A 144,179-nucleotide genomic window follows, 5' to 3' on the forward strand; every position below is an offset into this window, starting at 1 on the left:
AACAATATGTTGAAAGAGTATTCTTTGGACATTCCCCAAGAACACTTATACACAATGGCACATTCAGAAACACACATCCTCACACCTATATATCGCCTACAGAGAGTTACGTAAGATATCGCGATATCAATTGAAAAAAAAAACAGCATTGAAATCGATTTTAAAATGAATAGAACACTTCAAGTTTCTTCAACTTCAAAAAAACAAACGTTCCTTGTCACTTGCTACACTGAGCTAGACTAGCCAAAGAATAGAACTTGATGGGAAGTTTCTCGACAACATGACTATGGCGGGTGTTTGCAGGAGTCCAGAGAAGAGCTTTACCCTTTCATTGCTGTAACAGGAACTGACAGATTAGATCAGATCAACTTGATAGATATGTTGATAACATGTGTTGATACCACATTCATTCAGCGCTCTCCCATCACATGCTGTAACATTAGTAACACTAGCTGGGGTTATTAATTATCTCAATATTTACTCAATATAGTATTATCTTTTTTTGTCGTTTATTCGTTTTGTTTGTTTTGTATTTTTTTTAACTCGATAGTTTTCAGGGATTCTCAATAAAGTAGTGAATGAACCTTTTGTCATATTAAAGTTTCATAACTTATTCTATCAGTCCTCTAAATAGCGCATGCGACGTTTAGGAACGGCCGTTTTGTCGCGAGAAGTTCTGACGATAATTTATAAAACAAAAAATATATTTAAATTATCATTTATATAAATATAGTATACTACATATATACTGTATATACATTCTCCCCAGAAAATTAATATATATATGGCTATTACATGAATGTTTACTGCAAACTATGGATGGCTGTCTAGTCATGTGGTATGTGCTCGGAACATAACTGGACATGTCGTATCGATTTTCACGGGTTCGAACCCTGCTCTCCGCAGTCTCCCACCATCCTTTTTTGCGAGCTTTAGGCTAGCATATAATAATCTAGAGGCGCGGTGGCTGAGAGGTAAAGAGCTTGACTACTGAACCGGGGTCCGGGGTTCGAATCCTGGTGAAGACTGGGATTTTTAATTTCAGAATCTTCGGGCGCCTCTGAGTCCACCCAGCTCTGATGGGTACCTGACGTAAGTTAGGGAAAAGTAAAGGCGGTTGGTCGTTGTGCTGGCTACATGGCACCCTCGTTAACCGTAGGCCACAGAAGCAGATGATCAAGGTCTGAAAGGGGAACTTTACTTTTTTTTTAATAATAATCTGGTAATTAATTATTGTGTTTGATACCTTGAAGGGAAATTAATCCTTCAGTGTTCACATATATATGTAAATATGTAGGGTTTGGATTCCTATATATAATTGAACACCCTAACTCCCCCACAACCATTCTCCGATCAAGTTGATACTTCAAACAATTATTAATTACATGAATCAATTTTTTAAAAATATTTAATTAGTCAATTAATTATTGATAATCATTCATTTTGTTTGAAATCTAATAATGGAAATAACTTGTACATTATTGATAGAAATAGTTTTAAGGGTGGAGTTCTTGACTTTAGATAAGCTTTGTTTCTTTTTTTATTGATTTTTGATATTTTGATTGTTTCACTGTGTGTTTGGACACAACTTTATAATGTTAGTGACATAACAATAATGACACAATAAACTTAAATCCAAAATATAATGAACATAAACAACTATTATTCTTTTCATAAAAATATCATACAACACAAAACCCACATGCAAAACATATATCGCAGTGATATGCTACAAAATCATAATAAACGAAACATATATAAAGTGGCTAAAACATGTTGCTCCTTAACGTCCCGTACCAAACATACGGCTACGCCAAAACAATCATCGCGTCTAAACGGCTTCTCCAATACGGCTGCTCCAATACGGCTGTACCAATACGTCCTGCTTCGATGAAAACATTTGATCATTTATAAATACAATTCATTGCATGTTCTTTTAGAGTAAGACATTTGGGTAAGGATTGGTCGAGCCCAACTAATTTGTTTGGGTGCTGCATGAAAACTCTTTGCCTACATTTGGCCAGCTATTTGTATTGTCATATAACGAAAATGTAATTCAAATAAAATGTATTTATTCTAAAGGCAACATCATGGCTAATTAAGCAAATAGTGGCTTTTCATCGTTCGAACTAAAGAGAAAAATTGGCTTTTTTACTAAATATAGAATAAAAGCGACTGTTATTGAAAGAATTTTGAAGAAAATTGACTTTCCACTGATCAGTCTTATAGAAAGTGGCTTTTCATTGCCAGACTTGCTACGCCTTCATCTTATCCACAAGCTCTTTGTTGAACAAAACATTCTGATACAGTTTTATAAATGAGTTCATTAGATGCAAACAGTTGGGAACCGCTAAGTCTAGAGCGTATCACAAGTGATACTTTAGGTAGGACCACCACAGACTCAGGTCTGAAATTGTCGGATTAGTTTTTATGGAAAGTTTGCATGGAATTAAAACCTTTGTTATCTTATTGGTTTATGTTAGGCAGAGGTGTGTGTGTGTGTGTGTGTTTCATTGAGTGTGTTGTTTGATCAAAGAAGATAAGAAAACTGTTTCCTCTCTTTGCGTGGGTGTGTGTCTATATGATTGTGTGCGTGCGTGTTTGTCCTGTCTAAGCAGTTAGCAAAGAGAGAGCGTCAAACATGTTTCTTGAAGCTGATCAACTCAGTTGACACTATTGCTGAGCTTTGTTTTTTTCCAGTAGCCAAATATCTAAGTTGCGATATTTGTCGAGAACAAAATGATACGATTACAGCTTGGAACAAAGAACTATTTTTTTTACGCGTATGAATCTTAATAGGGGTTTGTTTAAGTCTTGCCCTATGTAGACATTACCTCCCGACTCAAAAGTTTTTTACCTGTGTTAACTGTATACAAGGATGAAAATTAATAAGTCATTATCCCAGGATTAACCCCCAGAGGTCACTTCCTGTTATGTCGTGTTTCTTATTAAAAAGTGACTTATCTCGAGAGAGAAAATGAAGTCCGAGAGATTACTCCTGTTGATATTGGTAAGTGTCGAGATTACCTCCCTTTTTGGAACTTCCAATCAGACTAGAGTGTCTCAGTTTTCGAGGTCAGCAACTCACTAGGATAATGTGGGCTTAGGACAACGTCCATCTTTGAACTATTCTAAGTGTTGAAGTTGAAGTACTGCATGAATAGAAGTTTTAAAAGACTGTTGAAATTTTCAGCGGATTATCAATGTATCAGTGGGCCAGGATTCAATAATTGTTTAGTGCTTCTCCCCCCCCCCCCCCTCTCCCAAGAAACGCAAAAGTTGAGTGTGACAAAAAATTAATCGAGTCACATATATGTATTAGTACATTTACAAGAGGACACTCTATCTTTTACAAGTAATTTTGTCCTGACACTCAATTCAGCAGTAAAGGCGTACACTAGAATAGAGAAAGAATATAGACATTTCTAATCGAACTCGTCAATAGTAGGAATGTGATAATTTCTCATCAAAGTCGTAAAAGTTATAATCGAGTCAAAATGTAGTAATTTCTAAACCAAGAGGTACCGAGTAAGACTAGAGTCCTGAATAAGACGCCCACGAAACGTGCGGTCGAGACGATACTGGCAACCAGCCATGTCTAGAACGTATCCATTCCAGTTCATTTCATGTTTGCTGACCAATGGCTCCTGAAACATGTGAGCCATCGGCCGAAATGTGTGTGTGTGTGGTGTATGTGGGCGTGTGGGTGTCGAATGAAAATAAAAAAGCACCCTTCCTTCACCCGCTCTCCCAACATCTAACAACTTGATTCCAATCAGCCAAACGATGGCAAACATCACAAGTAGTGGCCGCGAAGATGAAAGAGAAAAGTACAATATTTGTATACACGGGCCGCTACTCGGGGAGGAGCAGGAAAGGTGGCACAGTTGGGGGCGTTATGATGGATAGTTATATAGAGAAACATGACAGAGTTATCTCTCTTCTTTTTTCTTTTCTTTTATTGGCATTTATACATTCTGTGAGAGTACATATATGGTTCTCCCTCTCTCTCTTTCCATCTCTTATACTCTCTCTATATATATATATCTTTCTCCCTAACACTCACACTCATTCACTCACACATATATTTTTCACCTTTTCTTTTGAATGTTATTTTGTTTTCACACAAACACACATGCGTGATTCTGTCTGTCCAAAAGAAAATAAATCAAATAATCTTTCTTTAAAGGGGAAAAAAAAAAAGCAAAAATCAGAATCTAAGGGAGATGAGTTGATTTTCTTTTGATAGTCTAAATAATCAAATGAAAAATGAAATGCTTAAAAAAATGTTTGCTTGTAAATTGACCAGAATGACTCTATGTGGGGTGCAGACGGACATTCACGAGAATCACAAGAATGACTCTGTGTGGGATGCAGACGGACATTCACGAGAGTCACAAGAATGACTCTGTGTGGGATGCAGACGGACATTCACGAGAATCACAAGAATGACTCTGTGTGGGATGCAGACGGACATTCACGAGAATCACAAGAATGACTCTGTGTGGGATGCAGACGGACATTCACGAGAATCACAAGAATGACTCTGTGTGGGATGCAGACGGACATTCACGAGAATCACAAGAATGACTCTGTGTGGGATGCAGACGGACATTCACGAGAATCACAAGAATGACTCTGTGTGGGATGCAGACGGACATTCACGAGAATCACAAGAATGACTCTGTGTGGATGCAGACGGACATTCACGAGAATCACAAGAATGACTCTGTGTGGGATGCAGACGGACACAAGAATGGCTCTGTGTGGGATGCAGACGGACACAAGAATGGCTCTGTGTGGGATGCAGACGGACACAAGAATGGCTCTGTGTGGGATGCAGACGGACACAAGAATGACGGCGATAGTGCAATTCACAGGTTGGATGAAAATATCACACCGTCCAAAAGATGATCTCTAGATAGACTGCGTCTTGAACCAAGATGATCTCTAGATAGACTGCTTTTTGAACCAAGATGATCTCTAGATAGACTGCTTTTTGAACCAAGATGATCTCTAGATAGACTGCGTCTTGAACCAAGATGATCTCTAGATAGACTGCGTCTTGAACCAAGATGATCTCTAGATAGACTGCGTCTTGAACCAAGATGATCTCTAGATAGACTGCGTCTTGAACCAAGATGATCTCTAGATAGACTGCGTCTTGAACCAAGATGATCTCTAGATAGACTGCGTCTTGAACAACCTCACCCTCGCATAGTATTTGTGAATATCAAAATGGCCTCAACAGGCTCATCTCTACCGACACCTAGACAGAAACAAAAGTTCATGTTGTTTTAAACACATCTTATCTTTGTTGTTGTTGTTGTTGTCATAGAATAATTTGGATAGGAGTTTCCCTTTTGTATCATAAAGACCACATACAGCTTTATAGATTTAAAAAGGTGTCAATAATTTAAGAAAAAAGGTTTGCTATTGTGTGAATGTACTGTTTTTTTGGAAATCCAAACAATAATTCAATTATTTTTTTTTATTTTGTATATACAAAGATACGCGTTCATGCTCCTATTTCCTGATTAGGGAAAAAAAAAAGTAAGTATGATTTGACAAAAAAAAACAAAAATCTCTCTTTTGTGCTTTTGAACATTTGAATTTAAGTTTTAATTTAATTTTTGAACATTTGAATTTAAGTTTTAATTTAATTTTTGAACATTTGAATTTAAGTTTTAATTTAATTTTTTATATAGACTGCTAGAAATACCAAAAATTAAATACAATAGTTTAATAGAAAGCTTGCGAAGTCTCGTGAATTTCCGCTTCCCCATTGCAAATCTATTAAAGCCGTTTCTTAGCGAGTACTTACGAGATCAAAGGAATCTGAATACAAATTTTCATGTAGAGATTCCTTAATGAAATCAGTGATGGTATCTCAAATAGATATAATTCTAGATTTTATTACGAAAGCTGAATATTTGAATAATTTGAGTATTATTATTAGTGTTGTTATTTGATGTTTTTATTACATTAGTTAGTTGATTAGTAATTGATCTTTCCAAAGGAGTCAACCCTATACGATTTAATAATAAGATCCGATAGAACCATAAACTAAAAATGTTCAAAAAAATTTTTGTAAGAGTTTGTGTGAAACATAAACTCAGTTGTGGCCCCTGAAAGATCCACCTGAGGGTCAACTATTTAATAAGCAATATTTCCAGCACGAATATGAAGTACAAGGTATCCACAACAACAGAATCCTATCTCCATCCAAACAAAACATTGACGTATACTGGGCCAAAGTGTTGCCCGCGCGATGAAATTGTTTGGTCTGCTGCTGGTGTTGTTGTTATTTGAATTGCATCATAAGTGTATCATAAGTATTCAACGAACTGATTGTCAGGAAGATAAAGTTCAGTCTGAGCATTCCCTGACGGATAGGATTGAATGACCATCGAATTGATGGTGTGCCTACGAACAAGACGGTTGGTGAATGGCCAATCTCTTATTTATGGCCTCATGGTCAAGCCTCATTCTATTAAAAATTACATAATACGCTAGTAATAAATAAATTCGAACAGAGCTTTATAAATCTTAAAATTTTATGTACACAAATAGTATGCTTTTTTTTTCAAACCAAAAAAAATTAATCGGTAAATTCTCGCTAGATCTTACAAAACAACCAAATAAACAAACGCCTAAATCAATAATATTTACTATTATTATAAATAGTTTTAAAAGTGGAATACTTTTAAGAAATGAAAAACGCCTCGCAACAAAACGATTCGTTTTTGAAAAATATCAAGTAATCTTTGCACCGTAACTTTGCAAGCTGTAAAATATCATGACATTGAATTTTTTTTTATGACTTTTCTAATTCTTTTAGACCTAAAAGTGACCGATGGACGGACAGACAGACAACACAAAATTAATTGCTGCTTTTTTATTACTTTCTCAATATTGAGAAAAATGTAAGATTTTTACATTGAAATCATATTTAAGGTTTTTAAACTAATTTTTCATCCACAATACACCGTTGTATACCCCAAAACTGACATCTACAATGCTCCGTTCAATAACCAGCACTGAAATCTACAATACACCTTTCTATACTTCAAAGGTGACATCTACAATACACCTTCCTATACCAACACTGACATCTACAATACACACATAGTTCGTCCATCGTGGTTCGATGATGACCACTTTGTCATCCAAGGGGCTTAGAGCTTTTCACTGGGGTTTTATGCCTCTTCATGTGGCTGGTGAGACCTATGTGAGCAAGGAATGTTCGGCCTCACTCTGGGCAGGTTATTCCAGCTGGAGCTAGTGTCATTGGCCTTGCATTTTTTCTCTGGCTTTTTTTTTTCTTCCAGCGTTGTTCTCTCAAAACTGACATCTACAATACACCGTTCTATATCAAAAACTGACATCTACAATACACCGTTCTATATCAAAAACTGACATCTACAATACACCATTCTATACCTCAAAAACTGACATCTACAATACACCGTTCTATATCTCAAAACTGACATCTACAATACACCGTTCTATACCTCAAAACTGACATCTACAATACACCGTTCTATATCAAAAACTGACATCTATAATACACCGTTCTATACCTCAAAACTGACATCTACAATACACCGTTCTATACCTCATAACTGACATCTACAATACACCGTTCTATACTAAAAAGCTAACATATATAATACACTGTTCTATATCCCAAAGCTGACATCTACAATACACCATTCTATATGCCAAAGTTAACATCTACAATACACCGTTCTAGACCAACACTGGCATCTACAATACATGGTTCTAGACCAACACTGACATCGACAATTCACCGTTCTAGACCAACACTGACATCGACAATATACCGTTCTATATCCAACACTGACATTTTATCCCTTCCAGAAGTTAGTATCTGTATTTTCTTTAGTCTCGGATCGAACAAGTCATTTCTGTTCCAAACTGGTGTACAAAATGATATGTTTTGTGTCTATAAATAGGTGTCTCCCTCTTTGAACTGTTTCTGCTCTTGCATCCTAAAAGATCTGATTGTTGATTTTTTTTTCTAACTTCAAACATTATTGGCAAGACTAAAAGTATTTTTTTTAAATAACAAACATTTCTTATAAGTAAGGTAAAACTCAAAAGACATTTTTGCAAGTTAAAACAACAACAACAGTCATTGCTGTATGAAATGTTATTGCTAGTAAAACACTTTAGAAATAAATTAAAACACAAAAGAACACACAAATAAGACATTTAAAAAAAATGTTTAAGTTTCTTTCCTTTTTTTTTTTCTAAATACCCCCTCTCGCAAAATTTTCATTTCCGAAATAGAATCCAGATATTCTAAATTTAGAACTATTTCAAACTGGGATTCTGATGATACACTTGTTTGCTTTTACAGCACAGGAATCTTCTGGCTATTTTTGGATAGAAAGAATTCATTTCTTGTGGTCAGTGCGGGTCACTCCATCACGTTGGGCCGTGGGACGAGAGAGCGGTACAGTGGTCAGTAAGTCACATCCCCCCAGCAGAAGTGTTTTCTTTGGAAGCACTCATGCTTTGTTTGAAAACTTAGATGAAATTGCTATTGACCCATGAGTCCAACTGATGTTTGTCTGGAGCTATTGCCTCTTTCTCTTTGCACTTAGCATTTGGATCAGTCTCAAGTGATTCACAGGTTCAAAACAATACAGTCGATTACGATCATAAGAATATATTTTTGTTCTCAAAACACATTATCTATAATGCAGAAATGCCAATAAATTTTGTTCGCCTGATTCGTGAATCTAAATAATTTTGTTTTGAAACTGCTAACCTAATCATCTTCTGAGTCATCGTTCAATATAAAACATGTCATGTAATAACCATGTCAGTGTTATATCTATCTATCTGTATATATATGTTAACATATATTTATACATTAAGACAAAGAAAAAGAAAAAAGAGTGTGTGTGTATTGTTTGAAGTCCTTGTGTTACGTCTGTGTTCTTTGATGTTCCTTGTCTTAGTCGCGTAACTTTTGAAGTTCCTTGTGTTAAATGTGTGTTCTCTGAAGTTCCTTGTGTTATATATGTGTTCTCTGAAGTTCCTTGTGTTATATATGTGTTCTCTGAAGTTCCTTGTGTTATATATGTGTTCTCTGAAGTTCGTATTATTCTTTTTTCCTAGTTTTATATTCGTACTCTCTTGACATCCTTATAGACTTGTACTAGACTTTTATGTTCTTGGCTTTGATTGGTTCATAACCTTTAGTTTCCTTGTTCGCACTTCCGTTCGTCAAGAAATAAGTTCAAGGTCAATTATACGCCAATAACCTTAACTTAGTAACCCATTTTCCTCCTGTCTACATAGGGCAAGGTCTTAATACCCTAAAAACTACTGAATTATTGTTTATCAAACAGCTGTCATGCCACAAGGGGCCGTCTAATTAAACTCAGGTGATTAAAGAAAGAAGAAAACAAAATCTTCCGTTTCCAATTGTGTTGAAGTCTCTATGGAAACCAAACCGAGGGGAAGTCGATGTGACATACATATGCTCTGTAATTAGTTGGAAAATTATCAGATTTATTTGGAGGTGAGAAAACCTGATTCTGTAAGATTATTTTTTTTTATGATAGTGCTAGGTCACTGGGTCAGTGGATGTCTTCCTGGTTGTGTGGTATGCGCTCTGGACAGTCGTTCAGTGGTCTCGTGGTCTCGAAGGTCCCTGGTTCGAATACTTCCCAGTGCTGTAAGTTACAAATAAAAAAATATTGTGTGTTTTTTTTTCTTGTTATACTTTGATTTGACAATAAAAAACAGAGACTTTAGTCAGTAACTTACAGAGACTTTAGTCAGTAACTTTCAGAGACTTTAGTCAGTAACTTACAGAGACTTTAGTCAGTAACTTACAGAGACTTTAGTCAGTAACTTACAGAGACTTTAGTCAGTAACTTGTCGCCAATTACAGTGCTCCATTTTTCATTGTTTTATCTTATTTCCAATAGTGTTTTACTTTGAATGATCTCACGACTGAATAGATAGTAATCAAATAGTAATATTTAAGTTTGTGATCATGATTTTAAATAATCATAGACTATGAAAAAAAAATTTGATTACTTATGTAATTAAATCTGTAATAGATCTAGACTAACAATAATAAATCTGTGAAATTTGAAATCTTTTTACCAATTGTGTTTTTGTTTAGTGCTTTTAGCTTTCTCATTGCGCTATGATCCTATCACTGTCAGGACCAGATGGGCAGTGGCGTAGCTAGGGTAGGTGGAGGAGGGGGGAGAATTTGAAAATCCCCCCGGGCACCCAATTGAAGGTGGGGGGGGGGGGGGCAAATAAGTGTTTTTTACATTAAATATTAAATATTACTCAAAATGCATGGATACTCAAAGAGGTGAAGCCCCTCCCCGGCCCTCAAACGATGGCTCATAACCTAGTCAATGGGACTAATTCAACATATAACACCACATCTGTGATGTATGAACTACGCTTGCAGATAGACGATTCCGGAAGTATACACAAAATACAATAGACACTAGTGTGATATCAGCCGAATGGTTTAGGAGAACTGATCCTGCAGACATCTTCAACGCTCTGCACATGCCAAGGTTGTATTATAGACATTTAGTTATATTTTTATTTAACTAATAAACCTTTACTTGGAAATAAAAAGCTAGGGAAATAAAATGAATATTTATATTTTAACTGAAATGTGTTTGTTTTGGTTTAGTTTGAGCGTGTACATCTCGTACTGAGGACAACATTTGGATACCGAGATGTCAATGGACTTTCTGTTTCCTCGGTGTTTCTGTGTCCATTGAAGTTTGGGTTGGATGACAACATTCCATTCATTTTTAAAGCCATGATTTGAATCAACTCAGTTTTCTGTAAAAAAAAAATAAATAAAATAACCGAAGTCACTAAAGTAAGTCGAGGGCATAAGAATTTTGTGTTTGTTCGATAAGTTAAAAACGTAGGGCCTTCAGAGAAAAAAAATATAATGTTCTTGACTAGACCTCCTGCAGGACAGTAAGAGATGGGGGCAAGCAGGGTTTGAACTACTGACCATTGAGATGTCAGAGCATGTCACACCATGCCACATCATCAGGCATACATCCTATTTCGTTGCTATCTTAAGATTGCACCTCTTTCACTGAGAAGTTTCGAGCAAGCCCATAGAATAAAGGACTCTCTAATAAGCTAGATTGTTTTAAGTGATGACATCATATTCTATAGGCCAAATACGCTTTTAGTTTAACTCTGACCACATTTCTTTAGTTACGAGACTTTAATGTGATCTACTTTTTTTTTCTGGTCAGCATGACCATCTGTAATAGCTTTGGCCACAGGCCATTTCTGACAAAGTTGGTGGCGGGATCAATACTGACGAGCTAAAGTAATTACATTTAATATACAATTAAGACATTATCGTAATTAATCTCTAAGTTCCCTTGAGACCATATTTGCGTTGCTGTGTTCGCTCTAGTAAAGAAAGTCACACCGTCATCCATTCTATGTGTACCTTGGGGGCAAGGGAGAGACACGCATGACGTCATAGCAAGGAAGCCGAATGACGTCACGAGACAGTTGATAGATCTGACTTGAACGCTGTGAAAATAACTGTTTAAACTCTTGCCCGGGCTCCTTCGATCTAAGGACAGTAGTTCTCAAACTTATAATTGCAAATACCATGCTTGATTTTCAAAACTGCATGAGAAATGACAATGAGTTTTACCTTTCTATTTCAACATGAAATATCCACTCATCAGTGTACAGGCACTAACAATGTTGTAGTACATTTTTATAAACCTTAAATATATTAAATTGATATGAATGTGTACGTACTTGTAATGCATTGATATCAATCTTTATGTAGTTATGGTGCATTCATATAAATCTTATGAAGTACATTTATATCAATCTTTATGCAGTTATGGTGCATTTATATAAATCTTATGAAGTACATTCATATCAATCTTTATGCAGTTATGGTGCATTCATATAAATCTTATGAAGTACATTCATATCAATCTTTATGCAGTTATGGTGCATTCATATAAATCTTATGAAGTACATTTATATCAATCTTTATGCAGTTATGGTGCATTCATATAAATCTTATGAAGTACATTCATATCAATCTTTATGCAGTTATGGTGCATTCATATAAATCTTATGAAGTACATTCATATCAATCTTTATGCAGTTATGGTGCATTCATATAAATCTTATGAAGTACATTCATATCAATCTTTATGCAGTTATGGTGCATTCATATAAATCTTATGAAGTACATTTATATCAATCTTTATGCAGTTATGGTGCATTCATATAAATCTTATGAAGTACATTCATATCAATCTTTATGCAGTTTCGTGGAACCTGGGCAACGATCACGAAAATGTATATAGATAAGTGAAGGTCACCATTTTCTTAGAAATGTGACACTGTGACAACTCTGGCTTGAACGTTATAACTGGTACAAATATTATGCTCTTAAAATTAAATTTGGCTTATTGTCTTCTACATGTGTCAGTATGGATTGTTGCATGTGATAATTACAAGTTAAGATAAATGATTAGACTTTCATTAACATTTTGTGTAACGTCTTATTAGTTTTAGAAAATGTTTAAAGGGTCGTCCAAAAAAAAACAACTGACTTAACATCGTAAAAGAATGGACCGGCCGGTCATTTGCTAAGAACAACTGCTGACCGACAAAAGTGGAGGGCATTGGTTACGCGAACTGTCAAATCACTCCTACCAAAAAAAGTCAAGGAACTAATGATATAATACCTTTACAATGTATGAAGACACACTATCAATACTATGCTTCTAACAAGATCCAGTCTTCTAGTCTAGACTGCTGTCTTTTAATAGTTCCAAGTTTAAATCTATATCATTTCACTAGAATGCTCTTTACTCTGAATAGAATTATACATAGGCGTAATCAGGATTGTTTCCGAGGTTGGGGGAGAGGGGGCGAGATGTGCGGGCTAAAAAAGTTTCTTGTTGTAATACATCGTTGACTTATGATTCAGAGCGAAGAAATCGCTTCATTAAGGAGAATTTTTTAAAACTGTTTTTTACTACATGTTTTTTGTTATTATTTTTTTTAATTAAAATTTATATTTAAATTTAATGTGCGAAGTTAATTTTTATAAGGCATGGAAACTTTGTCATTGCGCAAACAACATTTGTTTATTATTGATTTTCGGAATCACAATTGACCATTAATTTCTGGAATCACTTCTTTGTTTCTAATATGATTTGATTGCGGTTCAAGACAGATGACATTTCAAATAAAGTGTATCGAAATGATTTGTTATCCACAAAAGAAACAAATGAGGTCCATGAATGTCCAAGAGTGAGAGGATCACTCTGGTCTGGGACATTTCTTATCTTTCCTTTCTGACGAAAATCTTTACAAATATATATGTTTGCTCTCGTTGCTGGTCTGTTTGGCTGCCAATTTTTTTCCCCCTTTATTATTTAAACTTTTTTTCAATGACATCTAAGAAATTGTTGTTTCTGCATGTGTGTGTTTGAGTGTTTGGCTATAACCTTTTTTTTTCTTATCTTTCTGTTACTTTCTTTCGTTTTCTTGCTATGCCAATTTTTTTCTTTATTATTTATGTGTAATCCATTACTACTCACGCAAACTGCTACCACCCACGCTAACGACGCGGTAAAGGTCACGTGGTCTAGGACAGAGACCTTCGGCACCCTCCCCCTCCAACAGAGACAGAAAAAAAAATACTTTGGAGAACCAAATCCACCAAGATGGGGCGCTGGGGTGGCTAATGGTCGCCGACCTGTCAGGGTTATCGCCTCGTTTCGATCTGCAATTTATCTACAATTACTCATTTTTTTGACTGTATCTATGCAAGCAGGGAAAAGAAGGGATACAGGGAAGGCGTGGGGGGGGGGCCCACTAGAAGTCTATGAGTGGAAGAGATCTATGGATATGCTGCGATGTAAGTCAATTCGTTCCGATGTCTGGATCGAGGAAATGTAAAGAGAAAATGGTTGATGTTGGAGGGAGGGGGGTGAGTAGTTTGGAGGATAGAACATCGTTTGGAGCGTGAGTAATTCAAGACCAATACGACTCATCTAACACCGCAAGAGAGTTTTAAATTATATTTCATTACATCTCGTTACCGAATATACACTATCGAAATCCAGCCTCAGGCGTAGATACAAGCAAAGACCAACACTTGTGTATGAATGTGCGTGTGTCTTTCCAATCTCTCTCTCTCTCTCTCTCTCTCCATATATATATATATAATTGCGTGGGCGGTGTAACTATATAATACATTTCTGTATCTGTTCAGCTCCATCTCAGACTTAGACTGTGCTAACATTTATATTTGCTGTGAGTTGGTATAATTGAAATGTCTTGTAAGATGTATGGATGTCTGGTATTTCTTAGATTTAGAGGTGATAAAAGATAAAAGCAATTTGGATTTTTAAAAAATAGGCTAGATATGAATTGAATATCTTTGGAGAGAATTTTAAATTGAGAGATGTCTGATAGGAAATTTTTTTTTAAAATTCTTTGTAATGAAATAGTCCGGTTATTATATCGTATTTATTTTTTAACAGAAGTTTTAAAAAAGTACAAAATTAAAGTAACCCTTTCGGGGTAATGTGGCAGATGATCTATGATCTTCTTTTTCTATGGTAGACGGCTGACGAGGGTATCATGTGGCCAGGACAGCGACCGACCGCATTTACTTTAACCAGAAAAAGTCAGGTACCCATAGGTTAAACATTGGGCGCTCTAAAGATCCCGAAGTTAAACTACGGCCCGTGTCAAGGAGTAGTCCAGTTTCTCGAGACTTCTGGTCACATTGAAGACTCATAGGCTTAAAATCCCAATGGACTCGACAATTTTGGGCTCAAATGTGGCCTGTGACTGGCGTGCAGGGATATGTACATCGCCTCCATGCTGGAAATGGTTGATTGAGTTGGTTCGAACCTTAAAAAATCCATCTGACACCACTGGCGGATCCAGAACTTTTGAGTGGGGGGGGCGATTTTTTTCAAAAACCCTAACCCTAATGCCCAGTAAATCCTAACCCTATGCATAAACGTGCGTATATATATATATATATATATATATATATAAGAGAATTTTAAAAAGCAGCATTTCTCAACCTTTGGTGAAAAACAAAACAACTGGGGCATCGCTATAAGGTTTTCAAGTGGGGTTCGGGGCGAAGCCCCGACGACAAAAGCGTTTTCTTGCTTTTTTCACTGCAGAAAAGTATTCTCCTGACATCTACAACTCATTATTTATCAATGGAGTTCGGGGCAAAGCCCCGACGCCAAAAGCGTTTTCTTGCTTTTTTCACTGCAGAAAAGTATTCTCCTGACATTTACAGCTCATTATTCATCAGTGGAGTTCGGGGCGAAGCCCGGCCACCAAAAGCATTTTCTTGCATTCTTCACTGTAGAAACGCATTCTCCTGACATCTACAACTCATTATTTATCAATGGAGTTCGGGGCGAAGCCCCGACGCCAAAAGCGTTTTCTTGCTTTTTTCACTGCAGAAAAGTATTCTCCTGACATTTACAGCTCATTATTCATCAGTGGAGTTCGGGGCGAAGCCCCGACGCCAAAAGCGTTTTTTTTTGCATTCTTCACTGTAGAAACGCATTCTCCTGACATCTACAACTCATTATTCATCAATGGAGTTCGGGGCCAAGCCCCGCCGCAAAAAGCGTTTTGTTGCATTCTTCATTGCAGTAACGCATTCTCTTGACATCTACAACTCATTATTCATCAATGGAGTACGGGACGAAGCCCCGCCGCAAAAAGCGTTTTGTTGCATTCTTCATTGCAGTAACGCATTCTCCTGACATCTACAACTCATTATTCATCAATGGAGTTAGGGGCGAAGCCCCGCCGCCAAAAGAGTTTTCTTGCATACTTCACAGAAGAAACGTATTCTCCTGACCTAAAACTCATTATTCATACTATTAAAAAAGGACCTTTTGAATAATGTTGTACTGGAAAAATATTCTAATATGAATTTATAGGCCCTTAATACATTGCAAAAAATCCGATTTGTTCCTTGAAAAGATAAGATACCCCTTATTCGATAAATAATATTCAATAAAATCAAAGTATAAATTGTGAGCATATAGACTGGCCGATTAAAGAGTTTTATGAAACGAACATTTGTGACTTGCAATTTTGTGTACTTTATTATACAGCATTTATGAGCAGTATAAAAGTTAAGGATTCATATCTATTTCAGTCATAACCTATATAAGTAGTACAATATGTTCACTGGTGTTTTGTTTAATCTCTAAGAATGAAGATCGTGCAATTTTTCATAATTCGGAAATCCGAATACAATAGATATACATGTTTTCAAGCTACATGAAGTTACTTCCTTCGGCCAGTCTATATTTATATATGTCTATGATTGTGAGTTATAGTCCCAAATTTATTTAACTAGAAAAATATCAGATTGAGTAAAGGTTAGAAAAAGGCGACTATGAAAAAATGATTTGGGTTTAGAACTCATCTCAATCGTGACTCTTATACTGAAAAATTTCGTTTGAATTCTAATTTTTTTAATGCAAAGTCTTTCTTAAAATAGTTATGATAAATTCATGTGAAATTACATAATCTCTGTCTGAAAATGGGAGGGGGGGAGGTAGAGTGAAAACGATTAATCCTCGCTCCTTTAATAATTTCTGCTAAAGATTGTATTTGGCATTAAAGAATATGGGTGTGGCGACTCGATATAAGAATTTATTTATAGTATATATAAATTATATTAGTGACATGTTTTTGTTTTGTAATTTCCTAACTGTAATACAAAAAGAAAAAGTATTGGTTTGTCCGATGGGGGAAAGGCGATTGCATGAATCGCCCCTCCCACCTGGTACAACCCTTTTTCATTTAAATTTTACTAATGATATAATTTGAGATTAGAGTCTGGTACGACATAATATACAATGAGTTCACATATCAATATATAGTTTATATTATATAGATATTCAACTAATTTTGTTCACAAACTATGATTCTCCATAAAAATAGGACCGCCCCCCCCCCACTCAGAGGGCTAGAGTGGGAAGGGCAGTACATGCAATTTCCCACTCCCCCAACCTCACCGAAACGGCCAAGATACAAGAAGGCGAGCGACATAATATAAATCTATATATTAATTCAACTAATTTTGTTCAAAAACTATGATTTCTCCATTAAAGTAGGACCGCCCCCCCCCCTCAAAAGGTTTAGGTGGGAAGGGCAGTAGAGATAAATTGGCAAACAGGGAACGACATAATACAAAGATCGGTTAAAATATCAATAACAAGTTTTAATCACATAGATATTTAATTGATTCTGTTAGCAAGCTGTGATTTCTACAAAGAAATTGGACCTTCCCCCCCCCCCACTCGAAAGTTTATGGTGGGGGGGGGGGGGGCGGGATTGATACCATCGCCCCCTCCCGACCCCACCAAATCGGCCAACATACTAGAGGGGGGGGGGCGAAATAATCTAAAAATAGGTTGAAATATAAATAATTAGTATATATTATTAACATAAGTAATGAATTCGTATACAAATTGTGTGAATTCTATACTAAAATTCGTCCGCCACCCCCCCCTGGGGGGGGGGGTCGGCCGAGTGGGGGGGCGATCGCCCCTACCGCCCCCCCCCTGAATCCGCCAGTGTCTGACACAGACGCTTTACTTTTATCTTCTTCTTTAAAACAATGTGTTTGACTTCGAACCTTTCCATGTCTGCACTAGTTGTGCAGTGCGGCTTCTTTAGGAAAGATTGCATTACATGTTCAAGACTAGTTTTATTGTCAGGACAGATAAACTAGCTCGGAGGACAAATTTTCTTGAATATATTATTTGTCAAATAAACTCTCTGTACATAATATTAAATATGTTCAACCTTTTAGATATTTAGTATGTTTTATAGCTGCAGACCCAGACATGTCTGCGTTTTGTTGAGAATCGAATCCAGGCTGTATTTTGTTAAGGGCCCAATCCTAGCTGTGTTTTTTTAGAGGATCACATCCTGTGTTTCGCAGAGGTTCCAGCCCTGTGTTTCGCAGAGGTTCCAGCCCTGTGTTTCGCAGAGGTTCCAGCCCTGTGTTTTGAAGGGTGCTCCTACGTGGCTGTGTGATGCTGAGGGCCTAGATTGCTTTGTTGGGGGGTTTTGTCTGACCTAGGCTTAATGTGTAGCTTTGTAGAGGGCCCAGGTCTGAAAGTGAGGGTGTACAAATGTGTGGTCCCTACATTATCTCAGTGCCCTAGTCTTAATGCTCCAGTAAGATCAAAGTTTCCATCGGAGAAGGGCAAGCAAAGGGCGGCAAAAAAACAAAACAAAACATAGGAAAGAAAAATTGTGGGTTTTTTTTGTTGTTTTTTTCGATTAGTACTTAGTCTAACTCTAATGTTAAGATTTTTTAAGCCTAAGAGATTGAAACCTTTCGCTAGAGAATGGGCTGAGCTCTATATGTAGTAATGAGTGGAGTGACATTTCTGTCAAATGTATCTTTGAGTTCAAGGATTGCGCTGATCTTGTACTGACCTTCTGCAGACCTCGTGTGCCTTGTGAGTGGTTTGGTTGCAAGTGGTGAGCGAATCTTTTTTTTTTATCTATAAAAAGCTCATTTCTAATCGGTTTATGAGTACAAGAGAAACTCGAAGCAATAATTCAGATTTTGTAGATCATTCCTTGACTCTGGTAGCACACACAATGTAAAGAGCGAGTTGGTTTACTAGCTGAATGTCTTTAAATGTTTTTTAAAAAACAATATTCAGTTATTTATTACATCTCCAGTAGCTATCAAGACATAGTCTATCAGATGATTTACATTTGTGTTGCAATAAATAAGTCTAGCATTGACATTATTTGTTGTGAGTTCTCCAGTGTGACACCAGTAATGCTAAACTAGCTGGAATTATAACATGTATTTTGTCAATGTGACTATATTTAAATTAATGTTTTAATCTTTTCAACAGGATTAGGAATACAAAGTTTGACTGTTTGAATGTGTGTTTGTGTTCATGGTTCTTTGTTTGTTTACTATGTTTAAGATGTTTTTTTCAGAAATGAAGATTGTTATATCCTAGCCCAAACCTCCCGCCGGACGGAAGGGGATGGCAGTCGAACCTATCGAGACAATAAGTCAGGGTTCATACCACAGGACCAGGCAGTCATTCAGTTCATGTGCCGCAGCGTGCCCTGTCTGTCCAGCAGCTCTCAGTGAACAAGGTTGAGTATGAGTGCTATATAAGTAGATCGAGTCCAGCTGACTAATACAAAGTGTATTCCCTTGGTCTCCACTGCAACGAAGTCGCCACTGTAGTAAAGCGTTTGCTTTTCAGAAGTAATCAGAAGATGTAGGGGTGGACTGGCTATATGGGCATTAGGGCGATTGCCGGGTGGGCCGGTACCCAGATGGACCGGTAGGACCAACGAAAGGGCCGCATAGATATCACTATGACATGTATGAAATTGTTAAAGGTTTTATAAAATTCTTTTATAAAAGTTACTCCCTGAGCGTCGTGTTTAAAAAATCATTTACAGAATCTACACAATTAACACATTTTTTAATATGATGTAACAGCCTACATCCGTAGACAGTACTATTAGTAGGCTTCATCATACATCCGTAGGCAGTACTATTAGTAGGCTTCATTCTACACACTTAACGATTATAAGGCAACGTAAAGCCTATATTTCTTTTAAAGATATAGCACATGCGTACAGTTATCGATACATTATCACACTTAACATAATGATTTTGAGGACAGGTAGACCTAGATTTGGATGATATACAATTTGTAGGCCGGATGGTATAGAAACGCCTGGGCCGATTTTGACACCCAGTCCGCCCCTGATTAAAGAAGATTGCGTGTTTTGTTCGGGTGAATTACAGATGCGTTGTATTACTAGTTGGTTGCACACAGTCCGTCAATTGTTTTGCGTCGAAAATCTAAATTCGTACCTAACAGTGAGTAATTTATTAACACTAAAAATACCTAGTAAAGTAAAGTTTCCCTTTCAGACCTTGCGGTCTATAGGGGAGTTGATGTAAAGGTCATCTGTTTCTGTGGCCTACGGTTAACATAAATATCTGGAACATAACAATAGATAAAGAATCCCTAAAAGGAAGAGCCAAATTAAAACTGTGGTTTCTATTCCTCTGTATGGTTACGAAAGTTGGACACTGAAGGCTGAAAAAAGATTTCAAGCCTTAGAGAGTCAATGCTAAAGAAAAATGCTGGGCATCTGATACCAGGAGAAACAGACAAACGGCCTTGTACTTTTACACGTGAACACGCTGGTTGACCTTATTGAGAACTCAATAGTGTGAAGAGACTAAGGCTGAGCTGGCTCGATCATATTGACTCACTTTCAAAAGTCATTCATCAAGGGACAGTGGATGGAGCTTCGAAGAAAGGGTCCTCCTAAGAAAAGCTGGATGGATGGACTCTTGATATTCTGCTAAGAACGGCTGCTGAGAGAAACAGTGGATGGATTGTTGTTACAGGAGCAGCACCCCTTCGAGGAAAGTCGAGCGAGGAACAGATGAGAACTGAGATTGGTTTGTTTGTTTGTATGGGCGCTCAAAGGGGCATAGAATCCCTGATATAGCTTTTTAAACCATACAGAATAAATACATGAGTTTCACTTATTGATTTTTTAGCTCGTCTGTTGAGACAATTATTTCTTGAGGCATTGGAAAAGAACATTCAGCCTTGTGTGTATGTGTGTGTGTCTGTGTGTGTGTATGATTCTTTGACACGTGTTTTCTACCACATCCACTTCTCGGATTAAGTTGAAAAATGTTTCACAATTATTCATTGTTAAAGACAATACATAAGTCAATGATAAAATTAACCAGTTATTTAATCAGTTAATGGTAATAAGTTTATTTTCATAGAGAAAAGAGGAGATGAACATTATAGTATTGAAAGGTGTCGTTAATTGTGCGGTGATTTTTTTTTAAGTATTTTTTTTAATTGTTTTTTTTTTTTAGATTTGTTTTGCCTTTTGAGAAAGATTGCCTTCATCGCTTTGGCAAGAGAAAAAATTGCCTAAATCACTTTGGCAAGAGAAAAGATTGCCTATATCACTTTGGCAAGAGAAAAAATTGCCTACATCACTTTGGCAAGAGAAAAGACGTTGACGAACTGTGACAATAATACTGACAGTTGGACAGCGGGAAACACAAAAATAACTCCAAATAAAAAGATGAAGAATAAGAAAAAGAAACTACAACAATAACGATAACAACAAAAAACGAAAACATGTTCCTGTACAATAGAAATATAACAACAACATCAAACATGTTCCTGTACAATAGAAATATAACAACAACATCAGACATGTTCCTGTACAATAGAAATATAACAACAACATCAGACATGTTCCTGTACAATAGAAATATAACAACAACATCAGACATGTTCCTGTACAATAGAAATATAACAACAACATCAGACATGTTCCTGTACAATAGAAATATAACAACAACATCAAACATGTTCCTGTACAATAGAAATATAACAACAACATCAAACATGTTCCTGTACAATAGAAATATAACAACAACATCAGAAGAAATGTGTGTTTTTATTTTTTTCTAATTTTTTTTTCAAGACCAAAAAATATTTATAGCCTATGAAAAAATATATATACAACAAAATAATGTTATTAAACTATAACAAACAGAATACCGGTAATAGAGCATGTTTCTAAAGTTACAACTGAAGAATAATCTCTGGCTGTGTCTACTGGCTACAGCTGCGTCAGTGGCTGTGTCTACTGGCTGCAGCTGCGTCAGTGGCTGGCTGTGGGGAAGTTCTGAAAGAGTTCTTTGCAGAATTTTATTTTTTAATTTCAAGACTCGATGTTTCAAAAATGTGTACAACTCAACGAGAAGTTTTACTATTTCTTTCTAAATACCAGTCATATGTGTAGGACTTATACGACATAACATTTTAGGACATAGAAACATATAAGACGTCACATTCGTATGACTTATAAGACGTCGCAACTGTATGATCTATAGGACGTCGAATTTGTATGACGCATAATACGTCTAATTTGTTTGACTTACAATCTGTTATTTTTGTATCATTTACAGGAAGCAAATTTTGTATGACTAACAAAATATGTCAAATTCGTATGATTTACAAGATGTCACTTTGTGTGATTTACTAGACGACATATTTGCACGACTTAAAAGACGTCACATTTGTATGATTTAAAAGACGTCGCATTTTTATGACTCAGCTGGATGTTTCAGATCTCTCTTTCAGTGTAACACAAAACTTATCATTTTTAACATCTTTTTAATTTAAGATAAAATATATTTATACATATTATATATATATAATGAATACAAAATAAGTTCATGTGATGTTTAATCAGTAATAAATAACATAACATACAAAAAGAACATTAAATCAATGTTTAACGCACTCTCAATGTTGATATATTTACTTGGTCTATAGCAGCTTTCTTTTAAAACAAAGCCTAATTTACCTACAGTCATATATATAAATATGATATTTATACATACATATATAGATTATATATATATATATAAAGTATGCAACACATTTGAGTACCGTATGGATTAAATATTAAGTTGAACTCATCCTCACTATCTAGAATGAGCTACCCGGCGTTTTCCGGGATTATTTTTCGGATGAACGTCTCTGACAAATAACCTAGCATCTAAAGAGCGTTGCAGGAGGGAAAACTTATCAATCTGAAGCCTGTAAGAAACTACTGTAAAAGAAATCCTTAAAAAAAATGGTTAAATCTCATCTTGCATAAATTATCCCCTCTTCTATATTAAATAGTAATAGTTTCAAGGCTATGTGATGAAGAGATCGGATAAAAAACTTTTTTGGACATTTTAAAGTTGTCAAATGGTCAATAATTTAAGAAAACAAATAAAGGAAGTGCTTCCACTGCACCAATCTACAATGCTGGACAGTAACATGAAAGTCTAACACATATACAAGTGCCAGACATAATATCTCCACATCCCACAAGGATGCAAACATATTTTTTAAAAATAAAATTTGGTATCAACTTGTTAATGGAATGAATATTTTGTTTTTTGATTCATTGAAATGGAAACAAAATCCTTTCAACACACGAAACGTTGTATTATATAGGCCAGGATTTTAGTGTCAGACATTGTATCGAAAGATGACAACAATATTGATTTTGGTAACAAAATACTCTTTAAGTAAACTGTAGTTTATAAAATTTTTAGTTATAAAATCGAATCTGAATCTGCAATTTGTCTATGGTATAAATCCCAGCATTATTTCTTTTTGAAAAACCTAAACAATTAATAATGGCAACTAAATATTCATTGAAGTGTTCTTTTTGTTTAGAGAGACCATAAACAAGACTCTGGAATGCTAGTTGTTTGGTACAGTCATACAAATTATGTCAAATAGTACAAAGAAAACATTTTGGATCAGTTACCACATGTCGGTGCATCAGTTTGACGGCTGGGCTAATCGTTTGGCGATTGTATTGTCAAAGTTATGAAAGTCATTGCTACCATGAGCCTAATTATTCTTACAGTTACGATCTCTATTATGATTCGGTTGCTTAGAGGTTTTGGATATTAAAACTGTCGCATTTCAAAAGTATAACTAGGAGATATGAATGAGGTCCAAAATAGTAAAGTTGAAATGTGGTGTTGGACAGATTGCTGACTATGAGATATACAATATAAATATAGGTTCCTGACTTCTGATTCTTATATGGTGTCATTTACATTAAACCGATTCAACTTTGAAGTGTGATTTATATTCAGAAAAGCAATATTATCATTTGCTTGATTGATTTTTACAATATAACTGGTGAAATAGAAATACAATAGTACCATTGACAAAGCTTTATGTTAAAATTGAGACTCAGAAAAATTGCCATTTATTCAGATTGATGAAGAATATTTGGAACACAAAAACTTACAAATAATATTTTGTCTCAGACACAATCTTTCTCACACACAATCTGTTTGTCTCACACACAATCTTCCTATCTTATACACTTGCTGCCTCACACTCAGTCTTCCTGTATCACACACAATGTTCCTGTTTCACACACAATCTGTCACACATAATCTCTCTGTCTCACACACAATTTCTCTGTCTCACACAATCTGTCTGAGACACAATCTGTCTCACACACAATCTGTCTCTTTTATTATTTCTCTCTTTACTCTTATCTCTTCTACTTCTCTTCCAACAAGTTCTCTTTGCTCTCTCCTATGCAATCATTTGATAAGAAACTATTCTATTTTGGATAGAGTTGGCTTACACTGAGCTCACTATTTATAGTCAACATTTTGTGGCTAGTGAGAGACATACCTCGTAGCAGTTCTTACTGTACACGCGCTAGTTCTCAAAGAGTCTCTTCTTGTTTCTGTCCTAATTTCAATATATTGTTATGTTCCCTTTCAAGCCTCGAGGTTTTGAGATTTTAAAGTGTTTCTTTGTCATCAGCAGCCAGCTCCATGTTGTTTTAAAGTGATTCTTTGTCATCAGCAGCCAGCTCCATGTTGTTTTAAAGGTCTCAAAACAATTTTTATACTTTTTGTTTTTCATCCAGTCATTTTGCGTAGCATTTAAATCTAACAGTCGTTGATTTTCCTGGCTGTTTCAGGCAACCCGTTCCATGTTCTGATGCCACTAGGGACAAGGAGCACTTGTGCGAATAGGTCTTAGATAAGAGAATAAGAAGCGTGCCCTTATCTTTGTTTGTGTTTTTAGTTTATTAGGTTGTGTTTTTGTATCTGTAAGTTATGGGTTAGTGTTTTCTTTCTTTTTTCGTCCAATGTCAAGATGTTTAGTGTTTATACTAATGGTGTTACTCTAATTATTGGTTTTAAATATCAAGGCTCTATTTTATCTCTCTTAGTATATGTCAGATAGAATGCATTATTTTGTTTTTTTAACAAATAAAAAGTTCCATGATTATTTCGTTGATCCTTCAAAGCTGGTTAATATGCATGACTAAATGCATGACGCGTAGGACGTAATCATCTTCTTTTTTTAAGTAACGTCTGTATTATATAAGATAAGATAAGATAAAGCTGTCAATATCTTTAGGTTACAATTATTGCCAATCTTTGACAAAAAAAAAGTATAATAGTAGCAACTAATATTATCAGTATGTATTTAGTTCAAGGCAAGCATTTTGGCTTCAATAGTAACAGTGAAAACCTCGTCTTCATCCAGGTGAAGCCCTTACTTTGCAATATCTTATTTTTGTTTCTAAACATCGATGTCGGCACTGAAGTCGGTGGATACAAGTTAATCCTAAGATGCAACACATTATTCAATATTGTAATACATGTGGCTAATATGATAAAAAGACACAAAAAAACAACAACTGGCCAGCCAACAAAAATACATTTTTTATAATCAAATAAATAAATACTCACACTGTATGACTCACTCAATCCCATGGTAACCAAAGTCTCCTTGCAGACATAATGTACAACGTCCATATTAAATAAACAGAATAGAATAAATCCAAAGTGGGACGATTGTATACATCAAGACATGAAATCAATGACAATGGAAATGCGCGAAGTTTTGTTCTATTTGAATGTATCCATACCAGGGAAACACTATAAACAGATCTTTGAAGAAACAAGTCACAGCACTAAAGATGAGAGTCCAGATCAAGTCATCGGCCATCTTTGTGCCAACTTTGAAACCAAGTTCAACATATTCACATGGATAATATTGAACAAAAAGATTACATTACGTACAGAGCACAATGAAATTTACAGTATATTTTTTACTTACATCATTTTAATGAAGCTACTGTTGGTGGGTTTGTGGTAACACCAAATGTATTGTTTGTTTTTTTTTAAATACCCGATCTTATTTTAGGAATACCCGATTTTGTAGGAGTACCCGATTTTCCGGGACTACCCGATTGTTTTCAAGTTTCCTCAATAGCAATTGTTGATTTTCTTCACCAGGAATGCCCTCAGAAGTTTTAGATTTGCCCGATGCTTGGAAGACTCAACAGAATCTTACAATTAGTATATAAGTAGGTGGAATAAGAAAAGAAAATAATTTGATTTTTGTCTAGAAAGTAAAGTTGTCTAAAGTTGTCTATCGTTTTTTTTCCTCACGAACAAACGCTTGGAATTTTCTTTTCATATGGGGCTATTGATACCACTGGATGACATTCTCTGAATGGGACAACAATAAGGTTTTTACAATTGAATCGTTTCGAGGGTCTACCCTTCCACTTTGGTCTGTTTGGAGATGGCACTGACGCAGTTACAACCCACAGTCACGTAGCGTGTTCCGATCTCCCATCGTTCTTCGAAGACCGTCACGTTGGAAATCTTGGGCAATGGGTTGCAACGGGTCTTGTCTCTATACAAATACTTCATGGAGATTTTTTGCGGTTGGCACACGTACAGATTATAGAAGCATTTCTTTTGTTGAGTGCACTCGCCCTCGGTATACGAACGTGGAAACGTTAGCGGGCTTTTCATGGTACTAGTTTTTAAAGTGCAAGACCAAGGCGTCTTCTCGAGCAGTTTCGGGTTTTTCCGAATCTTTTTCTTAATTTGCCTTCGCAGGATTTTGTTGTGGCTTTTTTCATGAAGCTTCAGCAACCAGTCACCCTCTTTTTTTTCCTTGGGGTGGCCGTCGTTAGCCATTCTATCTATACTGTTTTCTTTATTGATCTCTTCAAACTCGCTGTCTTCGCGGGAAGGTGTCGGCAGACCAAGAGACGGGGATTCTGGAATATCCGCAGTCCGCCGGCGTCTTCTCATGTAGGGATATTCTGGAGACGAAGGAACGCCTTCTGCAGAGCGGTCATTTTCTACTTCCTGTTTAAGTCTCCTGTTCATAGATCTCGCACGTGCTAACCCGCGTTTAAGAACCTTCCTTCTGGGCAACCATGTCCTTCTGTCCATTAAAACGTCTTCCTCCTCCAAGACTTTATCATCCCTGGTGTCATATATATACATGTCTCTCTCTAAAGTTTCCGCCAGTCGGCGGTTGTCAATCGAGTCTAAGTCAACGCCCTCTGGGGTTAAGTTCCCAGGGTCGTCTTGCTGGTAATCTCTTTTCTCAGAGATCAACTGGTCATCACTCAGGCCTGATTCAGCCATTCGTAGCTCCCTCGCCAGATCGTCTGTTGGCTTTCTCTGGCATTTCTGTGATCGAAATATGACGTGGTCGTATTGCTCTTCGATCCACGATTTATTGTTCGGGGCGAGTTCATCGCTGTTGGTGGCCATCACAGGCTGGACAGTAAACGTCAATACAAACATGAGACCAAGCAAGCAAAACGTGAGCAGCGTCACCTGCAGACAACAAAAATGAGAGAACTGAGAAGCACAACAAATTTTGAATAATATTATATGCTATTTCTGAGTAAACTATACTTAAGGCAGGTAGGTAGGTAGATATAGATAATAGACAGACAGACAGACAGACAGACAGACAGAAAGATAGATAGATAGATAGATAGATAGATAGATAGATAGATAGATAGATAGATAGATAGATAGATAGATAGATAGATAGATAGCAAGAATGTATACAGATAGATTAAACAGATATTATAAGTAATTATATGTATTTAAATAATTAATCATAAATGTCAAAGTTGGATAGATATTGATGTAAATAAACACATGTGATAACTTGTGGGTTATTAGGATGCTATGTTAATGAGGAAGACTAGTAATTATGTGGATATGTATGGCTTAATGATGGCGGTTTTATCGGCAAGCAAGCAAATATTTGAACACTGATTGTCTTTATACCTGTACGTTCGCCCGTCCATTGGTCGCTGACTTGGTTACAGGAGTACGGGCCAATCCTTCTCTATCGGACACTTCCGGCTTCAGCGTTCTCGTTGCTGGCACGAGATTCAAACCCGCACCGCCGCGTCTCAGATGTCTGTTGCTTATAGTCTGTTCTCCGATGAGCTTTGCCCTCCTATCCCAGTACTGTGTCATGTCAGATAGGGCGGGGGGTGCTCTGGAAGGCGAGGGGGGCATTCGACAGAACCAGCATAGAGCATCTTCAGACTTGACAGAAGATGGCGGAAAGACTACAGCCGTGCTTGGTGGGCCTGGAAGGTTACGATAGCCACTGGCCGCCCACCTTGGTCCACCTTAACAGCTGATAGCTTGAAGCATTCAACAGTTGCCGTATGTGTTCCGTTTGCGCTGTTTTATTCTCGAGTCCAATGAAGATGCTCTTCATAAATATCTTGCCACCAATCGAATAGATACAATGTTGTGTGCTAGTGATGCCAATACATACAAGTAATCTAACATGTATTTCCAGACGTTTCAAGCAAAGACAAATTTTGCCGTAGGACAACGTCACTCTGAAAACAAAAAACAGATTCCATAAGTATTGTACTGAAAATTATTTGTATTGAATTATCTTGAGTGTTGAAGATATGAAAGCTAAGAGAGAGAGAGAGAGAGAGAGAGAGAGAGAGAGAGAAAGAAAGAGAGCTACCGCTATAAAGAGAAATACAGAGTGATACACAGAGATAGATACACAAAGAGAGATACAGAAAGGAAGAGATAAAGAAAAGAAGAGATACAGAGAGAAAGAGATACAGAGAAAGATACATAAAGAAAGAGATACATAAAGAAAAAAAGAGATACAGAAAGACAGAGAGATACAAAGAGAAAGAGAAATGCAGAGAGAGATACAGAAAGAAAGAGAGATTCAGAGAGAAAGAGATACAGAGAAAGAGATACAGACAGATAGAGACATACAGAGAGAAAGAGATACAGATAGAAAGATACAGGCAGAAAAAAATACAGAAAGAAAGAGAGATCCTTTTTAATTACTAGAATAAACGTTTATCCAGAATGTTGGTCTGAAATAATATACTTAACCACCATTTGTAATTGTTGATTAAGCTTCAAATTATGTTTATATTAAATCTTGTCAAATTTGAAAATCTAGGCCTCATGATAGTAATGGGGAAATTTACATTCAGCCAGATAAGTAGCCGCCCTCTTCTGGAATGGGGAGAGGTGCCTAGACACAGTTTAATGGGCCAGCAGCGCCGCCTCCCAGATCCAAACTGTATTTAAATGTCATGGCCTCTGTGGTTTCGAGGACCGCAATGTTAATGCTGTCTGTCCCATTGTGCGTCTGTTTGTTTGTTTTTGTTTTGTCAGCCTCGCTTTCGTGCCGGGAGTGGATGCTCAGTTGACGATAATTTACCGGTTCCAAATGTTTCTTTAACATTTGAGTTCGAGGGAGAAAAGAGAGAGAGAGAGAAAGGAAGGGAGAAAATTGAGACGGGAAGCCAGGGAGAGAAAGAAAGGAGAGAAAGGGAGAGGAGTTAGTGGAGTTAGAAAACGGAGAGAGAGAGAGCAAGAGAGAGAGTTAGTGAGTAAAAGGCACAATTTTATTTTAAACAAATCATTGACGTGACCATGACATTGCTTATGAAAATGACGCATGCGCTGAAAAACAGTGAAAAATACCAGCCTCGATATAGGGACATACTAATTAAATATTCTGAGATTGAATTTTCTGGACCACCTGGATTTGTTGGAAAACGTTAAAAATTCAAAACCAAAACACACAAAATAGATGTGCCCTCTCGAATTATAGAACTAGACTGAAACCGAATAAAAAACCAACAACATTAATATAGGTGTACGCTATAGACATGTCTGATATGAACACAATATTATAAAGCAGTTTTGCTATTGAGCTTCACGTGTTACTGTTTTTCCCCCATACTTTAGAAATGTATTCTACGTGAATGTCTGTGTGAATAGTTTTCCTTTTACTAGTCAGCAGCCTTTTTACATTGGATTTATCGAAAGAAACATCCCAGTAGTACAGAAATAAAATAATACAAATTGGATGAACACGAATGTAGCTACATCTCAGTGCCATCTTGTGGGTGAAACAAACAACAGTAACCCATTGAATTCTACTTCAGATCATGGTTACGACAAGTTACGATTGACCAGGTATTTGTGCTCTAGTATTTGAAAAAAGGTACGAAATAAAAAAAAAAAAGAAGGAAATCATTTTCCAGTTTTTCTCTTCACTAATACAGATCTACATTTGTTGACAATTATTATTTTTATATTTAAAATAAAAGGGAAAACAAAGAAAAACAGAAATTCAATGTATCTAAGGAAAATCGTGCTAAAAACGTCTATGAATAACAGGGAGAGAAAGAGAAGAGAGAGAGAGAGAAGAGAGAGAGAGAGAAGAGAGAAAGAGAAGGAAAACAGAGAGCCATGAAATATAGAACAAGAGAAAGGTTGATTGATCTTGCTGCCTGACAATTATTCCTTCCAATGACTCGGAGGAGAACGTCAAGCTTTCAAGAGGCATGAAAACTAATTTTATAGGACACATGCCCTTAGTTCAGATTTTATGGGGCAGATGCTTCCTCGGTCCGCTGTTCCTGCAGTCCGTAATGCCAACAATAAAATGGTTCATCAAAGGTCAATGCTACGTCAAAAGAAGCATTAAAAAATACGTTCAAAGAATTCAGAAGTTTGACGAAATCACAGAATCTTGTTAGAAGAACTTTTTTTAAAAAAAGTCAATGTTTTCAAATGACTGCTTGGTAGAAATACAAAGGGAACAGTCACTGTTTTTTGTTTTATGTTTACAGATACACTGCAATTATGGTCGTCAAACGAGCTTAGGACGAGGGCTTGATAAGCTCAAAGTTCTCTTTCAAAAGCCCTAGACAAAACAAACTTGGACTGTGCAGAAAGTGGCTTTCTAGATCTGTTGAGTTAAAGTCGCAAAAAAAAACAACACTGCATTCACTTCAGCATTCGGCGAGATAGACGACGAACAAACGAACAACGGTTTTGTCTGCAAAGTATGTAGGTCGCTAGGGTCTAAAAAGCTATGATTTCTCATTATATTTATTTCTTAGAATGCTTCATTATTGCACAGTGAACTTTACACAATCAGGCTCTTCTATGAACAGTGTAGCTAATGATTTCTATGCCTGGCTGTGCAAAAATGTTCATCTATTTACTTATTGCATTTTTTGACTGAACAAAATAAACATTTGTAATGAGTGCAATGTTTCCAAATAAAGACGTTTGAAAAACGAGAGCAGTCAAACCAGAGGTTTTCACTGTGTGAACAATTAGGTAGTTGGGGTTTTTTTTCTCAAAGATAAACTGTCAAACTTTTAGGAAAATAGAACCGTTTTTGAAATACCCGTCCTGTGTCAGCCCACCCATGAAGAGTTAGCAAGCTGATAGGAGGAATTGAACTAAAGGTCTAAGACGTCGTATGTTTTCATACTTTGATTCAGAAATAACTAGTGTTACATCCTAGTTTAGCGGGGTGAAGAGATCAAACCGGAGACCACCGTGTCGACAGTCCGGAGCACTTACAACACGACCACACACCCATCCATTCTTATTAATAAAGACCCCCCTCCCCAACATACACAAACACACACACACATACACACACATAGGAACCTGCAAATAAATTCCTGAGCTAAGTCTATCAGTACCATAGTACCGTGTTTGTGTGTGTGAGAGAGAGAGAGAGTGTGTGGGTGAGAGACAGAGATAGAGAAAGAAAGAGAGAGAGACAGAGAGAGAGAGTGTGTGTGGGTGTGTTTAGTAAGCTCAACAAGAAGATGTCATCATTTAAATATGATATGTTTAAAATCTTGTGAAATTAACTTTTAAAAAAATAATAATAATCTGCGTTACATTTGAAAAGCTTCTACATCTTATTAGCACCTCAAACGGCCTTGTATAGGTCACTATGACACAGTGAAAAAGTCAATGTAACCTTTCAATGTAATAACAGTCTAATCTCTGTTACAGTTTATATTAGTTTATAAGAATATATTTAGATCTAGACCTTGTCATTGCAATGGATTGGTCCACGCAGCCAACACGAGCCTCGCCAAAGAATTGTTAAAAGCTTAGAGCCGTTTTTGAACTCCCCGTCCAGGGCCTTCCTGTTCTAAAATAATAATAATAATAAAGCACGTTGAAGAGGTCCAATTAGTTCCAGCTAAACAAGGGAAGTTAATCTGAAGAAATTACCTGCCCTTGTTCATTCTGATTTCGAAACAAAAAAAATATTAAAAAGCTCTTACCTTTATCTTTTTAACTAAACACGAGTGCACTATGTCTCTATTTTACCTTGCAAGTTTGAACCAAAGGGAGACAAAGCATTAACAAAATGCTCCAAGACCTGATCATGGAGCAGCTATTTATGTACACAAGATCAAATTTACAACACATAAATTCCACGTCCCGATTACGACATTGACTGCCACCATATTGGACAGCATTACGACATCAATACGATTTGAACCAAAAAAAAAAAAAACAACTGCGTACAATGTGTACACAAGCACCCACATTTTCGGCAGTTGACTACAAACCGAGGCAACATGGAACATCAGACACAATACATTACTTTGAAAAAAAAAAAAGACATTTGTATGTACGCTTAGCGTAATGGCGGGACGAGAGAGAGTGAGGAGTGATTTGGGAAAAAAAGGGGGGGGGGGAGCTAATAGCTATATTTTCGATTATTTAAAGGTTCTGATGCGGGTTGAAATAGCTAGGTAAAGGGAAGTTTTTTTAAAAAAAAAAGGAGGGGAAGAGGAGAACAAAATTATGGTGGGGAGGTAGTGTCACCTATACCAGGTTGTGGTTGGGGGGGGGGGGGGTAGTGTCCTCTCACCCAGGCCGTGGTTTCTTACTCAGTTCTGACATTTAGCTCCTGACGAAATTCAGCTATCAATGCCCCACTATTTTCCACATATAATTGTCGAGTTTACGCGCCAAGAAAACACCGCGTATTTGTTACGTCTGCTCGGAATCATTACAGGCGAGCTCGATGTACACTCAGCTGATCGATCGGAGAAACAGCAAAAAAAAAAATTTAATCACAGAACACATACACTCATGCATACATGCACTCACATATTAACTCACACGCACACACACACATACAGTCACACAATGAGAAGCAATCGCACGTGCACGTTTCAAGCCAAGAGCGCGACCCGGGCAAGGGTAAGGTGAGGGGTCGGGTGGGGTGGGGGTGATATTTTCACGTTGCAACACCAACAGATAATAGGTGGCCAGGTTTCACGCTCTCTTCGTGTGCGTACAGTCCGGTAGATGGTGAACATTCCTGCAGTGGTCATATCTTCGTGTGCGTACAGTCCGGTGGATGGTGAACATTGCTGCAGTGGTCATATCTTCGTGTGCGTACAGTCCGGTGGATGGTGAACATTGCTGCAGTGGTCATATCTTCGTGTGCGTACAGTCCGGTGGATGGTGAACATTCCTGCAGTGGTCATATCTTCGTGTGCGTACAGTCCGGTGGATGGTGAACATTCCTGCAGTGGTCATATCTTCGTGTGCGTACAGTCCGGTGGATGGTGAACATTCCTGCAGTGGTCATATCTTCGTGTGCGTACAGTCCGGTGGATGGTGAACATTCCTGCAGTGGTCATATCTTCGTGTGCGTACAGTCCGGTGGATGGTGAACATTCCTGCAGTGGTCATATCTTCGTGTGCGTACAGTCCGGTGGATGGTGAACATTCCTGCAGTGGTCATATCTTCGTGTGCGTACAGTCCGGTGGATGGTGAACATTCCTGCAGTGGTCATATCTTCGTGTGCGTACAGTCCGGTGGATGGTGAACATTCCTGCAGTGGTCATATCTTCGTGTGCGTACAGTCCGGTGGATGGTGAACATTCCTGCAGTGGTCATATCTTCGTGTGCGTACAGTCCGGTGGATGGTGAACATTCCTGCAGTGGTCATATCTTCGTGTGCGTACAGTCCGGTGGATGGTGAACATTCCTGCAGTGGTCATATCTTCGTGTGCGTACAGTCCGGTGGATGGTGAACATTCCTGCAGTGGTCATATCTTCTTCTTTGTAGCTGTTGTAAAAGTAGAGTCGAAGACCCTTGGAACTTTAGGCCCATGGAAGCTCCTTTGACATCTACCAGCCTGTCAGCACAAAGTGTTCAGGTCCAAGCAGATGTCAATTGGCTCCATTTCTTTTATCGATGTCTCTTACCTCAAGCTCCAAGGCCATGTCCATCTTATAAACTTAACTTCCTCTATTCACTTTTGTGGTAAACATTGCAATCTATTGGGGCAGGTGATGTAAAGCTTATCTTTTTCTTTGGCCGAGGGTGTCAAATGACCAGTACTACGACCAATCGTTTTCACTACCTCAACGTGCTTCAAGCCCCCATTAGAGTTAGCTGGACTCCCCGTATGGTAAATAAATAATAATTATTATTTCTCTTGGTTCCGCAAGGTTATCAATGCCGGAAGTGGTAATGGATGTAAGCACTCCATTACCTATAAAATGCTTCCTAATGGCATGTGTCTCAAATAGCCTCTGACAACAAGTCCAACTCCTGGCATTCACATGTAGATCAGTTTGGCGGAACTGTTCTCACTAACAGAAGAAGGTGCAAAGGCGAGTAACTGGCGCCTTAACCAGTAAGCTTCGGACAGGAGGGGCTCGTTAGCCATGGCTGGCTACCCACCTAGGAGAAGGAAAACTCTGAATTCAAACCTCTGTTGCCTTGCAGCTCAACCCAATCATTGGAAAGACTTCGGAAGTCAACCCTTTAGAAAAATCAGGAGCTGGCAACCATAAGGCAGTTTGCAGCACCCAGTGCTACACCCTGGCAGAACCTGCGACGCCGCTGACCCCAAACTGTATCGGCACTGAGATAAAATATTTCTTAGAGTCCAGTCTGTATCGGGTCCACAGAGACTCTCCCAAGGTAAAACACAAAGTCTTATTAAACCTAGAGTGACGATGTACAAGGTCTATCCAATATATAAACGCATACACATAAAGACGTGTTCTCACATAGACCAACAAACACACACACAGGAGAGAGCCCACACACATAACCACCTGAATAATTGACTCTTAATGTCTTAAAAACAGCCCCAACAACGACCAGCTCTCTGAAGATCTATGGCGAGGAAGGACCGAAACATTGAATACAAAAAAACAAAAAAAGAATCGTGAAAGTTGATTTGGGAGGGGGGGGGGGCGGGAGGAATTTCCCCTTGCCTATAAAATTAAATTCACACCGATTGGCGCCTCCGTCCGCCGCCCCGCCACCACATGCCCCGTGTTTAGTTTGTAAACAAACTCAGTCTATCTTGTTAGACCTGGACGAGATTGAATATAGAATATGCACGCTCGCTGGAAAGTCTCCATTGTAATGGCGTAGCACTTGTTAACCTTTGAAATTAATGGCCCGCAGAGTTTACGTTTTAAGTTACAAAGTTATCGTCTCGCTCCCTCAGGGGCTCACGGGAAGGTAAGATTTCACCCTCAGCATTCATTGTGTACACAATGTCTAAACACAGGACAAGGTTTATTCTTCAAACTTTGTTGAGACTAACATTAGTTAAATCACCTAAAGGTATTTTTAAATATACATACGAAATATAATTCGCGTTCCTTGGCTCTCATTTTGTAAGATTTCACCTTTGGAAGAACTTTTCAATATCGTGGAGACACAAGATCAAAGTTTAGACATTTGTTATTAACAGATCAAGTTTAGACACTTGGATATGAGTGGTTTTTTTTTTTTTCAGTTCCTGTCCAATTCAATGGGCTTTAATGATCCTCACTTTCAGAACGCAATTAGTTAGGTGCATACGAATATCTCAATGACAGTCGCCATTTCAGATAGAATTGTGTTTTAAAAGTAAATTAATCCGTTTTTTTTGTGTGTGCCATGTCAAAATGTCACTTCTTACTTAGTCAAAGTGTCACTTCTTACTAATCTAAATGTCACTTCTTACTAATCTAAATGTCACTTCTTACTAAGTCTAAATGGCAACCTTTTACATTAATTCAATATTCTGTTTAATTATCGATATCAGAATATAGTAATTTATAATATGACTTTTATCTGTAACTAAGCTCAATGAAACCCATGTAAGCGTGCCCGCATCAAGTCGTGGAAACAAACGTTTGCTCAGCCTTTGTAACAAGTCAATACAAAGAGTTAATGGCATCTACCATTCAGAATATTTAGATCTATGTGAACTAATATCTAAACATGCGCTTTCAATGATTGAATCCTGCACAAAACTAAGTGTCCACATTTGAATCCTGCACAAAACTTAGAGTCCACATTCAATGCCAGCCAGACTTGGCTAAAAAGGTTCTCAAAATGGTGCAGTCATTGCATAGACTCAATCTGCTGTCTCTTATTACCACAGACATAGCAACCACCTGACCTCCACTTTTGAAAGGCCCAAATACTTTGCAATTTTTAGCCAGCGCCCCTGATAACAGCCTCTTGAGAAGGCGTTTCCAGAAAAGTTGGGCGCCGCCCTTTTTTTTTTTTTTTTTGTAGTACAGAGCACTGTTTTCGGATTTAATTAACTCTCGATAAAAGAAACAAGATCATTTGGTTGTCCTAGAGTTAGGACCAGGAGAATGTGTTCAACGACATTCGCTAAGTTGTCCTAGAGTTAGGACCAGGAGAATGTGTTCAACGACATTCGCTAAGTTGTCCTAGAGTTAGGACCAGGAGAATGTGTTCAACGACATTCGCTAAGTTGTCAAATGTTCGTCTTAACAAAACCAGCTGGCCTTTCAGAACTGGATCCATTGCAATGAAAGTAGATAATACAGGTGTTGGTTGAATTTCGCTGGTATTTTATCTACCCCTTGCTAGACACCAATACAGGCTACCTAACAAAGAATAGTGCTCATTATGTTCAGTACATTGTAAAGCTCTGTCGAAGCGATGGATCATTGATTGGAACTCATTATGTTCAGTACATTGTAAAGCTCTGTCGAAGCGATGGATCATTGATTGGAATCCCGTTGAGGACCACGATTTTCGACTTCAGATATTTTCCCCTGAGTCCACTCAACTCTAAAGATATTTCCCCCTGAGTCCACTCAACTCTAAAGATATTTCCCCCTGAGTCCACTCAACTCTAAAGATATTTTCCCCTGAGTCCACTCAACTCTAAAGATATTTTCCCCTGAGTCCACTCAACTCTAAAGATATTTTCCCCTGAGTCCACTCAACTCTAAAGATATTTCCCCCTGAGTCCACTCAACTCTAAAGATATCTGATAAAGAATGGGAAAACTAAAGTTGGTTGTGCTGGCCACATGACATCCTAGTTAACTTTTGAATGTGGATGTAAAGCCAGCTACGCATCTGATTTGTCATATTGCAAAAGATCTTGTTCTATCCCAGACATGCATTAACTAGACAATATCAATTACCCAAGATCAAAATATTACATTTGGCTTAAAATATCGTAGGGTTTTTTTGTTTCGAAGGGTATCAAATGATATTTGGCATAGATCGTAATTTTCTTGTGATAAAATCTGAGAAAAAACCTTAGGGCGACACAGGGGTTGGGGTACAAACCAAACCTGTCTCACAAAATTAAAACATGCATTTAACATGTATTCCGCCTAGCCTGCAGGACTTGTCATGTACGGTGGTCCTAGACGCATGCGCACTGCAATGCAGAGATCACCATCTCAGAAACTCTACAGGGTGCATGTAAGGTCAATGTCAAACGGGGCCAGGTAAGGGGGCATGGATCGCCCGCAATCTCAGGTGGAGATTAAATTGTAAAGCATGTAAAATTTAGTTTTTAAAGAGCATGGCAAAACCTAGTGACATGCCCTAACTCTCCTTAACCACCCCTAGGTGTGTGTCTCGCGCGATTTCTCTGTGCTTTTAAGTTTCAAAACTATCTTGTCGACTACCTGTTACATAATGTTGTAGTGATCGATTTGTTTTTAATGCGTTAATATCATCATGACATTCAAGTTCTTTTTCGAGATAGATTAGTCTAGAGGACAGCAGTCCGCTCCTGCCTGTCTGGAGCACACATTGAGACCAGAGTTTAAGCAGACTTTTTGCAACTAACTCCAATAGGGCTTTTTGTTGTTGTTTCTGAAGATAAACAACAATGATATTCGTGACCTTGAGAAAGTTAGCAAAGTCTCGGAAAAATAAAATAGGATTCTGGCTTGAAAACCATGTCGTGGATTCTAACCTGGATTTCAACCAATATCTGTGAATATCATTGTTCACTCACAAACATAGGTATTTTTATAATTAATTTTCTGGGGTCTAAATTAGATTTGGGTAACGAGAACTGCCTGATCTGGAAACCATTGCGCGGTACATCTCAGATATAAAATTACTGATCTGAACCCTTCGACATGAAACATGAGAACGAAGGAAGCAATCTTCTGTCTGACTGTCGTCATATATGAAATGAATCTTGGTGTATCGTGTCACTCTATTAACAAATGTATAATATCATATAAAGGGAAAACTCAATAGATTTCCTGTTAGTAATGAATTAAATTAAGAGTGGTCAAGCCTTTGGTAGAAGTCAAGAGAGTCTACAGATATATACTGACAGAAACTAGTAAGAAGGTGATCCCAGCAGTGCACACTATGACACAATAGATCTGAGATAATATAGTTCTATTTTTTAAATTACTTTAATATTTCTTATTTATAGTTATGTTCTTACCCTTAAAGGTCCTTGGGGATTGAGGCAAATGAGCTGTATGAAGTGATCGGTGCATTCCGGGCACAATTTTACATCTCTCTCTCTCTCTCTCTCTCTCTCTCTCGATCTCTTTCTCTATCTCTCCAGCCGCTAGTTTATTTGGGTCCCTGATTTAGTCTACTCCGCGGGTAGGAATGTGGGTTAAAAAGGGGGACGTTGGCGGTTGACAAGATTCGGTTAAGAGGGGGGGGGATGGACTATATTAGCGATTAAGGGGTTGTCAATATCTGATTAACTTTTTATCAGTGATTATGGCAGGATCTCTGTACTATCGCTTGGCAGGTGATAAAATATATGCAGATACCCTTTTTTTTTTAGATACACTTTGCAGTTCTCCACAAGACTTCAATGATACATGCAAATTTTGTTTACTTGTCAACAAGAGGAAGAAAACAAACTTTTAGTTATTAAATAGGTGAGTGTGTTTGCTGCATTGTTTTGCATTGACGTGTTTGTAGGAGAGAAAATGACGTCATTTGCGTGATTACATCATAATCTGTATACTCGTCTGCATATTTGTTGTTATATAAATGTGAGAGATAAAGGAAAGAATGTTTGTATACTCTCTCGACAAATAAACGACAGATGTAAAACATAGACTGAAAAGAAAAAAAAAACAAATTTGAAAGGGAAGTTTGGGTGAAGCTACATAAACATAAGATTAAGTCAATTTATAAACAAGAAGACAGGAATGTCAAAATAGGTGCCGACTATGGGCAGCATGGTTAACCTTTTTTTTTTCTTGGTTAGGGGCGGCAAAAATGGGGGGGGAAATGGAAAAAGGGACAATCACTCATTATTTGGCTAGTTTAAAATTCGACGACGTAACAGAGGTAGATGGCTTCTGAAAGAGACAGTTGGAGAGTTCTCAAGACGTCCGCGTTAACACAGATTGGAGCTCCAAAGAAAAACCCTTGTAGAAGGCAGACACAAAAATACGTAAAGAAAACTTAAATAGACCCGCGTCGGACAAAGACTCGATCTGCATTAGATGTGGAAAATGATGCAGGTCGAAACTGGGTTTGCAGACATCCTTCATCTTCGGACTCGAAGACAATGCCCTTCGCGTTCCCATAGGAGTCATTGAGCAACTAGCTCAGATAAACTGAACTTCTCTTCAAGCCACACGTTTAGTTTAATTTGTTCAAGGTTCGAGATAGTTACGTTTCCAGAGGCTTGCGTCTCGAGCAGGATATTGGTAACATCTAAGACTGTCGGTAAAGTTGAAAAATCAAATGGAAAAGAAAGTTCACATATCGCCAGAGGATTTGGAAAATATGTAGGTTAATGAAATGTAAGGGTCTCTCACGATTTTAATAATTGACTTGCCCTTTGTGTCTGTCTGTCCCTCCAATGATCGGGACCCTGTCTGGAATGCATCATGGATAAAGGGAATGTCTAGTAATTCAATTCCAATAGCCAATTCTTACAGTTATAGATACAGTTATAGATGTTGGTCAATCAATGCATAACATCTTCTAGACTCATATCAAACGTTTAATTTAAACAAAAAATATTATTAAAATCATTGTATCACACAATCGTAAAACATTTTGTTACTTGTCCCCTAAATTATTTTTTTCCAGAGCTATCTTTCTCTACCACCCCCACAGTATTTAGAAACATCTCGATCTGTGTCAATAACAAGTTCCAGGTGGACAGCTTTTAAGAAACTATGACAGGAATGTAAAAGATAAAGTTATCTAACGAGTGATACTTTGTAGGTCTAACCTGGGAGTCGATTACACAAGTTTTGATTTTCTGGAATGATCTTAGTGTCAAAATAGGACGGTGGTAGATCAGCTGATAATGGTAAACTTTCTTCTGTGTTGCAATGAGACCACCAAAACACCATCCCTGGTGCAAGTGGTACTAGAGCCACCAAAACACCATCCCTTGTGCAGGTGGTACTAGAGCCACCAAAACACCATCCCTTATGCAAGTGGTACTAGAGCCACCAAAACACCATCCCTGGTGCAGGTGGTACTAGAGCCACCAAAACACCATCCCTTGTGCAGGTGGTACTAGAGCAACCAAAACACCATCCCTGGTGCAGGTGGTACTAGAGCCACCAAAACACCATCCCTTGTGCAGGTGGTACTAGAGCGACCAAAACACCATCCCTTGTGCAGGTGGTACTAGAGCGACCAAAACACCATCCCTTATGCAGGTGGTACTAGAGCCACCAAAACACCATCCCTTATGCAGGTGGTACTAGAGCGACCAAAACACCATCCCTTATGCAGGTGGTACTAGAGCGACCAAAACACCATCCCTTATGCAGGTGGTACTAGAGCCACCAAAACACCATCCCTTATGCAGGTGGTACTAGAGCGACCAAAACACCATCCCTTATGCAAGTGGTACTAGAGCGACCAAAACACCATCCCTTATGCAAGTGGTACTAGAGCGACCAAAACACCATCCCTTATGCAAGTGGTACTAGAGCCACCAAAACACCATCCCTTATGCAAGTGGTACTAGAGCCACCAAAACACCATCCCTTATGCAAGTGGTACTAGAACCACCAAAACACCATCCCTTATGCAAGTGGTACTAGAGCCACCAAAACACCATCCCTTATGCAGGTGGTACTAGAGCCACCAAAACACCATCCCTTATGCAAGTGGTACTAGAGCCACCAAAACACCATCCCTTATGCAGGTGGTACTAGAGCCACCAAAACACCATCCCTGGTGCAGGTGGTACTAGAGCCACCAAAACACCATCCCTGGTGCAGGTGGTACTAGAGCCACCAAAACACCATCCCTTATGCAGGTGGTACTAGAGCCACCAAAACACCATCCCTTATGCAAGTGGTACTAGAGCCACCAAAACACCATCCCTGGTGCAGGTGGTACTAGAGCGACCAAAACACCATCCCTGGTGCAGGTGGTACTAGAGCGACCAAAACACCATCCCTGATGCAGGTGGTACTAGAGCGACCAAAACACCATCCCTGATGTAGGTGGTAACGCGTAAAGAGAAGTAAGCCGAAAGAATTAAAAAAGAAAAATCGTTCTTCTTTTCACTTTAGACTCTAAATTAAGAATAACGAATCTATATTGTACCTACAACTAGTTAGAAGTCTGCTGCTCACATTAGCAGCAATTTGTTTTTTTTTTCGTTTTTAAATGTCATCCGAAGACACTTGGTTAGAGTGAATCTATTGCTTAGTTTCTTGACAGCGGCAGTAGTAGTATCGTGTGAATGGTTCGAAGGCACCTGTGTGTAAGTCCTAGTCAAGTCTAACCGCAAGTCACTGTGTCCTCATGTTTTATATCTACCCCGTAACTAGCTGAACAAGTTATGTTTTTGTTTTGACTTCGTCTGTTGAAAGAAAATTTCCAAGCTTTCTCAACTAGAGTCAAGTGCCAAAATCAAAGTGCATGAAGTCACTCTCTTGCTTACTGTAGGACACTATGGTTGTAGCATCATCTCAGCCACTCTCTTGCTTACTGTAGGACACTATGGTTGTAGCATCATCACAGCACCATCCTCCCCTTTTCCCTAACACCCGCCTTAGGTCCGAGACTGTGCCCTGTTAACGCCAACATTAACACATTACTTTACTGTGGTCCTCCCTTACCAGAGACTCGCCACCACCCGCCCGACAATCTTAATAAAACAGTCAACGTCAAATCTAATCCGGACCACTGCGTTCAACTTTTTATGTAATCAACGCAACAAGACCAGGTAAGATCTAAGAGTTAATTAGTGCATAAAATCAGTCTGTAGAGTCATAAATTGTTTTTCAGACTTTGTTCACCCCTCCCCAATCTCATTTATTAGCCCCCCCCCCCCTTTCCAGCGCCCCAAAGAGGTGTACAATTAAAAGAAAGGAAACGTGGGTGGGTGTGTGTGTGTGTGTTAGAATTATACATTTGGGTGAACTCTCTCTCTCTCTCTTTTTTTCAAGCTCTCTCTCTATTTCCTTACCCACTTTTTTTTCCTCTCTTTGTCTCAATCTTTTTTTCTCTTTCTTTCTTACCTTCACTCTTTTTCTTTTCTCTCTCTCTTTCTTTCTCCTTATCTCTCTATTTCTCTCGTTTTTTGTTCTTCCATGTTTGTCTCCGAGTGTTTGCTTGTAATTGTGTCTGTCTGGTCTATCTTTAAGATGGAAAAAAAGATACCCAACACACACACGCACATTCTCAAATAGTGTAAACACAGACGCTAAAGTTGTTTTTTTTTCTCGAGTTGACAAATCAATTAGAGTAGCACCGTCACTTTGACAATTTACAGCATCGAGGAGAAAATAAAAATAAATACAACAACAACAATCTACGAACACACACACACACACACACAATTAACGACATAAAAACACGGACTTTATCTTCAGACGAAACAAAACTGATCCTGTCGAAACAGGAAGTGATTTTTAGATTATGTTTTATGTCTATCTTGCAGCAGGAGAAAGGACACTTTAATACGTTAGGGCTGCGGATCTACGTGAATGGGGACGGCCACTTGTACATTTATTACATGTAACAGATGGTAAATGTTTTCTTGGTGAGTTCACCATTCACAAGGTATGTCTTTCAAACCACAAAACTAACAACAAAATGATTTTATGCACTAACGTTAAGGCGGCTATTCTTTTTGAATGCTGGTCGCATTCCTTTCATAAAATAATATACATAACATTTTTGATGAATTTTTTTTAAAACAGTGAAAATTGCTTTGGGTTTTCGACCTAGATTGGGTTTAAAGAAATCTCTGACGATAAGATATATTGTAACTAGTTTCTTAAATTAAAAAATGAACTGGTAGTATACATTGCTTGACTTATCATTTATAGACCACACTAGCTGATTTCAAATCAATACGAGCTTCAACTTGAAAACGTATATCTTAGCAATAATTTAACATCGGCAATGCCAAGAAATGTTTCACTAAAAATATAACTTTATATATTACTATAGATATAACATTACACATCACTATAGACATAACTTTATATATCACTATAGATTTAACATTACACATCACTATAGACATAACTTTATATATCACTATAGATTGAAACAGTACAAATCACGATAGACATAACTTTATATATCACTAAAGATATAACATTACACATCATTATAGATAAAGCTTTATATGTCACTGTATATATATATAACTTTAAGGCTATGAGGCTTTATGAAATCTGGACATGTTTAAATATGCATGTAACACCGAAGTGAATCCAAACAAACGATTACCTTTGTCTACTGTCAGTTGGAAGCAATTCATCGGAACTCAACTACGACAGTGTATAAACGAGACAACCATCCAATTATTGTTTGTTTACTAAACATGCCGTAACGATCTGGTCAAAGGGACTGCCAGTTATCCGAACACTATTTATAGTATCGATTATATCAATGAGCACCAAGGAACTCCAATACTATCTTAACAATGTGATAATGGACCAATGGGGACGAGGAAAAATTTCCAAGAAAAAAAAACTGTGTGCGGAACTATATTAAAACCTTTATCGAAATTGTTTTCGTCGACCCCCCCCCCCCCCAAACCGGCTCCTCTTTTTTTTTTTATTTGAATTTCATCCGCACTCGTTGTTAAATAAAAAAAAAAGAAAATTCCCCAAGTAATTATGAAAGTGCAAGTTAGGGTGCATGAAATTCACACATGTCTTTTATGCAAATGTTTTAAACCTGTTTCGTGAATGTCTTTGTAGTTCTTCTAATGATATTCTAAGAGTTAACGGATATGACAAAATAGCTAGATTCAATAACCACTTTTTAAAATGGTAGTTACTTATGGTGTATTTATTTACATTATTATATTTGACTAATAATTCTTCATTTCGTTCACTGTATTCAATCTCGAAATATTGCTTGCTAGACATTTTGTTTATAATATTTAAAAAATACCTTGGCCTACTTTTTTTTAAAAAAGGGGCTGGAAATGATCGCCATATATTTTCCACAAACGTTCTGTTCCCTGAGTACACAAGGCTAGGTAGATCCAGGAAACAATACACGCTATAGAGTTAGACCTGCCTTGGATCCACTAAGAGATTGGATAATGTTTGTTAGGGTGCAGAGAGATATCACTGTAGTCATACATTTCCAGGACTACATGTTGATATCTGGTATTTGTGGGGCATTCTCAAGCGTCACCCCCACACACACACACACACACTTATTTTTTAAATTCCAGAATAATCCACTCATTGTAGGGACTTATCCACATCCGGGAAACTATTGGCCCTTTAAGTGCATCTTTTGGATAACTGAACAGAGCCGATATCAGAAAAACGTCGAAGGGGGCCCCCCCTCGAGCTGAATATTAGTTGTTTTCTTTTTAATCAAGCGGGCACAAGGGTCATACTATTCAGGCTTTGCCACCCCCCTGCAAGGATTTTATATCTTGTTATTGTTGTTGATTCTAAGAGACAAAAGAGCAAGATGTATGCTGAATTTTCTAGAAGAAAGAGTTTTATAGCAAACTTTTTGTTGTATCAGAATACGGAATTGTGGGTCAGCTATGTGCTACTTTTTATGCACTTGTTAGCACTGAGCAATCACATTTCTAAAATCTTTAGCTTTAAGCAAGAAATAATTTAATACTTTTTTAGTTGGCATTTCTCAATATGGCTTCCTTGACATTGTTCATTTGGTCTATTTATTTAAATATCCAAATCTTCCTATTTTCATTTTCTGAATTTTTTCTTTTGGTTTCTTTATATCGCCCCCACATTTCTCCAAAGTGATTTCTCTTCTTTTTCTTCCCTGTATTTTTACTGTTTAAACAACGTACACCGGATCTTTAAAAATTAGCAGATAACTGTACATAACATTAATTATTGAAATCCTACGACAGCTTGGATAAGAATTTTTTTTAAAAAAATTATGAACTAGAGTCATTGGAGCGTGATGGCTTGGTGGTAAGCCGCTTGGCTTCCGTAAGGGGAGGTCTCAAGTTCGAATTCCGTTGAAGATTTTTTTAGGACACCCCTGAGTGTAAACATTTCTTGGGTGCCTGACACTACGCTTGGGGAAGTAAAGGCGGTTAGTCGTTGTGGTGGCCACATGACACCCTCTTTAACCATCGGTCAAAATAACATAAAACTAATATGTCAATTATTAAATATAGCGCCTTTTACCTTCAACAAAGTATTTTCAGTTATAATGTTGGTTTCGTATTTATAACAGGTATGTCTCAGTCGAGCATAACAGTGATACATTAATACGTATGTGCAATATCTATGCACTCAATTAATATCCACCAACTAAAATGTTCCGTTAATTATTCAATGTCTGGGTTTTATGAAAAGCTTATAAAACCTCACTACGCCGATGTAGTGGGGAGAGCTTCCTAGGACCGGGGATTTCCCCCGAGCGGTGTTTGCCTTCTGCCTCACAGTAGATCGCCTTCACCGGAGCCTTTTTATATAGATAATGACAGCGCAATTTGACGCCGCCGACATGACACGATGACGAGCAATGACAACACGGCTGTCGGCAGCGTCACTTGTTACTACTGTCAAAATTTGAAGGTGGGGGGGGGGGGGGGGGTTGGGAAGGAGTTCAATAGACCTGATGCATAGTGCATTCGAGTGGCTGATAGGGCGGGAGAAAGCGTAGGAAGTGGTCTAGCTATCTCCGAAGCTCGTGTGTGATAGCGTCTGCTCTGGATAACTTCAGCACATACACCAACACATACACCAACACATACACCAACACATAGTGAAAACACGGAGCACGAGTGAAGAAAAAGGCCTCACACTTTCTGTGTATTTTATTTTAACTTGAAAACTTGTTGGGCAGGGGCGTCGAACTGGGAATGCAGTCTTAAACCCCAATTATATAGATGTACACCGATGTAAACCAGGCTTTGTTTTGTTTAATACTTTACTTTTTCATTTTTTACATTATTATTATTCAATTATCACTGAAAGTATAAGATAATAGCAAAATATAAATCTACAGAGTATTAGAACTTAACTGATATTGTCTACATTAGTTTCGAATGTACCTTCAGAGTTAAAGATAATTACATCAAAAGCCCAAACCTTCCGCATGATGACGGGAGATTGCACCGGGCAAGGTTCGAGCAAGGACCATTGAGACAAAGACCTGAGTGCATAGCACACGACCAGGCAGCTTACAATGAATGTCTTTTTTTCCCGGGCAACAGTAAATATAGAATTATGTTTTGTCTATTTTATGATGATCGACTTGCAATGACCTTGTAGGAATGTAGGCCTCGCTGACGCTGTCCCATTGTTGATAAAACAAACTTCTCCTTTAAGCGCTGGCTGAGTGGTTAAGCTCCTGGCTTCCGAACCTGTGGTCCCTGGTTCGAATCTCGGTGAAGACTGGGATTTTGAATTTCGGGATTTTAGGGCGCTCCTGAGTTCACCAAACTGCAATGGGTACCTAACTTTAGTTGGGGAAAAGTAAAGGCGGTTGGTCGTTGTGCTGGCCATATGATACCCTGCTCGTTAACCGTTAGCCAAAGAAACAGAAGACCTTAACTTCATCTGACCCATACATCGCAATGTCTGAAAGGGGAACTTTACTTTGTCTTTTTTTACTAAAATTCCAAAAACGTTATGGATTGAAATAACGTCACGTCAGTGCCCCATCAAGATGGATACGTTTTTAGTATCTACTACTACTCAACACATGAGATTCGAACCAAATCATATCTGCCGCGCACAAAGGTTTTTGGAATTTAGAATGTATCTAATAATTACAATTCAAACTTTGCGTATCAGTAGTATTAAAAATAAGGGGGGGGGGGGGAATCTTTATAATATAAGTTGGGGATCCTTATAATTTCATTGGGGGATCCTTATAATATAAGTGGGGGGTCCTTATAATGTCATTAGGGGGGATCCTTATAATGTAAGTGGGAGGGATCCTTATAATGTCTGGACAGTATCCAGTTGACATTTGTTTTAGGACCTTAAAGCGCCGCCTCTATTGTTAAGGAAATGACTGCTGTGACGCTGCTGTCCCGTCGGAAGAGTCTATTGGGGAGGGCCACTCGAGGGGAGTGGGGAGCACTGCGATTAGGAGGCAGGGAAAGGTCACGCGTTGAACAGTCTCCGTTAGGCGGACCCCTTTGACCTTTTATTGCATAATCCGAGCAGACCTAAGGGCGAGGGCCGGCGAACATTGACACTAAGGACAGGAGGACGAGGTCGCAACTCCTTCCGGTTACGCAGCGGATATCTTCATAGTTTTTATACAAATAGGAGACATGGCTGCACCAGTCTAATTATAGTTTAGTCAGGGTAGATAACGCACGTGAACGCATGCATACCGGACTAGGATTGAATTATAAGTATCTATTTCGTTGTCATTGTATTACACTTTTCAAATATACATTTAAATGTGACTGGGTTTTTTTGTTAGTTCATCTCGTTTTGAAGAATCTAGTTTTTACACAGATGCCTGAAAAAACTACATATTTAAAAGATACTCAATTTATATAATTAAATATAGACTCTTATGTAGTGCTATACATAGTTTGCAAATATACAACAAATGACATATCCACTCAATGAAATAAATACATAATGCATTACACAGTTCTTAATGGTGACCCAAAGTTCGTATTGATAAATTAAATGTTTCATGAGTCTGTATACATTGTCATAAGGAATGTACATTAAGCTATCAGACAACAAAAAAAACAACCAATCAGTATTTACCTTTCGTCCTTTGAAATGTGAAATGTGCCATACAGACAAGTCTAGACTTGTTCTCTCAAGAAATTGGTTTCGCTCCTTTCTTTAGTCCGGCATTCGAGTTTTGTGTACTCCCAAATAGACTTTCTACAACTTTGAACTATTTACTTCCTAACCAAGTGTTTCCTTGGATGTTGGAGTTGGGCTGAGAGCTCTGAAGAAGAAAAAACAATATAAAATAATGTAGGAGCACAAAAGTTGATAATGTAAGAGCAAGAAAGTTGATAATGTAAGAGCAAGAAAGTTGATGATGTAAGAGCAAGAAAGTTGATAATGTAAGAGCAAGAAAGTTGATGATGTAAGAGCAAGAAAGTTAATAATGTAAGAGCAAGAAAGTTGATGATGTAAGAGCAAGAAAGTTGATAATGTAAGAGCAAGAAAGTTGATAATGTAAGAGCAAGAAAGTTGATAATGTAAGAGCAAGAAAGTTGATAATGTAACTCTATCCAGAAACACGTTTTTATCTTCTGATTCTAACAAGTACAAACCAAGAACACAACTCTATTGTTACTTCCATCTAACAAGTACAAACCAAGAACACAACTCTATTGTTACTTCCATCTGACAAGTACAAGCAAAGAACACAACTCTATTGTTACTTCCATCTGACAAGTACAAACCAAGAACACAACTCTATTGTTACTTCCATCTGACAAGTACAAACCAAGAACACAACTCTATTGTTACTTCCATCTGACAAGGGGTTTGTGGGGGGGGGGGGGGGCTTGGTTTAGCAATCGACTTAAGAAAATGATTGAGATACAATCCTGTCTCTATTGACGAAGGTCTTAGAGAAAGACAAAATGTCCATCTAGTTTTGTAAGTCTTACTATGAACTCAGACTTTTCTCCTAGTCAAAAACTTCACTTATTTACTTTGACAACTTTTCATTCTCCCATCCAGCTGAAATTTCGCCACACAAGCTAGTGTCATGTGACACGATTTACAATTCAGAAAGATTGCTTTCTTATTTATTGAAGTCATTTTAATTAATTTTTTTTTTTACTGTTCCTTCGCAGTATTTCAACTGTGGTAAACAAATATATTGTATTTTTTAAATTACTTAGTATCAGTAACATCACTTTGGTATTTGTCCTCCCCCAAGCAAAGGTAACTTGTACTCTCTCTTTTACAATTATCTATCTAGAGTATATGTTACACAATTCCAAGAAATAAAATTAGAATCTTTATTTTTAATATATTGCTAGTATGTATAGTAGGAATTGATTTAAAATAATTGTTACATTTCATTTAAAAATTAAATGATAACTAAAAAAACAAAACAAAAATCTTGGTCAAATGTATGCACTTCTGAAGGAATAAGTTTCCCAGGATAAGTCTTGCATTATCTAAAATACCTAGACCAACTAGTAACGGTTTTAATTCGCTTACAAAGCAATGGCACTAACTTCTTAAATCCAGTACTAAACGAAAGCAGCAGACTAGAAACAAGACACGCCCGCTATAGAAGAGCGAGTTTTGGGTTTCAAATTAGTATTTAAAAAACCAAAACGAGTAGATCTCGATCTCGATCAAAATCTCAGATTACGACTGAACGAAAACAAAAACACGATTTTCTAAAGTCATTTCTAAGCACTCGTGATTAGGTGATATCTTGTTGTCTACAGGCAGTGGCGAAGCAGTAAGATGGGTGCATATACCCTACTGCACAGAGTTAACAACGAAGAGGTGGGTGTAAGTTGAAGAGCATCAAGATACTTTGGAGGAGGAGGAGGAGGAAGGACCAACGTGCCCAAAGAAGCAACAAACATTTGAATGAGACTTTTATGGACGCATACAATGTAGCGAAACTGTGAGCTATTCCACACTAATGTTAAAACAACTAGTATTTTAATTAGTCTACGAGACGCTTGGAAAGTTAAAAAAAAAAATTTAAAAATTATTTATCAAGTAAACAAATAATTTTTTTTAATTCCATCACAGTTCACATTTTTTCCCACGTGACATAGGACATTTTTTTTTTAAGGATTTGTTATTTCATTGTTTTGATCATTCCTGCCCCCTTAGATCACAATCAATGCCTGGGTCCTAAGCTACAGGGAACTAAGCGATTTGGAAATCTCACATGGGACGTAGCGACATATTGTTTGTAGAATTAATGGCCACAAATGTATCCCTATCTTATCTTATAAGCTCCATAACTTTCTTTACAAAAGAAGATAATTCTGTCCTGCGTGTATCCAAGTGTTTATCTAGCCCTGCAGGTTAGAGACCTAAACTCTACAAAGCCATTGTATTTCCTGACTGGTTCAGGCAACCGGTTCCATATTCTAATGGCAATAGGGAAGAAAGAGTACTTGTATACGTTTGTCCTAGCATATGGAATAAGAAATGCGCCTCAGTCTTTATGTCTTTCTCAGTATTGTATTATTTTAAAGGTATAATCAGTGATGTATGCATTTTAGCTAATTAACTTTTAGGTGACTTTACAAGGGGTGTTACTCTAGTCTTTCCGTCCTAATCCACCTCTGGATTTCAAAACGAGATCTGTGGGACAGTTTGACAAAGAACAACAAAACTAAAAAGTAAATATTTCAATACACACAAGCTTAATCAACTATTTGACCATCCGGAAGTGAATCAAATGTCTCTGAAAATGTAGATATAACACCTATGACCTTGATAAGACACTTAGACACTCTGCTGGCTCTCAGAAATGCCTGCTGGCTCTCAGAAATAAATGTCTGCTGGCTCTCAGAAATGTCTGCTAACTCTTGGAAAAGTCTTTTGAGACTCAGAAACGTCTCTTCTGTAAATTATTATTTTCCTATTTTCGGTAATCAAGGTGAATGCACTTCTTTGGTCCAAATCGATAGGTCCAGTTACCAACGTGTTGTCTCTATTTTATTATCAAGTCTTCGTAACCGAAACATTTTGTTATTTAAAAAAATCATTTTCAATTTTTGTAACTAAACATATCATGTTTTTTACGCCAATAGAAAAGGGCATATGCACCAGTGGCCACGATCTAGCTGGATACACCCCTGACTGTATAATGACTTAGCATCTCAGCAAATAATTCACCTGGTCACGTGGTATGATTACACCGATGTGGCTAAATATAGAATCAAATGACAAGATCGATGACTTCGAACATACCAAAGAAAAAAAAAGGCAAGATGATGGTGGCTAAACATATTTACACATTGTCATTTTCTGTTTACGTTGCATGTGTGTGAGGGTGAGTCTGTGTGTGATGTTATGTGTACGTTGCATGTGTGTGAGTGTGAGTCTGTGTGTGTGTGTACGGTTATGTAAGATGTTGTAAGCTAATACTTTGAAACTACTTTGCCCTGTTTACCTTAGGTAGGTTATAAAGATTCAAGGGCGTAGAAACTAAGGGGCGTTGAACATTAGTTGGTGAGGAGGGGGCCTTCTCTACTTTATGAGAAAAGTTGTTAGTAGAGTTTGAAAGTTGCACGAAAATTATGATTTATAAAGCTGCCGATACTTTAACAGTATATTATGAATACAATGGAGTAATGAGGATGCTCCATCTATAATTGTTTTTAATATACTCTGCCTCTGTTTTGTGCCAAAAGAAGCAGCATTTTCATTGGTCCTCGTTTGATGGTTTACACAAGTGTACCTTTGCAAAACGTAAAGTTGGAAATATGAACACTGAGTTGTGTGAGTTCTGGTTCTGTAATCTCTGCTACTCATTGGAAGTGCTAGATTCATTTAGGTTATAACGGAATAACGAAAATGGAAATGCATGACACCCAATGTACCACCTAGTTCACCTGCCGCTAGTCTGTCAAGGATTATACTTCACAGTTTTACTGAGATGTCGTAATGATACAAGACCCTGGAGGCCATGTTACGACCCCAACGGTCTTTGATGCATTACTGTGTCATCATCAAGACATAAGTGGGTCTTCAAACACACATTTTAATGCACATTTTATTCCCATATTAATCTCTAATTAAGAATGTTACGTTCTATTTTTAAGACATTTCTTTACAAATATTTTATTATTATTATTATTATTTGATACATTTGATACATTTTTAGCCTTACTTAATTGGCTTCAATTTACTTCGGGAGACAATTGATCTACACAATGTAGTCATGGTACGAGTGGACGTACGCAGAGAGTCTCATTGAAAAGTTTAACTAGAACAAACAAGAAAATAGGATAACCAGGTATGGCTTATGATTAATGTGTGAAAAAACACTTTTAATATCAAGCAGTACCGGGTGAAATTTCAAAGTATCTACCGGGTTTTCATTGGGAGCTCAAGACAGGGCTGGCGCTACGAAAAGGAAAGCACTAACAGCCTCACAAGGCTCCTCATCTCATAGAGACCTCGAGCTGTGTTGTGTTTTTCCGAGGATGTACTTTGTGCAGGCCCACTGGGGCCCGCGACCAAACTCAGTTGTAGAAATGGCAAAAAGAAGAAAGAAGGGAGGAAAATGAGGTGGGGGGGGGGAATAGTTTTGTCAGAAAGTCACGAGGGGTGTTTTATCTTTAAAGTAAAAGTGGGCGGGGCTTCAAGTGACCTTTTATATATTGCATAATGTGTAAACAAGTGGCTCAGAAAATATTCTTAAATAATAGAACACGCCCTAACAATAGGCGAACAGCGTTCTTTTAGGGACCCGAAATGGTAGGCCGACCTTCGCATTCTGACATCATACTGATTTAGTTGGTTCAACCCAAGACAATCGACAAAGAAAACTGTAAACCTTTACTGTTAAATCTTTCTAGACACATTCTAACACTTTAAAAAAATTGGATTCCATTTGTTTATTTTATTACTTTGTACTAAGTGTTGGATTCTTGTTGGTATTCTGCCCGTTATTACGCTGAGAGGTTCCTGGATTCTTTAAGTCTAAGTGGAGCAACAGTTCAAAAACTTATAACAATGTTGAATCTGGATCTCGTGCCTAAATTTATAATGCTTGAGAAGCTCTTATGTCATTTCAATATTTTAATGTAAACTGCAGAAACTAATTTAAATAATAGGCTTCATCTTCGTTCTGCATTTAGCCATCTTTTTGCTGCTGAGCTATAAGCTCTTTTTGCAGTCTGTGCCATGGAAAACTAACGTCATGTTCTTCTGAGCCAAAACAATACTATCAATAAACAATCTCAATTAGACGGTAACAAATTCCAAAGACTGTATGTCACCTCGCCACTATATTGTGGTGGTGATTCTAAATGACATAGATTATTTCATCAGATTTAATGCGACCTAATTAGAAAGTTAATAATTGGTCACTACGATGATCTGGTGACCACTATCAAAAACGCAAGATAAAACTGAATGGCCATATCACAAGGTGCCGGGGACTCGCAAAGACCTTCCTTCAGAGAACAGTACCAGGAAAAAGAAGAGGCAGTCAGAGATAAGCGATGGGAATAAAAGATGCAAAGAAAAGAAAGGTGGGCCTGTCACTGAAACAAATTCTATTCCAGGCAAAAGATAGAGAGGAAAAAACAAATTACTATTGCATGTATAACGCCATCCTGACGGTTCAACAGACTAAGGGTATAGGTTAAAATGAATTACAAAGAAAATTAAGTCTACTAAATTTGCTTAATACTGAAATAGATCTGTTGTGATGCCTAATGCACTTTAGTAATTAAGGTTGGTTATTGGGGGTAATTAATTAGGACAATAGCAGTGAGAGGTTTGTGAATTAAAAGTTCTTATTAGCAATTAAGATAAAGTTGAAATAAAACAACATTCCGTCGTGGCGCTCTTATCTCATGACGTGGAACATCCCCCCCCCTTTCCCGCGCCACTGCCGGGAAAATAAGAGAAAAGAATTTGAGTACTTGAGGCCGCAATGAGGAGACAAAGCCAATGTACTCTAGTCTCTCTCTCTTCGTGGACGAGGCTTTGTAATCATAAGTGTCAATATCCATTGAGTTCAGGGAAATGATGAAGTGTTGTGGATAGGTTAACTGGCGAGCAGATAAATGTTTGTACACACACACCTACAAACACACACACACCTATCGCTCTCACACGCACACTATCTCTCTCACACACACAGTAACTAACACGTATCACACACACACATAATTGAGAATGCAACAAAAATGCACCGCTTTGATATAGAAGGTGTCGATCCAGACAGGACTAAGAGATAACATACAAAGCGTGATTGATAAAAATAGACATTTCAAGTCTGCGACTTTTAGTTTGTCTGCTTTTTTTTTTCCCTGCTTGTCTGTGTTAATGCAGGCCTGCTTGTTAGACAGACATAAACGTCACTCCAATTCGGCAACTCTTGTCTAATATTCCAGCTTAGAGATTATCTGGCAAGCTGGTGATGAATTATTTTTAACTTTTGTAGCTGGAACACGTGGACAAAATCTTGGACTGGAATAACAATGGAACAAATAAGTTAGGCTTGTGATTTTGTTTGGAATTGTATTTTGTTTTATTGGGGCTTTTCGCTAATGATGGGGAAAGATATTAATAGCAAGCTTCTTGGTGTATCCGGGGTACAGAATGAAGGTAGTGACCATGTGGTTTAAAAGTGATCTGAACATATTTGAACAGTTTTTGGTATGGCCGAATAAAAAAATATTCAAGCTCTTAGATGTGTGGCTCCATTACTTGCTTTTGTTTTATTTTTTTTAAATTTAGTTGTCTACATTGACAAACGTCCTCCTTGAGATTATCATCTAGTCAACAAAACGAGTCTCATTGTCATCTAGTCAACAAAACGAGGCTCATTGTCATCTAGTCATCAAACGAGTCTCATTGTCATCTAGTCAACAAAACGAGGCTCATTGTCATCTAGTCATCAAACGAGTCTCATTGTCATCTAGTCAACAAAACGAGGCTCATTGTCATCTAATCATCAAACGAGTCTCATTGTCATCTAGTCAACAAAACGAGGCTCATTCTCGACAACGAACAAGAAGAAACACCAGCTCGTCTGCATTCCCCCAGGTCAAGGAATGCTATTTCCCTGACCACACGCAAACCTCGGCGCATTTCTTCCTGCCCAATCAATGCATAAATCAGATCATGGCGTCTTAATGCAGGGTTATACTTTTGTTTACATTGCCAACCTTTCGTTTCACAGACATATTGTTATTGCGATTGTCCCCCTTTTGGGTTGTGACGTTCATGGGACCCTAGAGTTCCGACATTTTGGGGGCAGCACATCAATTTTAATGTCCATTAACTTCGCAAGACTTCTGCACACATATTCCGGGTTGCTTCCCCTGTCTTGCACAATGTCCACCCACGCCAAACACTCAGAGGCCTTGAATAATGCATATGAGAATAAAAAAGTCTGGGTCAGACATTTACATTGTTAAATATATATTACGATTTCTTTTTAACACCGCTATAAGTTCACACACACGCAGAGACTAAGCGCGTGGATACTCCATTGACATTTCAATAATTGTGTCACAATGACAGAGGTGAAAGTGTTTCCTATTTTAAAATGCTTTTATTTTAATAATACCAACGCCAACAGGAAGGCTTCTCAAAATGACATTGCTCAAAAATTCTCTATTGAAATGCTAACACAAGAACTGCTCAAAAATACTCTATTGAAATGCTAACACAAGAACTGCTCAAAAATACTCTATTGAAATGCTAACACAAGAACTGCTCAAAAATACTCTATTGAAATGCTAACACAAGAACTGCTCAAAAATACTCTATTGAAATGCTAACACAAGAAGTACTCAAAAATTCTCTATTGAAATGCTAACACAAGAAGTGCTCAAAAATACTCTATTGAAATCCTAACACATTAACTACTCAAAATTACTGTTTCTGTTTTTTAATCTCGTTAATTGATAAAGTTATTACAACACGGTAAGAGGATTTGGACCGCCCTTTTCAAAGCCTTAATATGACTATCAACGGATCAACATTATTGTACCTACTGTTAGGTAACAGACCATAGATACGTCCAGGGTGTCAATAATCCAGTGAGAATGTAGCACCAAGTTATAAGCTGAACAGTCAGTCTCAGTGGAAAAAGTACCGATGCTGAATAAATGATCCACGAAGAGTGATTGCTATTTATTATATCCGAAAAGTTTAAAATGAGTCCTAAATTGGGTGTCACATGACTAATTTATAGGAAATTTATTTTTAGGCCTTGCCAACTCAAACGTCTAACGTTTATACAGCTCGACAGGGAAGTAAGGTCACCGTGAAATTTTCGTACAACAATCAACTACTGCTTCTTATACCAGGAACTGAAAGTTGGTGTCGGAAGTGTTCGAACACTCAATATGAACGTAAAAATGTTTTATAGTTATTCATCAATGCCAAAAAGAAATCGTGACTATGTAGTTTAAAACTTTTTTGAACTAAAAATAGCTTTTCAAAATACGATGAAAATGTCATCAAAATGTCCTAGTAATGCCTGATATAGACGACAGACATGACGATTTCAGAAACTCAGATATACAAGAACATTTAAAGGTTAGTCGTAAATCATATGTTCTAAGATTGTTTCTTCACATTTCCAAAGTTTTCATTCGTGATCAAATGTTCGCGCCTGAAGCAATCTTTCCTCGGTAAATCATTCTCTTCAGAATACAACGTTGGGATGGTGTTTCATGATTTCATGATTTATCAAGATTACAAAGAGAGTTTGTGTTTAAACAGAAACTCAGAAGACAAGTTAAATGATCAATGAGGCTTAACACTTATAGGGCACAATACTTTATAGCTTAAGAGCTGTTTAGTGACCACATTTCTTTTTTTATCCCCCAAGTTTGAGCATTGCCTGAGCAGAGTTCAGATGTACAACACTTCCAATCAAAATTCTTAAATAACTAAATAAAAAGAATGCATTATTATCTTATCTTATATGATACAGACGTTACCTCTAAAAAGAAGATGATTACGTCCTACGCGTCATGCATTTAGTCATGCATATTAACCAATAACTTGAATTCTGCCAAGTCACATGTTTTCCTGGCTACCTCAGGCAACCCATTCCATGCTCTAATAGCACTAGGGAAGAAAGAGCATTGGTACACATTTGTCCTAGCATATGGGACGAGGAATGTGCCTTTATCTTTGTGTCTTTCAGAGTATTTTATTAAATTTTTGTTTTTGTATTTGAAGTATATGGTTCAGTGTTTTATTGTCGTCGACGTATGATGCCAAGGCTATATAGTTTAATGGGATGATTGATTCAGCGGAAAGAAATGGAAGGTAATGACAAAGAAAATAACACAAAAACTAACAGGTCGACATATTAACGAAGAGACAAAATCAATTCAAAGAAAAATGCTATCGAAGACACTTTGGAGACACTGTGAATCGTTTCATCGGTAACATTATTACGTAGCTTATATTATCTCACCCTTACAATGTGTCTGGTACAAATCTAGCAGACGAATGTTTCTTCTACTTCATCGAATCAAGTTCAAATTGGGCGCAATTACTCATAGTCCATGAGTGTTCATGAATCGACAAAAAACAACAACATTAACCAATTAGTTAATCAACTTGTGATAATTAATTACTTTTGTTTAAGTTTTATATAGAAAATGAGTTAAACCCTGGATTATTGAGAGAAATGGCAGTGATTTGAATTTTTTTTTTTATATTTACTTGTTAAAACATAAAAGAAAAAAAGACAATATTGAATGAATGTGTGTACTATGTATGTGTACAATGTGTGTGTGTACTCTTACAAGAAAGTAATTGTTACTAGTTCTAGTACAGTAGCTGCCTGGTCATGTGGAAAATGCTCTAGGGTGTGGTCTCCTTGCTTCAGAGTTTGAACCCTACACGCCATAGGCTAGGATGTAACAGTCTTCAATCCCGAAGGAATATAAAATACATGTCAAACGAAACAAAACAATTTCGAAAAATACCGCGATAACTTCTGTATGCTTTTGATTTTTTACACATTTAAAAAAAAAAATGTTTCCTAAAGTTTCGCCCTCCAGTAGGAGACATTTCTTTCTCCAAGTCTCTACACTTTGTTGATTCAGTTCAAAGAAAAACTGAGACTTCAAAGAATCACTTTTAATTGTAGCGACCAACAAACACTACAACCAGATGAAAACAATAGAGTCTAGCAGCAACCAAATTTATCTTCTATTTCCTCTTTCTGGGATTTGTGTAGAATTTAGGACTCCACCCGACTTTGTCTAGTGTCTAGACACTGTATTGTATTATTTCTACAGGGATTCTCAACTTTGACCACGTATTGTGTTTTACCAACAGTAAAACAACTTAGACGTATCATTTTTTTTTACATCTGCTTGGAATTGAAACTTACAGAGCTATGCTTTCTTACTCGAATACATCTCGAGAAGAACAAAAATAATAGAACTGGACAGCTATCAGTCAAAATTAGGGCCTTATTGTATCGAAATATAAAATAACGTAGAGACGTATTTTCATGGTATTTATATATTATTTGAAAAATGAGAAATGGACAATTAAGTAGACCATAAGGTCCATATTGATCAAATTAGCGTCTACGCTCTAACAAATTTAAAAGTGCTCAACTTATGGGATTCTATTCTATGGGTTAATTTGGACACATATAACGTCAATTTTTTAATAGTTACATTTAAATCATTTATAAATCATAGATACATGTGCACTATGATGAAGTATATTACTTTTGATGAGCTAATATATTTAATAAAGGGGATTTAGAAATAGGTTCTGGAATAGACGTTCCCCTTTAAGGCCTTGTGGTCTATAGGGCCGATGTTGTAAATGTCAACTGTTTACGTGGCATACGGTTAACGAGGATGTCATGTGACCAACCACCTTTAATTTTCCTCAACTAATGTCAGGTACCGTCTTGAGCTGGGTGGACTCAGAGGCGGACAAAGATCCCGAAATTAAAAATCCCAATCTTCACTAGGATTCAAACCCGGGACCCCCGGCTAAGAAGCCAAGCGCTTTACCACTCAGCCACAGCGCCTCCTTCTGGAAAAGAAGCTCGATACTTATTTCTTTTAAATAGATGTTTAAGAATGGAGGCCATTAACGTGACTACTACATCCACTATGACAAATGGCAACATGCATAAAGGACACAGATACAGACAGAGGGATAGAGAGATAGAAAGAGCCAGATAAATAGACATTGAAACAGACCCTGTAACAGAAACTGGCTCCACCTAGTCACTGTAGCTTTTTTTTGTCTTAAAATTTCATAATTTATAATAATGTCTAAATAAAACATCCCAACTTTCTTGCGATACCCGACATATATATATATTATTAATATATTATATAATGGATTTAGATCTATATGTTACAATGATTCTCAATACATCATTTCAGAATGGGTGACTAACGGACAATAGTGTAACTCGGTGAAGAGGAAAGGACAAAATATTAAACTTCCAGAACCATTCGTTCTATGCATTGGCGCTATCATTGTACAATCTGTTTGACGGGCGTGTTCACTTGGACTTAAACAAATAATGCTTCACAGAAATAAAGATCTCGTTAGATAAACGTAGCATAAAGCAAGAAGTTGCTTGTCCCTGTTGTAGTCTGGCTGCATGGTTGCTAGCCCATTGGTTAAGGCAATCACGCGAGCATATGAATGTATATTGAACGTAAGCTTGTAAAGTACAAACCTTTATCGAATTCTAAGTTATGTAGAGGCCATTGCATTCAATATGGGAGAATATTTAAACTATGTAGATCTACATCATGTACATGTCTTATTTCGGTTCGAGGCGCAGTGGCTGAACGGTAGAGCGCTTGGCTTCCGAACCGGGAGTCCCGGGTTCAAATCCTGGTGAAGACTGGGATTTTTAATTTCGGGATTTTTTGCGCCTCTGAGTGCTCCCAGCTCTAATGTTATAGTAGACCTGAACCCAGACCTGTGACCAATAGCCCGTTGTCACCCAGGTCTGTGACCAATAGCCCGTTGTCACCCAGGTCTGTGACCAATAGCCCGTTGTCACCCAGGTCTGTGACCAATAGCCCGTTGTCACCCAGGTCTGTGACCAATAGCCCGTTGTCACCCAGGTCTGTGACCAATAGCCCGTTGTCACCCAGGTCTGTGACCAATAGCCCGTTGTCACCCAGACCTGTGACCAAATAGCCCGTTGTCACCCAGGTCTGTGACCAATAGCCCGTTGCCACCCAGGACTGTGACCAATAGCCCGTTGTCACCCAGGTCTGTGACCAATAGCCCGTTGTCACCCAGGTCTGTGACCAATAGCCCGTTGTCACCCAGGTCTGTGACCAATAGCCCGTTGTCACCCAGGTCTGTGACCAATAGCCCGTTGCCACCCAGGTCTGTGACCAATAGCCCGTTGTCACCCAGGTCTGTGACCAATAGCCCGTTGTCACCCAGGTCTGTGACCAATAGCCCGTTGCCACCCAGGTCTGTGACCAATAGCCCGTTGTCACCCAGGTCTGTGACCAATAGCCCGTTGTCACCCAGGTCTGTGACCAATAGCCCGTTGTCACCCAGGTCTGTGACCAATAGCCCGTTGTCACCCAGGTCTGTGACCAATAGCCCGTTGTCACCCAGGTCTGTGACCAATAGCCCGTTGTCACCCAGGTCTGTGACCAATAGCCCGTTGTCACCCAGGTCTGTGACCAATAGCCCGTTGCCACCCAGGTCTGTGTTAATGCCAACTTTAACGATTGATGTCCCTCAAAGTCCTAATGTCAACTGAGTATTGTTTTACTGACTAAACTAATACATAAACAAACTAAACCCCACTATCAATGACGTCACTAAACGTTCAAAGTCAATCAACTGTATTACGTCTGCTAAACTAAATACGTATATTACAGCCTGTTTGATCTACAAATCAAGTTTATATAATTTTGCAATGAAATTTTTCAATATTCTGAAACCGTATTCTGTGAATCCTATTCAGACTCGCATTTTGCTAGAAAGTTTAGTGTCACTAGATCCAGATCTAGAATCACTACTACACAGTGTAATCCACACAAGCATCAGCGTAATATGTCTAAACAGTTATTAACTTAACACAAGCCTGGACAACAAAGGTTGTACATATTAATAAAACCATCATCTCTGTTAGCCGAGACACCTATGATTCTACCGGAGACAGCCCTGGGGTGTGCTGTGTCCCGAAGGTGAAAACATTGTGCTTTGTTATAATTGCTGAGCTCTGGAGACGTCGCGATATGATCCTCACCCATATGCCAAAACCTGGCTATCCAATCCGTCACCAATACAACGCTCCAAGTGTCTGAACACAATGCCTCGTCCAGCATGGGGTCAGTGTAATGGCATCCCACGCACAAGTTGTTTCGGGGATACGGGTCATTTATCTCCCTTACTATCAACCAGTTGATCTACGGCGATTTCAGCTAATTTATTCTGAGCGGATGAATTGTCGTGCAGCATAGAGGCGGCCAACACGTTTTCTTGAGACTTCCTCTCCTCCCTTCCCCCCCCCCCCCCTCACCGCAAGAAAAAAAGTTGCTAATGTTGGGATTGTGTTGTGTGTACAGGGAAGCTACTCTATAGTTCGTCAGTGCCGGGATGTAGGCGAAGACTTTCTGTCATGAAATAATTTAATAGCATCTTGTAAATTATATTATTTGAAATGTTAAAAAAAGGAAGAATTCCCCTTTACAGACCTATTGATCTATAGGGCAGATGATGTAAAAGGTCATCTGTTTCTGTAGCCCACGCTTAACGAGGGTGTCACAATGAGCAACCGCCTTTACTTTTCCCCAACTTATGTCAGGTACCCATTTGCGTTAGGTGGACTCAGCGGCGCCTTAAAAACCCGCCCTAAAAATCTATCTATAACCCTAAACCTAATGGTTGTGAAACTGCAGCAAGAAATGTGAGTTAAGTAAAGTAACCCTTTCAAATCTTGCGATCGATAGCGCAGACAATGTTAAGGTCTTCTATTTTTATAGTAACAAAGGTATCATGAGGCCATCAAAATGACCAACCGCCTTTACTATCCCCAACTAATGTCAGGTACCCATAGAATGGGGTAGATTAAGTGGCGTCCTAATAAACTTCCCCGAGATTTGAACCCCAGAATTCTCAGTTGGAAAGCCAAACGCTTTACCATCTGACCCCCTCGGCCAAAAAAAAATGTATAGAACCCGAGAGATTCAAATTTTAAAAAATCTTTTTTCACGCTATTTCTCAAACCTTCATTTCAATCTTCTCCTACTCAATTCAATTGTCTACCTAGCTGCTACATCAGCATATTTGTTTTTCAAGATCCAGATGTTATGTATAACTACATTGGTGGTCATTTGAAGTTATATGTTTCACATTTCCTTTGCAGAATTATATTTAAGAAAATAATAGAGTCTAGATTATATTGCTTGGAATAATCGAACAGAAACATGTGAGCTTAAAATATGTGTTGAAAAGCTTGACCTGAGGCTTGGGACTTGACCTGAGGCCTGGGTCTTGACCTGAGAAGAATGCTTAAGTTAGCCATTTCCTCCTGGCATCGCCTTTTGTAGACATTGTTCCTCACCCTAAAGGTTTCCTCAGGTCTGAAACAGGTTTACTTATAATGGTCTGAACAAAACGGGGCACTGTTGGGGATTCTCAACTTTACAATGTCAACAGAAGCCAAATCACTTGAAAGGTTTCAGAAACGTTCGAGCCCCAAGAGTGACGTTGACGCTGTACGTACGAACGATCATTACTGAGACTTAGCTTCCCAGTTGTCACTAAGATAGGTCTAGATCTAACCCCTTTTTGAATACGTAAGCGAATCAACATTTAATGGCCTTAAAATTATGTTCCAACATTTTATAGAATAAATTTGTATTTTATTCTTCAAACAACAAAAAGAATGAACTTAATAACATACATGTTCAATGATCTGTCGGAATGTTAAGAGGCAGTTGAAAGTAACTCTGATCGCTAAGTATTGTTTATGTTTCGCATCTCTTTGTACTTTAATCAACCTTTCTTTTCATCTCTCATGTGTGACTTTTATGTTTTGTTTCACTCAAAGCTGAATTGTGACACGTCCATGACCTCGTTCTGTTTCAGTTCAAGGTCACAGAAACAGGTACGTACTCTGCTTGTACTTCTCAATAACTTGGACTTTTATTTCCACCTAAACATTTTTTAATCCCTGGATTAATTGTGCACGGTTCAAGGCCAACAAGCACAACACTTCTGACCTTCATCAATGGAAGCACTTTCAATGTTCACTTTCTGCAAGGAAAACACAAACATCCATCGTGAACATTGACTTTTTCTTTTCAGACGCTTCACAGTTCAGCATCTTGGTTATAGGTGTGTAAGTTCTGTTTTTATTAATCTATTTATGTTGTAAGTCTTGTAACTTTCACATATTGATTCTTTTTTAAGTCTCGCTATTCACTTCTGGCTGTGAACGGGTCACTGGATTATTTGTGAACATTTTTCTGTTGTCTTGATCAGATTGAGGAGATTGTTGCGTGTTGATCAGATTGAGGAGATTGTTGCGTGTTGATCAGATTGAGGAGATTGTTGCGTGTTGATCAGATTGAGGAGATTGTTGCGTGTTGATCAGATTGAGGAGATTGTTGCGTGTTGATCAGATTGAGGAGATTGTTGCGTGTTGATCAGATTGAGGAGATTGTTGCGTGTTGATCAGATTGAGGAGATTGTTGCGTGTTGATCAGATTGAGGAGATTGTTGCGTGTTGATCAGATTGAGGAGATTGTTGCGTGTTGATCAGATTGAGGAGATTGTTGCGTGTTGATCAGATTGAGGAGATTGTTGCGATGTGCTCTGTGGTATGTAGTATGGAGATTGGGGGGGGGGGGTTCAGGATGCAAGTGAACAATGACAGACCGACAATCAAACAATGACAGACCGACAATCAAACAATGACAGACCGACAATCAAACAATGACAGACCGACAATCAAACAATGACAGACCGACAATCAAACAATGACAGACCGACAATCAAACAATGACAGACCGACAATCAAACAATAACAGACCGACAATCAAACAATGACAGACCGACAATCAAACAATGACAGACCGACAATCAAACAATGATACATCCTTGCACTTTGTAGACCCAACACCGAGGTACAGTTTGGGAAACGTCGGTACGACGGGGAGGTCTTAATGGATGATAATAGCAGAGCCAGTGGTAAAGAGAAGGACTCAGTCGGGCGGGCGGCATCAAGAGTCCTGGCGCCCTAATTTAAAAGCCTCCGTGGGACCTGATGGCCTCAAGTGTAGAGAGAGAAAACACAATGACCTTTGACAATAACGTGTGAGAGAAGTGGGGGTGAGATGTGTGGGCACGCATTTAATTGAAATTGTCAGTTCAAAAAGATTCCACTTTATGTGTCAATGAAATATAGTTAAGTGAGAGGTATTAAGTTCACACGCGACTTCTAGATATAATACTTAGAACTAGACACTTTAGTTCACTCACGACTTCTAGATATAATATTTAGAACTAGACACTTTAGTTCACATACGACTTCTAGATTCTAGGTCTAGGCTAATTGTTAGAACTAGCAAAAAAATCAAATTTTAAGCAAGCCACCATTAAGATCTGAAGACTTCTACAATGTGTCACTATATTTAGTATTAAATAAAATAAGGGCATGGTGTATAGTTTCGAGGAGAAGAAAAAGGATAGTAGATAGATGCAGTAGATAGATACAGTAGATAGATCCAGTAGATACAGTAGATAGATCCAGTAGATACAGTAGATAGATCCAGTAGATAGACATAGTAGATAGATCCAGTAGATACAGTAGATAGATCCAGTAGATGTAACGCACAGTTCTGTTTTTCCTTCAGAAATCAAAATTATTGAGTCATGACTTTATGTACGAGGGCAGAGAATTAAACTGACCATCGTTACGACAGTCCGAAGTGTATTATACAAGACCACTGTCCACACATCGTTCCTCAAAAGGGGGGGGGGGCTTTTACACCAGCTGATGAGGTAAAGAAAAGGAATATGGGAAAGTTTCCCCTGTGTGCTCGGCCTTTGGTTTCGCTTCTAACGCGAAAGTCTTGCAATACGAGCTTTCAGTAAGTGGAATGGAAAAATGTACATCTGCGTGGATCTTTCCCAGTCAGCAGAGTTCACACAGGCAAATGGAGGAAAGCTTTCATGAGCCTAGACTTCTAAGTGTCTTAGACTCAACACTAAAGAAAATTACGAAGAACAAATTTATATTCGTATTTCTAGAGTACTCTTTGAACAAGAATAAAACTGAAAAACCAACATCCTGTACGACAGAGCTGAACAACTGAAGAGAACATCACACTATTTTTCTTTGGCACAGTCTGCTAAAGAGCTGACAGCTCAGCAGCAAAAATCTAGCTAGAAGAAAAAGATTATCCGTATCCCTAGAAAACTCTTTGAACAAAACTAAAACAGAACAACAACGCGCTAAATGCAAGACCCAATGACAAATGTGTACTGTCGTGGAGGGCTTGAGGATCCCTGCAATAGAATCCTAAGCTCAAGTGATCAAGTCGATACTTAGCCCTGCAGCGAATGAGGTATCTAATTGAAGTCAAGAATAGCCCAATAACCTTTTCTTTTTAGCCGGCTTAGATTACAGACTTTCACGCTGACGTAGCGAATAGAAGGAGAAGCGAATAACTTGCAGCTACATGTTTATACAAACAAAATGAGTTCGTAGATTTAAAAAAAAATATATCTATATATTATATAAGAAAATAACTAGGCGTAAATTACAAATGCTATTTTTCTACTTAACTGCTTAATTAATAGACTTCATTTTATTTTAAAGTCAATGTTAGCCCCCAAACGTTGAATAGTTTTGTTATATATTTGATAGAACGCTAACACATACACAAATAAGTGAATAACGAATTGGTCTCTTTGATAGCGTGACTAAGCCTTAAAACTGTTTTACACTGTTTCGTTGGGCAATACATATTGACTTGTTGCTCCTGTACTCTTCAGACTGCTCTGTTTCGTTGGGCAATACATATTGACTTGTTGCTCCTGTACTCTTCAGACTGCTCTGTTTCGTTGGGCAATACATATTAACTTGTTGCTCCTGTACTCTTCAGACTGCTCTGTTTCGTTGGGCAATACATATTGACTTGTTGCTCCTGTACTCTTCAGACTGCTCTGTTTCGTTGGGCAATACATATTAACTTGTTGCTCCTGTACTCTTCAGACTGCTCTGTTTCGTTGGGCAATACATATTAACTTGTTGCTCCTGTACTCTCCAGACTTCTCTGTTTCGTTGGGCAATACATATTAACTTGTTGCTCCTGTACTCTTCAGACTTCTCTGTTTCGTTGGGCAATACATATTAACTTGTTGCTCCTGTACTCTCCAGATTTCCTCAAACTCCCGACGTATGTTTCGTCACACATTTCTAGCTCCCTCATCCCTCCCCTCAGCGCCCTATATTCAAAGCCTGCCCCCGCCCCACTTCACCAGCAGGTTTTTAATTTCTTTAACTCAAGACCTGGTGAATGTCGGGTGGATTGTCGACAGTTCATCAGGTGACTGTTGCGAGCCCTCTGGGCCCCAGTCATGCAACTGAAATCTTCGACATTCTTGCCTCTGAGAACTTCTTTCTTCATGACGATAGTCCCTTGAATCTATTTTCTTCCTTTTGTACACTTGATGACAGTAGCCAGGATCGTTAACTGTCAATCTCACGCGATTTATTTAATATCCTTCACCAAAGCATCACAATAGATATTGCCTTTATGTTCAAACAAACTTAGAATGTTGGTCTTTTCATGAAACCAAAGCTTAATCACTTGATGGCACAGCGAAAGGGTAATGTTCAAATCCTCGCTAACTATTAACTTACAAAAACAAAAAAAAACGTGACCTTTCACTGCTGTGACCTCGACAAGTCCACGGCACTTTTAAATCCCACAGCACTTTAAACACCAGTTGTTTACTCAAACTCAAGATTTCGAACTAAAACCCACCCACAAGTACCGACTATGAAGTCCCCCCCCCACACACACACACATACACATGCTAGAAAGAAAAATGTTCCAACAGAAGGAAGGTGAAAAAAAAGGGGGGGGGGCAATTTATTGACTGCTGACCAAGAAGCAGATATTCTCAATAGAGCTCGTGTAAGGCAGGGATTCTCAATAACTGGACTACGTGTAAATCAGGGATTCTCAATAATTGGACTACATGGAAGGCTTCCCAGTGACATGGAGAGGCTCAGAGCAAAAAAAAAATGGCGGTCCTCCTGATGGGACAAATGGTGCGTTTGAAAGTCAGATCTGATGACTGTTTTCATGCCAGGAGATGGGCCAATGAAGATCCCATCAAGACTTTACAATATTCAACATTGTTTGAAACCATGACATAAAAACGTTGTTTCATAATGAAAAAGCATTTCACATTTCTCTGTTGGTTCTCTAGACACTGTCAACGGTTGTCGGGTATTTCCAAGAATACTTTCCTTCTGACTACTTAGACTCACGTCCTTTAAAAAACTGGATCACGCTTCATCATTTCTTCTGGTCTCAACAAAACCGGATCTATAGTTAATACTGAATATTTAAAACAAAAACCGAAAGCGTCAGAATGACCCAAAACAAATGATCGCGTGAAACCACGATTTAAATGTGAATAATAATAGTGACATGTCTATAGAGCCCCTATATCATTTTTTAAACTGTTAGATTGTAGGCGTTTTGTGACTTAAAAAGTCATAGGTCATAGGCCAAAACAAATAGACAGCAAGAAAACAGAGAAATGTTGGAACTAAAAACTTTAAACCCAATATAAAGTACAGTGGTTAGAATAAAAAGAGAGAAAGCTGATACAAAATAATTTAGTGTCACATTTGGTGAATCGGTAAGCCCTGTAAGTTATTTTGTATTGTTTACTCAATGTCTGTAGTATTGGGCTCTAATAGTCCACGCTAATGCCTCACCCACGATTAATGCCCCGTAGGAATGTGATAAATTAAAGAAGTTAAACAATCGTATAATGTTAAATAGAAAAGTTTGAGCAAGTCAATGTAACTAGTTGCTCTGATAATACTTAGACAATATCACAGACTGGTGTTGATAAAGTTAACCATTCTAACTGTAGACTTAATATCACAGAATGTTGATGACAGAATAAGCAATTCTTACTGTAGACTTAGATAGTATCAAAGAACTAATTGCAGTGATTAAAAGAACACATCACACTAAGGTCACAAGATAATGCAAACATTGCGCCACGAATGTCAGTCCTGACATTGCAGTATTTCACGGACAACACAGCGACTTCAGCGACATCCGTGGTGCGTGGACGTCCGCCACGAGGATTTCCCGTTTACCGGGACGGCAGCAATTATCATAATTACCTGTCTCCTACAATTTATTATCTTAGAGCCGCTACGCGAACTTGAGAGTTGTAGAGAGAAAGCAAAAGAAAAAAAACTGACTGGAGAGAGAGAGAGAGAGAATAATGAGAGAAACGAGAAAGGATACAAAAGTGAGAGGTTAGAGGATAGAGAAGAAATAGTAAAGATGAGAAGGGAGAAAAAATAGAGGAAAGAATAGGAAGAAAGAGAAGATAGAAGAAGAGAGATCTTTGAGAGAGGAGAGAAAAGAAAGAAGGGAGGGGAAAAAAAGGAAAAAAAAAGAAAAAAAAAAGAGTGGGAGTTTAGAGATTGTTAAACATAAATTTTAAATAAATAAATTTTAAATAAATAAATTTTAACACAGATTCATTTCATTCACAGCAAGCTATATACATAGGCCTGAACACAGACACGCTAGATATGCCATATTTTTGGTAGCCTTAGTAATTGGCTACAACGAAGAGAATCCAAGGGGCTGCGGTCGAGGTTAAGTTTGACGCAGATAACGGGTTGGCACCAGCCATGACATGCTACACAACACAGAGAGCTAGAAGTGTGCGAAAATCAAGCGTCACAGAGTGGCCAAATAAAATTGTTGAATCCCGAAGTGACCAAACATCTTGTGAAATGGAAAACCTAAAACTCATTTCTTCCACTTTTACTCAGATGTGCTCATTACTCCTTTATACTATCTATTCGGCTACTCCTACTAACCCACTATTCAAACAAATGGGATGATAAAGGCACATTTCTTATTTCTTATACTCGGACAAATTCCTACACATGCTCTTTCTTCCCTAATGCCTTTCGAGCACGGGTTGCTTGAATCAGCCATGAAGACAAATAACTATCCAGAGTTTATGTATCTAATTAACATACACGACTAACATATGGATACGCGTAGGACGTTATTATCTTATCTTTTGAACGAACGTCTGTTAATTTATAAGATAAGTTAAACATTATTCATGTGTATGTAGGTACACTGTGCCAAACATTTTTTTCCAGAAATGTCGGCCAAGTGAGGTAGAATGCAAAAGAATACAAAAGGACAGTAGAAGCTGTTGTGTTATTTCAACAGCAACATATTTACAACTGCACTGTAATCTTAGTTTCGAAAAACACATTTCTAATAAGAGAACATCCCAGGTTAGAGAGCGTGGGCCGTTTTAAGTGTTGTACAATGCAATTGTTTTTGGCTTCTGTCTGATTAAAAAAAGTCTCCTCTGAGGACTATGACCTTCACATTATCACTAAGCAGCTCTCTATACTAGCAGTTAAGACCTGCCGCCTGCTACACTGGAAATAAAGGGGGCAGCATCATTCTTTGTTAATCACTAGGCAATATTTATAGAGTTTGTTATTCAACGTGAATGGAGAGCATCTTACAGAATCAAGCCTCTACTAAGAACGGTTACTCGATGGGAACAACAACTCTTTGGCAAAGTTTTGATTGTCGTCCCTGAAGCTCTGTTGCTAAGGAAATTTCTTATGTACACATGATAATGATAGGATAACACCGGGTATCGAAAGAGAGTCGGGGATTTCTAGCACATTCCGTGAAGATAAAAGAGTGGCTCGCCAATTGTTTACTTGATAATTACATGCTTAAAAGATATGAAATGAAAGAGACAGGAAGGACCATTGTTAATTCAAAGTGCTGGGAAAGATATCTTCTAACATCGGCAAGCACAAGTTGAAACACACACACACTTTCACCAGCGTCACATTGATAACAAAAATAAAACTATCCTTTTTTCGAGTTAGAATCCATTCCGACTCCAGGCCGTCACGTCTTGCTTAGATATTGGGTCCGGCGGAACTAACAGAAGAAAAGGCAAAGGCGAGCAACTGGCGCCTAAACCAGTAAGCTTCAGGCATAAGGGGCTCTTTAGCTTTGGTTGGCTCCACACATAGGGGGAAGAAAAACTCAGAAATCAAACATGTGCCGCCTTGAGGCTTTACTCAAACATGGGAAAGGACTCGAGAGTCGACCCTGGGGAAAAGTCAGTAGTCGATGATTGCAGCACTGATCCAAAAATGTTTAGGCACCTGCCGTTTCTTTTCATCATCTGAATGGAGAGGGGTGGGTAACTGCGGTGTTGGCGACATTGACCCGACCATAGAGAACGCCCAGACTTTCATTTTATTTCTGAAATTATCGCTACTCAATGGTAGCTCATAACAATCCACGAAATGTAACGTTACAAGGCGGCGCTCAAGGAAGAACAGTAACTGAGTAACTTAGAGAAACTATATACACAAGCTAGAATAATATCCAAAACACACACACACTGTATCATCCACTGTAAGTTTCAGCTCTATGTGGTGGCTTGGCACAGAAAGGAATGACTTTTATTCGGTGAATATGAACCAAGCAATAGAAGAAAAAAAAAGAATACTTTGTAAAAACAAAGCTTACCAAGGGAAAGAACCCTCTAATTACTGCGTTTTATCGGAACATTAAAGGGTTTAGCTCTCTTTCTTCTATATAGAATAAAAATAATTAATTAGATTAACTAATTGGTTAATTTTTGGATTGATTCGTGTATTTCATCGGCTATGAATAATTATGCAAAATTTCAACTCGATCCGACATAGGGAAGTGGAATTAAAAACCGTCAAAATGTAATAGAGGATTAAATCCATATATACATCCACATCTCACATTAAGTAGCATTTATTACCCTTGGTTAATTTTTGGATTGATTCGTGTATTTCATCGGCTATGAATAATTATGCAAAATTTCAACTCGATCCGACATAGGGAAGTGGAATTAAAAACCGTCAAAATGTAATAGAGGATTAAATCCATATATACATCCACATCTCACATTAAGTAGCATTTATTACCCTTATTTAGATATCAAACAAATAATTAATCACCAGTAATTAATTAAATAATGGGTTATTTTTTTTTATTGCCTCATGTCTTGTCAAGTTCAACGAATAATTGTGCAAAGTTTTAACTTGATCCGAGAATGGGAAATAGGAAAAAAAAAATCTAACTTTTTACCAGACTGACAGATAGACAGACAAAGTGAGTGGATATATGCTTTGTGATAAAGACCTGTAGCTCTAAATCAACAGACTGACTGAAGGCGCAAGGGAATCAATTCAGTGTGCAGTGGCGAGGAGTGACTGTCGATCTAGATTCTAGATGTATATGCTGCGAAGGATGGCAGAGAAAAGGAACCATGTCCAGGCTTTGTCCCTTGTTTTATTAGCGGAACCTTGCAGCCTCTTCGGGGCAAAGGTCAAAAGGCGATCTGTTGGCCAGGAGCGCCCTAAATATTGAAGGCTCCTTACTACACATAACCTAAATAAGGAACTAAAGATCTTTTGCGCTTCCGGTAATCACTGAAAGACACATGACGGGAAATGGACGAATTTCAAATCAACATTTTTTAAGGGAAAAAATTACGAATAAAATTTATAAAAGGGGGTCAACAAATGTAAAATGTAAATTCTGCGCAATATGAGCCTTTTTTGGGGAATAGTGCAGCATTCTTGTCGAGGCGTTGTAAACCATTGAACAAAGAGTCTCCGCACCAAACACCTTCTCACAGGCAGTCAGACTTATCAAGATGTCCCCCCCCCCAAACACCTTCTCACAGGCAGTCAGACTTATCAAGATGTCCCCCCCCCCAAACACCTTCTCACAGGCAGTCAGACTTATCAAGATGTCCCCCTACCAAACACCTTCTCACAGGCAGTCAGACTTATCAAGATGTCCCCCCCCCCAAACACCTTCTCACAGGCAGTCAGACTTATCAAGATGTCCCCCCCCCCAAACACCTTCTCACAGGCAGTCAGACTTATCAAGATGTCCCCCTACCAAACACCTTCTCACAGGCAGTCAGACTTATCAAGATGTCCCCCTACAAAACACCTTCTCACAGGCAGTCAGACTTATCAAGATGTCCCCCTACCAAACACCTTCTCACAGGCAGTCAGACTTATCAAGATGTCCCCCTACCAAACACCTTCTCACAGGCAGTCAGACTTATCAAGATGCCCCCCCCCCCACCAAACACCTTCTCACAGGCAGTCAGACTTATCAAGATGTACCTCCAAATGACGACATATTTGCTTTTCTTGTTCAGCTCTGAGGGGAAGATGTTATCGGGTCGGGTCGAGGTGTGAAACGGTTATTATGTCGGTTAATGTCGTGATTTATAGAAGGTCAGGTGACGTCACATGCTTTCCAGTGCGTAAAGGTTAGAATGGATCCTTGTAGCAGGGGCCCTCGCCGATCTTCATTAGGTTAATGTCCCGTAGGAATATGATAACAAATTAAAGAATTTAACTCTTTCTCTCCGTAATTATTTTCCTCGTTTCGATAGTATTATTCATTTTGCTCATTTCTAGGTCACTATCCTGTTATGATTAAACTTCAATAACTTTTTTGTTTGTTATTAGAAAATGTGATATTTGGTATTGAATTGTAGGAGAAAGCATGCTCTTTTTACGCAGCACAAATTAAAAGTTGATAAATCCAAAAATCAATTTAGTTTAATGGGGGTCCAATCAGCGTTGGCATCGTAAAATTAGCAGAGAAAGAGTTCAACAATTGTATAATGTTAAAATAGAAAAGATTTAGCAAGTCAATGTAACTTGTTGCTCTGATAAGTATCTAAATTTTCTGTAAAGATCAATTGCACTATGTTTCTTTTATAATTGTATACAAACATTCAAGGCAAAAAAAAAAAATCCATGACTTTATATGTTTCTATGTGTCCATTATTGCTACATTCTAAAATGCAAATCATACATTTAATATCATCTTATGAATACTAGGCTATGCTTTTATCTTAATTTTATTTACTAGACGCTCTCTAGACGCTTAACCATTATTATAGTTCCATGGTTTAATTATCCTTGAAAAACAATGCACATGAAATGCGTGCAGTGACTGTAAACTAAAAAAATGTGTGTATTAATTCCTCTTAAAACAATATATCGAGAAATAATTTATAGCAAGAAAATGAAAAGACTTACTTTGGTCCAAAAGTGATAGATGGAACATTTCTAATATGTGGACTGTTATTGAGAGGTAGATCTAGTTGTTATTGACCGCTCAATAGATGTACAGTAATCCAGACAGAACAATATATAAATATATATATAATATAGAAATATGATATCTCTGGGTCCGTCGATCAATGAATATTCACGACCACCCTGTTGTAACGCTCGGCGATGTTCCGGCTTTAAGAGTACTTGTTCCAGGTTATAGATGAGTCCGACTCTAAGAGATGACACCAAAACAAATGTGCCTGTCCAACTGGTGAAATGGCAACAATTCTGTGGAATATCGCAATTTTGGTTGGTTAGATCTGTCATTTATGTCATCCTAAAAGTCTCTTTCTTTCACTCTTTCTCTCTCTGTTTACTTCTCTTTCTCATTCAACTCTTTTCTCTCTCCACTTCTCTTTCTCTCTCCACTTCTCTTTCTCTCTCCACTTCTCTTTCTCTCTCCACTTCTTTTTCTTTCTCTCTTTCCCTCTCTTTTTCCACTTCTCTTTTTCTCTTTTCCTTTCTTTCCCCTCTTATTCTCTTTTCTCACTTTTTTCTCTTCTTTCTCCATCTCCAATTCACCCAGTTATCTATCACTCCCCCTTTAGCTCTATTTTTAGTTCTCTACACCCTCCTCTCTCTCTCCTCCCATTGTCCTTGTTCTATTTTTTTTTTGTTTCTTTCTTACCACATGGGCCTTTACTCCTGCACGAACAGGTTTATTTCATAAAACGTATGTAAATCACTTGAAGGATGATGGGTCGGTAAAGATGTGTTGGGTACGGGAGGCAGGAGACAAACTTATGTAAAACACAGAGGGCGCTGATCTAGTAGAAAAACAAACCTCTACAATTCTAAACGATATGATTGATCAGGCAAAGTGGGGAGTGGACACGACTCCCTCCCTACAATCCACTTCGGCTTGTGAATCTCTGTTCCTGATCAAGTGGTGTTCATCATCCCTTTAGCTTAATCTTTGTAAATACATGCATCTCTTTGTAAATACATGTATCTCTTTGTAAATACATGTATCTCTTTGTAAATACATGTATCTCTTTTAATTTCAACATAAAAATACAACTTCCGCTTGACATGTTACCCACGTTCCTTCAGATTTGAATTTGAGCACATTTTACCATAAACCTCCCGCAGGACGGCCCACAATGGTAGCAAGCTGGGTTTGAACTCAGGACTTTTATGACCACAGCTCAAAGGCACACTACCAGGCACACTAGCAGGCAGCCAGGGAGTAAGATATTTAATTGCCGATGATGCCAAATAATAGACAGTCTACCAAACGAGCACTCGAACATTTGTTTGGGTTTGAAGATGATGAAAAACTTTTTAAAAAAAATTCTCCCCATTTAGTTAGGACGGTTTGGTTGGCACACTCGTATGTCCAGATCTCTAGTGGTCAGCAGGTCAACTGTATTTAAATAGAGTCAACAGAACATTAGCATTCACCACAGTGTGGGTAAAGAAATGCTCGTGAAGGGGGAGGAGGTGTATAGAAAAGATCGCAAACACTATAAGAGGGTGACGCTTGGAGATAGAAATGACTTAGCACTCAAGTCCAAGGCGATAGAACACGCATTCATTGGGAGCTAATCACTGTGTGCTTATGAAGTGCGCAAGAGAAAAAAAGGAGAGATAAGAAAGAGAGAGAGAGAAAGAAAGAGAGAGAGAGAGAGAATAGAAAAAGATAATGGAGAAACAGACAAGGGACAAAGAGTTGGGAGAGAGAAAGAAAAAGTAAGTAAAGTTGTCCCCATTCAGACAATGCGATCTGTAGGGCAGATGATGTAAAGGTTATCTGTTTTTGTGGCCCACGGTTAACGAGGGCGTCATGTGGTCAGGACAACGACCGACCGCCTTTATTTTTCCCCAACTATTGTCAGGTACCCATTAGAACTTGGTGGACTCAGAGGCGCCCTAAAGATCCAGAAGGTTAAAAATCCCAGTCTTCACCAGGATTCGAACCCGGGACTCTCCAGTTCGCAAGCCAAGCACTTTACCGCTTAGCCCCCATGTCTCTTGGGAGAAAGGAAAGAACTATAAACGACAGAAGGAAGAAAGAGAAAGAAAGAGTAAACGGTGAGTAAGGAAAAGGAGAGAAAAGAAACAAAAAAGATGTATTCAGATAACATCGTGATGTCATTCAGCTGATACATCCATCAAACTCAATTATGAACACTGGAAAAATAATAACGCCGTGGCATTGCAATCGATTTAACAAATATTTCACAGAACTAAATGGGGGGAGGTACTCATACTCAGCACGAGATACAACTCTAAGGAGAGGACACAACACTAAGAAAGAGACACATCCACAAGAAGATGACACATCACGAGGAAAGAGACACATCCCCAAGAAGGTGACACATCCCGAAGAATGAGACACACCCCAAGAAGATGACACATCACGAGGAAAGAGACACATCCACAAGAAGATGACACTTCACGAGGAAAGAGACACATCCCCAAGAAGATGACACATCACGAGGAAAGAGACACATCCCCAAGAAGATGACACATCACGAGGAAAGAGACACATCCCCAAGAAGGTGACACATCCCGATGAAAGAGACACACCCCAAGAAGGTGACACATCACGAGGAAAGAGACACATCCCCAAGAAGGTGACACTTCACGAGAAAAGAGACACATCCTCAAGAAGGTGACACATCACGAGAAAAGAGACACATCCCCAAGAAGGTGACACTTCACGAGAAAAGAGACACATCCTCAAGAAGGTGACACATCACGAGAAAAGAGACACATCCCCAAGAAGGTGACACTTCACGAGAAAAGAGACACATCCTCAAGAAGGTGATACTTCACGAGGGAAAAGCCACTGAGAGATAACACCAACAGACCTGGGACCGGCACAAAAAAACACCAGACAATAGATTTACACATCTACTTATACGCCACTCGTCTGATGACTATGCTAACAGAACAAAGAACTGATCAGTGACCAGATCCCAGCCCGGGACGTCCAACATTAACAATTCCAGAAATACCCTCAGTCACATGAGCTCATCGTGCGTTAGGATTTCGTTCAAGGCCATGTGTGTGTGTGTGTGTGTGTGTGTGTGTGTGTGTGTCAGCTTCTATTTTTAGCTATCGACACGTAGATCTATGACGTAGGTAATTGTATGCATACAACAATACTGTCAGTGTTATGTAAACAAAATAATCGTTTTGTCATATTTGTAAGCGGAGCCGGTCCTGGGGTTCAGATTGTGTCTGTTAAGTACCTACGACGTAGGCTTCATTCCCTGTCCTAACTATATCTCTGCTTCTATCTCCAGATCTTATATTTTGAATGTTCCAACCTTGAAACTCCGTGATGGACGTCAATCGGCTAAATAACAATGATGCTCTGAGATTCATTTATTTTTTCTAGTGGATATCAAGCTTACATCAACCCAATGCACATGCCCACTTTAAATTAGAGCTCAAACAGTTTACTGATCGATTCTCGGACTATTGGATCCATTGACGGGGGCAGGAGGCTAGTACAATCCTATCCGCTGGGCGTTTGTGTTAAGAGGCAAGGGAGAGAAGCAGTGTTACAAAACGCAGAGAGTTAATGAACGTAACAAAGACAATTTGGGATCGATAAGTGAATGACTGGCCGAGGATCAGGATCGATTCCTTTTACAGTGAATGAAACTTAAGAAGTCCGATTATGGGCTCCGGAGGTGAAACTCTTAACTTCAGATGAGTATTGATTCCGCCCCATCGTCGTAGACAAGCAAGTATTGATACCGCAAAGGGTTAATAAGATGTTAACCCCTTCATTGGGATGAGATTACACTTAGAAACTCGGATTAGATTTGTTTCCACGGGAATTCCCACGCGTAGCGTACTTCAACGGGATTCTCCACACAGAGTACTTCAACAGGATTCTCCACACATAGCGTACTTCAACGGGATTCTCCACACATAGCGTACTTCAACGGGATTCTCCACACAGAGTACTTCAACAGGATTCTCCACACATAGCGTACTTCAACGGGATTCTCCACACAGAGTACTTCAACAGGATTCTCCACACATAGCGTACTTCAACGGGATTCTCCACACATAGCGTACTTCAACGGGATTCTCCACACAGAGTACTTCAACAGGATTCTCCACACATAGCGTACTTCAACGGGATTCTCCACACATAGCGTACTTCAACGGGATTCTCCACACAGAGTACTTCAACAGGATTCTCCACACAGAGTACTTCAACAGGATTCTCCACACAGAGTACTTCAACAGGATTCCCCACACATAGCGTACTTCAACGGGATTCTCCACACATAGCGTACTTCAACGGGATTCTCCACACAGAGTACTTCAACAGGATTCTCCACACAGAGTACTTCAACAGGATTCCCCACACATAGCGTACTTCAACGGGATTCTCCACAAATAGCGTACTTCAACGGGGTTCTCCACAAAAAGCGTACTTCAACAGGATTCTCCACACAGAGTGCTTCAACAGGATTCTCCACACAGAGTACTTCAACAGGATTCTCCACACAGAGTACTTCAACAGGATTCTCCACACAGAGTACTTCAACAGGATTCCCCACACATAGCGTACTTCAACGGGATTCTCCACACATAGCGTACTTCAACGGGATTCTCCACACAGAGTACTTCAACAGGATTCTCCACACAGAGTACTTCAACAGGATTCCCCACACATAGCGTACTTCAACAGGATTCTCCACAAATAGCGTACTTCAACGGGATTCTCCACAAAAAGCGTACTTCAACAGGATTCTCCACACAGAGTACTTCAACAGGATTCTCCACACATAGCGTACTTCAACAGGTTTCTCCACAAATAGCATACTTCAACGGGATTCTCCACACATAGCGTACTTCAACGGAATTTTCCACAAACGGGGTAGGCCTACGACATCTTTCTAAGTGCACTAAGCTTTTTGTTTTACCCTAAATACAGAAATCGTGGGACCTAAAAAAAAAGTAGATGAGTTTAGCGTATTGAGTGCTTCAGATGCTTTGAGAGTTTGGGGCTTTTCAAATTCCTCAGCGTTCTCTCTCACCTGTCACGCAATGTGTACACCTGGGATGTAGATTAGCAAACGCACGCCACCCCAGTGTCTTCTTAGCTTTACATATGTCATAAAAAAAAACTATTAAAATGCAGCAAAGAAAACTTCTTGAGACCCAAATTTAGTTCAGGACCGAACTATTTTTAGAATTATTCGATCCAAATAGAACATTCTATTCCCAGCGCTATTTCTACCTCTGTTTTCACAACAGGTAAAATGATTTTTTTTAACGATTTTTTCAAAGGGAGGTAAATTAAATGAAAACCTAATTAAAATGGAATGATTTTACATAATTCTCGCCCTTTTCTATTTGTGCAACACCAATCTAAACACAGTAATCCAGTATCGGCACTCCAGTGGTTCCAGGGGTGCTCAAAAAAAGAGAGAATAAAAAGCAGTAACCTTTATTTTGTTGTTGTCAATTCAACGCTTATCGCATCATCAATTAACACTTGCACAGGCTATATGCATCAACGATAAAGCACTCTTGATAAACAGATATTAAGGACATGAAGCCCCTCTCCCAAAAAATAAAGGTGTAAGCCCAAATAATATGCATAAGCCCCCCAAAAAAGTTTTTAACAAATTTAAAAAATAATAATTTGATCTGTACAGTTTATGATGCAGAGCCAGGGCTCCGGGATTTATTAAATGACAACAAAAGTAATTAAAGAAATATGTTAGATCCGTGAGTCGAGAGGCTAAGTACGCTTGGACTTGACTTGGCTTGGCTACCTATGAAGGGGGCTCGAGGTACAACACCCGACTCGAGCAGAGTTGTGTTTACTGAGTGCCTAAAGGCAGCACGGTAAAACCTGCTCCCAGATACCCCCTCCCCCCACTGGTCTACAACTGAGATTGGACCATCGCGATCTGAGCATGCTATAAGCATGAAAGTAACGCTAGATAAAATCTATAATTATTATTATTCGAAAGAAAGACACATATCCCAAAGAAGATGACACATCACGAAGACAGAGACACATCCCTCAGACCCAAATAGGCCGAGATGATAAAATGGTTTGTTTTTAGAAGGGCGTGCTCTCGAAATTTCTGACTGTTCCTTCAGTGACGCAGTTTCCTTCTATAAACGGAATGAAACTGGTCAGTTGATGTCCTCTGATAGTACTGATACCATCACATGTCAAGCAGGTTTAGAGACACTTACATGTAAAGGAAAATAAAGTCAACAATTCAATTTACAACTGTCACAATTTACAATATCAAATTTACAACTGTCACAATTTACGTCTATTAGTTTACAGGTGTTCCAAGTTACACCAGTCTATCCAATGTACTTAAAACTTCAATTCTTAAGGTAATTGAATGCTGGTCACTAAGTTTAAAGTTTAGTGGCCGGGTGCTAGTTAGTGCACAGAGTCATTCTACTGTTCAGAAACAACAAAATTAAATAAGCTTTGATTATGAAAAATATAGATCTAATAAATCGCAAAGGAAAAGTGCAACGCCGAGATAGGACAAGGTCACCAAAGAAAGCACACACACACACAGGATAGGAGAAGGTCACCAAAGAAAGCACACACACACAAGATAGGAGAAGGTCACCAAAGAAAGCACACACACACAAGATAGGAGAAGGTCGCCAAAGAAAGCACACACACACAAGATAGGAGAAGGTCACCAAAGAAAGCACACACACACAAGATAGGAGAAGGTCACCAAAGAAAGCACACACAAGATAGGAGAAGGTCGCCAAAGAAAGCACACACACACAAGATAGGAGAAGGTCACCAAAGAAAGCACACACACACAAGATAGGAGAAGGTCGCCAAAGAAAGCACACACAAGATAGGAGAAGGTCGCCAAAGAAAGCACACACAAGATAGGAGAAGGTCGCCAAAGAAAGCACACACACACAAGATAGGAGAAGGTCGTCTAAGAAAGCACACACAAGATAGGAGAAGGTCGCCAAAGAAAGCACACACACACAAGATAGGAGAAGGTCGCCAAAGAAAGCACACACAAGATAGGAGAAGGTCGCCAAAGAAAGCACACACACGATAGGAGAAGGTCGCCAAAGAAAGCACACACAAGATAGGAGAAGGTCGCCTGGAAAGCACACACACACAAGATAGGAGAAGGTCGCCAAAGAAAGCACACACACACAAGATAGGAGAAGGTCGCCAAAGAAAGCACACACACACACAAGATAGGAGAAGGTCGCCAAAGAAAGCACACACACAAGATAGGAGAAGGTCTCAAAAGAAAGCACACACAAGATAGGAGAAGGTCGCCAAAGAAAGCACACACACACAAGATAGGAGAAGGTCGCCAAAGAAAGCACACACACAAGATAGGAGAAGGTCGCCAAAGAAAGCACACAGAAGATAGGAGAAGGTCGCCAAAGAAAGCACACACACACAAGATAGGAGAAGGTCGCAAAAGAAAGCACACACACAAGATAGGAGAAGGTCGCCAAAGAAAGCACACACAAGATAGGAGAAGGTCGCCAAAGAAAGCACACACACAAGATAGGAGAAGGTCGCCAAAGAAAGCACACACACACAAGATAGGAGAAGGTCGCCAAAGAAAGCACACACACAAAATATCAAGCGCCCTGCACTGTAAATAGCCCAGTGACTCCCATCACATTGAAATCAATGGACGTGAACGCTGTACATAGAGGGAAGGTGAAAATAGAAAGAAAACAGAACTGGACCTATTGATTTAGTGTTAGTCATAGTACCTGACATTAGTCAGACATTACCAAACGGCTATTTTTAGGTGGCGTATCTTAGCAAGCTGAATGGATGAATGTATTGCATATTACAATTTAATTGATGGTGTCGTTGAGACGATGGATGGTCGTCACTAGGAGAGTAACTTTTTAAGTAAATAATGGAAAAGACCATTGCCTTTAAGTTTAGGGAACCTTTTGGGAACCTTTCCTTTCTTTCTCCGCCTCTTTCTCTCTCGCTCCTTCCCTCTCTGCGTCATTTTTTCTCAGAAAACTTTCTTTTTTTTCTCTTGCTCTCCCACATTCTCTATGCATTCTCTCTTTCTAGACCTTGCCTCTCTTTCTACTCATTGCTTTTTTTTCTTTCTTCCTTCCTCTCTCTCTCTCTCTCTCTCTCTGTCTCTCTCTTTCTCTCTCTCTTTCACTTGTTCCTTCCTTTATAGCAATGTTTCATTTGTTTCTCTCATGATCTTTGTTTCTTCTGGTATTGACACATTTTATGGTTCCCACTAACTATATTAATATGAGACTAAAGTGAAAGTCCAATATGGGATGATACCGTAAAAGAATGGACGGGCCTTTCATTGAAAGAAATTTTATCAAAGGCGAAAGAAAGTGAGGAATAGAGAAATACGGTCGGCAGATCTTGTGTGGTGCCCCAACGGTCCAAGAGACTAAGGTATAGGTGAAGTGTTGTTGACTTTATGATTTGTACGTCCTACGGCTGTCTCTTCTAGTATATACAGTTTACTTATACATCTGCAATAAATCCAGTCTCAACTCTCGTCTGATTGTCTCAAAGAGTCATAAGTGGAGCTGACTCAACGGATAGTCTCAAAGAGTCATGGGTAGAGCTGACCCAACGGATAGCCTCAAAGAGTCATAGGTAGAGCTGACCCAACGGATAGCTAATCATAAATGCGTGAGTACCAAAACATGCGTCTGACATATAGCACAAGAATTTTTAGCACATGGACTACTTAGGGACACGCGTCCTGCTACTTGTTAAGAAGAACTTTTACCAGTCAGACTAACAATTTCTGCTCTAGATTTTCTTTTAGTCGCCCAATGTTTGTTCCTCCACTGCAAAACTATTTTAATTTACCCCCCCCCCCCTTTTTTTGTTTTTACTTTCCTCCCCCCCCCTTTTTTTTTCCGTATTTCTCCACAGCAATCTGGGTCGAGGAAAACCAGAACAAGAATACCTAGAGTAACATAAGGACGGTAACCTAAAGAGCCCTTTAGACCCCCACCCTCCCTCTCCTCATTCCTTGCTTTACTAATGAGTTCCAAGCTTCTAAATGTTTGTAGCGCTACTCGAGGTCAAAGTGGTTTCCGAAGGCAAACGCAGACATGCGCAGTCACACCATTTTGTGGTAGGCACTTAGGTCTGTGTATGCCTTTAATTTGTAGGGTGTCTGTAAAGGTCAGACCTCAGGTCCCTGATTTAAGAGACCTTTCCCCACAATGTTAGTCTACTTCTCTGTATGTTTTAATAGTTTTATATAGTGCAATGCGCGATTAGACAGTTTGTAATTGTGGTCCGTTTGTTTTTACTTGCCCACTAATTTGTTTGTGTAGTTGATACATTGAAATAAAAAGTGTCAATTCAAAGTTGTTTATTTCTTTACAACGTTGAAAGTCAAAGTGACCCATAACACTAGCGTGGCTCTCACCAGGAAACAAAGAGAGGGAATTACTAAGTCCTACACACCTCGTTAGAGATGAAGCTTTAAAACGTATACACATGTATTCAAATCTAGTTACGAGTTGCTCTAGAATGTAACTCTTCAATGTATCTGTTATGAATATAATAACACAATCGAGTCGAAACCCATGTCCATGTATAGCTTGACTACACTGAATGACTACACAACACACATCTCTAACACACTGAATGACTACACAACACACATCTCTAACACACTGAATGACTACACAACACACATTTCGTGAACACATTCTTACGGACGAATTACAAGCACATGTAAACATAAGAACGATAACCGCTACAATAAATAGTTTCCATAAAAATATCATTATATTTTGTGTGTACGTGTGGTTGTGTATGTGTGTATTTGAGAGTGAGAGAGAGAGAGAGAGAGAGAGAGGTTTTTAAAGACAAAGGTGCAGGAACAAAAGATGTGTAGAGAACTGGAGTTGGAGCTACCTGTCCCACCACCTCTACATCTACAACTCATTTTCTCTGTAATTCAAAAAAAAAACAACCGAAGTGGATGGAAATGGCCTTGGCCTTAATGTCTTGGTGAACTGGTTAGTTTAGACCAGCTTAATAGTAGATACAATACAGACCAAGAGCTCCCCCTGTATTCGAAGAAAGGGCACCGGTTATTGGGCTAGATCAATGGTCTAGAAGCTACATTTAAAATTGTACAGGAACATATTCATTACTTTATTAAGCCAGCCCCTCCTCCCATCTCTCGATTGAAACTGTTAATGCTTCGGATTGGGGAGGCTTTCAAGTGTCTAGCCTCTTAAATTGAACTTTGATCGCTTCTAAAATGTTCAAATGTACGACCTTTTGAAACTCCGAAAATAGAAGAGTACCTCAATCTTTGTAACGCCCACGAGAATGTTGGATTCAGATTGAAATAAATTCAACTGTGGCAAACGAATTTTTTTTTAAAATTATTTTAAAAACCTTACTAGCTAGTATGTGTATATTACTGCGTTCTTCCATCTTTTCCACTTGACTTTAGATCTATATCGTCATATATATATAAGGTCTGGTATAGATCGTGAGTTTGATTTCACAGAAATAGATATAATCAGTGGTGTCTTTAGGGTGTGTGGACCGCACTGGAAGCCACGAACCCTAGTGTCGCCAATGAATTTAAATTTTCAATGGAATGGCTCTGATTGATAGAGAGAACTGAAACGAGCTGACATTCCCCGCCAAGTGGCATTCGTAAAGCGTGACCTGTATTTTGTTCAGACATATCTCTTACACAATTAAAGGACAATAATACACTTTTAAATTCTCTAGTAGATTCTCTACACAGGGAGAAAGAGAGCGACAAACAGAAACACGTGGACTTAAATAGAGCGACAAACAGAAACACGTGGACTAAAATAGAGCGACAAACAGAAACACGTGGACTTAAATAGAGCGACAAACAGAAACACGTGGACTAAAATAGAGCGACAAACAGAAACACGTGGACTTAAATAGAGCGACAAACAGAAACACGTGGACTAAAAGAGAGAGACAAACAGAAACACGTGGACTTAAAGAGAGAGACAAACAGAAACACGTGGACTAAAAGAGAGCGACAAACAGAAACACGTGGACTAAAATAGAGAGAGACAAACAGAAACACGTGGACTAAAAGAGAGAGACAAACAGAAACACGTGGACTAAAAGAGAGAGACAAACAGAAACACGTGGACTTAAAATAGAGCGACAAACAGAAACACGTGGACTAAAAGAGAGCGACAAACAGAAGCACGTGGACTAAAAGAGAGCGCCAAACAGAAACACGTGGACTAAAAGAGAGCGCCAAACAGAAACACGTGGACTTAAATAGAGCGACAAACAGAAACACGTGGACTAAAAGAGAGCGACAAACAGAAACACGTGGACTAAAAGAGAGAGACAAACAGAAGAAACATATTACAAATACGTTTAAAAAAAAAACAATACCTCCTATATACATCTTATCTTATTTGGTTCTTAATAACTAATGAATGTAAGAGTTAAATACAATGGAACATTCCCCCCCCCCCCCCCCCGAGAAAGACTCCTGGTTAAGGGAATGTATAGATCTACTACACTTTGTACTATTTCAATGATAGACTCTAAGATGTTACAAGACGATGCCACAAGATGTCCCTGAACAGTCATTGAACTCTTCAAGCAATACGAAAATACCCGAAGACGTCTAGTCCGTGCAAGATAAATATGTTCTCGTTCTCTAGCCAAATTTAGATTTATTTCTCTTTTATACTTTGCGAGAGTTATAAGGTTCAAACTAGATTTCTCTCAGTGTTGTCATTGAGACAGTAATTGTTTTCCCAGCGCTATACAGCAACTGTCAAATTTCTACTAAAATCGTGAGAGCCGTTTTCGAGATCCATGTCCACCCACCCAGAAGTTTCCACGAAGTAACTAGCTAAATAGAGGTATTGTAAAAAAAAAAGAGAGCGGCAAACGGAAACACTAGGAGAGACCTACAGACATTGGGAAGGGGGGAGAAACAACTAGAGACTTAAGGGACGTGACAAAACAAAGGGAGAAGAAAGAGTCATTCTAATAATCGCACAGAATTCCGTCAGCGTTTGGCAAGTTACAAAAAAAAAAAAAAAAAAACCAGCTGAAATGAAATATTCTTGATCTATCGAAGCGTGACGAAGAATTCCTTTCTATCTGCTCTCTGGCATTCAAAAGTCTTTCATGCATTACACGTCATCCATGCAACAGAAGGAAACAAACAAGATTGTCTCCCCTTTCAATCCAATCCATTTAATCACTAGCTCTATAGCAGGACAGGAATATTTCCTTGTAAAATATGAATTTTACATATTTTGTTACATTGGAATCTGTAAATTGTAACTAAGCGTCTCCTTCATATCTGAACTAAAACAGTTTGGTCCACATCTTACTGACACGTCTTGCTCCCAAACCCCCTCTTAGCATACTATTAAAAATATTTTTTTTTTTTTTTTTGGGGGGGGGGGGATTTATTAATGTATCCATATTTGCATTTTATGACGAATCAAATAGAACTCCGTAATGGCAATAGGGTCCAAGCACGAAGTGCTAACCACTGTCACAAAATGCACACTTAAACTGTAGGGCTGTATATTAACTGTACATTAAACTAAATCACGAAGGCCCCAGGGCTCGTTAAGACCTTCCTTCAGGGAACAGTACCAGGGAAAAGAAAGTGTCACAGACAAAGCGAGGAGAAATCATCCAGGACTGGACGGACCTATCATTGAAAGAGATTCTAGTTAAGGCACAAGACAGAGAATAGTGGAGTAATGCGGTCGACAGATCATGTGCGATGCCCCAATGGCCCAGCAGAAAGGTGAAGGTGGTGACAACGTTTGTTCTTAACTATTTTAAAAATAAACTCACACATTCATTAAACTTCGAAATTCCCTGGTCTTTTCCCTAAACAGTAGATCCCTGATCCACACACTTTAACCAACGCTTTTGCATATCAACCTGGTCGCTTACATAACATCAGAAGTGTCGCCAGTGTCACCAGAATGTCATTAGGAGGAAACCCTTAAGTCACAGAAATGTTTCTTTCAGCAGGTCGTGAAGATTGCAATTCAGTCAGCGAGTTGTTCCATCTTTCTCCTCAGATTCACAAGGAACTAATTTACAGACAACGAAAGCAAACAAAATTGTAGAGTTCATAAATCTCGACACACACTCACACACACTTGCCAGTGAACACAACATAGACATGCCACATCCACTCGTCCAACACACAGACTCAGATATTCTATCCACAGATACTGTCTCGGTTAGTGTCATCGGCGAGTGTGACACGCGAATACATTCTTGATTTGTTCTGTCTCCTGGCTCGTTCTTTTAAATACTGCACATCGTGACGTCAAACGGTACGCTTACTATTTCCACAGGACAGAGAGGAGGGAGGGCCGAGAGAAAAGAGAGCGAGAGAGTCCCGAGGAGGTGAATAGGATGAAGGAATACACTCCTCCCAAAGCCACTATTGTGTTTTCACCACAAAACTGTACTGTACACTTATTTATCTGTGTACTGTAGTCAAAGAAATACGTGTACAGTTATTTATCTCTGGGTCGAAGCCAGTCAATTAAAAGAGATCATGAAAAGACTCCGGGGAGGAGGAGGGGGGTGTGGCGGCAAGTATTTGAAAAATGCCAGAGACGCGTCAACCCAAACACTGTACGACAGAATGCTATTGTGCGCTCTTATATTCACTTATGTGATAGTTGCAGTTTTTGTTTCCCTTCAAAGTCGGTCTCGTTTGAAAGTTTGAACTCTGTGTATCTGTGAGAAGCGTATCCCGTATAACTAATGTGTACATGTGAATATATGTGTGTGTGAAAGGGGAGGATATAGTTTACTCTAGGAGAGGGGGGAGGCGTGGTTATGTGACTTGAGACCTCCAGCTTTGAATTAATTCAATTAGACATGTAAGAAAGGTCTTCCCCAGCTCTGGTTCTTTTTTTTTTGTTTTTTTTTCAAAATTTACATCCTGCCAAGAAAGTAGCCTTCCATAGTCTAGGTCCGTTAATCTTATCTAGTTCACTCGCGTTTCTATTTAGCAATTACAAGAGTACTGTGTAGTCAACACAATGGCATAGTAGTAACTCATGATTCATAAATATACTGCAGTATTCTATTGGAGACTTTCACACAATGGCGGAAAGACTATTTATAGCTTTTTGGTGCATCCGGTACACAAACTAAAGGAAGCCTTCATATGCTAGGTCGTTGTTGTTTTTTAAGTTATATGATTTTTGTGCACTTTTTAGCCCAACATCACATTTTCTGAGCTGTTCTGTTGGCAATATCCAAGTTCAATTAAGTATTATTTAGTTTATCGTGTAAATCTCCAAATATTGTTAAAGTATCACAAATATGCCCCTGTTTAAATGTAATTAGAACTACGCACTTTAAGTCAGTCTTTTCCATGCGGTTGATTTCGGAATGGAATGCGGTCGACCAAGAAGGAAAAACAATAGGACACTATAGCATTAAGTGCAGAGATGTGTATGTCTTAAACTTTGACCTTTCTGTGACAATGAATGTTGGAATGATGCCACTCCATTCAACGTTGTGTAGTGTCGTGTAAGGGAAGAGAGACTTGAACATTTCTTGTGGCATGACTGAAGTCAGTAAGAGAGGTTTATACGTGTGTGCGGTGAAGACTTGAACATTTCTTGTGGCATGACTGAAGTCAGTTAGAGAGGTTTATACGTGTGTGCGGTGAAGACTTGAACATTTCTTGTGGCATGACTGAAGTCAGACAGAGAGGTTTATACGTGTGTGCGGTGAAGACTTGAACATTTCTTGTGGCATGACTGAAGTCAGTTAGAGAGGTTTATACGTGTGTGCGGTGAAGACTTGAACATTTCTTGTGGCATGACTGAAGTCAGACAGAGAGGTTTATACGTGTGTTCGGTGAAGACTTGAACATTTCTTGTGGCATGACTGAAGTCAGTTAGAGAGGTTTATACGTGTGTGCGGTGAAGACTTGAACATTTCTTGTGGCATGACTGAAGTCAGTTAGAGAGGTTTATACGTGTGTGCGGTGAAGACTTGAACATTTCTTGTGGCATGACTGAAGTCAGACAGAGAGGTTTATACGTGTGTGCGGTGAAGACTTGAACATTTCTTGTGGCATGACTGAAGTCAGTTAGAGAGGTTTATACGTGTGTGCGGTGAAGACTTGAACATTTCTTGTGGCATGACTGAAGTCAGTTAGAGAGGTTTATACGTGTGTGTGCGGTGAAGACTTGAAGCGATGATGACAGTGGTGGTTGGACTGATTGAGAAGACGACTGGGAATGGCCCAAATGTTACTGCTACAAATGACATGCTTGAATCGTTGAACCGGTGACACACTGGTGACTGACTTGTAATAAAAATCACGGTTTGAAATTTGTTAAAGATGAATTATCAGAAGGAGGAGGGGTGGAGAATGGGGTGGGAGTTCTGTTGTCTGGTCGTGCGGTATGCGCGCTGGATTGTCATTTAGTCATCTTGATGGTCCCGGGTTCATACCCCACTGCTTGCTGCCATATCCCGTCGTCCTGCAAATGTGGTATAGAAACAAGCAGCCTGGAAATATCTGGCGGGAAGCAATCTGGAAATATCTGGCGGGAAACAACCTGGAAATATCTGGCGGGAAACAACCTGGAAATATCTGGCGGGAAACAACCTGGAAATATCAGGCGGGAAATAACCTGGAAATATCTGGCGGGAAACAACTTGGAAATATCTGACGGGAAGCAACCTGGAAATATCTGGCGGGAAGCAACCTGGAAATATCTGGCGGTATAGGAAGAAGCAGCCTGGAAATATCTAGTGGTAAAGGAAGAAGCAACCTGGAAATATCTGGTGGTATAGGAAGAAGCAACCTGGAAATATCTGGTGGTTTAGGAAGAAGCAACCTGGAAATATCTGGTGGTATAGGAAGAAGCAACCTGGAAATATCTGGCGGGAAGCAATCTGGAAATATCTGGCTGGAAAAAACCTGGAAATATCTGGCGGGAAGCAACCTGGAAATATCTGGCGGGAAACAACCTGGAAATATCTGGCGGGAAACAACCTGGAAATATCAGGCGGGAAATAACCTGGAAATATCTGGCGGGAAACAACCTGGAAATATCTGACGGGAAGCAACCTGGAAATATCTGGCGGGAAGCAACCTGGAAATATCTGGCGGTATAGGAAGAAGCAGCCTGGAAACATCTAGTGGTAAAGGAAGAAGCAACCTGGAAATATCTGGTGGTATAGGAAGAAGCAACCTGGAAATATCTGGTGGTTTAGGAAGAAGCAACCTGGAAATATCTGGTGGTATAGGAAGAAGCAACCTGGAAATATCTGGTGGTATAGGAAGAAGCAACCTGGAAATATCTGGTGGTATAGGAACCGCGATAGATCTGGGTATGGGCCCTTATAGTCTAGCCAGACCGGACAGAACCAGATCGGCTCTCTGGTCCATGCGGCTTTGTTGCATGCTCCATGGACGCTGAATTAACAGGGATAACTCGTGCATTCGAGGCTATTAGAGCCCGAATGACCCAACATGAAACTAGCGCAACTTCTGTAGTGCTAGTCACCGATTCTTGCTCCAGTCTCCTAGCTATGGGTGGCGGAGGGGGAGGGTCGCCCGTAATAGAAGAGGCAGTCGGCGCCATTGGAGCTGTCCTTTTTATGCAGCGGGCGCCCTCACATTGCGACGAGCGGGGAAATGAAACGGCAGACACCCTTGCACGAGAAGGATCTTTGGCAGCCACACACCTCGAAGCACAAAGCACGTTTTTACAAGCAACGGCAGAAATCCGAGCACTCATTCATGAGAAGTGGTTAAAGTCCTGGGAGGAATCCGACAGAGCACCTGGTGTATGGCAGCATATGCGTCACCCAGATCGCGACGATCCGTGGTGGCGGTTAAGGAGGTCACAACAAGCAATCATTGCACAGTAAAGGAAGGAACATTGTACTGTTTGGGCATACTTTGCCCGGTTCCGCCCGAACTATGACTCCCGATGCCGTCATTGTGGAGAGAGCGTCGAAACAGTGTCGCACGTCTTGTACGAGTGTCCCCAGCTCCGAAAGCTAAGGGGGGACCTGTCTGAGCAGTCACTTGACTTGTAGGGTAGCTACGAGGCATTACATCGAACGGCCCAGTTTTTTGCCAGAGCGCTACGGGGGGAATGAGTCCTTCCTTCTCTGATTTTTCAATAGGAGTTCATCTCAGGTGGTATAGGAAGAAGCAACTTGGAAATATCTGGTGTTATAATAAAAAAGCAACTTGGAAAGGACTTTGTATTGTGTTGTTGTTAAAAGGAAATGACATATACAATTAGAATAGTGAGGAAGCGAAACTGGAACTGTTGTCAACAATTCAACAAACTATTGAGTATTATATTGGTTTAGAGGTTAGAGCAGAAGGTTACATATGGCTGGCAGCGAATGTAAGTTTTTTTCCAGGGTTCTAGTATAATTTAGAAGTTTTTACATAGCTATTGTGAATAACAAGTGACATGCCAAATCTCTCTCTCTCTCTCTCTCATTAGAATAGTGTACGAGGAAGAAACCTTTATACCAGAGACATGGTTGTATTAGTTCATCATTGGATATTGAAACTGCTTTCTTGGAATTCAATCCTGGATAAGTATCGCATACATTAAATTCGAACGCTTATCTTTATGACATCATTTTAGATTTCTATTGAACGGGTGATACAACGCCACTGCAAGTACATTCGTATCGTTTAACTAAATAAGAAACAGTTGAAGATGAATTGATTGATCCAGTAGTTATTGGATTATATGAGACTAATTTATTATAGGGCAACACGTACACGCTTATTTGCTACAGACTGTATCTGTTATGTTTGTTTCGTGTATATGTTACGTCAGTAGCTGACAGACCCAAACCTGTCCTTAAACAATAGACCTCTTCCAAGTCAGGATTTTAAGCATGTCGCCATTTTTTTTTTTTTTGACGTGAGGCTTATGGGCAAGGTGGTGGGGGGGGGGGGGGTGGAGGGGAGCACAGGGTCACCCTCTTGAAACAATATCTGTTCATAGCCAAAGCTCCGTCGCCACGTCACGTGACCAATTGAAATATCTCATTTGAAAGCAGCATTTAGTCTGCCATGCGGCGCGTCTGCCTTGCAGACGATCTACGAGTCAGAACAGGTTTAAAGGGAAGAACAGAGACCCGGAGTGGAGAGGGGGGGTGGCGTTGTTCAGCAGAATCAAAATAGGATTAACTAGTCTGTACACGTAATGATAACAAACATGGCCATGTTTTCAGCCCTATAGACAACGGTGACAAAGATGGCCATGTTTCCAGACCAATTTCTTCCATAGACCTTAAGACCTCACTGCCTTTAATCCCTTATCTGAAAGATCAAGATAAAGATAGATTGTCTGGCTTCAAAAACTATCGCTCAACCCCACATCCACCATTTATATATATATTTTTTAAATTTCAGGTCATTATTTCATCATTCAGCTAACTGACAAACTTGTGCTCCTGCCGCTGTTTTGAAAAATAATTGTATAGAAAAGAATAGAAGAAATAGAAACTACATGGTTTAACAACAAAATTTGTCCCGCTAGGTGGCAGGAGTGAAATAGTGTTTCTTAGTGTCCGTGCCCGGATTTCTAGTTGGTGCAAATCTTATACACTTGGCAAATAATCCGGACGGAACCGATTTTTCGCTTTCCCACTTAACACTAAAAATACTATACGAAGAACTCCAGGCTAGCTAACAAGGGAGTTAGGGATTAAACTCTGATGTAAACCAGTATTTTTTTTTCAATAGGACTTGAGCTGAGGCGTTCGCTTAGCGCCTAAATGCAACACGAGACTTCCCAGATAAACCTCTCCAGCACATTTCTACAAAAGAGCGCAGGGGGCATGCTATAGAAGAAGGCAAGACAGGCTATAGGAGAAGGCAAGACAGGCTATAGGAGAAGGCAAGACAGGCTATAGAAGAAGGCAAGACAGGCTATAGAAGAAGGCAAGACAGGCTATAGGAGAAGGCAAGACAGGATATAGAAGAAGGCAAGACAGGCTATAGAAGAAGGCAAGACAGACTATAGGAGAAGGCAAGACAGGCTATAGGAAAAGGCAAGACAGGCTATAGGAAAAGGCAAGACAGGCTATTTAGAATAATAATACTAAAAAAGGATAATACTACCTCTTTTTTTAAATAATAATACATACAATACATTGTTTACATGCACTTATCTAAGTTGGTTTCAGAAGCATGAATATTATTCCCATCACTCGTTTCTAATGAAGAGTGATTTGATCAAGTTTGTATAATGTATTTATGTTCCCAATGATCGATTAGGCCTGATTGAATTAAAAGAGATATATCTATATATGCGACTAGACGAGACTTTATCTAACTCTGTCATTTACCCCGCTGGGAGAAAGTTGTCACGCCAGATAAGGATGCACACGAGTTGAAATGTTTCAAGGGTATCCCAGTAGATAAAGCTGATGGAGGGGTGGGTCGCAGCGGGAGAGGGATATAACGGGGGAGGGGGCGGCGGTCTAGACGTTTATAGTGGTTATGGTATTGATGATAGATAACGAACAAGCTACGTGAAGGTCTCTTGTGGATCTAGCAGATAGAGCCAAAACAAACGTTCATTGATAGTTCGCTTCCATATTTCAAGTAGTAATTTTAGGGTGCAGTGGCGTATATTTAAAATCTTTGCTCAGCGTAAACAATCCCAACCCCATCTCAGAGTTATTTATTTATAGGCTACTGCAACCTATGCCGCCGCAGTGGGACCCGCACTTTCAAACGCAGCGCACTAATTCTGGGTGTAAACGATACAATTAAATCATAACTTATAACAGGTTTTAGGTGGCCTCCTGATTTAACAAATAACAGGGTTTCCGTGGCCTCCTGATTTAACTTATAACAGGGTTTAGGTGGCCTCCTGATCTTCCAGGAGCTCCTGAAAATCTCCTGAAATTATTAAAATCTCCTGAAATTATTAAAATCTCCTGAAATTATTAAAATCTGAAAAATTGACTAAATTGTCATTTTGAGGTGTCACGGCAATCCTACGCGCGATAAAAAAAAAAAACAACAGCATTGTCAGATTTCATAACAAAAAATGTAATGCAAAAGTAATCTATTTTCTAATACATATTTTATTTTCAATTATTATCCTTATCCCTAACCAGATTAGGCCCCGCTCAATCTGTTACGCATAGGGCCCCTGTTAATATATTTATTTATTTACTTATTTATAGTTGATACTAACGCTTCTCTACGTACTTTTATTTCGTACAATTTTAGTATCCATTATCATCCATTTCCCATTACCACCCCCACACCACCAAAAAAAAATAAAAAAATTCTGCAACGTACATACATAGTCAATGGTTCGGTTCCTCAGTTCTCAGTCGTTACATTCCCTTTCACACTTCAATCATTGAGTACACAACCACACAGTCATACAGTTATTTAAGTACACAACCACACAGTCATACAGTTATTTAAGTACACAACCACACAGCCATACAGTTAATTGAGTACACAACCACACAGCCATACAGTTAATTGAGTACACAACCACACAGTCATACAGTTAATTGTGTACACAACCACACAGTCATACAAATAATTGAGTACACAACCACACAGTCATACAGTTATTTAAGTACACAACCACACAGTCATACAGTTAATTGAGTACACAACCACACAGCCATACAGTTATTTAAGTACACAACCACACAGTCATACAGTTAATTGAGTACACAACCACACAGTCATACAGTTAATTGAGTACACAACCACACATTCATACAGTTAATTGAGTACACAACCACACATTCATACAGTTAATTGAGTACACAACCAAACAGTCATACAGTTAATTGAGTACACAACCACACATTCGTACAATTAATTGAGTACACAACCACACATTTATACAGTTAATTGAGTACACAACCACACAGTCATACAGTTATTTAAGTACACAACCACACATTCATACAGTTAATTGAGTACACAACCACACAGTCATACAATTAATTGAGTACACAACAACAAAGTCATACAGTTAATTGAGTACACAACCACACAGTCATACAATTAATTGAGTACACAACCACACATTCATACAGTTAATTGTGTACACAACCACACAGTCATACAAATAATTGAGTACACAACCACACAGTCATACAGTTAATTGAGTACACAACCACACAGTCATACAGTTATTTAAGTACACAACCACATAGTCTTACAGTTAATTGAGTACACAACCACACAGTCATACAGTTAATTGAGTACACAACCACACAGTCATACAGTTAATTGAGTACACAACCACACAGTCATACAGTTAATTGAGTACACAACCACACATTTGTACAATTAATTGAGTACACAACCACACATTTATACAGTTAATTGAGTACACAACCACACAGTCATACAGTTATTTAAGTACACAACCACACATTCATACAGTTATTTAAGTACACAACCACACAGTCTTACAGTTAATTGAGTACACAACCACACAGTCATACAGTTAATTGAGTACACAACCACACAGTCATACAATTAATTGAGTACACAACCACACATTCATACAGTTATTTAAGTACACAACCACACAGTCTTACAGTTAATTGAGTACACAACCACACAGTCATACAGTTAATTGAGTACACAACCACACAGTCATACAATTAATTGAGTACACAACCACACATTCATACAGTTAATTGTGTACACAACCACACAGTCATACAAATAATTGAGTACACAACCACACAGTTATACAGTTAATTGAGTACACAACCACACAGTCATACAGTTATTTAAGTACACAACCACACAGTCTTACAGTTAATTGAGTACACAACCACACAGTCATACAGTTAATTGAGTACACAACCACACAGTCATACAGTTAATTGAGTACACAACCACACAGTCATACAGTTAATTGAGTACACAACCACACATTCGTACAATTAATTGAGTACACAACCACACATTCATACAGTTATTTAAGTACACAACCACACAGTCTTACAGTTAATTGAGTACACAACCACACAGTCATACAGTTAATTGAGTACACAACCACACAGTCATACAATTAATTGAGTACACAACCACACATTCATACAGTTATTTAAGTACACAACCACACAGTCTTACAGTTAATTGAGTACACAACCACACAGTCATACAGTTAATTGAGTACACAACCACACAGTCATACAATTAATTGAGTACACAACCACACATTCATACAGTTAATTGTGTACACAACCACACAGTCATACAAATAATTGAGTACACAACCACACAGTCATACAGTTAATTGAGTACACAACCACACAGTCATACAGTTATTTAAGTACACAACCACACAGTCTTACAGTTAATTGAGTACACAACCACACAGTCATACAGTTAATTGAGTACACAACCACACAGTCATACAGTTATTTAAGTACACAACCACACAGTCTTACAGTTAATTGAGTACACAACCACACAGTCATACAGTTAATTGAGTACACAACCACACAGTCATACAGTTAATTGAGTACACAACCACACAGTCATACAGTTAATTGAGTACACAACCACACATTCGTACAATTAATTGAGTACACAACCACACAGTCATACAGTTAATTGAGTACACAACCACACAGTCATACAGTTAATTGAGTACACAACCACACAGTCATACAATTAATTGAGTACACAACCACACATTCATACAGTTAATTGTGTACACAACCACACATTCATACAGTTAATTGAGTACACAAACACACAGTCATACAGTTAATTGAGTACACAACCACACAGTCATACAGTTATTTAAGTACACAACCACACAGTCTTACAGTTAATTGAGTACACAACCACACAGTCATACAGTTAATTGAGTACACATACACACAGTCATACAGTTATTTAAGTACACAACCACACAGTCATACAGTTAATTGAGTACACATACACACAGTCATACAGTTATTTAAGTACACAACCACACAGTCATACAGTTAATTGAGTACACATACACACAGTCATACAGTTATTTAAGTACACAACCACACATTCATACAGTTAATTGAGTACACAACCACACATTCATACAATTACTTGAGTACACAACCACACAGTCATACAATTAATTGAGTACACAACCACACATTCATACAATTAATTGAGTACATAACCACACAGTCATACAGTTAATTCGCATGTTGCCCCCCCCCCCTTTTCAAAGGAAAGCAAAAGGAGATATCAATTAGTTTTTAGAAAGTGTTTACCATCGCCAGTGTACTCACCGAAAAGTACAATTCAGTGTTTTGAATACTACTAAAAGGCAGTATTTGTGGTATATAACATTTCTATTTAGACTCAAAGCATTTGGAACGAGGCAGACATGGGATTGGGAGAATCCTACTTACGTGCCTTCTAAAACACCAGCTAGATCTAGACCTAGACCTAGTGCAGAAATTCAAAGATAATTAATGGAGTCTATTCCTTAAAATAAGAAACGTGCTTCTAACAAATGTGTTCATCTTCATTCAAGATAACCAATTCTAATGATACATATCTACTAGCTCATTTCATTTTTACATCTTGCTCTGGTCTGTAGCCAATAACAGGGATAGCAACTAAAGGCTAGAAGCGAACCACCGGCCGTGGCAAGACTACATTTTGGGATTAAAAAAAAAAGGTCATGACCTTAAGACTCCATTAAAAGTGTGTTATGTGCTGAGTGTATGTCCTGGTGTATGTCCAGGCGTATGTGGTGTTTGTCCTCGTGTATGTGGGTGTCTAATCATTTCCCCACAAGTTCCCTGTGTGTGAGAGAGGGGGTGGGGGCTAATGTACAAACTTATCAACTTTGATTCATAACACCAATCTCCATGTTTGTCTCAAGTTCTGGAACAATCCTATCAGACGTGAAACTTTATTCAGAGTAGTAATGATGAACTGGGTCTTGTGTTTGTGTCTTAACCGCGACACATTTCGAGACAGCTCTGTTCGCCCTATACCAGTTTAAAGTCACCGGACAAGAGAAGTTAAACATTTACTTTTGGCTCACTAAATGATCAACGCAACCATAAAACCAAAATAGGGCACCACAGACCTATAAAAAAGTATTCGAGATGAACCATAGTAGTTTGGGTATTACAGATCTACTGGAATGTATTTAGATCTATGCTAAACTTGCAGAATGTTCCCTAAACATTTTTTTTTTAATTTGCGACGAAATTAAAAGTAGAGTGTGAAAATGATTTTATCCGTTCACGCGACATATCAAATATTAAAGTGAAAACGGTTTTACCCGATTTGTTAATAAATTTCATTCTTTACTTGAAATAAATTAGGTACTCTTTTTGGCCATTTTTATGGCCTTCCAGTTGTGGGAGGGACATTAAGCACACACTACAGTCTCCGACATGCTCTAAGAAAAATGTATACCTAGTTTTATCACGATTGGTCAAACGGTTTTGATTTGTATTTGGGACATACATACATACGCCTTACTTTCTGCTTTATATATATATATATGTACGGAAGGTATATATGTTACCGGAAAAGTGGAAGTTTCAGGCATTTTATAGAATGCCGGATTTCGCACTTTGCCGCTAGCATATCTATGGGGAATGGAAGTCATACAATGTTTGTTAAAAATCATCTCAATATTCCTTAAATCTACAAACCACTATCACAATTGTTTTGCGTGATCTGTCAATGCCTTCGTGTTAAGCATTGGTACACAACACTTTTAGGTCTGAGGACAAATATAGTTTATGACACACGTGACAAGGAGGTGATCACGACGAAATGTCGTCTAGTCAGATGGAAACGAGATTTTGCTTCTTCATAATGTCTGCATAATGTCTTTATAATGTCTTCATAATGTCTGCGGGCAGAAGTTTTGATCGCTGCATCACTGGTCGGACATGGCCCCCGGGCCGTAGCTTGGGTATCGCTAGTGTGAGATCAAGTAACATGATGATGATGTTAGCTACTTTTTGTAACCTCTTGCACAAAGGGAGGGGATTGACTGCATGACAAGAGGTGATTGACTGCATGGCAAGAGATGATTGAATGTATAAAAAGAGGTGATTTAATGATATAAGTTAGTTGACTGTTTAACAAGAGATGATTGAATGTATAAGAAGAGGTGATTGTATGGTAAGAGATTAACTATTATTTCATTAAGTTTTTCACACGTACAAACCCTTCCTTAATATTTCTAGACTCTTCCCATAAAACTTTCCACACACATAGCCTTCCCACACACATAGTCTTCCCACACACAAAGCGTTGCTATTCATGTTTTAACGTTGATAAAATAGATCCCACTTTTAAGCCGTTTCCGACACACTTACTACCATTCTTCATGTTCTTGTCCACTCACAAGTTAACCACTTCCTCCCCTTATCACCCCAACTCTGTATTGAGCTGTCTTGACTCAGCTTCTTAAGCCTTGCAATAAAGATGCACTATATGAACAGCGCTCAAGCAAGAGTCCACTAGATCTACGCACCCAAAATTTGACCCACCTGGTCTTGAGGTAATCGCTTCAGAATGTCTTCACGATGGTTTGGAGTTCAAAATCAGCCCGCTTCCATCCGTCCCTTTTAAGGTTTCGATTATGGTGCCAATGTTTCAGTTCTTGGGGGGAAATTCAGAAGTTAATAAGTAAAATTTTAATAACATAACTTCTCTGGTGGGATCTTTTTGTATGTGCTGTTTAGAAACTCAAAAAGATCTAACTCTTGCAATGTCAAAACTGATGGGCAATCCGAAGCTGTAATCGGATCAAATGAAGTTTTTATTTCTTCCCCTGGTGGAAGGCATCCACAGGTCACGTTCTCAAAGAAATATTTGAAGTTCCCTAGGAACGTTACTTTATAGTATATTGACTTATAATTTCCTCCCTTTGTTCTTGCTGTTAGATACTTCCAACATAAAAAAAAACTCAGCGTATATTTGTCTGGCTACACACAAAACTGGGTATAAAAGCGTGTCTAGCAGCGGCCACAGTCATGGATGAAAGACTGAATCATGATCTTCCGGTGTTTGAGTTCAGATGTCCACATGATCTTCCGGTGTTTGAGTTCAGATGTCCGCATGAACGCCATAAAATTAAAGACAGAGCAAACGAAAAACAATCTCCTTTCATTGGAAATAAAAATTTGAGAAAGTTGTCTCATCTGGGTCCCTTGACTCGGATATCATGGGAGCTAATCTTAGCCCCTTTTACATCATGGGAGCTAATCTTAGCCCATTTTACATTCAAACACAAACACAATTGTTGTTACATTAATCTACTCGTTTCTACAGTCAACATTGTTCTTGGCTAATTCTTACATATCTAATGCATATGAATCGGATGCCCCTGTTTAAGAATGCTCTTGTACATAAAAGCTAATCGAAGAATTACGATAATTAAAATAACTCCAAGGATGAATTGCTCTACATACTAGACTACATAAACGAATACTAGAGAGAAAATGGTAAATGATAACACTGGAGATTGGGAGGTGCAAATATGTGCACACTAGAAGTGTAAACAATATGATTCTAATAACACGGGAATACCTGGGAGGTGAATGCTGGAAGGGGAAGGGGAAATACCTGCAGGGAGTAGGAAAGCCTGTGGGGGTACAGTAGCGGGTGTACAACAATTGGGAGAGGGGAAACATATACTTCCGCATTAGCGTGAAAGAGTGTGACCTAGTCTTTGACCGTTGACATCCGGTAACACAAGGGTGAGATGAAGAGTTTGTGTAATGTAGGTTATATGTGTTACTTTCATGATGTGTTATTGTGTATGTAGGTTATATGTGTTACTTTCATGATGTGTTATTGTGTAATATAGGTTATATGTGTTATTTTCATGATGTGTTATTGTGTAATATAGGTTATATGTGTTACTTTCATGATGTGTTATTGTGTAATATAGGTTATATGTGTTACTTTCATGATGTGTTATTGTGTAATGTAGGTTATATGTGTTACTTTCATGATGTGTTATTGTGTAATGTAGGTTATATGTGTTACTTTCATGATGTGTTATTGTGTACATACTGTAAAACTGACTTATAAAACGGAAACAAATTCTTATCCGCGATTGATCAACTCAAAGACCTATATATTATATATATATATATATTGTTATGTATTAATCAAAGAATTATATATTCACGCAAATTCATGAAATAAAGCCCTTTCCAGTTAGTTTCCATTAATGTTTGGAAAATCCTAGATATTTCGTCATCTTATGTATATTTAAATAGGTTGGTTACCTAGATCTTTGTAGATTATGTATCTAAAAATTGCAAAATAATAATTATGAGACCAGAGTGCTCTTATTTCGATGTTCAATTACTAGATCTAGATCTAAAATTAAATTATATGTTACATAGGTTAGGGTTGAAACAAAACCAACAACATGACTTCCTATAACTACTTGACAAAACAAACGTCTTGTTGCAACTTTTGTAAACAAAACATTTACGACATTTTTTGTCGTGTTAAAAGATCTACATGTCCAGTCTACATATAATATATATATATATATAGGTCTGTGGTACTGTATGTGTTGCGCATGCCTGGCAGTGGACAGGGAGCGAACTCCAGACGATCCGTAGCACATGACTAGACAGTATGTGCCTTCGTGTTTTGTCATTTACGAGTTTTGTATGGTATCTTATACTTCAGTATAGACTAAAGTGGTAATCTCAGTAATAACTACTTATAGACCATATACTTAAATCCTGGTGTCTTGAGTTTCCTTATAAGTCCAAAAATTGAAACCTGTTTCTTTATCTTTCATTGTCGTAGTGTCTGTAAACAGGCAAGTATCGCTTCTCTATTGTTATAGACTAAACATCTGGCTTGTGTCACTTTCTTTATGTTAGTATTTGCATTCGCATACGCCCGTGATACAATTATCTCAAAGCGTGTGTTCGGATGAAGCTTTATCAAGTAGACCTCTTTCTTTCTTCTCATCTCTATTGCTCCGAATGTGCCTTTTATTTTAGCATTGATATGAACTACACGGCTTGGGTTTGAATCTTCGTCAACGCCCCTATTGCCCGAACATTACGTCGCTTTTCTCGTTTCTATAATTACGGACGTTTGCGGTGCAGCTCCACCTGCTGTTCAGAAATAGACACAGCCATACAAAAGTCCACATTCCAGCTATTGACACTCGTCAATACCGCAAAGAAACAGGTGGTCTAAACAGCAAGCGACACGTGGCGACACAAAACAGCGATCGCAGCTCGGGGGGGGGGGGGAGCAAAAGAAACCGCAAATCACTTCCCTCCTTACAATAGGCCGGCAAGCAGTTCTTTTCATTGGCCAGCAATAGTGACTGACTGGGGACAAACAGACTACTTAGGGGATTATAGATTAACTGTTGAAATGGCACTGGCTTATATAATAACCCTTTAAAAAAAAACACCAGGCTGTGTCTTAGCTAACTTATAGAGCACTTGTTGACAGGAGTGAATAATTGAGAAACAGGAATTCATTCCAGCAATGCTCCAGTAATAACTCTGCTCTTTGCACTAGCTCTGCATCCTGCATACACCTTCGGTATAGATCCGGGGTCGGCAACCTGCGGCTCGCGAGCCACATGCGGCTCTTTGGGTGTGAAGCTGCGGCTCGTTAGTTCCATACATAAATATTATTTATTGTATCGAAACATTTTTAAAAATAGTTCTGAATCTTTTAACGAATATTAGGCACCGATTCTATCTCTCAGCCACTTGTACTAGCTTTTCACCACTCCCCTCCCCAATTACACGCGTCGTCACTGTTGTCAGTCCGTCGGATGTTTCTATGTAGGTTTTAATTCACTTTGACGCAAGACGAATTGGCATCTTAACCACCTGCCATGACTGTGACATATAGTTTGTTATTGTTTTTTAATAACTTAGAAGGGAATTATTTTCTCAAAGTTAGAAGCAATCTACAAGTAATGCAAGCTTTGCGGCACCACTAGAAATCGCACAAAAAGGAAAACCATTTACGATGACGAGTATGTCAAAAACTGCTTCCTACATGCATCTGAAGAACTGTTTCATGTTTAAAAAAAACAAACCAGAAATTTATAAAAAAAAATCAAGATTTGCCACTATCCGCTGAAAGAGTACAAGACAGTATAGCTAAAATTTCTTCAAATGTAACATATTTGCAGGTGAAAGATATTAACTTTTTTCTTCCTTATCACTTGCTATAGATTAGTCTTGGGACTTAAAGACACGGCACAAGTTGCCCATTTTGTCTTCCCAAAGTCTAAAAGAAGAACTTCTAGGATTTCAACCGCTTTCGTGACAAACTAGAGGGGACGATAGGGAAAATGCTAAGCAAAAATACCTTGAAGACAATAAGATCGATTGAAATAAAATCATTTTAAAAGCAACTGACAGAATATGACAGGAAAAAGTAAAAGGGCACCGACGATTCGTCGGAGCAAAATAAACCAAGAAATTCTTACGGAGCAAAATAAACCAAGAAATTCTTACGGAGCAAAATAAACCAAGAAATTCTTACGTTTCACTGATAAATGCACCAAGAAATTCTTTGTGCCCAAAACGATTCCAACCTAAATAGACGAGGTCATGAATTTGGTAATCAAGACTGTTAACAAAAGCACTCTACCACTTAAACGAAATTTAGACTCAGTATTCCGACCTCCTTCTTCTAAAAAAAGTGCTAAGATTTTCCAAAGGTAAGGTGATGAAACGTTTAGCTTTGTGCTTGAATGAAATAAATACATTTCTAAATGAAAAAGGCATTGATCACATAGAATTAGAGAAAGACAAATAGTTGCAAACATTTTACTTTATGATGGATATAACAGAGAACTTAAATGAGCTGAATCTAAAACTGCAAGAAAAGGAAAACCCATCCTATGTTTTAGTAGAAGCATTGGTTTGTTTTGAAGACAAATTTATTCCTTTTGCAGAAGATAATTAGAGCGGCCAATTTTTTTTCAATTTGAATGTCTAAAGTAGTATCGCGATAAAATCAGTGAAACTTTTAAGATAAGATAATTTTATTGATCCAATCAAATGGAAATTAAGTTTGACTACAATTGACAACATCAGCGTAACTAACTACTGTACAATAACAGTATAGATGAAAAATTCGAACAACATTCACACACGAAACCAGCGCTTTATGAATTTGACTTCTATGTACTTCTCGAAGACAACAGCTGATCTTGTAACACCCTGACCGAAAGTGGGATAAAGGAGTTTTTAAATCTTTCTGTTTTAGTCCTAATGGAAAGGAGACGACCACTTCGTACATATCTTATGACACGAATTACTTCATCACAATTATAAAAAAATCAAAGAAGAAATTCTTGACAGATTTGAGCAGTTCGAAACCAACAAAACTATTCGAGCATTCCTAGTACACCAACTCAACAGTTGGAGGTCCAGAAATGTAAATATATAGCGCAACAAAGTGGACAACTTTAAGGAATGCCGCGAGTTGATCGGCGTATTGAATAATCTTCCAGATTGCTACAGTGAGTTGAAGAAGTTGGCATTTGGAGTGCTGAATATATATCAATCGACATATTCGTGGCGAGCAAAGTTCTCTTGCATGAATATAATTAAAAGTAATGTAAGAAGTCAACAATTGAGCATTTAGAGTCATGTTTGAAACAAAAAAAAAAAAGTTACCGTATGAGCCAAACGTATTTAAAATTTCTAAAACCATGCAAAGCTAACGCTCCCATTTAATTTATTTGCTTAATTGTTTGTTATAGAAGTACAAGTTAATGTTGTAAAGAAACGTTTAACTTCTTTAGTTATTGCCGAAATAAAAAATAATTATCTAATAATGCCATATATATATATATATACACACACAATTTGTTGTGAAAAATACTACTTATATATTTTTAAAAAATCATTGGTGAGAACTATTTATAGTTGGCAAGAAAAAACTTTGCGGCTCTTTAAAAATTTTGTAAATTGTAATTTTTGGCTCTTTCAACTCAAAAGGTTGCCGACCCCTGGTATAGATATATACATATATATATTCCAGCAGTTATATAATTATTTGTGTGTATTAAGTTGGTTATTGATAATTGCATGTGTTTATGTTGTTTTGAGCCCGTGGTGACTATATAAAAAGAAAACAGTCGGAGAATGTATGAGACAGACATTGATAGAAAGTGAATGATTTTAAAAAGAACCGTATGAAAAGCTCCAAGAACGTAAGCCCTCCCCCCCCCCTTTTTCGGGATTAATTATTTCGTTCTTGACATTTCGCTTTTTTAATATTTTGTATTTGCTTCCCTACTTCGAGGCGGATGAATGTGCAATGTATTAAATTGCTAGCGGGTGAAACAGAAGAGACAGGAGTTACATACGAGGTATCTCTGTAATAGACTAGAAGAAGATTTATTATTGTTCTATTTGGTATAAATATAGTTTGTTTAGACGCTAACCAAGTCTTAGATGACAAAGCTTGCAGCTGCAATCTGAGTCCAACAACCACTACTGGCTACCTGACGTACGTTGGCGGTTTGTCGTTGTGCTGATCATCGGCCAAAGAAACAAATCAACTTTACATCACCTGCCCCAATCGATCTGAAAAGTACCTATACACTTTACATCATCCGCCGCAGTTGAGCTGAAAAGTACCTATACACTTTACATATCTGCCGCAGTTGAGCTGAAAAGTACCTATACACTTTACATCATCTGGCGCAGTTGAGCTGAAAAGTACCTATACACTTTACATCACCTGCCCCAATCGATCTGAAAAGTACCTATACACTTTACATCATCCGCCGCAGTTGAGCTGAAAAGTACCTATACACTTTACATCATCTCCCGCAGTTGAGCTGAAAAGTACCTATACACTTTACATCATCTGCCGCAGTTGAGCTGAAAAGTACCTATACACTTTACATCATCTGACCCCTAGTTTGACCATTTGTTTAGGATTCCACATTAGTTACAACTTGGTCATTTACTGGACAAAACTTAATGGACCACTAAACAGGACTTTGATGAAAATATACCTAAATTGGGATCGCGACAGAATTTTAAAAGAATAAATTGTTTCAGCTTGATTTCGAAAAGCAGTAGAAGGCATTGCTTTACGGCGGTGCACTTTTTAGAAGCTCAAGAGTTAAGTTGACCTAGCTACCCCACGTGACAAAGAAACGAAGAGTTCAAATTGTAAACGTGGCGTTCATTGAACATTTCGTTTCACTAGAGGAGTTAACAAACAAAAACATGAAATAGCTGCTTACTACAATGTCGACAGGGGACACAAAACTTGAAAGTATTCTTCCGTAGGAAAGACATAAAAATAACTTGTAACAAATAATCTCTTTATGAATAGGTATGCACGAATTTATATTTATGCAAATGAATTTACACAGGCCGGTTTTTTTTTAGCATGTGTCCTTGAAGGCATGTCACCCCCAGAGTTTGAGTGAGACAGTCGTATGAATGTACCTTTCACTTACATGTTGTAATATTTTGTTACGTGTAATGCACTATTGTAAATCATGTCCTCCAGGGTAATTAAAATGTTCTGATTATTGTAAATCATGTCCTATAGGGTAATTAAGATGTTCTGATTATTGTATTTTCTTAACGGCTAAATAATACAATTTATTTAATAATTGTTAAAAGGGAAGCATATGGGATGTCATTACAAATAACAAAATATTTTAAGCAACGAATCACAGCGTAAGAAATATAAACAATGATCCGAAGCCTGAGAGATTCCAGATATTTTACGACAAGCAATAATGAAAAATATTTTGTTGCTGTTTGGCCTACTCTACTAGAAATTATTTCTTTTATTGAGTTATAGCCCTATTTCCCAACTATGAGAAGTTTTCCAGCGGTCTAGTGTACCATATTTAAGGACCACTTTTGTTTTAACACACGCATTTACAAAATGTAGAAGAATAGTATAATCTAAAATTAAACTAGACTCGATGTCTCTTTTTGAACTTTAGTTGAGGTGTCTTGCAGTCTCATTGACATTTCCAGTGATTCCTTACATATTTTATTTCTGACATCTGTTGGCGGTGTTCAATTGAAATAATTAAATTAAGCTAAGTAATTCGAATCTACCAAAGTCAGTCCATCCAATAATCACTGTCAAATATGCAAGCTGTTGTTGTTTTTAAAATAATTCAAACCGATTCTTCGATTCTAGTTTGTCCATTAGCAGATCATATTATAAGTCCCTAATTTCTATATTAGTCTTTGCACATTCCTCTCGTGATAATAAAATACAGAGTAGAAAAGTCGTCTTTCGAGTTCGGATTTTTCCAAAACTATTTATAGAACAAACTATTTTCATTCAAGTGTTTTCGTAAAGTCAAGAAAAGAGGTACTGAGTATATCCTAAAAACACAAATAATACAACGACAATGTAACAGCACTTAGTTTATACATACGTTAGCGTACGGGTCACAATGGGAACTTCGTCACAATCCACACGTAACGAGAGAAGATAGAGCTCTTTTGAAACTAAAGAATGACAAAGTGCACTGCGATGGAAGCAGATGTTCTGAAGTGGTCCGTCAAACTAATTGTGTTCGCACTGGAGTGTCCATCCTACATACGTCGCTTATAACCCAGTCACCAAAGTGGTCCAGCCCCCAGCCCCCGCAGCCGTAAACAAGGGCGCGACTCCCACAATCAAAGTTTGAAATGGAGAGGGGATCGAATAGGGGCGCGAGACGCCTCACACTAAAAAAAAAAATGGCGATCGAACATAAAAACCTATCAACTCACGTGCGAGGTAAAATGGCCGGCAGACGGCGTCGTGAGCCGGTGTTTTAACAAACATATCCTATGGCGGGACGTATAAACGTGTCTGTGGATATGGGGTGGGGACGGCAGAGAAGGTTTGTGTATTTGCTCGCTTCATCCTGTAGGTGGCTAGCCCCCCTTTCTCTAAGATAGAAAACCGTTCGCCCTACGCGCCACACGGAGCACGTCCGTGCGAGAAACATTGAGCTCAGGTCGGGGGTAAGGATGAAGGCGAGAGGGAAGCAATTGACTAGGGCGCTGCCACAGCTTGGACACGGTGGTCAACCACAAAATGAGTCATAGGAACCAAAAAAAAAATAGAGCTAAAATCGTCGTCCCCCTTTTTACAGAGAAAAGAGAAACGAGCTTGATCTACTTCCTGTACCGTGTTGTTTTTTTAAATACAATACAGGCTGAATTCAAATACTTAAGTCATGATTGTGTTAACAAAGATTTACTGCTGCAGGGGTAAACGACTGTATAGATCATACAGTAAACATACTTAGATGTAACTCTACCGGACAGGGTTACATATATCCATGTATATCACCATTGTGTTTCAATCTTCTGCATATTTCTCTCACAGACACTCCCCGTGTTTCCCCACCTCCTGAACTACCATTCATAGGAGCCTAGCGTGGAATGTTCTATTTGCTGCCCTACATCTACTCTCTAGCATTCAAACCCGACACTGTGAAATGCATAACAATAACGATTTCTGCTGTAGGGGTGAACAATTGTTTAGACAAATACAATCGTTCTGGACCAGCAAGGTTTCCTTCTTGTTTAGATGTTTCTAGGCCAGTGTTTCCCAAACTGTTATGTGGAGCCCTAGTGTACCGCTAGGTCTAAATGGGTGTTCCAAGAACTACTGGAAATAACTGGAATAATTAACTAGAAGCCACCACGTGAATTAATCTCTCAAAAAAAAAATCAAGTGTTCGGTTATATAGTCAGAATGTGTGAAGTGTTCGGTTATATAGTCGTCAGAATGTGTGAAGTGTTCGGTTATATAGTCAGAATGTGTGAAGTGTTCGGTTATATAGTCAGAATGTGTGAAGTGTTCGGTTCTATAGTCAGAATGTGTGAAGTGTTCGGTTCTATAGTCAGAATGTGTGAAGTGTTCGGTTCTATAGTCAGAATGTGTGAAGTGTTCGGTTCTATAGTCAGAATGTGTGAAGTGTTCGGTTCTATAGTCAGAATGTGTGAAGTGTTCGGTTCTATAGTCAGAATGTGTGAAGTGTTCGGTTCTATAGTCAGAATGTGTGAAGTGTTCGGTTCTATAGTCAGAATGTGTGAAGTGTTCGGTTCTATAGTCAGAATGTGTGAAGTGTTCGGTTCTATAGTCAGAATGTGTGAAGTGTTCGGTTCTATAGTCAGAATGTGTGAAGTGTTCGGTTAAGGAAAAAGTTTGGGAAACACTTCTTTACAATGTTAGACGCATGCTATACATATAATGGAGACATACTGAAATATTCTTTTCAAATGTATTGCTGAAGAAATAGTGAATTGTGTCTCCAGTACTCGTATCTTTAAAAAAACATAGTTGTGTCTGCAGCACTCTTGTTTGAAGTACATACAAGCGTGTCTACATCACACAGAGTTAGGCAGTACAGATAGACTTCACTGCATCGAGCTTCCCAAATAAGCGTATAATTAGCCCACATATCTATGCCGTACGTTTAAGCTGAAAGGCACAGACAAGCAATACACATAGACAACATGCACACACTATTACACACAAAAGGACACACATAGAATAATAAAAATATATCTCCGCTTCTTGATCATCCCCCCCCCCCACACACACACAAATCCTTTTCAACTGTCTTGGAGAAAATCAACTAATTAATCTACCCTGTCATTGTAAAATAGGAATTTAAAAAAAATATTCTATGTCAGCTCTCTCTCTCTCTCTTTCTCTCCACTCTGTCACTGCCTCTCTCTCTCATCTCTGTCTTTCTCTCCACTCTGTCACTGCCTCTCTCTCTCTCTATCATCTCTCTCTTTCTCTCCACTCTGTCACTGTCTCTCTCTCTTTCATCTCTCTCTTTCTCTCCACTCTGTCACTGCCTCTCTCTCTCATCTCTCTCTTTCTCTCCACTCTGTCACTGCCTCTCTCTCTCATCTCTCCACTCTGTCACTGCCTCTCTCTCTCATCTCTCTCTTTCTCTCCACTCTGTCACTGCCTCTCTCTCTCATCTCTCTCTTTCTCTCCACTCTGTCACTGCCTCTCTCTCTCATCTCTCTCTTTCTCTCCACTCTGTCACTGCCTCTCTCTCTCATCTCTCTCTTTCTCTCCACTCTGTCACTGTCTCTCTCTCATCTCTCTCTTTCTATCCACTCTGTCACTGCCTCTCTCTCTCTCTCATCTCCTCTTTCTCTCCACTCTGTCACTGTCTCTCTCTCTCATCTCTCTCTTTCTCTCCACTCTGTCACTGCCTCTCTCTCATCTCTCTTTCTCTCCACTCTGTCACTGCCTCTCTCTCTCTCATCTCTCCACTCTATCACTGCCTCTCTCTCTCTCTCATCTCTCTCTTTCTCTCCACTCTGTCACTGCCTCTCTCTCTCATCTCTCTCTTTCTCTCCACTCTGTCACTGCCTCTCTCTCATCTCTCTCTTTCTCTCCACTCTGTCACTGCCTCTCTCTCTCTCTTATCTCTCTCTTTCTCTCCACTCTGTCACTGCCTCTCTCTCTCATCTCTCTCTTTCTCTCCACTCTGTCAATGCCTCTCTCTCTCATCTCTCTCTTTCTCTCCACTCTGTCAATGCCTCTCTCTCTCATCTCTCTCATTTTCTCTCCACTCTGTCACTGCCTCTCTCTCTCATCTCTCTCTTTCTCTCCACTCTGTCACTGCCTCTCTCTCTCTCTCATCTCTCTCATTTTCTCTCCACTCTGTCACTGCCTCTCTCTCTCTCTCATCTCTCTCATTTTCTCTCCACTCTGTCACTGTTTCTCTCTCTCTCATCTCTCTCATTTTCTCTCCACTCTGTCACTGCCTCTCTCTCTCTCATCTCTCTCATTTTCTCTCCACTCTGTCACTGCCTCTCTCTCTCTCTCTCTCATCTCTCTCTTTCTCTCCACTCTGTCAATGCCTCTCTCTCTCATCTCTCTCATTTTCTCTCCACTCTGTCACTGCCTCTCTCTCTCATCTCTCTCTTTCTCTCCACTCTGTCACTGCCTCTCTCTCTCTCTCATCTCTCTCATTTTCTCTCCACTCTGTCACTGCCTCTCTCTCTCTCTCATCTCTCTCATTTTCTCTCCACTCTGTCACTGTTTCTCTCTCTCTCATCTCTCTCATTTTCTCTCCACTCTGTCACTGCCTCTCTCTCTCTCATCTCTCTCATTTTCTCTCCACTCTGTCACTGCCTCTCTCTCTCTCTCTCATCTCTCTCATTTTCTCTCCACTCTGTCACTGCCTCTCTCTCTCTTTCAAATCACACACTTACATAAATACATAACTGTTTCACCCCACTTTCATTAAAATAGCACTCCTTAACCTTGACCTTCACGGTAATCTAATTGGATCAGAAAGTATGTTGACTGATTCGTCTTGTCCTGTCATTCGTCAACAAACTGTCAACAAATCTCTCACACCAATGTCTCCATGCAGTCATGTCTTTCTTTTTTTTCCAGCTTTGTTTTATATCTACACAATCTTTCAATGGAACAACCAACTTCTTATACAACAACCAACTTCTTATACAACAACCAACTTCTTATACAACAACCAACTTCTTATACAACAACCAACTTCTTATACAACAACCAACTTCTTATACAACTATACAACAACCACTCTTCTTATACAACAACCAACTTCTTATACAACAACCACTCTTCTTATACAACAACCACTCTTCTTATACAACAACCAACTTCTTATACAACAACCAACTTCTTATACAACAACCAACTTCTTATACAACAACCACTCTTCTTATACAACAACCAACTTCTTATACAACAACCAACTTCTTATACAACAACCAACTTCTTATACAACAACCACTCTTCTTATACAACAACCAACTTCTTATACAACAACCAACTTCTTATACAACAACCAACTTCTTATACAACAACCAACTTCTTATACAACAACCAACTTCTTATACAACAACCACTCTTCTTATACAACAACCAACTTCTTATACAACAACCAACTTCTTATACAACAACCAACTTCTTATACAACAACCACTCTTCTTATACAACAACCAACTTCTTATACAACAACCAACTTCTTATACAACAACCAACTTCTTATACAACAACCAACTTCTTATACAACAACCAACTTCTTATACAACAACCAACTTCTTATACAACAACCAACTTCTTTTACAACAACCAACTTCTTATACAACAACCACTCTTCTTATACAACAACCACTCTTCTTATAGAACCAAGCTTTAAACACTGTCATCAATCTTCCATTCAATAATAACACAACATTAATTCTCTTGCTTTAAACACTGTCATCAATCTTTCATTCAATAATAACACAACATTAATTCTCTTGCTTTAAACACTGTCATCAATCTTCCATTCAATAATAACACAACATTAATTCTCTTGCTTTAAACACTGTCATCAATCTTCCATTCAATAATAACACAACATTAATTCTCTTGCTTTAAACACTGTCATCAATCTTCCATTCAATAATAACACAACATTAATTCTCTTGCTTTAAACACTGTCATCAATCTTCCATTCAATAATAACACAACATTAATTCTCTTGCTTTAAACACTGTCATCAATCTTCCATTCAATAATAACACAACATTAATTCTCTTGCTTTAAAACGTAACTTTTCGGCTCTCACCTTCCGTCACCCTAGTTGAAAAGTCACAAACCAGTGGCGTAGCTGAGAATTTGCCATCATTTGGGGGCTGGGGGGGGGGCTTGACGTCTTTGGGGGCCCCTGCATTTTGCGTAATATTTAATGTAAAAAAACACTAATTTGGGGGTCTCCCTAAAGTGGGGACCGGGGGGGATTTTCAAATTCTCCCCCTCCCTCCCCCACCCTAGCTACGCCTCTGTCATAACACAATTTATTTAAAAGTAATGATCCGAACGATAAAAAAAAAAAGGTTTCAGTCCCCCCCACCCTCCAAAAATATTCTGTTCGTCCTACCAAACATTAGAACCAGTGCGGGAAGAGTTTTGCGTATTGAAGGGATTTATTGAAACCATTTCCAGCTGGCACTGAAACAAAATCTAAAACTATTCTTACAATAAGAGAAACATCAAAACAGAATCTTTCATTTTGTTTGGTTTTGCTGTTATATTTTTTTAATCTAGGCTTACTTTTGCTTTTGATTGAAAGAGTTTTGTAAGGCTCTGCTTGTATTTCGTTCACCAGGACAATGGAAATGAAATGTTGTCAACGCCATCTTTGAATAGCCCACATTAAGTACACATTATTTCCATCAAATAGGACAGCATCACAATCATGATCCACTTCTCCACAAACTCATTCTCGATGAGCTACATTCTTTATTTAGATTTTTAAAATTTTTCGACACCTTCTTGTAGACACCAGTGAAATTAGTTTTGATGTTGTCTTAAGCCTAGAATATTCTGTGGCATTGTCAGTAATGAACACGGTGATAGACAATGACATCAAAGACATCCCACGGGGCATCGTAACAACATCACGTGGGGCAACGCAAAACATAAACAAAAGGACCATATTTATGTGTACAGCCTCTATCACTCCAGTCACACGGATAATGTCAACAATTTATTTGTTGATGTGCTCTAGTTATATGTGTGTGTGTGTGTTTACAGTTGGTAGCTAGTACACATTACACTATTTAGGCCTATTTATGTGTTATGCTTGTTTGTATTCAATTCTTCATGAGTTTTACAACACGTGGCGCTGGAGGGGGCTCGGAGATGCTGGCGGGGCATCTAGTAGGATAGTGAGGATCACGCCAAGGGAAAACCAAATGTCAAAAGGTCCACCCCCTAGCAGTCGCCAAACCTGGTCAACTTGAGATCCTTGTATCTACAGAACGTGGGCACTTTATGTACGAAAGTGTGTGTCCAGTCTTCGGACTTCAATGTCGCTTGGATTGCTTGTCCCAAAGTAAATATAAAACACTAGCCGTGAAACTCTCAACTAAAATATAAAACACTAGCCGTGAAACTCTCAACTGAAATATAAAACACTAGCCGTGAAACTCTCAACTAAAATATAAAACACAAGCCGTGAAACTCTCAACTAAAATATAAAACACTAGCCGTGAAACTCTCAACTGAAATATAAAACACTAGCCTTGAAACTCTCAACTGAAATATAAAACACTAGCCGTGAAACTCTCAACTGAAATATATAACATAGGAATTCGTTCAAGAAGCAAAGGTTTATTAAAGTCACATTTCTTTGTTTTTAACGATCTGTGCATTAAAACTTCATAAATGATAAACGCTTACATACTAATCAGTGCATATGAAACTAGAACAGCCATAGCCTACAAGATTTTTGAAGTTATATGTGCAAATGTGTGTAGATTATAAATAGTCAGGTTATTGCATAACTTAAATACCTCTTGAACTTTGGAACGTAATTGCAAAGCCTTACGATTAAAATAAATGTGTATAAAATACAAACTATTCCTCCAGTCAATGATTGATCGCCAGTTATCCATAGCTCTAGTTAAGACATATCAATGACCCAACAAGCAACATTTCAAACAATCTCAAAGGTTTTAGACCAAGAGAACAAAAAAACAAATATCCGATAGAAAAACAAAATTAAAATAGATAAATAAATAAAAAGAATTCTTCAAATTCTTTATAACATAGTTCCGTTTTTTTTTTAAATTAAATTGAAAAGTGTATTCCAAAAATAAAATTAAAAAACAATAACAAACCTTTGACTTTCGTAGTTCAATATCCAGCACAGTGTAAACGTTTAATTATAGTATCCACTGATCACAACATCAAGTAGAATATTTGTTCCATAGAAATAGTGTATACCACAAGAAATAACGTGTGACCTAGCACTCAATACTTTTCCTGTTATCTAATTAGAATTTAAAGTATCTAAAGTTATTTAAAAAATTCTCCCAACAAACGAAACAAACTATGACTCCTGTGAAATGATCTCAATCTAGATTCTAACATTATAACCAGTTAAAAAAAGAAATCTCTGCCGTACTTCAAATATTTCGCTAAGTGTTACTGTCGTCTGAGGACTGGATGCGGTTGTTTAGTGAAGCCTAAAGCGTAGGGTCTCTGTCACACTGCGCGCGGGGTGCGGGGTGATTCGCAGGCAGACAGAGTTACCTTTGTAGCTAGGCACGACATTCTTTTTGCGCGCGTTGAACACACGGCTCAATTGACTGTTGGAGTCCTCCATTATAACTGGCAGGAGGAGACTAGTTGGAGGTGGTCCTCAATCATAAAGAAAAGAGGAGACTATATATTGAGGTGGTCCCCAGTCATAAAGAAAAGAGGACACTATAAATTGAGGTGGTCCCCAGCTATAAAGAAAATAGAATACTATAAATTGAGGTGGTCCCCAGCTATAAAGAAAATAGAATACTATAAATTGAGGTGGTCCTCAGTTATAAAGAAAATAGAATACTATAAATTGAGGTGGTCCTCAGTTATAAAGAAAATAGAATACTATAAATTGAGGTGGTCCTCAGTTATAAAGAAAATAGAATACTATAAATTGAGGTGGTCCCCAGCTATAAAGAAAATAGAATACTATAAATTGAGGTGGTCCTCAGTTATAAAGAAAATAGAATACTATAAATTGAGGTGGTCCTCAGTTATAAAGAAAATAGAATACTATAAATTGAGGTGGTCCTCAGTTATAAAGAAAATAGAATACTATAAATTGAGGTGGTCCCCAGCTATAAAGAAAATAGAATACTATAAATTGAGGTGGTCCCCAGCTATAAAGAAAATAGAATACTATAAATTGAGGTGGTCCTCAGTTATAAAGGCCAAAAAAAAAAAGCCTCTAAACTAAGTGGATCTCAATGAAAACTGACAGGAGAAGATTTAGTTGTAAGTGGGCTAGAGGTGATCCTTAATTATAAATATAAAGAAAAGAGGAGGCTAGAGGTGATCCTTAATTATAAATATAATGAAAAGAGGAGGCTAGAGGTGATCCTTAATTATAAATATAAAGAAAAGAGGAGGCTAGAGGTGATCCTTAATTATAAATATAAAGAAAAGAGGAGGCTAGAGGTGATCCTTAATTATAAATATAAAGAAAAGAGGAGGCTAGAGGTGATCCTTAATTATAAATATAAAGAAAAGAGGAGGCTAGAGGTGATCCTTAATTATAAATATAATGAAAAGAGGAGGCTAGAGGTGATCCTTAATTATAAATATAAAGAAAAGAGGAGGCTAGAGGTGATCCTTAATTATAAATATAAAGAAAAGAGGAGGCTAGAGGTGATCCTTAATTATAAATATAAAGAAAAGAGGAGGCTAGAGGTGATCCTTAATTATAAATATAAAGAAAAGAGGAGGCTAGAGGTGATCCTTAATTATAAATATAAAGAAAAGAGGAGGCTAGAGGTGATCCTTAATTATAAATATAAAGAAAAGAGGAGGCTAGAGGTGATCCTTAATTATAAATATAAAGAAAAGAGGAGGCTAGAGGTGATCCTTAATTATAAATATAATGAAAAGAGGAGGCTAGAGGTGATCCTTAATTATAAATATAAAGAAAAGAGGAGGCTAGAGGTGATCCTTAATTATAAATATAAAGAAAAGAGGAGGCTAGAGGTGATCCTTAATTATAAATATAAAGAAAAGAGGAGGCTAGAGGTGATCCTTAATTATAAATATAATGAAAAGAGGAGGCTAGAGGTGATCCTTAATTATAAATATAAAGAAAAGAGGAGGCTAGATGTGATCCTTAATTATAAATATAAAGAAAAGAGGAGGCTAGATGTGATCCTTAATTATAAATATAAAGAAAAGAGGAGGCTAGAGGTGATCCTTAATTATAAATATAAAGAAAAGAGGAGGCTAGAGGTGATCCTTAATTATAAATATAAAGAAAAGAGGAGGCTAGAGGTGATCCTTAATTATAAATATAATAAAAAGAGGAGGCTAGAGGTGATCCTTAATTATAAATATAATGAAAAGAGGAGGCTAGAGGTGATCCTTAATTATAAATATAATGAAAAGAGGACACTAATTGGAGTTGGCCATCCATTATAAATGAAAGTGGGCACTTGTTGGAAGTAGTCCGCAGGTCTCAAGAAAAGAGGGGATTGTACTGTAGTTGGTGTTGGTTAAAGTTGCATAGTTATGGTGATGGTCTTAGGTGCTACAAACTTGATGCTTGAGGTTTGGCGACTAACATGCAGGGGCGGACTGGCTATATGGGCCTTCGGTCAAATGCCCGGTGGGCCGGTACCCAATAGGGCCGGAAGGATCACCGAAAGGGTTGCATGAACGCCAGTAAATTGTTTTAAGATTTTATAATATTCTATTTAAAAGCAACACTTTGAACGTTGTGATTAAACAAAAACATCTTTTACACTTTAAAGTCTAATACTAAAGCATTGTCGTCTATACCCTACATATTCTTCTTGTAGAAGTCAATTCATTATACATATTAAACGATAAACAAGAAACTAAAGGCCTTTATTTCTTATAGAGAGCGATGTTAGTGTGAATATATTCGGATATAAAGGAACCAACAACAACGTTCGTAGTTCCCCTTTAAGACCTCGTGGTCTATAGGGCAGATAATGTAAAGGTCATCTGTTTCTGTACCCTACGGTAAAAGAGTGTCATGTGGCCAGCACAATGATCAACCACTTTACTTTTTCCCAACTTAAATCATGGACCCATTAGAGCTGGGTAGGCCCAGGAGCGCTCTAAATTTCCCGAACTTCAAAATATCAGTCTTCATCGAGATCCGAACCCAATACCCCAGGTTCGGAAGCCAAGCGCTTAAGCACTCAGCCACTGCGCCCCTGTGACCTGGTGAGATGGGCAGTTGAATATTGGAGGATTAAGAGTTATATTTGTTAATTGAAGCCCATTTGTCTGAGAAAACTGCGAGGAGTGAAACTGAATTATAAACAATATATGTTCGTTTATGAAGGATCACCTTGGACATGAATAGGTTAATGTAGCCTATATTTATTGTATATGGTAGCAGGAATTAGTTCATATTAAGAGATTCACCATTCTAAGTGTTGTACTTTATTCATTTAGTAATAGCTCTTATTAGATAGTTTCAAAATCATCTAATAAACTTTTCATACATGTAACTACTTTCGATACATTGTCAAACTTTACTCAATACTACTGAGGACAGGTATCATTGGATGCCCATGATGTGGCATATAATTTATGGGCAGGATTGTATAGAAAAGCTCGGGCCGATTTTGACACCCAGTCCTCCCCTGCTAACATGCGAGGCACTTCAAGGTAAGCTAGGTTACTAAACCACTTTAAGTCTTACAAAAATATTCATGGTTACTCAATGTTGTCTTGGGGCGGGCTTCAAAAAAAAAATTAATTTTATAGCTGCAATGACTGCAGGTTTTTATGTAAACAACGGCATATAAGTTGATAATTTAATTTAGTTCTTACATTTAAGACATTATATTTATTAATTTATTTCTTTCGATATAGTTTTTACAATGTTAACAAAAATGAAGACATTATAGTCTTGCAATTTATTTCCAATGACCTGTCACCTTCCACTAGGTAAGAAGCATGTACTCTACCTAGCAATGTTCTAGTACACAGTTTACACTTGTGCACACACACATACACACACACATCATAGAAACTTTATTGAAAGAATGTCCATTACATATTGATAATTAAAATTAATAACAAAAAAAAAAAAAAGAAAATAAGTTTCACTAGCCAAACCTTAGATCTAAAATTCCTCATCTAAAAGCTAACTCTTGACTATTTAACAAATGACATAACTCCTGAATTAATGCACACAATGAAAACAACATCAAAAGTATATTTATGTACTTTCACAAAAGCCTACTACAAAATCATATGCAGTACAGTAACGATACATTGTTTTATACTAGAACTACAACTGTGCATGAAAATTCCACGGATTATGCAATTTTTAATTTGGTTACATCCCCCCTCCTTTTCCTAGAGCATCCTGCACTATTGGACAGCTGGTAGATATATTAATATATATATATATCCATATAGTGTCGATTAATGGTTATTCTCTATGGCAGTGATGCCCAAAATATGGCTCTCGGGCCGGATACGTGATTCCATCCGGCCCGCCGAAACGTCGACACAGTGTAGAAAATCCCCTCACCACAAAAAAAAATTTGAAAAATACATCTGCTTGACTAATTTCTAGTGATGCAGACAACTGATTTCTACTTCGTGTAACATGCAGAAACTTTTCTGAAACTCCGAAAACAATCGTCACAATAATTACAAGCTCTGATTTGAGAGGACAAAACATTTCCATGATGACTCGTGTGACACTCATGTTACGTCATCGCCTCACGGACGAGCTTCTAGAATTCTAGATTCAGTGCTTCGACTTGCTGTCTCGTCTATGCAGTTGGATATTGAAAGGTTGGTTCAGAATAAACTTCTCATGAATAAATGTAAGTAAGAGATTCACGGAGTTCTAATAACGGTGGCTTGTTGTTTATTTCCTTTTGTTTTACATTTTTATTGATGTGGCCCGCGACACGAGTGTCGGAAATTAAATTTGCCCGCCGGCTGAATAAGGTTGAGTATCATTGCCTTATAACAATGAAAAACACGAAATGAAATAAGTGAGGAAGCTTCTAGTCAAGATAACGAACCTAACAATATTGATGACTACATGAGCGGCTTCTTATTCCATACTCTCTATGTGGATATGCCGAACTTTCTTCTATTATCAAGCTACTTAATATCTTTGATTAACAGATTCAAAATAGGTTTTAATTTTGCGCATATTTTTAGGGAATAGGCCTATGAGTTACGACTGACATAGTCATGCTAACAGCAAGAAGAAATCTTGTCGTGTAATCTGTTTATAATTTAGAATATTATTTGAAAAGTGAGATTATTGACTATATTTTAAATATAGGTGTTATTAGTTAATAAATCAAAGGTTTACCTAAATAAATACAGATGTGCATTAAGTGACCACCGCGATGAAATAAAGTACTGATCATCAGAAACTTTGTGAAACTTACAATATTAATTTAGACTTAGACCACAGCAAAAGCGACGAGCATATAGGTCAGTTCTACTTGACTAGAATACAGGTCAGTGCTACTTGACGAGCATATAGGTCAGTGCTACTTGACGAGCATATAGGTCAGTGCTATTTAAAACCTTCTTCCACCCCACCCTCTTCCTGAACATTTTTTTTTTTCGGAAAAAAAACCGAATTTAAAGTCACTTTGAAATAATTGTCTAGAGACACTCCTGATTGTAGTTCGACATTTTTCTTTGGAGAACAATGCATTATGGGGGAAAAAAAGGGTGATCTTGATTGGACTTGAGAAACTGGGAAACTGGTATCTATGGTTTGGACAAAATCTGAAACGCTAAAAAAGAAACCAGTCGATCAGAAACCTACGTACAAGTGCTCCTTCTTCCCTAGTGCCATTAGAGAATGAAATGGGTTGCCTGAATCAGAAGACCAACGACTTAGCAGACATTAAATCAATGATTAACATGCATGACTACATGGACATATGAAATGCGAAGGACATAATTATCTTCTTTTTTGAAATAACGTCTGTAATCTATAAGATAAGATATGACTCATCCTGATGCAGAGACGCTGAGCCGAAGTCTTCTTTCATTGAGTTGAAAACCTAAACTGACTTCTGATGCTAAACGCGAAACTGCATAATGGAACTCAATTCTTTCATCACGTCATGTGATGTTAGTTCTGAGTGTAGGGCTTGGGTTAAATGATGCCGTGGACCAAGAGAACAGAGAGGTGACAGAGGGCTAGACAAAGAAAGGGAGGGTGTTAGGGATTAGGAGCCACTACACGAGTTTAAAACTCCTCCCTTCAGCTCATGTTCCTAGAAATGAAAATATCAACGTCCCTCGGCCACCTTCCGTTCTCATTCTCCATGTCTGACTAGTGCGCCACTCCGCCCTAACGTTAAGCGCCCTTCAGCGCCACAAACAAATAAATTCTTTTTTTTTATTTCTAGGAGCGAGCGATGAGAAGGAGAGAACAAGTTAGGCGACTTCCAACAAGGCGCAGGGCCCATCTTCAGATGAAATCTAAGTCCAGATTAGGGACACGAGCGTCTTCTTCAAATCAATCACTTACAGAGTTGTCTTTTAATTAATTTTTTTTTTTTTAGAATAGAATAAGGCGACGCTGAGAAATAATGAGAGAGAGAGAGAGAGAGAGAGAGAGAGAGAGAGCATATGAAAGAGTGAGAGAGAAGGGGAAGACATGAATGATGAGAAATGGACGTCCAAAGCAACAATCGTTTTTCTTGTCGAATGTTGTGCTTATTGCTGGGGATGGGCACCACGTGATGGATTGTCTCCCTTAACTCATGACTCACATTTTCTTAAGAAATGTTGACTAGAATGAAGCAGACTATGATCTCATTGTAATGAACACATATCGAATACTTCCTGTTTAGAAGTGCTTTTGATATCGAATGCTTCCTGTTTAAATATGCTTTAGGTATCGAATACTTCCTGTTTAGTTGTGCTTCACATCCCTACAAATCCCTCCACTTTTCCCAGTCAGCAGAAGTTCTTAGCTGGATATCAAGAGACAGGCCTGTCTATTCTTTGGTGTTGTCCAGTCAGTTTCTCTTTCACGGCCCTTTCTTCGTGCTCCTTCCACTGTACCTTGAAGAATGACTTTTGACAGTGAGTCACATCTTACAACATGACTTAATCAGTTCATCTTTCTTCTCTTCAGAGTATTGAAGAGTTCCTTCTTTTGCCAGCCAGAGTGTTGACTTGCAAATGTAAAAACTCATTTGTCTTCTTTTCCTGGCGTATGATCCCCAGTATTTTGTTCTGTAGCATGTACTCTCAAAGCCTTGAATTCTTCATTCAGGCCCAGCCTTCAGTGTCCAAGTGTCACAACCATAGAGAAATAGTGAGAACGAAGAATGCAATTTTAATGGATTAGGAAGCTGATGTTGCACTTTCCAGATTTTGTTCCTAAATGCGAATGTCACGTTTAACCGGGTTTTTATCTCTTTTATTGATCCTCCATCTCTTGTTATGTTTGCCCGTAGGTATTTGAGTCAATTTCTAATGTTTGGCTATTCAACTGTATGCATGTTTTTTCTTTCCCTATTTTCTGGCAGATTGTCTGAAAAGATTTTGTTATATGTGAGACGCCAAATACCAAGGCAGTATATCAACGCAGCATATCAAGGCAGCATATCAAGGCAGCATATCAAGGCAGCATATCAAGGCAGCATATCAAGGCAGCATATCAAGGCAGCATGAATTTGAGAAAAGGTTTATTATACGGTTTATAGCAATTGTTTCAGGTCAGCTGAAGTATTGGTTTGGTTTGACCAACACTCTGCCCAAATGCCCTTTCAGCTAATCGGGATTAAATTCTAAATGTGAACATTTCAGACTCATTCATTATGTCATTCTGACCTATTCCTTTGATTCTGTTGTCATTTCTATTATTAGACTTCCACCGACGGTAGTGTGTGTGTGGTAACAGTGTGATTTGGAAAAAGGGGGGGGAGGAGAGAAGGGTTTAAACTTAAATTCTAAATTAATTTAATTTTCTTCTATTCGCTAGATCGTCTGGCACGACGTCACGACAATGTCACGCCAGAAAGCGTGAAAGAAAATATTTTCTATCGGCACATTCTTCCACTGCAAGAGAATGTCATAAAAACATAATCCCTGGACCACAACGTCCTAAGGGAGAGAACTAGTGCATGGCGAAATACAGAGTTATTATGTACACTAAGAGAATAACACAGCTATGAGGATGAGTTTTTTGTACAGTCATTACAAGAATAATGGCGACGTTAATTAGTGGGCTTTTGAAATGGAGTTTTGAAGTTATTTTTCAAGTGATCTTTGAATATTGCTCAGAATCAGTTTCTGCGCCTTGACACAAGCCTCTAATGCTTTAACACACTTATTCTACACATGGTAATACTTAGTGTAAGGCGCTTAACATACACACGGTCGAATATTCGTCCAGAGGCGTTCTCTGCCCACATTGTATTAGGCTGCAAGAAGCGCACTCAGACTATGATGTTCATGGCACCTAAGCTTCTCACGATGATGCATATATGTTCAATGCGCATACACACGGAATTAGAATACGTATAAGAGGCGTACCCGCCCATGATAATATATTTTCAAGGGGCGTAAACTGTCATTTACAATAGATTTTTAGAACGCGTAAACAGCATATGATAATACACGTTTAAGGCATGGATGTCTGTCTGGTAGTGTGGTATGCACTCTGGATTGTCATTCGGAGGTCTCGATGGTCCCGTATTCGAACCTTGCCCGCTGCCATTCCCCGTCGACCTGCTACGGGTTTGTTCTAGAATGTACTATCTTCAAATCTGAAGGAACATCCGAAACATGTGTAATGTATGAGTGTGTGTTTCTTATGTAACTACGAAGAAAAGGAGCGTTAATTTCAGATGGTGTACTATGGTGAAACCATAAACTGGTCTGTGATAATTAGTGCGGGGCCCAATTTAATGGATGCTTCCGAAGCAGCGAGCCCTTCGTCTATTTTTTTTTTCCATTAACAACTATTACTATTAATTAGATCAATATATCAACATTTGTTATACAACATGCATAGGAAGCAGCTCAAATGCAATAGGCGCCAGTGGCTTCATGAAGGCTACGTCAGTCGTACCATACAATAAATTTGTGAAAAACCTACATTTTTAAAAGCCCGTGACAAGAGCCACGACTAATAGTGATATGCTAAATGTAAATTTCGGGGCCCATGACAGGCGCGGGCACAAGGCCTGCCCTGGTCATAATGTATATTAAGAAGTCACGTGGATAATAGTTGAAGGGATTTTTGTTGAAAGACGACTCAGAGAAGTAGGACAGTAAAGAAATGGTATGGCTAAATATGTAGGTCACAGTTGGGGCGAGCCTCTGATTAAAAGTCAACTTTTCATCGACTAACAACAACTACATTGCAAAGAGGTAAATAAATAGGAGACACATCAACACAAGACCCAAGACACATCTTGTTATCACATCAACACAAGACCCAAGACACATCTTGTTATCACATCAACACAAGACCCAAGACACATCTTGTTATCACATCAACACAAGACCCAAGACACATCTTGTTATCACATCAACACAAGACCCAAGACACATCTTGTTATCACATCAACACAAGACCCAAGACACATCTTGTTATCACATCAACACAAGACCCAAGACACATCTTGTTATCACATCAACACAAGACCCAAGACACATCTTGTTATCACATCAACACAAGACCCAAGACACATCTTGTTCTCACATCAACACAAGACCCAAGACACATCTTGTTCTCACATCAACACAAGACCCAAGACACATCTTGTTATCACATCAACACAAGACCCAAGACACATCTTGTTATCACATCAACACAAGACCCAAGACACATCTTGTTATCACATCAACACAAGACCCAAGACACATCTTGTTATCACATCAACACAAGACCCAAGACACATCTTGTTATCACATCAACACAAGACCCAAGACACATCTTGTTATCACATCAACACAAGACCCAAGACACATCTTGTTATCACATCAACACAAGACCCAAGACACATCTTGTTCTCACATCAACACAAGACCCAAGACACATCTTGTTATCACATCAACACAAGACCCAAGACACATCTTGTTCTCACATCAACACAAGACCCAAGACACATCTTGTTATCACATCAACACAAGACCCAAGACACATCTTGTTATCACATCAACACAAGACCCAAGACACATCTTGTTATCACATCAACACAAGACCCAAGACACATCTTGTTATCACATCAACACAAGACCCAAGACACATCTTGTTCTCACATCAACACAAGACCCATGACACATCTTGTTATCACATCAACACAAGACCCAAGACACATCTTGTTATCACATCAACACAAGACCCAAGACACATCTTGTTATCACATCAACACAAGACCCAAGACACATCTTGTTATCACATCAACACAAGACCCAAGACACATCTTGTTATCACATCAACACAAGACCCAAGACACATCTTGTTATCACATCAACACAAGACCCAAGACACATCTTGTTATCACATCAACACAAGACCCAAGACACATCTTGTTATGCTTGGAACAAAAAAGATTTTTCAAAATTCATTAAAGCTCATTGGCGCTAAACTAACAGATGTGGATTAACTCTATACAACCTGGACACTTGGTAATTAGTTAAGTTTCTTCCTCTCTTAAAATAAACAAAGAATAAAAAACACTCGATTCAGTTAATTCACCACTCGATTCAATTAGTTTAATTCACGGTAATTCAAAAAAAAATATTGGTTGATTTAGATAATCCGTTCGGTCAATACAGAAGTACTTATACTCATATGAGGGAGAGAGAGAGAGAGAGAACAATTCTAGAATATAAAATCTGTGTGTCCTATGGAATACCCTGTATAGTCTAAGCTTTTCTATCTCTGTCTTCGTAAGTTTAGGATTTAATATGTTAAGCTATTTCTTCTTTAGTTATTTGGGGGGGGGGGGGGAAAGAAACAACAGCTACCAACATATTTTATTTTTCAAAATGCTGTAACGAGACAATTACTCATGGCTGAAGCAATGGCAGACCACGAGCACGGTGGCTTGATGATGTAGAGGCAGATCTACAGCCGTCCTGTAATGGAGACGTAAAGCCCAGGGTAGACCAGAATGGAAAGATGTGCTAGAGCAGCCCAGAGCTCGACATGGGCTGTAGTGTCACTGGCATGGATGCAAATCTTTTTGCCAATCACATGACAAACATTATTTTTTACAAGATATTTCAGTCGAGAGTAACATAGATCTAGACGCAAATAAAAAAAGGTGTATGACTATTTTGAATCCAATAAAACAGAAAAGCAAACATTGCCAGTTGACAAACCACTGGCACAAAAAAAAAGGGTAAAATGTATGAATGAAACCACGGACAAGTAATCGTGAAACCTGAGCGTGTGTGTGCGTGTGTGGGCGTACCTGTGTGTGTGACGTTAATTTGGACTTGCCTGGGACAAGGTAGAGCATTAAAATTAATTAACAATGCTCATAGACATTATCGCCCTTGTAAAACTTTTATCCCTGCTGCAAAATTCATATCATTAAGATGAATATCTAGCATGCAATCTGTACCGAAGTTTGAAGAAATAAACAAAGGCTTAGGTTTTAACCATACAGCGACATACAGAGATGGCGTACATTATCAACATTTATTATGCTGGTAACGTGGTCATTAATCTTGGTTTAAAAACTTAATTTGTTTCTTAATGTATTTTCGCTGTGAAGAGAACATGACTGCGGAGCAAGAAGACAAATGATATATATCAATGAAAGGGATGAAGGAAATGTGTGTCTCGTATTGTTACAACAGAAATAGAGAGTTGTCGGTCTTGAGAAGCATGTTTCCGGGCCTGGTGAAGTCTCAAGGGCGTGTTCCTCTTCCTATTATTAGTCCCCCCTCCCTCCTTTTTACAGACCTTGGGCAGATCATCTGTTTCTGTGGACCACGGTTAATATGGGTATCATGTGGCCAGCACAACGACCAAACGCCTATACTTTACACCAACTAATGTCAGGTACCTATTAGAACTGGGTGGACTCAGCGTCGCCCTAAAAATCCCGAAATTCAAAATCCCAGTCTTCACCAGGGTTCGAACCCGAGATCCCCTGTTCGGAAGCCAAGGGTGCTACCACTCGGAATGACAATATTCTAAGATTTTATCAAAATCTTTGTGTGGTTTTTTTTTCGTATGTTTGTCAGAATTGAAAATCCCCTGACCCAAACCTCCTGCAGAACGGCAGGAAAGAGAGCAGGTTTGGAACTCGGGACCGTGAGCAGAAAAAACAAACCATTGACTTGTCCTGTTCTGAAGAAAACAAACCATTGACTTGTTCTGTTCTGAAGAAAACAAACCATGACTTGTTCTGTTCTGAAGAAAACAAACCATTGACTTGTTCTGTTCTGAAGAAAACAAACCATTGACGTGTCCTGTTTTGAAGAGAATTAACCATTGACTTGTCCTGTTTTGAAAAGAATTAACCATTGACTTGTCCTGTTTTGAAGAGAATTAACCATTGACTTGTCCTGTTTTGAAGAGCCATTGACTGGTTCTGTTTTGAAGAGAATTAACCATTGACTTGTCCTGTTCTGAAGAAAACAAACCATTGACTTGTCCTGTTTTGAAGAGAATTAACCATTGACTTGTCCTGTTCTGAAGAAAACAAACCATTGACTTGTCCTGTTCTGAAGAAAACAAACCATGACTTGTCCTGTTCTGAAGAAAACAAACCATGACTTGTTCTGTTCTGAAGAAAACAAACCATTGACTTGTTCTGTTCTGAAGAAAACAAACCATTGACGTGTCCTGTTTTGAAGAGAATTAACCATTGACTTGTTCTGTTTTGAAGAGAATTAACCATTGACTTGTCCTGTTTTGAAGAGAATTAACCATTGACTTGTTCTGTTTTGAAGAGAATTAACCATTGACTTGTTCTGTTTTGAAGAGAATTAACCATTGACTTGTTCTGTTTTGAAGAGAATTAACATTTGACAAGATTATGAGAAGACACAAATAGTTTTGATTTGCCCTTGAATGCCTTGAATGCCTGAGCACTAAACCCAACGTGACAAAAAAAAACAGACTTGGCTTTAATCAAGTTTGTGAATTTTTTTACTTGAATATTTGTGTGTAATCAATTCTATCATACAATACATTTTTCTTGAAGCCTGCTGAGACCGATCCATCTTCACCTATTTAGGGGCGGGGAGGCAAGGGGAAGTTAGTTTTTAGATTTAGATTTTTTTTCCTGTTTTTCATTTTTTTTTTAGATTCCTACAAGTATGCTTTTGCTTTTTGCCGTGTAAGATAAAGATCGAAGGAGTTGTTTTCCTGTCATATCATTCTGTCTGTGACAGTTGTGAAAGTACGTGCCATGTTTCCTCAAGGTACTTTTTGTCCAAGTTTCTTTGCTTGCGAACTCAATAGCCGAATTCATTCCTTTGACCAGCTCTAACATTGTGCACATATTTCATTCATTTCTAAACATAATTGTGACCTGAAGCTGTTTAATTAAAGAGAATGATTAAAACATATGTAGATAGATACACAAATACCGCATATTTTTAAGGGGGTTGGAGAGGGGTGGGAGAAACGGTTGAAGCGCCTGTAATGGCTAAGTCCGAATAAAGCAGGATTAATTAATCCCAAACACCAAGACCCTAATGCCACTTAGCTGCAGACATCGACGCCAAATTGTAACAGCCATAGCGACAAAGACATAAATGTCACTTGGTTACAGACACAAAAGACCCCAAATGTCACTTAGCTTATCTTCAGGTACTGAGACTAAAATGTCAATTAGCTCTAGATATTGAGTCCCAAAAGTCTCTTATCTAAAGATACTGTGTCCCACTTAGCTCTAGACAGTAATACCAGTCAAAGAGACCCAAGTGTCACTTAGCTGCAGACCATATGGCCGAAGCTCTCAGCCATGTTAGATACTGAGTTGGCAGCATTTTGTTGTCTCCACAAAGTGCTTCCATGAAATGTCGTAGTTTTCAAACTGACATTGGCTGGTAAATACGTCTCGATTTAAAATCTAAATCTTTGTTCACGTGAAGGTTCCCATATTTTCTTTGTTTTTCTATTTCAGTTGTTTTCTTACATGATGAGACAGTGGTACGGCGATGTCAATACAAGTAGCGTTTTTGTTCTTTTTATCAATGAACAGCAGACCAGAACGAGTGAAATCTACCGTTTTAGTCAAATACTAAAAGCGATATTGAGAATCAGATTTCACCATCGCCTTTAGAACTGATATCGAGGGCATATTAACCTAATGCTCTCTTATCATAACACCATTACAAATGTTAACCTTAATAAATGAAGAATGATGTTCAGTGCAACTTAGGTAAATATTATTTAGTGTCTAATAGACAGACGTTTATTAATTAAAATATGATTTCTTCCTGCGCGAGCTTTTAGATTAATTAAGAACTAACACTTTGTTTCTGTGTGATTTTACAAATTGCTGTTTTACTTTAGAAATAAAACAACAGAACCTGAATTGTATTTCTTCTCAAGATGTGAAGAAGCAAAAATTAAATCTTTTAGAAATCTTAATGTATTTAGACATATTATTATCCCATAAACAATGGTCGCTGTATGAAACTAAACATTGGGGGAATCTAGAATTTCTTGAAACTAGGCATTGTGGTGAAACTAGACATTGTGGTGAAACTAGACGTTATTTAAGACTAGATGTTGTATAAAACTTACCTCTCTATACGCTGTATAAAACTAGCCCTTTGAGACGCAGTATGAAACTAGTCCCTGTATAGCGTCAGACACTGTCTAAAACCAAAAGCTCTAGAAAGTCTAGTCAGATGGTGCCCAAACTCTTGTCAGCATTCTGATAGAAATAACGTCAAGAAACGAGCTCCGTTTTGATCCTATCTTTATACAATAAAGTAGAATGCAAGGAGTCTGTATGTCCCGAATAGAAATCAGAGCCGTTAGACCAATCTTGATGAAACTTGGCACAAATGTTCCTTGGGTACTAATTGGAACCGTAACGTATGTATAGTAGCCCTAAAACAAACTTAAGACCCTAAAAAAAAGTTGCCCAACTCTACGAAAGTGTTACTATTTCAAGGATCTAGACTATGTATACCATTTGTACATGAGATAAGATCGAAAGGATCTAGATCTAGATCTAATTTTTAAAACTACACTTTGCACAGATAGTTTTTTACTTTGACACATGAAAATATAAAATATAGTCTATTGATTTCATTATTTAATAAAATTAACCTTTAAATTTGTGTTTCAAAAGCATTTTTACATAAATTCGTTTCTTATATCTGCGAATTTAGACGTCCTGACGTACTTTATAATCCCATTCGTTTAACAAATCGGGTAAACCCGTTTTAATTGTACCTTATATCCTATTTATCTCGCGCTCCTTTCGTTTTTAATAGATATGGATGTAGGGCCTATCGGCTTAACGCTAAACCCATTTTCGCAAAACTACTTTTATTTTCGTGGTGAAAGAGAAAAAACTTCAGAGGATCATTAGCTAAGTCTAAATCCAATCCATTAGATTAGTTAACACAAACTAATGAGGCCCGCAGGCCGCGGGTAATGTCCGGCTAGTTATTAAATACATTTGTTCGATACGTAACATTGATTCAAATTGACATTGAATTTAACAAACATAGTGTCATTAACTCTCAAACATAGTGTCATTAACTCTCAAATATAGTGTCATTAACTCTCAAACATAGTGTAATTAACTCTCAAACATAGTGTAATTAACTCTCAAACATAGTGTCATTAACTCTCAAACATAGTGTCATTAACTCTCAAACAGAGATGTGGAAAAAAACTGACTTTATTTAGATCCTGTATTGACCTGTACAGGCTGGTGCCTATTGCAATGATTTGCTAAAAGGTTAAATCTCAGTATCAATGCCGAAAGATTTTTTTTTTCCTAAAATGGTTTACGATTATGTCGAGTCGTGCCGAAATAGCCAGAAATTCTTTATTGACTTCTTCTATTAAACGTCGACGCCCCGGAGTAGCACGCTCCAACTATTTGGATCAAAGCAAATCCTAAAACGTGATCCTCCTATGACCCCGCCTTAAATAATATAGATTTAAAAAATCCACCACTGCACTTTTGACCCCTCTGTCAAATCCTTCACACATTTAGACCCACGTCTTCATCCCCTAAGACTTCAATCGCTGGTACATTACGCAATCACACTAAAGCCCAAACACTAAAGCCGCGAGAACTAAAATGCCGCCTTTGACTCTCCTCCCCTTCTTCGACTGTCCCCTTCCCCAGTGTCAACTGGACGCCTACGCATCTTCCATGTCGTCTGAAATGACGTCATTTAAACGTTGACTTTGCCTTTGCATCGAGTTGATGAATTAAGTCTTTAGAGATGCGACTCCAGATTAAATGCGGATATACTTTGGAATCTTTCTAGACGGTTCTCACATTTCATACTCTTGTGACCTGTCGTCCTTATCGTCCCGGGTTCAAACGAGACCATTCGCTATAGAAGGCCTGAACGTCAGACTTTGTGACGTGGCAACAAGCTATTGGTCTAAACTGCCCGCAGGTTGTGACGTTGCAGGTCAGTGTTCAGGACTTCTATAACGAAAGGTGTCGGTTCAAACCCAGTCAACCGTCATCTCCTTGCTGTGCTGCAGATCTGTTTGAGGGGGTGGGGGGAGTGAAGGACGAGAACCGTCGTGCTTGAGGTAAGAACTGAAACCTACAAGTCAAGTCAAAAGTAAAGCTCCCCTTTCAGACCTGGCCATCTACTGGGCAGATGATGTAAAGGTCATCTGTTTCTGTGGCCCAAATTTGAGGCATTAAAACATATTTTTACGGTTCCTTTTATCAGCTTGCAAACTCTCCATGGTTTCAGGAATCAACAAATATTAGCAACCTGGACTCGGGACATGGATCTCGAAAACAGCTCCAACGATTTTTCTAGAAATTTGACAATGTATATTTTTGTGGAAAAAAAATTAGCTAACAGAGATGGTTATTTATTTTATTTGATAACCTTCGTTATAAAGCAGTGTGTTTTCTGTGCTGTGAATCGATCACGGTTTTAAAGAGTACAATGAAAAAGGACATTACTAAAAGAAAGCATCTTGATTTCGGTTGCAATCTCACAAATGAAGAAATACACAAGTCAGAAGTCTGTTTATAAATTAACTAAGCAGCAAACAGTTTTCATCAGACAATCATCATTATAAGATGCTCTTATCAAATGATGAATTCATTTAAAAGCGCTTATCAGACGCAGCTAATAGTATGTGTCCTGAACAGAACAAAACTTAAAGCATTACTTTGTCAAGAACTAAAGTTGAAAAGAGAGCTGCTAATATTATGCTCCAACTTCACAATGCAAGCAGTGACTTTTTGTGGTACTCGCTGGCATTGGACGAAAATTCTGATGTACAGGACATAACAGAATTAAAGATTTCATCCAGGGAGTAGATACTAAGTTTTAGCTCACGGAAGAGTTAGTCAGTGTTGAATCACTCAAAGATTTGAACCTCATGCCAGGATTTATTCAACGCTATCGACAACTGTGTCGAAAAAGTTGGGTTGGAACGAGAGGGCAAGTGGAACAACCGATGGAGGCAATTGCTTTGACTAGGAAAAACAAATTTGTTGAAGTTTATGAATGATAAAGTTAAACACACTAAGAAGAGCTATTGAATAATAATCCTCCATTCTGAGGGAACATCCGAAGTATGTACAGCATAACGAATAGACAAATTCAGAGATAATCCTCGCAAAGTAGTTTTGTGTCTGTGTTGTTGACTGTCGTTGACTTATAGCACCAAACAGCTGGTAGGCACAGCACTTATATTATAGTTTAGCTTATAAAACTTAAAATAACTTGAATAAACTCTTTGTGAGCAAAACTAAATAGAACTTTTATTGCACTGTAGACCAACAGATGTAGAAGACGTAGGTTTTAGAAATACTAGAGGGAACAAAATGACAATGAAAGCACGTCCATTCACTCTGGCATCCTGAAGTTGTCTCCTCTTTTACACTTGCATTACGCAAGGCCCTATTGTAATTTCATCATCCTTACTGCATAGCCAACAACCAATCGCTAACGTCTTCTCACCGTCACCTTAGAAACACACACAAACACACTCCGTAACACGTTGTAAGATATTAACTAGGGTTTAAACAACGGCATCAAACTACGTAGACATTCTTTCTTGTATATTGGGAGGCGGGAAATATTATGTAAAGTTGTAGGGTCAAAGTTTAACTTGAATGTCATTGTCTTAAGCGCCGCATCAGAAGCAATGACTGGAGGTCGATAAATCTGTGTAACACTGCCCAGTGTCTCAAAACGAGTTCAAGGCCAGGAAGGCACGCGCCAGGCCAAGTGTTACAGCTGTAGAGTATTATCTTGAATGCATTACCTCGAGACCTGATTATTTTCACATTAGCTAATAGAATGTCCCAGAGCTAACGAGGTACAACTATTTGAGACAGTATCGCTAATTCTCCATACAGTGTTTTATCCACGCATAACCCAAATACCACACGACTCGACTAAGCTCGGCATTTAGCGACGATAAGACTTGTAACTAAAGTGCCCGCGGGCGTGTACTTGGTTCTAAACCAATGTAGGTTCCAGAGCTCATGATTCTTTAGATGCAGTTGTTGTTGTTTTTTTTTATGTTTTTTGAAGTTTTTACTAAGTTTTTGTTTACAAGTGTCAAGATATTTCATGGTTTGCTAGTAAATAGGCCTCGATTCGGAAGATGAAAGATGGGTGCAGTCACTGCAGTATTTCCCATGACCACGCAAACCAAAATTCGATCTGCGCAATATAGGCTCAAAGCACCATGAGAACATATGAGACGTTAAAACAAAGTAAAAAGCTAATTTTAATCATTTGTTAACAAATAAGTTTAAATTCTATGCATCATTTCAACCTGGATGTTTGCAAGTACTGGTCAATCCAAGGTGGTCAAAGGCGATTGATATCTTTGTATCATCCTCAGATTACATTTTATTGGATTTGATTATGGAAGTGGAAATGAAGATATCACCATTGATTTTTTAAAAAAGAGAATGCAGCCAATAGGTACACGATTAGTTCATACTATAGCAACGAAAAACACAATTTGAACATAAATTGTTCTGTCATTAGCGTATTGTTTACTGCGGAATAGGAACAGGTCAGTTTTGTGCACATGTTGATAGAGAGAGAAATTTGTAGTCTATCGGTGTCTATGTCAAAATGTAGCCTACTAGTTTGTGGCTTTTTACTACAAGTGTATATTCTTTCCTTAAAATCACTATGGTTCTTCACGTAGTTGTACTTCTGTTTACTTCATAGACTAAGTTTGGTCAAGGCTGACACTGATTTGACAAATGTCCAGAAAAAGATGTTTTTGTTAAGTCTTCCTGTTTTAGCTATTTGGAACTGCTTCAGATGGTGGAGAAGAAGGCTGAGTGGGCATGTTTTTTACTTATGTGGTCTATTCCCACACTCCAATGCAAACATTGTCTGTATTAGATGCACGCAGATATATATAAGATGTAGATCTAAGTGGGCCTTTCTAGATGTAGATGTTAGTAGGCCTTGGTGTGTTTGTTTTTCTCTCATTACATTTGTTGCTATTTTCATCTCAGTAATAATACCAGCACTAATGACCATGTTGTTGTTTTAAACACTTTAACTTCAAGTCTATATATTATTTATCATTTTCTTTTTCTCTTTTTTTTTAAAAAAAGCGAAAGAATGTTCCCAGCCATCCTCTGATTTTAATGTTTATTTTGAGAGCGGCTAATTATAGCGATAATTATGACGTCAACAAGTGCTACATTTATATCAAGACGAAACAGTTGACCTTTCGGGTGACATGCCTTCTATCGAGCAGAACCAGACATTCCTACCCGCCCCAGTCCTTCTATTACAATAGGAACATTATTCTGGATGTAAAGGTTTCACTCTTGGGAGTACATCGACTTCCTGAATTCTATACAAGCCTGGCGTGTTTCAGAATGTATACATAGCACAAGAGTAGGACACATCCATGTGGGGAAGTATCTCCATTGGAAACTTTGGTAAGGTGGGATTATTGGATCAGAAGAAAACTGTCTTCCACTTTAATATCTTACTTGATTTTCTTGTTCTTTACATGCAGTTGGGTTTTAGTCTTTACTTGACTTTCTTGTTCTTTACATGCAGTTTGGTTTTAGTCTTTACTTGACTTTCTTGTTCTTTACATGCAGTTTGGTTTTAGTCTTTACTTGACTTTCTTGTTCTTTACATGCAGTTTGGTTTTAGCCTTTACTTGACTTTGTTGTTTTATCATTTTTTTTATTATTAATTGTCAAAGAAAAAAAGAAATGATAATCGATTTTCGTAGGGAAAAGAAGGAAGATGATATTGTTATTGTTGCTGGAGAGACCATTGAAATAGTGCAAACTTCTAAATACCTTGCTACTATCTTAGACAACAAATTAAAGTTTAATGCAAATACTGATTATATCAGCACAAAAGGGTAGCAAAGATTAAGATTACTTAGAAAAATGTCTTCGTTTAATGTTAGCGAAAAGGCCTTGGCTATGTTTTATCACACTCACATCTACAATATTTTAAGTTTTAATATCTCTGCCTGGTATGGTAATCTGAACATTAAAAATAAAAAGAAACTTCATAAAATCCTAAATGCTGCTGGTATAATCATAGGCAAAAAACAAACACAATCTGGGCAGCTGTTTGAGACAAACATCCATAATAAAAGCTAAAAAGATTCTTTAAAACCTTTGGGTCAGTAGCAAGATACCCGTGGGCCCGTCCAGACGGAATGACATCATCAACTACGTAAGAGACCAACAAGTTTTAGAAGCACCTTCAGATCATTGTTTATCTCACTCAGTAGAAACTTGATGGTTTCAGATTCCAAGAAGCAATTTCGAAAATACTTTTAAAATAGTTTGAAGAGTCAAAATAAGATATGATAAGATAGGATATGATAATTTTATGATAATTTTATTGGTCTAAACGAAATGAAATTCAGTTTGACTACAATTGTCCATCTCAGCGTAACTACTATAACTATAACATTACAGATGCAAAGACTAACAACCTTCACACACAAATCAACATGTCCTCATGCTATGTAAGGCTAACTCCTTATCTTCCCATCTGTCCTTTGTTTTCCATTACAAACTGCTGGTGGGGTTCTGTAAGTCATGCCCTGGGTCTGAATGCACACAAATAATAATCACTTGCGAACAATCCAACACGCTCACCCAACGACATTCTGTCGCACGCAGACACACACACACACACGTGAACAGTACAAGGAGAGATGTTGAGGTGTATGTCAAGGATGGCACTTGCTGTCCTCAAGTGGGCAGACATTGAATCTTACCTCCGTCACAAGTGAGCCATTGACAGAACTTGCCCACTTGTCGCCCTCATCCTTGTCACACACGACACACACACACACACACATCGTCTTTATCATTGTGAAACAGTTCCCAGTCCTCCCCCCTTTCTTCTAAAAAAATTCTTTATTCCCCCCTCAAAAAAAAAAAAAAAAACTGAACAATTCTTCTTCAATGACGCTCCCTTCTGTTTTAGAACACAATTTTTTATCCAATGTCTTAGTTTCTCTATCTATCTCTCTCTCTCTCTCTCTCTCTCTCTCTATATATATATATATATATATATATATATATATATATATATATATATATATATATATATATATATATAACGCAGAAGCGCCTTAAAAAATTCAGAATGTTCAAATTCCTGAGATTCAAATCCTAGACCTCTCGGTCCGGAAGCCAAGCGCTGTACCACTCAGCCACCTTTATCTTTTAATAATCCTTTTTTCTTTTGGTTTCGTTTTGTTTTGGATCAGTGTACATTCTACCATCTTGTTAAAAGTTTTGGATCAGTGTACATTCTACCATCTTGTTAAAAGTTTTGGATCAGTGTACATTCTACCATGTTGTTAAAAGTTTTGGATCAGTGTACATTCTACCATGTTGTTAAAAGTTTTGGATCAGTGTACATTCTACCATGTTGTTAAAAGTTTTGGATCAGTGTACATTCTACCATGTTGTTAAAAGTTTTGGATCAGTGTACATTCTACCATGTTGTTAAAAGTTTTGGATCAGTGTACATTCTACCATGTTGTTAAAAGTTTTGGATCAGTGTACATTCTACCATGTTGTTAAAAGTTTTGGATCAGTGTACATTCTACCATGTTGTTAAAAGTTTTGGATCAGTGTACATTCTACCATGTTGTTAAAAGTTTTGGATCAGTGTACATTCTACCATCTTGTTAAAAGAACAAACTATTCTTGTTACTTGCTTAATACCGAAACTCTTTCATAGTCACCAATTTTAACGAAGGACTACAGAATAATTTCAATTTATTCATGAAGACCAAAACTAGTTTCATTTTACACAACAGTGGAACGAAGATTACAATTTCACAAAGAAGACATCGCTGGCACATCACCCATAGGTCGACTAAAATTGTCCGGTTGATTTGTAAGACCAAAATGTATGTTCTTTCTTTACTTCATTAGGGATGTGTAGCTTAGCGGTAGAGACTGTATAATTGCTGCTTGGCCACGTAACATGGTGGCTTGAGTTCGAATCTCGACTCGATCAGAGTTGTGTTCACTGAGGGCCTAAAGGCAGCAAGGAAACCTTATCCCAAATCCCCCCTCCCCCCACTGGTCCACTACAGAGACCATAGCGCACTGAGCATGCTATAATCATGAATATAAAAGCAATTATATCAATTTGTTTTTACTTGATTAATAAATTAATTATTTTTTTCATGTTATTCTAAGTGTGTTAGGTAAAGTTCCTTTCTCTACATTTCTCTCGTCTCTTATCACTCAAACGTCTCTCATCACCCAAACGTCTCTTATCACTCAAACGTCTCTTATCACCCAAACGTCACTTATCACCCAAACGTCACTTATCACCCAAACGTCACTTATCACCCAAACGTCTCTTTTCACTCAAACGTCTCTTATCACCCAAACGTCTCTTATCACTCAAACGTCACTTATCACCCAAACGTCTCTTATCACTCAAACGTCTCTTTTCACTCAGACGTCTCTTATCACTCAAACGTCTCTTATCACCCAAACGTCACTTATCACTCAAACGTCTCTTTTCACTCAAACGTCTCTTTTCACTCAAACGTCTCTCATCACTCAAACGTCTTTTATCACCCAAACGTCTCTTATCACCCAAACGTCTCTCATCACCCAAACGTCTCTTATCACTCAAACGTCTCTTATAACTCAAACGTCTCTTATCACCCAAACGTCTCTTATCACCCAAACGTCTCTCATCACCCAAACGTCTCTCATCACCCAAACGTCTCTTATCACTCAAACGTCTCTTATCACCCAAAAGTCACTTATCACTCAAACGTCACTTATCACCCAAACGTCTCTTATCACTCGAACGTCTCTTATCACCCAAAAGTCACTTATCACTCAAACGTCACTTATCACCCAAACGTCAGTTATCACTCAAACGTCTCTCATCATTCAAACGTCACTTATCACCCAAACGTCACTTATCACCCAAACGACTCTCATCATCCAAACGTCTCTTATCACTCAAACGTCTCTTATCACTCAAACGTCTCTCATCACTCAAACGTCTCTTGTCACCCAAACGTCTCTCATCACCCAAACGTCTCTTATCACTCAAACGTCTCTTATAACTCAAACGTCTCTTATCACTCAAACGTCTCTCATCACTCTCAACGTCTCTTATCACTCAAACGTCTCTTATCACTCAAACTTCTCTTATCACTCAAACGTCCCTTATCACCCAAATGTCTCTTATCACTCAAACGTCTATTATCACTCAAACGTCACTTATCACTCAAACATCTCTTATCACTCAAACGTCTCTCATCACTCAAACGTCTCTTATCACCCAAACGTCTCTTATCACCCAAACGTCTCTTGTCACTCAAACGTCTCTCATCACCCAAACGTCTCTTGTCACTCAAACGTCTCTTGTCACTCAAACGTCTCTCATCACCCAAACGTCTCTTATCACTCAAACGTCTCTCATCACTCAAACGTCTCTTGTCACCCAAATGTTACTTCTAGCGCACTTTTATTGGTTTAGAAATCTTCTTCCTCTCTTTTTTTTTGACCTAGTTCATGGACTTTTGAAAAACATTTGAAAGAAAAACAACGCTATATGCTAACCAGGTAGACAGCTAGGTGCGAAAAGAAAATCTTCTGAAGTGTGAAGTGAACAATCCGAAGACTTGACAAGATTTCTTCTCAAAAGGTATTCCATAGCAGCTCCACTTCTTTGATTGTTTGATTGGCCCTAGTTATTGATGTTAACTTACTTAGCGAGGGTCTACTAGAAATATATATATATATATATATAAAGACTATACTTTAGATGCAGATGTGCAGCCCGGCGCTGACAGTTGATCTTTGACCACAGTGTTAATATTTGAGATGGGCAAGTGTCTTCTCACGATGTGCTATGTTACAGTGTTAATATTTGAGATGGCCAGTGTCTTCTCACGATGTGCTATGTTACAGTGTTAATATTTGAGATGGGCAAGTGTCTTCTCACGATGTGCTATGTTACAGTGTTAATATTTGAGATGGGCAAGTGTCTTCTCACGATGTGCTATGTTACAGTGTTAATATTTGAGATGGGCAAGTGTCTTCTCACGATGTGCTATGTTACAGTGTTAATATTTGAGATGGGCAAGTGTCTTCTCACGATGTGCTATGTTACAGTGTTAATATTTGAGATGGGCAAGTGTCTTCTCACGATGTGCTATGTTACAGTGTTAATATTTGAGATGGGCAAGTGTCTTCTCACGATGTGCTATGTTGTTATATCTTTCATGTTATCCCAGGATTTTTTCTTTTTTTTTTTTTTTTGATTTCTTTGTTTGTTGGGCGGATTGGGGTGTTGAAGCTGCCAACTTGTAAGCAACCCCAAACGAATGTTTTGATTGTATTTGTAATTGTTGATTGATCAAATTAACATTTAACAAATAAAGACACGGGAAGATCTTAGGTAACTAAACTGTCAGCAAAAAAAAAATAATTTTATAGTAAATATTTTTTTTTCGTGTAAATACATCATTTGCCTATAGATCGTAAGGCCTGAAAGGGAAACTTTAGAAAAATGTTTACTTATTTCTTTTTTTAAATATTTTTTTCAATTAAAATGATTAAATTAAAGCTTGCCTAAAACATTCAGTCTTTTGTGTTGCATTTGATTGTTGTTTTGTCGGTGCATGACAAATATAAGAGATTATCAATAAGTGCATGACAAATATAAGAGATTATCAATAAGTGCATGACAAATATAAGAGATTATCAATAAGTGCATGACAAATATAAGAGATTATCAATAAGTGCATGACAAATATAAGAGATTATCAATAAGTGCATGACAAATATAAGAGATTATCAATAAGTGCATGACAAATATAAGAGATTATCAATAAGTGCATGAACTGTACAGCATCAAATAATTTCAACTTAAAGAGTCCCATCAGAACCTCTATAGTTCACTATAAAGATGCGTTACTGTCCAAAGTTTTGTCGGCTAAATGGAAAGTCTTTTCTTCAGACTAGATTTGATATATTACATTGGCTTTCATCCAAATAATGGAGAAACAATGTAATTGGTTGGAGAAAAAGGGGGGGGCAGTATTCTGTGCCATCTTTTCCACACACACAAAAATTGTGTAAAATAAATATTGCCGTTTACTATTGTACTGTTTCTAAAGTAAGAGTATTTTGAACTGGGGGATGAAGGCAGTGATGGCAGGCTGGGCAAAGCTGACAGGTCTTCGCGTAGAGCCGTCAGCTTCACCGCCTTCAGCCAGCACCAGATAGACATTGGTCTCGAGAGCAGCACTGGCAACCTTTTGAACGTTAAAGCCGCTCTGTCCTGACCTCCATTGTTTAGTGAAGCCTTAGTCTCACCCAGGGCCTGTCGATTGACGTCACGTGACAAGAGTTGTACTATGTCTTGACGCTAAATCTATTAAAAGCAATGTCAACAGCGGGAGTCCTTAAATCCCTACTAATAGAAACTTGTAGCCTTAAGCTAGTAGATGCACTAGTCAATAGGGAACGTACGGGGACACTTTTGGGGGCTTTGCACTTGCTCCACCCTGGAAGTTGGGGTCTAGAACATCTAAGAAACGGACGACAGAAATAAAAAAAAGAAGGGGTAGTCGGTGAGTTTGTGATTGTGTGTGTGTGGGTTTGTCTGCGAATGTGTGTGTGTGATGGCGTGTTAGAGTTTGTGCGCGAGCATGTATGCGTGATAGTGTGTGGGAGTTTTGAGTGTGCATAAGTGTATGTGATGGTAAGTGGGAGTCTATGAAGTGAATAGGTGTGTGTGTGTGGGAGTGTGTATGCGTGGTTACCACTTAAGAACATGCACGACCATTGTGAGCTAAATACGGAGATATTTGACAATCTATTCTTATATTTGAGATAACGTATTATGTAGAGTTAACTATAGTTCTACCCGGCTTTGCGCGGGTTTTGTTTTTTTCGTTTTTTTTTTTGTTGTTGTAGTTGTTGTTATAGTGTAAATGGCATCTGCGCTGTTTTAATAGTTACAATCTACGCCAAGGTGTCCCATTGACCTAATTCTAGTAAACTCTCCTGTTGTAGGGCAACTTGACATAGCCTTAGATGACCGCTAGTACTGAAGGAACGTTGACGCCATGTTTCATTAAAAATGATCAAACGTTTTGATTTCTATGCAAGACATCACAGCCGGCCTTAGGCCACTGCAACCTATGCAACCGCAGTGGGCCCCGCACTTTCATAGGCCCCGCGCTAATTCTAGGTGTAAATTATTAAATTAAACCATTTTATACCTTAAAACAGATTTCCCGCGCCCTCCTGTTAATTTACCAGGAGCTCCTGGAACTCTCCTGAAATTGCAAGAAGTTTCGAGGTTCTGGATAGCATCGCAATACGAGCCGGATGTGAGTCGCTGACACTAGTCATTCCTTGCTTTAAAGCTAAGTAAATCTGTTTTATAATAAATTATATATATAAAAAAAGTAACTGAGTTAAAAGGCAATCATACATTTAAAAAAACTGATTTAAAATGAAGACATTTCCTAAACTTCCACGCTGTTTAGTATAAACGAAAACAGGGAAAATAAAATCACCAGCTTCAGAAAGTCATAGAGCTATAAAGCATTATTTGTTTGACATGTTTCGAGTGTTCCATCAGAGTTGACGAGAATCTACTTCTTAGTCCAAACCTCCATCACGACGACGGGAGATAGGAGGGGTAGGGTATGAGCCGTCCTAGACCATGGAGACGACTGAAAGACAGTCCAGAGCGCATACCGTACAACCAGGCAACCATCCACATGTCAAATGTATTGTTTGAATCTATATAGGTTCGACTTGCAGAGCTTGGTCTTCGTTTAGTGGAACAAAGTGTATGTATCTACTAGAACTAGATCTAAGAACCACTGCAATGTACTAGACTGACATGTTAAGTCTAAACTTTTTCTTAAGGCGACGAAGGAGAAGATGACTGCAGACGACCTCACAAATGTTTACTGACAACCCTCCCCCTTCCGTCCCAGCTGACACCCAGAGAGCTGACCTGATTCAGGTGCTCTTGGCTTCTAGCACGCGTTCCACGTCGGATCAACGTCATAGGACGTCATAGTGAGGTCAACTCATTTGAATGAGAGAGATCTATTTAGCATACGTCATTTTAACATTTTAATCGAAATGTCGGTGGGGATACTAAAAGTTGTCATCAACCTCGCTTGCATTCCAACTAGTTTGATGTTTCTTTTACCGTGTCTGCATTGAATGAACGGCTTTTTAGTGAGAGGGAGAAAAATTTTCCAAAGTTTAGATACTTTTTCAGTCACAGTACTTTTTTTTTGCCAGTCATTGGTTTTCCTGGCTGATTCAGGCAACCCGTCCCATGCTCTAGGGAAGATTGAGCACTTGTATGAATTAGTCCTAGCGTATGGAATTCGAAATGTACTCTTATTTTTGTGTTCTGAGAATTTTATTAGAGTGTATTTTTGCATTTGAAAGTAAAGGTTTATTATTTTATGTATCACGCCAATGACCTTTTGCATTGCTTTTACATTTATTATGCCTAACAGTTAAATTAAAACTAAACTCTCATACTATTGAGACTCTCTCAAATAAGTTTAAGTAAATAATAAATAATTCTAGGACAATTGCGTACACAAATTTAACTTAAATAAAAGATGATACATTTAGACTTTCTTTTTCTCGACATAAATCAAGGCCGGCCTTAGCAGCGACATTAGGAGTACATGCTGTTTAGAGTCTTTCTGTCCTAGGATAATGTATATATTGTCACCTATACCTATACTACCAATTAACAGTTTAACTCTGGACCCTTGACGTTACTGGCTACCTTCTAATAAAGGCCTGACGTAAATAGAACTAAAGTTGAAACATACCCATATCTAACTAGAACGAAGCAGATCTAACTAGCCAATCTAATGCTGGTTAACTTATTGCAACACAAGCTTTAGGTTAGAAGGGGGGGGGGTGAGGATATTTTCAATCATTTTGTAGAAAAAGCAAAGGAAATATTACCCAACGTTGCTTTTAACATTGGAGTAGCCAATGGGTCAATTGGATATCAGGGGCCCCTCATTTCTCAAATAGTAGCATACTAAATAGATGTAAGTAGATTTAAATAGAACTAGCTCTAAATGGAACTAACCAAACCTAACGAGATTTAAATAGACCTAACTAGATCTAAATACAACTAACTAGATCTTACTCTGAAGGGAAAAGCACACATTCTAAATAATACAAATGGTATCAGCATTCATTTCCTGTGTATAAATTGTCTTTCTTTTTCTGACATTCTACGTACACCGAGGACGCTGTACAAGGTTCTAAAAAGGAGAACTGTGTCAAGTTTAAAGAGAATCGGTTCTACAACGGGAGCGTCTTAAGTAAATACTGAACAAGTAATAGTATACACTTGGGATCATCCATGTGTAACGTCCAGACAAAACCAGACTAGTTCTCAGCTCCACGCTCCTACCCCTCTCTCGCTCACATTGCGTCCGACTTTATTATAACCCCTCCGCTCCCTTCTCTTCAAATAAAGTAAATCATGTGATAACATGGATTAATATCCAAAAAAAGTTATACTTATAAAGTACAGACGTTCCTTCAAAAGAGAAGATTAATTACGTCCTAGACGATTCCATTCCAATCTAGTCCTTTATGTTGATTAGAGACTTTGCTAAAGACAAACCCGGTCCAAGCTCTAATGGCACTTGAGTAGAAGGAGAACTTGTACGAATTCTTCAGAATAGTTTAGAAATGGAGAAGACTTACAAACTAAACAAGCACTAGAAAAAAAGAAACTTTTATACAAAACAAAGCTCATCTAGGGGAAAGAACCGCTTATTACTGTTATCTAAAAGTTGCAGGGTTTCGCTCCCTGATATATAAAACAAAATTAATTAATTAGTACCAATTGATGAGCTAAATGGTTAATTTTTGGATTGTTTCGTGTATTGATGAATAATTATGCAAATTTTTAACTTGATCCGAGAATGGAAAGTGGGTGAAAAAAAAAAAAACGTGTCAAAACGTAATAAGGGGATTGATAAGTGACCCAGCTCTAATGAGCACATTAATAAGTGACCCAGCTCTAATGAGCACATTAATAAGTGACCCAGCTCTAATGAGCACATTAATAAGTGACCCAGCTCTAATGAGCACATTAATAAGTGACCCAGCTCTAATGAGCACATTAATAAGTGACCCAGCTCTAATGAGCACATTAATAAGTGACCCAGCTCTAATGAGCACATTAATAAGTGACCCAGCTCTAATGAGCACATTAATAAGTGACCCAGCTCTAATGA

At 38.3% G+C, this 144,179-nt stretch overlaps 1 protein-coding gene across 9 annotated transcripts; it reads right to left on the bottom strand.

The window, feature by feature from the left end:
* Nucleotides 1–21,584: 21,584 nt before the first annotated feature.
* LOC106065002 (uncharacterized) lies at nucleotides 21,585–114,713 on the bottom strand. 9 transcript variants are annotated; one of them, XM_013223714.2, is made up of 5 exons: nucleotides 114,361–114,713; nucleotides 73,605–73,910; nucleotides 48,296–48,485; nucleotides 27,812–28,383; nucleotides 21,585–27,346 (listed from the first exon to the last, which is right to left on the bottom strand). In XM_013223714.2, exons 4-5 carry the CDS (start codon nucleotides 28,046–28,048, stop codon nucleotides 26,261–26,263), a joined length of 1,323 nt encoding a protein of 440 aa, XP_013079168.2. In that variant the 5' UTR covers nucleotides 28,049–28,383; nucleotides 48,296–48,485; nucleotides 73,605–73,910; nucleotides 114,361–114,713; the 3' UTR covers nucleotides 21,585–26,260. The 9 variants fall into 9 exon arrangements, with proteins under 9 accessions (XP_013079168.2, XP_013079169.2, XP_013079171.2 ...); XM_013223715.2 differs by lacking the exon at nucleotides 114,361–114,713 and adding an exon at nucleotides 107,112–109,348; XM_013223717.2 differs by lacking the exon at nucleotides 73,605–73,910.
* Nucleotides 114,714–144,179: the final 29,466 nt, after the last annotated feature.

This window comes from Biomphalaria glabrata, chromosome 5 (assembly GCF_947242115.1).
Source record: "Biomphalaria glabrata chromosome 5, xgBioGlab47.1, whole genome shotgun sequence".
In the NCBI taxonomy this organism is placed as follows: Eukaryota; Metazoa; Mollusca; class Gastropoda; family Planorbidae; genus Biomphalaria; species Biomphalaria glabrata.

Bases quoted from the DNA above. Each gene is read 5' to 3' on its own strand.
- LOC106065002 (XM_013223717.2), bottom strand. From the start codon at position 28,048: ATGCCCCCCTCGCCTTCCAGAGCACCCCCCGCCCTATCTGACATGACA. The intron at 27,347-27,811 runs GTATAAAGACAA...TGTTGTCTGCAG, and splicing joins ATGGACGGGCGAACGTACAG to GTGACGCTGCTCACGTTTTG.